The following is a 140,921-nucleotide window of genomic DNA, read 5'->3' as shown; positions in this document are numbered from 1 at the left end:
ACGGAAGTGAGGACGCATAAAAAGAGAATATTTATCCTTCCTATATGTCCCTTCCTCCGTCAAATTCACTTCCTTTCGTTCGTTCCTTCCTATTATTTTTCATATAAGAAAATTATGAGAGGCAAGAGTACTAAAATTGAGTCTCCGGCACACGCACTCATCAGAATTGCTTCCACTTCACGACTGTCTTCTGTGTGGTTGTGGTATTGCACAGGGTGAGACGTCCCTTTCGTGCAACAGTTGTTGTTGTTCTGGCGTCTACCATTGTTAAACCTAACATAACATTACAACCTAGATATTCATAGATACATTAGCTATAATCTAGATATTAAATGTAATAAGGCAATTACGGCGTCACAATATAAATTAATTATGTCCACTATGTATTTGTATAACATTTATTATATACTTTGTAATTAACATAATATTTAAACGTATTGTCGTTTGCTCCGTAGAGATCCTGTTCGCTCCGCACGTCCGGCTGACGCTCGCTACATCAAGCCATCGCCCGTGTTTGTTCTTAGCGTTTGCGGCAATAAATCTAGAAACTATATGTTGGCTTGTTGGCACACTTTGTACAAATATGTGACCGCCTGGTGGACGTCAGTGGTAGGTGACAATGACGTAAAGTGGCGCACACTGCTCGGAATGTCTCGCGTCAGCGATGCCGTAGCGCAGTGGCGCCAAACTGGTCGTAGGCCAAGCGTGAAAGTGAAAATGTAATCTAAGTCTAATTAAATTAAATTTGTGGCCTACATCACCCAGACCAAAATCTATTTATTATTAGATATTTGATCTAAAAGTATTTTAAAAGAAATAAACTAACAGCGAAATAATGTATTTACTGTAACTCTACTTCTAAATAATCCACGCAATAATATAAACTCAAATCGAACGTAAACAAAAATATCAAACGTTCCGCAATGTCGGATGGAAAGAGACTGCCTCGAGCAGCAGCGCATGCTTTCATATAAAACCTTTTGTGAGACTACCCAACATTTCTTCCGTTCCTAACAGTATAAAAGTTATCGTCATCCCATTAGAAACCCATGGTTGCTCAGGTGTAGCAAATTAATTCTATAATAATAATTGATGTATGAAGCGTGGCTAGGGCCGCAGCGAGCTGACACGTCGACGGTGGACGATCAACCGCAGAGGGAGACGCGCTCTGTTTACAAACACGCAGCCGGTCGGTAACCCCTAACGGAGGCTTAGATCATCTCGCAGGTATTTCGCGTCGTTTTGCTTTTGTAGGCCGAGCGTAGCGGCATCCGTAGCACTTCCGGTGATTCATGTTCCCACGCCGCGCCGCACCGTGCAGCCTTGCGTGTCGCGCCGTGCCCTTCCGCGCGTGCATCGACATTCTGCAGCAGGTTTACTTTCGAGTGGTATTAACAAAACCCGCAGTGGACTGCGAACATTTAGTTGATGCATTTATGCGCGGCATGTCCGGACCAAACATCGGGTGAAGGCTGTATTCACATGGCGCAACCTTAATATGTAAAGATCACGAGATAGCATAACATTGCACTTTTTTATGGATTATTAGGGAGTGTTTGTCCGCTGCGACGGTATTGTAGAGGGAAATTTCCGAGCCACAATGTTTACATGTAAACTAGGTGTATAATCAGTGTGAGAGCGAGGTATGACTTGCCGCGGCGCCGTGAGTGGGTGCGCCTGCACACAGATAACCTGCGACGGCCTTCTCACAAATGTTTCGCAGAAATGCAATACTAAAGTGCACTCAACGAATACTAAAACATTGGGTAATCAAGTAATCATTTCCAAAAACATTCTACTTAGATTAAAGTTGAAACATAAGATTGTGTTTTGTTTATCCTTGTTTTTAGCATGGCTAGCAATTTTTCAAGTTAGTATACTTAAAGCATCTCAGGACCTTAGGACTTAGAAATAAAGGTAAGCACAAAAATGTCCTCTAAGGTCATTTTATCAAATAATTTATAAATAAATAAATGTAGTTATAGTACTCGTGTAAGTAAGCTACAAAGCTACAAAGCTGAAAAGCGTTTAATCAAATATTTATGTCTCTTAGTAATGATCTTCAGTAAACTATCTTGATATAAAAAGTCAGGTAGGTTCTCAGGAACGCGAGGACATGTCATGGGGCTAGAAGCGCGGCCACCGGGCGGGTGCGGCGTGCGCGTGCGCATTCGATCTGTATCGGTGATGAGTGCGCAGGCCGGCGTCTTTGTGAGCTGTCAGGCGCGGTGGGCGGCCGGTGGCTCGCGGCGACTTGGTGCCTGGTGCGTCAGGCGCTGAGGGCTGCTATAGCGGCGCGGGGAGAGGGCGGCTGCCGCGGTGTTGGGGAGGACGCTGTGCGCATCCTCAATGAGCAACCACTCCGCCTTCCCGTGAGACGGTTCCGTTTTGACTCATGAGATAGGCTTTGTGGACTGTCGATACGGTGCGGTGTGGGATGACGCGAGGAGATCGTGACTCGATCAACATTCCTCGGTATTGAAACTAGTTTCATAAATGAAAATTATATTAGATGTACATACAGTAGAGCCTTGATAATCCGAACTAGCAAAAACTAACCCTTGTTCGGACTCACGAAGCGTTCGGATTATAGTATGTAAGGAGAAAAAAAAACATTTTTATTCTTAAAATAGTGTTTAATTATATACATAGTTTAAGAGGTACAATAAGCAACGAGCTGGGCTTTACATATTGACCTTGGGAACGCTCTTATTACAAGCAGCGTAAGGACTACAGTCGTAATGCAAATAAAAAGCCCGGCTCGTTGCTTACCGTACATTTACATAATAATTATTAAACCTCAAAAAACACGCCGCGCACGAGTACAGAGCAGAAAACCGTGGAATGGACGCGCAACGTGGCAGTCGTAACTGCAGACTAATTAATAAACAACATAGCAGCGAGGCGAAGGCGAGGAAGTGGGGTGGGGTATGCAGTTCGGATTATAGCGACGTTCGGATTAGCCTGAGTACGGATTATCGAGGCTCTACTGTATTTAGTTATACAGTTCCAAAACTTTTATTCTATATTTAATAATTTATCGATCGTTCGATTTAAATTAAACTAGCTTTTACCCGCGACTCCGTCCGCGCGGAATAAAAAAAAATAGAAAACGGGGTAAAAATTATCCTATGTCCGTTTCCTGGTTCTAAGCTACCTGCCCACCTATTTTCAGTCAAATCGATTCAGCCGTTCTTGAGTTATAAATAGTGTAACTAACACGACTTTCTTTTATATATATAGATAGATATTAATAATATTTGTAGACTTTATTTGTTACTGATAAGCAAATTTATTTTGTACCTAATGTGTAATTAAATAAGCATATTAATTATAGTCTCCCAAATATTATAACATATAATCCTTACTAGTCCTTACTCATATTAAAAATGCGAAAGTAACTCTGTCTGTTTGTCTCGCTTTCACGCAAAACTACTAGACCGATTTAAATTAAATTTGGTACACAGATAGTCTAGAGCCTCAGAAAGAACATAGGCTACTTTTTAACGCTAAAAAAGGGTTTGTAAGGGGTTAAAAGTAAGGGTGGAAAGTTGTATGGACGTATCGTCATTTTTACAGTTAGAAGCTTATAACTTATTTTTTAGGCTACTTGATATTAATAGATAGGAGCATATGATGTTTATGTGAATATTTTGTAAGTTTAAAAAGTTTTGTTGTATTTTTTTTACCCAGAGGGGTAGGCAGAGATCAAGCACCTACATTTTGTGCGGTCCTGGCACACCTCTCTCTATGTCTACATCTATACATCAACGCATAGCACGTCGGTTAAGTAAAATAATAGGCCTTAACAATGCTACCCGAAAACAGTATTTCACGCGTACAAAATCGCGGGCACAGCTAGGATAACATAATATAAAGGCAACGCTTATTTCAAGTATTAATTAAAACGTTTGTGGGAGTTTTCGCATGTACGAGAACAACCACGCGGCGACTCACTGCAGCGGAATGGTTTCCTTCCTCCGGAAAGCTACCGCCCCCTCTTCACCCGCGCCCCGCGACCTGCCAAGCTAACTGTATACTCAGCCGCAGAACAGCTTTCACACGGCCCTGCCACTTCAGCGCACGCCGCTGACGTCACTCGTCAAGGAATTTTCCTGCCCTGTAATCTAACTTGAAAGTGGGCAATTTTGCGGATATTCGATGACGTCCGCAACTTGTTACATGTAACGTTAATATGTAACATTGTGCACATCACCTATCCTGTTGTAACATTTCTGCGAATTTACTTACGCAATTAGTGGTTTGTCATGGTAACAATCAGGCCGACACGGATAGGTATGTAAAACACAAACACACACCACAATACATTATATAATTTTATTAATTCAAATATATCTAATTGCGTGTTACTAAGGCTGTCCGCGCCGAGGCTGCGTTAAGCTCCATTTATTTTTGAATGTGATAAACTTAATTGCTTTTTGGATGACGTCTCCGCGGAGACCGCCTAACGAAGCCGCGGCGACCGCAGCAGTCTCACCTAATCTGTAGCGATAACCAACCGCAAAGCATCCGGCCGAAACGAAACAGTTCGCAGTTTCCAAGCTGTATATAGAAAAGAAGGAAGGAAACAAAATGTCTTCAATTCTTACGCGAAATGTCCTTTTGAAGTACTGACAAATTTAATTTCTATGAAATGGTGACGTCATTATTGCTTGTTTTCGGTCACCTCAGTACCTATGTATATTATTAAAACACGAAGACAAGACTACAGACTACAGAAACAGTAGTTTCAAGTTAGCTTACTTTCAATTTTCACTGTTGAAAAACTTGCATAAAAACATATTGTCATCATTTTCTCTTTTATGAAAAACAGCGACATCAATATGTTTTAATGTGAGTGTTTCAGCAGTTGGCTCTTTCATGTCCTTTTCGCCCTTTCGTACAGTTGGAAGGATTAATAAGAGAAATCTTTTTTATCCGTTCCACTGTCCGATGATACCTATCATCGGTCAATTAAAACCATGTACAAAATGTAACAGCGTTTTACTTAAATACTTCCGTTTATTTTATCAACTTCGCTTATGTTTACCGATATTCTAATAAAACTATTGCATAATGCAATGCTATCTAATGTCAAATGATTTTGATACATCATATTACAATAATAGTTTTTAAGACTTTCATTTTAGGGCGAGTCTAGTTATATAATGCAAGCGAGGCGACCGCGGCCGGTGCAGTGTTACATAACCCATATAGCGCCCTGTAGCGAGCGCACACACGGCTCGGCTGACTCATTGGAAAATCTGTAAAACCCAAACACCGACGTCAGCAGCAGTCGGGGATGCACCCTCCCCTCCGCCTGCCCCCCTCACCCAAATACGCGATCACCTGAAGCCCCCCGTGCGTATTATTCATGACATACTGATGTAGACCGATTTTCATGGAAATATGTTTTACATTGTTTAAAAAAAAAACATCGATACGGTGTGAATATGATTGTCGAATTTATACTAACGATATATATTTTGTAATTAAAAAAATCCACCAGAGCTGGATGTGCTCGCAGCAACTTACTGGGAGTTATGTCTCACTTCATACATATGTCAACGCTATATATAGTAGTACTTATAACTTAATTTTTATTTACATCGACTGAGCTTGATCACACTGAAGGATGCGATCTTCTCGTGGATAAAAAAACAAAAATGCGCTAAACAGATTTAAAAAAAATAGCGTATTCCGTATATTTGTTCTTGTGTCTATATTTTTTAATGTCAACTTCGAGTCATGCAAAATAAGACTAAGCGATAAAAAAGATAATCATGAAAATCGGTCCAGAATAAAAAAAAACATGTGAGTTACGATACAAAAAACCGCATTGACGATAAAAACCAAAATCTTTGAAGTGAAGAAGCGAATAATCCCCGTCTCCTACCGTCGTTACGAGATTGATACAGAAGCGTCTGCGCGGCGAGAGTGATGTCCGCTGTGTCCCTGCCCGCACCTGCATGCCACTGGTGTTATGAAAGTTTTCACAACTTGTAATTGCAACACGATTTCATTAATATTGTACCAATGTAAACTAACAAAACAAAATTAACTTTTAAAAATAGATTTAAGTGCTTTCTCATGGAAGTAAAAAAAAAGTAAATAACAATAACTTATTAATTTAAATACGGATAATTACCTTTCGTAGAAACTCCATCGAAAGCCTCTCTCTTTTTTTTTGCTTCCTCCAATTTTCATTATGATAACTGTTAATATGTTTCTTTTTTAATTTTCGTTACTATTTTATTATTATTATTGTATTTAGCAGTATTAGCAGATGTACATACTATCTTGATTATAGATTGTTGTCGGAATTTATCCTAAAAACATTAGCCTGCTTTTGAAATTGTAAAGGAATATTTATACTTCACTTATTTTATCAACTGCTGTAACTGACGTGTTGAGGACTCAAAGGCTTTTGCAGAAGATCAGTGTTTCTGCCCCCATGGCAAAGAAACATACAGCTGGGCAAAGGCCCTATCTGTTCTGCATTGCAACGCTTAATAATAATTAGTTTACTATATTTTTTTTATTGTACATTATTTTTCGTGTCCTTAGTTTTAATTATATAAGTGATCTTTAAATTGTTTTTCGTTTCATGTTTTAATTGTATTTATTATAAGTGTTGTAATGTCTTTGAACGGATTAAATGTCTTATTATTATTATTATTATTAAACGTTATTGAACACAATTAGGATATGAACAAACGCTGCGCTGGTATGTATGCGTAATATGAGGTAACTATTAGGCTATCAGTCAGCACCAACTTGAGTCACATTACGCCAAACAACTCATGACTTTCCTCCGAATCGTCGGCTGAGCGCACCGGCGATGGCTGCGAGTACTTTACCTAGGGTCACGCCACACTCGCGTGACCACTTGACATGTTCGTTTCGCTAGGTCGTGTGGGGATACCCCAACATTCATGTGGAACGGAAACAAGTTTTCGTTACACCTAACTATGATGCTACGATAAATTCGCATGCAATTACATGCACTACATGAAATTTACGAGCTCCATTATGAGTGTATCTTATTGAGCAATCGCCATTTATTAGATTAGATAGTATAGTTATTATTTAATCCCAGAAAGTTTCAGTGTACAGGTGTGCGGGCGCGTACAGGACCTATTTATTGCGGTGGCGCACACTTGACTTGTTTATGGTGCGGGCGGCGGGCGGCGGGCGAGGGCGAGGCGCGCAGACAGCGCGGCGCCGGCGCCGGCGCGCACTACACGTCACTCCGTGTCGCCTTGCGTGCTCGCTTGCGTCTCGCGACACTCATACGATTACGAACACATATCATTTCCTCTTGTATCTTGTAACCACAAATGTATCATTTTAATGTGAATTGACATAAAAAACAACTATAAGGTCAACTTTCAAATAATTTAAATATCTCTAAGGATTTTTTTATTAAATAATCTATCTCTAAAAGTGTAATAATAATACTTTTAACACTTCTAGAGTCTAAGTAGAACTTCATAAGAAATGTATTCGTACTGTTTTAGAGTTGTATGATGATGTAAGTCGTGTCTGAGTCGTGTCGTGGTCGCGCCGCGTGTTCCCTGGCTAGACACGACGCGTGGCGTCGGAAAACGCTCTTGACACCGAGCGAGGTCGTATCCTTATATAGAACTAAGTAATTAGCAAATCAACTGAACAGGAAATAAATCGCTCGTGCTTATAATATGTAGTTAATAAAGATTAATACCGGCGTGCTGTGCGCCGCGGTTTGAGACTGGAAACCGGAATCCTCAACTTCATTAATACGTTTGCAAGAGTCGCAATCGTAGTGCCCTGTCCTTGTAGTTAGTGATACACACAGAGGAGTATTTGAATTGCATTTATACCTTTTACTTATACTAATATTTTACAATCATTGTAAAGTTGCCGTAGGTACTTAACATCAATATAGTTACGAACAAAATCATTATTTTTATTTAAGAATAACTAGTAACTTATTATAAAGTTACTAGTTTTTAACTAATTATACTTGGTCATTTGCTGCACTCCCTATGTTCACGTATAGCGACGGATCTCAACGATTCAATTATCACAACATAGACATGACTTGTGACATAAGACAGCGGTGGTCAGGCAACGGTCAGCGCTGCCAAGTTAAACAAGTATGCGCGGAGGATAATAATGTTGTATAACGTGGTGGACACGTCGCACGTCAGAGCGCCGTCATTGTCCTTTTTCCCCACAACGCGTTGGAAACGAAATAAAACAATATTTCTTTACCTGCTTCCTCGTCTAGCTGTTATCTTACGTTTCCTTTAATGTTTGGTGTCGTCGTCACGGTCGCAGCACGCGCGCGGATTTACCGACACCACTATGAATGCATACGACCTTCGGCCTTCACATTAGCAGTCAGATGGCGCCGCCCGAGCCGCAACAGTGACATTATATTCATGAACTAACACGGTTGCCCGATAAATCAGTCAGTATCAGACACGACTACAAATTGCTAAGAGCTTTCGGGTGTGACTAAATGAAGCATATTCCAAAAAATTACCTAAGCTGTGTGTAAGGCTTGGAATTTGGTAGCCATGCGCGAGAGAGACGCAATTTTAAAGCCATAATGACACTCTTAAAATGTAAAAACCATTTGATTTAATTGACAGACTGGCTGGCAATCATGTTACCTCGCGTCCATTCAAATTATGACATATTCAGCAGCGTGGAGCTACGTGCTTGGCGCAGGCGATATCAGCTTCCTCATGTCGGTCTAATTTTATAAATGACAAACATTATAATTAAACAAGTGGTTAAATTAATAATGTTAATTATTTCATTTAACAATTATTTAAGGTAATATTCATTTAATTAACCATTTATAGAAACGATGAGTCCATACCCAATAGATAGCTGTAAGCAAGTGGGGTCTCTGGACCTGAATGACGCTTTCTTTTCATCAATATTAAAAGTCATGTTCTTTGTACAAAATTTCATCAAGATATATAATTAGCCGTTCTAGAGTTGAAACACATGCGGATTCACATATACTTAATATATAGGTTAGTTAGATGTGATTTAAATGTTAGTGAAGTATAGGTATAGAGCTGTGTAGAAGTCAGAGTGTACGAGTGTATGAGTCACCGTGTGCACCACGCGTATACCGCGCGTGCCTAGCTCGTGCTCAACTCGAGGCCAATCACGTGATCGATGATTACGTTAGTAGTGTCGCTCAAAGTCTCAACGAATAAAATCAGTGAATGAAGAAAGATTTGTCTCATGTTCTGTTTTATTTAATTATTTTTCTTCAAATATGCTTTCTATTAAACTTTACTTTAAAATCAAACACAATAAACAGTAATCTCTTATCTAAATCGATTAACTATTTATTACTTTAAAAGTAAAAAACAAAACAAAGTACTTATAATCTTATACTCCATGTATATCGTACCTAGACATACCGTACGACCTACGACGTACGTACCTAGGAATTACAGAGATAACACCATCAAAGATTAATTTCAAACAATTCTAACCGAACGCACGACTAATAAATACGCTGGAATCGCACCCATGGCCTTTTGAGGATTCCCACAAACACCTACGTCAATGCGTTATATACCTCTACCCTATTAGGCCATACTGTATGTACATATGGGAAACATGACATAAAATGACGACATTATTGTAGATAATTTTGTAATTCTTACATACATATTACATATGAAATTATTTCTATAGAATTGACAAATCACTGTTGTTCGAGAGAAACGCGGCGGATGTTTACACTGGATCAGATGAACACGTCAATGTGGCTCTCTTGTACTTACATAAGTAATCCTTTTTTAATGTATGGAATATGCTTACGCATATCCAACCTAGCTTCGTCCAGATGTCCCTCGCAGCTCACAGTCCAACCGAGTAACATCTGCGGTGAACCCCGCATAATCGCGGAGAATGAGGCGGGTGGCGCCTTGCAATATCAACTCGCCCCTTCCTCCGTTGTCGTTGTTCAAGTTCCCGTAGACCACAGCACGGCACCAAGGCTTTTAAATTCGATAACCTCAGACTACACTCAACATTTTTACCTCTATTATTATATGGAGACCAGTTACATTTAATACTTACCATTTATTTTATTATGACTATGAAACAATTAACTATAGAAAACACTGGGCCTGAAAAAAATATGTTTCCATAAAAATTACGTACACAACCCGCATAAGTGTGACTATAGTCATCAGGAATGGGTAATTTATTATTCAAATGAAAGTGGAATAAGGTCACAAGGAGAGACATGATCATTAAGTATTAATAATTCTGTATTTGAGCGACATTGCACAGGACACCTCGCTCTGTGAGTAGCGACGCAAGCGAATGTAATATATTCCAAAAACCTATGTGTTTGAAAGTTCGAAGGAATGTCTCCTATATCTCAGAGCGTATGGGAAAGCGGTGACAAGGCCACAAGATGATCTAGTATCTGATAAGGTTGAGGGGCCGAGGCGACCGAGACGGCCGACAGGTGACTCCCCGGGCCCGGCGCACGCGCGTGACGTCACGTAGACCTCCGCTACTCCAGCCCTCATGCATAATGACCACATAATGAACAGAGGCCAATATATCATATGTAAGGGATAAATCCCCGCGGCCAAATTAACTTGCGATTACCTATCCTCCTAAGTAGTTAAAATAATATCTCCATTTGTACGCCTACTACCTAAGTAATTCAACTCAAAATATATTGATCGGCGCTTAAGGTCAGAGTTAAAAAACTGATCTGATTATTAAAAAAAAATATTTCAAATCTATACTAATATTATAAACAGATAATATTTAATTGCATGTAATAGGCTTCCAGAAACTAATGAACCGATTTGAAAAATTATTTTACTATCCCCTGGTGAAATAGGCTATATTTAATACTCGATTTTTTTAATTCCGCGCAGAAGAAGTTGCGGCAACTGCTAATTATTCATAAGTTCCCTGTGTTTCCAATGGATGGGTGTTACATGCTACCAGTATAAAGTCGGGGCACGTCGCTAGTATTATGTCTATAATTATCTCATGTCAAAGAAATTAGAACTGATATGATATAACCGGTTGCATGTCCCATGTGACACCTCTGCGCCGTCACTCGACCTCAATGCAAAACCACAAATTATGACCAACGACTTCATTTCTATAATAGAAACATAAAAAAAACACAATCTATTTATGGTCATAATAAATGAATATCCATAAGGATATATTATAACTCTATTATAATTCCAACGAAAGTCATGAATAATTCATTAGTGGTCAGTTATTTGTATAGAAAACATTTCGTAAACAAAGTGTTATAAAGCAAACATAAACGTGTTCGAACACGCGACGGTTTGTTTATTTCTGAACTTTTTAACTTAAGTTGGGTGTCTACAAACAATAGTTACAACAAGTACTTATTCTTGATAACTTTACCTTTTTTTTTAAACTGAGCAAAGGCGTCGCATTCCTACGCAGTTAGTCAATGTACCGCCGGGATACGTGGTCATTGTTCGACCGCTGCGTCGTCGATACCTCACTTTGATCTTACCCAACAACATTCATTCATCATTGATCACTACCTCATGCTGCACTAACTACGATGTAGTTCTTTTCATTGATTGATTCCGTAACAATACTTATTGCTATTTGGCTTTTTTATAGCTTGTCTAGCTAGCAAAAAATGTGGTAGCTATTCTTTTATAACGATGACAACAGTTACTATTAAAAATATAAAACAGACTGAATTCGTATTTTAGCAAGTCGTTGTGGGTTTTAGTATTTAGCTTTGCTAAGCATTAATAATTTTGTTATCTATTATTAGATGGGTGGTCGTTGCGAAAACCTTCGCACCTTTGAGCCTAGAAAGAACACTTATGACAGTCACCATCATATGACGATACGAAGGCAATTTTCACAAATATTCCTGCTAGGCACACTGACGTCAGTGTCAAAGACATCTGTGTTCCGTTTCCTGAGCAAAATCTGTCTTCTGTAAACCAACTTCATTTAATGACTTGCTACATTGTGTTGTACAAATGATTATTAAGACATACTAGTGTGTTGTGACGTCACATAAGGCTCGAGACACTAATATTTGAAGACTGGATTGCGTAGGCACGCGCGGGAAAACCACTTGTTGCGTTAGAATAATGAATGAGAACTGGCCTTGACACGTGGCCGAGAGGCGACGAGCGGACAAAAAAAGTTTACAGCTTTATTAAACTTATTTTATATTTAGTTATATCAACATTATCATTGATTGTTATTGTAACTCCTTGTTAGTTTGTAGCGCTAAGATACACGTCATAAAATAGCACCACGGACAATAAGAATTCCGAAAATTTCATCTCGCATATAAAAGAAAACGCCACGAAGCTCGCCGGACAGCTGCCATTTGACGAATAATTTTAAGTCCAGTAATAATCACTTAGATAAGTTTACTTTCAAACAACGTCTTCAAGTAACCGTTGACTTCTTCGTTGCTATTTCTGTTTTGTTAAAGATAATGAGTGATACAGAGATATTTGTCTCAGAAATTCACGAGTGAAAGACGTATAATAGTTACTATAAATACACGCATGGGAACAAATTCTTAGAATAAATATAATTTTTTACTCGTGTACGTAAGTGACACTTTAGAGTTTAACATAAATCTCTGTGTAACAGATAAATACGTATGAATTTTAATAACGAAATGTACATCACAAGCTGCCGATGACGCACGCAAACTTGTACCTAACCAAAAGACATCGCGCTCGCCTCTCGTTATAATTCAATATTTATCTTGACGCTAAAGATTAAAAATCTAAAGAAAAAACATAATAACTATGTGTACAATATGTGTATGTTTTATTATTTAATTACTTTAAACAACTTAAGTACTCGCGATCTCATAATTATATTTTAACAATGAAGTCCGCATTGCGCATGTCGTTTTGTCCACATGTTAGATCGCCCGCCGCCGAGAGTCAGGTTTCATTCATATGCCACATAATTATGATCAAGTTAAAACAATTAAATTGTATTTTAATAAGCTCAGCACCTGTCCCAAATTTCTTGAGAGTATAAACGAATAGCACATCTTTTTTAATTTTTTTATTTATTATTAGATTTAAAACAACAGTTTTGATGTGATCGGACGTTCACGAAATGATTTTTGAACATTTAACATAGGTTAAATTAAAAACAGATCAATGCAGCCGATGCCGCACCGCTCGAGGCGATCCCTTGACGTCAGCCGACTTAGACGAACCGAATGTGGCCGCGACACGTCACAGGCGACGTAACGGTGCAGCATCCGACGCCGGCGCCACGTTTTTGCCGCCGCCTCCATTGAAGGTGTCAAGGGACGCCCGCAAGCTGCGATCGCATTCATTCAGTTTTTGTATTTCTCCATTATCCTTTGCTGATTCATTGACCGCCTCGGAGCGTACTTACCTTTTCCGCAACAAAGCTCTCTCAGTACAAATGAAACTAATATTTTTTCTGTTGCTTACTTAACTAACAAACTTATTACTATAAACATTTTTTTAAACAGTTTTACATCACTTTAGCCTATTTAAATATCTTTTTGTATAAGAAGGAAGAAAGAAGGAAGAAAAATATTTATTGTCTCACAAAGAATATAAAACATAAAACACACACAAGCATAAGTCACAAACTTGACACTTGTCAATATAGTGACAATTTAAATAATATGTCAATTGTGATAATGTGATCGTTATCTAATATATAAAATTTCCATGTCACCGTACCAATAGTTACCGTACTCCTGAAACAGCTTTACCGATTTTTACCAAATTTTATATACATATTCAGTAGGTCTGAGGTCTGATTCAGTAGGCTACTATCTATTTTTCATACCCCTTTTGAAAGTTCTTTAATTGCGCGCGGACGGAGTCGCGGGCGACAGCTAGTTTGTTTTATATTATTTGTATACAGCTAGTATGATGAGAAAACGACAATTGTTCAAAATGACAACTTTTCGTATTCTAACATAAATAACTATCTGTTGCAAACACACATGCAAAAGATAACATCGGGCAAAGCTCAGGGTCGCAGCGGCCAGTATTTATTAAGAAATTCAGTTTATTTACACTATTACTCTGCACAGTTAAATTACTTAAAAAGCAATTAACTAAGTAGATATCGACTTATCAGATAAAAGTTTCAATGAAACGGCTCAGTAAGCAACAAAGCAAACAAGCATGCGAACGCAACTCATCAGTAATGTCATTGTATAGGTAAAACGATTGGTTTGAAATCGCGTGAACAACGCTAATAGGTGCGTGACTCACAGAGAGCTTTTTGTTTTTTTTAAGGTTTGATACCTGTCGCGCGGTGAACTGCGGCATAGGCAGGGACCTAAGCTGCCAAACATCATTCACACAATTGTTCCTAATCTGTTAAAATGACCTCAACCATAAATAGCAGCATTGTTTGTATTTAACAATTTTTTTTACTGTACAACGAGTTCGGCGTAATGCCTTAGCCGCCCTTACCTTAATAGATTCCGAGTACTTTTGAAGGCAATGAGCTTAGTGTCGGCGGGCTGTGATTCATTGGCAGCTCGGCTTGCCGCCGTCCTGTCCGGCTCTTGTCCGCTCCTGTCATTCACCTGCACCCGCCAGCCCTCTCACCCCCGCCCTCACCCCGCCCTCACCCCTGCACAACACTCATTCACTACGCAACTATTTTCACACACAGGCTCCGCTCGGCGTTCGCCACCGTAATGCAAGTGTGCGATCCAATCGCAAACTATTTACACACCTATCGAGCAAATTTATTATATTCACTATAGAGAGTAAAATTAAATTAAAGAATAATAAAAGTTGTATCTGTAAAGCTTGAATACGTACGAGTATTCTCTTCCAACAACTTACCGTACTCAGTTTTTCATATAAAATAGTTACGAGTATCGATTACTCTATACTTATTGGCTATCGTCAAAGTAATACATAGACAAACACAACACAAGTTTTGTCCTAATCATTTTATAGAGCTATAGAAACAGCGGTTGAGAGGTTCGCGGGCTTCGAAGTCGTTACCGAAGCCGAAGTTTCCAGTTTCAGTAGTTTTACCGTGACTAACCTAAACAGTACACCACATTGTCTAAATCAATAGCTAACTGGATTGTAAAAGACGTGGTAATAAATTCCCAGTGCGTCAGGATCCAAACAAATGTTAGGCGTTCCTGATATAGGTCCCCCCGAGTGACGCGCGTCCTCTGCCGGAATTCCGAGAGACACAAGGACCAGCGCCGGCCACGGCGAGCGGGACCGCACTGTTACACATCTGGTAATTACAAATTCCCTGCGCAAAATCCGGGACGTTAAATACAATTAATGATAACATATGGACAATCTGTGTTGCCTCGTCGTAGTGTTTGACGTAGATGTCTCACATACATAATTCGTCACACTACCTATCACTACGCTATCATTTTTGACCCTTTTTTAAAATTCTGCTACATTTGAAACTTTATTTAGAATTCTCAAAATTCCACAGGTCCACAAGACCAGCGACAGACTATCTTCATTATTAGTCTCTTAGTATTTCCTAAAATTAATGTAATATTTTTTTTCCAATATGTGTTACCCAATGTTACACGAAATAAATAAATAAAATAAAAAAAATAAAAATTAATATAAAATCTATTTATATTAAATTGAAACAACAATTAAATTCAATTCAACAACAATTTCGAATGATGTATGATGTATGTATAAAAAGCATAAGTCCTAACTATTTTAAGTATTTCAGAAATAAAATTTTATTCCATTAATATTCATGTTTTTTTTTTTCACATGAAGTCAAATTAGCAACACGGCTTAGAATTTATCTGAGGCAGCGGTTTGCATATAAATATGCGCTGGAATTAATAACATGGTAGCAAATGGGACGAGTATGCGGCGGCGAGAGGCGTGTGACGTGACGCGGCGTGACGCGACGTGACGTCACGCTGCAGCGCACGCGCTGGGCCGCACGTCGCGAGGCCTTTGCCCTTGTCTGTCCTACTCGGCACGTGGCCGGCGCGGTGCCGGCGCGGGACGGCTGCATAACCGGTTAATTTGTATATAAGTATGTTACATCTGCGGCAATCGCGCTACTTACCTACCGTTGGCGCTAAAGCTGTTCTGGAATGTTCAATAAAAGTGAACCATGTTGTTTCATTGGATACGGATATATGATGATAATTTTTACGGTTATAATTATATACAAAAGAAGTGCTTCTTGCGCCAGCTTCAAGCAGATTCGTGTCCTCTGAACAATGTTAGTTGTAAGGTGACCTAGTACGTAAACTCTTTGTCAATTTGCTTCCACTCTTATACAGTGAATCACCGCTCAACGCGAATTGCCGTTTCACCATTAGATGAACTTCTAATATTTGTCATTAAATAAATAACAGGCCTGGCGCAGAGGTAAAGAAAAGAATAAGCCATATAGGACCTTTGTGACGACACCTCTCTAAGGCCGTGACCCTTCGCGATGTCAGTTCGGTCGTCGGCACTCACCAGCTGACGACAATATTATTCAAGTCATTCTAACATTTCTATCCGCGATGACTAAAAAAGAAGGTCATTATCGAAATATTGACTCTACTTATTCAAAGTATAATCCTTGACTCGCCGCTGTGACTCATTGCGGTGTCAAATCAAAAGGTGTTTCTGATCAGTTTCAGAGATCCCGTTATTTCGACATCTGAGGCCAGAAATGACGATCGTTTCGTCAACTCTTACGTAGACGGTGCTGCGTCCCATGACCAGGGACACGCATGAAAATTCCGTGGAAAGGGAAAACGTACTGACCTAGATTGATAGAATGTAACAACATTCTTCGCGAATGTAATTTTAATTAATTTTACATCATCCGTTCATCTCGTCTCTATCGTTAAAATCTCTACTTAATCATCTACAGTAGGAAGAATATTTCAGATTCACCTTCAGAAGTAATATCAAATTTTTGTTAATTTTGTTAAGTTTGTTAAGTGCGCTGTAAGTGCAGCGTTAATTTTATCGTTGTTTTGAAAATTACGAAGGCGAAAGGATACCTACTTACAGTTCAACAAAGATCTTGTGACAGTCGGAAGATATGTGAACAATGTCGTTTTGGCATCATATTTGGAGCAATGAGGGAGCGGCGCCTGCAATAGTTAATGTTACAATTGATATTTTTGTAATATCACGATGATGATAAAGCATCCACATGTTCAATAAATCCACATTTATTTGTTTTATATTAGGATCATGAGTTTGATATTAGCATTCGACTACTCATTGTTGTTTATTCTGACAACATATATTCTCTCAGGACATTTGTCTGATTAATTCATTCAATTTCAAGTGTTTGTAGTGAATGAGGTTTTGAATCAGTTTTCACGTGGCGACAGCTGCGGGCCGTTTCGCGCTGCACGCCGCACGCCCTATTACATCTTAAAGAAACGCAAGCATGTGGCCGGATTTTATTAGTCATGCTGTTTTTGATGACTATGACTATCATATTCATTTCACTTTTAAGTGTTTATTTAACGTTCAATAGCAAATTGTAATGTCGTAATATATTTTGTCCATATTCCATTAGTACGTATCGACATATCCGGTATCTGTTGTACGTATGTAGTGTACCAGCGCCAGTCAGATGAAATATGGGCATGAACTTAGGTACTGCATTTCATTATACATTTATACAAAAACATTAACGTCTTTTTAATGGGCAGAATTTAATTAAGCTCATATAGCTTTTATCAGAAAATACAGGTTAGAATCATATGAAAATAAATTTAAAGAATTTGTTAAAAACACCATTTTATTGATAAATATTAATTAGTATCATAATTGAGTTGGCAACAGTAGATTTCATAACATTGGGCATCGACAGGTTTTCATAATATTACTGCAACCTGTCGATGTAAAAGTCCGGGCTGCCCGCTGAGTCACGCTCTGACGCAGCCTCGTGTGACCCGCCGCCTCGCCCCCCGGATCCCCAGCGCATTCAGCTCCTCCCGCGCTTTCGTGAGACCTCTCGGGTTATAATTATTTGTTATAAATATTTAATTAAAAAAAACAACAACGCATAAATGAAATTCTAGGATTCTCGTCTAGTTACTATCCACAGACTTACATAACAATTTATCATCGTAATATATTGTGATAGAAGTAACCAATCCAATACTATCATAAATTGTCTTATCTAATTGATTCCAGCCACAGTTGCGTATTATTACATATATCTTATTTTCTTATCAATAATAAATTAATTATTTACTAAGCACTATTTATTGGTTTAATTATTGTAAAAACATAAATAGATTGTTTCTTTTGGTTGCAAAGTAGAACGATAATGATCAGCGAAATGTCACCTGCAAGTTGTGGCGTTGATGTCTAATGTACGTGCGTTCAGTTAACACATTGCTTTGCAACATTAGCTGTGATATCTGACAAGTATCGTAAAAAACAAAGCGGAAACAAAAATATATATGAATAGTAAGGGGGTATGCAAGTAAGGGGTTTTCCCAGCCGCCTGGCGCGCGACAAACCTAACTGTTCATGTTAATATGATCTTTAAGGAATTCTTATTGCTCATATCAGCATTTAGTAGTAGTAAATTATTTTGTGTTATTTTGGTAAAATTCTCTCGTAAATAACGGCAATGCATCTGCGGTTACTCTAGTGTTGCGGATGTTCATGGGGGTAGGTGAACTCTATTTATTAAGGGTCCCAATGTTCGTTTGCACCCTTTTCTATTTGACCTTGTAAGTTCCTGTTTTAGTGTCAGATGGTTAGTCTGAGGCAGACGTTATGATACAATGTTCTTTATATTTGTAGAGTAAGTTAGCCCACTAGTGCAACTCTTTTGCCGGCTTTGAATATTTTGAGACGTTTTTAAATGAAGTCATGTTGCATAAGGCATTGTCTCTTCATACCTTAAAAATAGTACGCGCTTTCAGATCACGCAAAGGGTTTCAAATAAAAGAATCTAATATTTGAACAATCATTATATTCAGTTAAAATTAATTTTGTAACAATCACAAATTATTTCATTTATATACAAATTACTTAATTAATATAAAATACAATTAAAACTTTATACAATTCAATTTCTTATTTACACCGGCAGTTGAGATAAAAAATTATTAAAGAATGATATTTTACCTCAACATAATAATTAAAGAATTATTTTTAAATAATAACAAGACGTAATAAAGAAAAACCCTTTTCGGTACATTGTATGATTGATTTTTATATGGTATATTGGTTAGTTATTTGGAAAATCACGCAGCTGCTAAAGAATGCGCTCATAAATTTTTTAACAGCGGTAGATCCCGCAACAACAATATTTGTTGGGTGCACGAATTGGCCTCATCCGGTGAAATACCACGACCACACAGAAGACAGGCGTAAAGTGGAAGCAATTCCGCGTTTCGTCTGATGAGTGTGGTACCGGAGGCCTAATTTAAGTCCTCTTTCCTTTCCCACCCTTTTCTTATTAGAAAAAGATGGGAAGGGGAAGTGAATTTGGCGGAAGAGGGGACGCGTAGGAAGGGATAATATCCTCTTTCTGTGCGTCCCTTTTCCGTTGATTAAAGTTAGGCAACGCATCTGCATTTGCGGATGTCTATGGGCAACGGTCGCCTCGCTATTGCGGCGAATCCAGGCCGTTTGCTCGTTTGCCACCTTAAGATATAAAAAAAAATTAATAGGAATTTAGAATACAAAATGCGATCATACCTACCAGCTCTAATTTTTCATATTCTGTAATCAATCTTAAGTTAGTTACATAATACACTAACTTTATTTAAAAAATAATAGTACTTAATTTGTAAATTAACACTGTAATTAACCCCCGAAACACTATATTTATTATGATTATTTTGTTCACATTTTAGCAACTATTTACATGTTTTCGCTACAAAAATTACTCTGCTTACAATTATATAAACTTATTGGAACGAAGTTCCTTATCGCGCGTTGTGAAAAGGGGCTAGACGGAAAAAATTCTTACGAAAAGTTGTCACGACACTTTTCGCTACTTCACCATGGCAACGACGTGACAATATATAACGAAAATTCATAAAAATAAAATGTACTTCTTGTGAAGACTTAAGTTTTTTATTCATAGATAGACATTGGTTCCTTCACTAATTAATCGAAAGGAACTTCGTTCCATCCGGGTGTCCCAACACACCTCTCAAGTTTTTTTTTAAATATAATTAGTTTTAAATTACACTTTCATAGTTTAATGTGATTGTAAATAAATAGTTGAATTATTAACATTTGTTACATCCGTCTAGATGTAGAAGTCTGCGACGAGTGCCGAGGTGCCGAGTGTGTCCGGCGGCGTGACTGCATCACACTTCGTGTTAATTATATCCTTAGATTGTAAATAAATGTACTTAATTTCCTTAAAACATATCGTAGTTTATGAACATTTAAGTTTTACTTTTATTATATCTCTACATTATAGCAGGTTGCAGGCAAATAACCTAGCATTATATTAAGCCTATCTATGCTCTATCTCTGAAGGACGCGATGTGTGTGTCAGTCCATATTGACGTCTCGTGTAGCCAGATGTGAGCGGTGCCGTGCCGCAAAAATTTTAACGATGAATATTGTTTTGATTGTCGTGCTATTTAGTATTCTGTAAACAAAGGTTTGTTCTACAAAAAGGCATTGTTGATTGTAGCTAATCTACGTTTTAGATGCGTTTTGATTTGAAGGAATGTCAAAAATCTTTCACCTCTTTTTAGAGGTAAGCTCAAACTAAGCTTGGATAGATTGAAGATTTACATATATTTAAAGTAACGGGTGAAGTTGAACACGATAGTTACACATAAAACATGTAACTAACTTAACTCGCGCCAGACACTTGATAAGTTTTAATTAGTATCCGTTGTAGTGTTGCCAATGCAATACTTCCGCTTATCTATTATACTAATAATGTAAACAGAAAGGATTTCATTGTTTGTTTGTTTGCATTGAATAGGCTCACTTGGGAAGCTACACTGTCCTGAGGTGACATAGGCTATATTTAATACTAAATTATTTTTAAATTCTATTCTATGAAAAAAAAGAAACGGACCAACCGCCCCGCGCCGTTACATTCGTACACCTAGACTGGATGTTATTATGATTATGTCCGGGTAACTTGATAATTTCAGTAGTTTTATAAAATTATTTTCTCATTTATTGACCTATGTCAGAAAGCCCAGACGTTGCGATAAATGGCCAGAAAACAAACATACAGACTTGAAGTACTGTTTACGAATTACTTATGGCCTAAACGTAGTTTCGTAGCCGCCATTATCTCGGTCGGAATCGGCCGCATGATATACTATAGCGACCACACGACCTTTATATATGGACATATATAATTACATATATCCCTTTCGGGTCACCATACATCATCCAGGAATTCAACAAACTACTAAACACATACGATGCTGGGTACGCTTACACTGAAACTGAATCATTTTCTAATAAGTTCTCTTGATTAACGTGCATTTAATTGTCGTTACTATTTTTTTTTATACAATAAAAATAAAAAAATGAACTTTTTTGGTTAGTTGTTTAAAGTAATCATATCCACACAACAACGCGTGCTGACATTGCCAACACTTTAACAACGCGTAGTTAAACGTTCACGACAAACTCGCGAAAAGTTTAAAAACATTTTGCAAACACTGGCCACTCGAAGTTTTCTTGTCGGCCAGTTTATTTGGCGTGCCGGTCGGCGCCATTCGCGGACCGGCGCGACGCCCCGAGCGCGCTCCGCCGCCCGCCGGCCAATGGGCACGCAGAGCGCCAGCCCGGACCCACCGACGTACGCTTCAACCCTCCATTGAACGAACACGGCCGCGAAGTTGACACGCTCGCGACACGTGAGAGCGCGGCGCGCGACGGTGGCGTTCTGCGAGCGGGCGGCGGGCGCGTGCCGGCGGGGCGCGCGGGCGCAGAGGGGCGCGGGCGGCGGCCCCAAGCGCCTCCACTTAAATATCCCAGCGCGTGCCGGCACCTTACTATTCGGCAGCTAATCTTATCGAGACCGCACGCGCCACTATGAGTCCAGCGCAGACAGCAATTCTCCTGATGGCCGCGGCGACGATGGCGGCGGTTCGCGCCAAGCCGCGACCAGTCCCGCTGGAGGAAGCACTCAACAAAACCCTATGCCCCATCGAGGTCGAGATAGACGACAACCCTGAGCGGGTGCCGCGCCGCATCAAGCTGATAAAGTGCAAGGCCGAACCCAAAGAATGGTGCCAGCGGCAGAAGATCCCGCAGACCGAGTGCTGCGAGCACACCCACCCTGACCACGTCATGGAGTGCGTGCAGATTGAAGACCTCGTGTTGGTGCATTTCCCGGTCACCGGCAACACAAGCACCATGCACGTTCCAGTGGGCTGCGTGTGCATGGTGAGTCCGTTGAAGAAGGCCGGCAAATTAACCTCGAGCCTGTGACAGCGCCCGCGCCCAGCGCACCCGCCACAGTTCCTATAGTTGCCAGTGAGATCGTTGTATAACTTGCTGCGTGTTTGTGAAGCCGAGTACGTGTTGGACGTTATTTATTTATTTATTGAACTAGGCTAAGTGTTGTCCGGACGCGGGCACATGTCGCGAACCGCGGAGGTCGCGGACGTTTGCTAAGAACGACGAGGCGTACCTCGGTACAGAGGACCGGAAGCCATAAATTGTGATCTACTTGTTCTCCGACAGCTTGTTTTCAGGCATCGGTTAGATTAAGTTTTTTTAATTTGACAATAAAAATTAGATAATTCAAAATTGTTTTTTCCTGCATTCCTTGTTCATAACAAAGATAATTTAGTAATTTCTTCTGTGAGACACAGAAGAAACAATATGTCTAGTAAGGTAGTGTAGTAAAGCCTCTTACTAGAAATGTGTTGACGTAGAGTGATGTCAGCGCATGTCCGGTGAACATAATATACTATCTTCGTCAAAGTCTGTCTAATGCTTTAGGAACGCTCAGAGAACAAATATTATATTTATAAAAAGTTCCCCTCTGCCGAGCAGGTCAATGTTGCGCCTGTGGATAACATATAAGTAATACTTCAAGTTGACTTCAGAGTTATGAATATCTTAATTGAAGCTAATGTTAATTATAAAAATGTATAAACGCACATTTACCTATATTAGTTTCCGTATGTGCGCTCCGCCAAGCAAATATGACATTAAATATATGTATATAATGTATTTTAACAACTTTTTCAAGCACTGAGCTTATTGAAATAAGTATTTACAATGTTTAATATCGCAGTTTGACATTAGTTGTGAGGGCGGAGTGTGAGAGCGGTAGGGCGGGGGCGGGGGCGGGGGCGGCACTCACGTCGCCCCGCCCCCCCCCCTGCCCGCAGCAGCAACCGGCAGCCTCTACTGTTGCTAGTACATACTGTCCACGACCGATTGTGAACTTCGTAACTAAAATCTCCTGGACATAATATTATAACTTAACATCAGTTTGTAATTATGGAAATCTTTCACAATTTGGTGTGTAGATATAGTTTTTAAATTCGCATGATAGTGTTTTTCCTTCATTGGTGATTGTTGGTATTAGGAAATTAATAATTGAAAAGCAATTCAACAGCAAAGATACATTTATTCTTAATAAAGTTATATAAACATTAGATTTGCAGGTCGGGCGGTCTGTCAACTGGCCGTGTCGTTCAGCTGCGCCACGCTCCGCGCCGCCCCGCACTCCGCACTCCGCACTCTAGGGCGAGGTGTCGCGCGGCGGGGACGCGTCGCTCCTACAAAATGTTAAATTATTATTGCCAGGTACGATTTATTTCAAAGCGAAGTGATTTTCTTAAGAAATTTCAGAATATCGCGAAACAGAAATCTGTAATTATTTTCATAGTCAAAAATAGGCGTGAATCTCCATTCCGGTGAAACTACATCTTAGGAAACTAGAGGACCGACTCCATGAGATACCGCGATGAATACTCGAAATGTACTGACTCTGCGACGCGCAGCTCCCCCTCGTCTGCGCTGCTGCGGCCGCTGTCCGCGGACCTGCGGAGAGCACACGACCGTCAATACCTCGAGCCTCCGGTAACCGTGCGATGATGTGATGAGATGCGGCGAGCAAGTCGGTGACCTGAGTGTGTCTCGGCGGGCGGCGGAGCGCAGCGCGCGGGGCGAGTGCGGGACGTCCCGGCGGCGAGGAGAGGCGCGCGCGGCTGCGGCTGCGGCTGCGGCTGCGGCGAGACGTCGGGCGCGTTTTGCCGCGCGCTGTCGGTTGCGTCGCCTGCGCCGCTTCCGCACCGCGGCTCTACACCGACACGGATTACTGAGGTCGCTGCGAGCCGCCGACGCAAAACTCCAACTCCAACTCCGAAGCGAACACAAGTGACTACTCGTATAATACCGAACTCCTCTCATAACAGGTGGCGACTAGTACTAACATCACTATAGAAATAAAGAAATAGATTAGGTACAAAAAATCTAAACTTCACAAAGTTTCTTGGAATAAACAGGATTTAGCTTTACGATTGTTATTAGGAATTCATTAAGCGTTTGTTTGACTTTACTTACAGATGTAAATTATCTTTACAATATTGTAGTTCTCAGTACATACAGTGAACACATTTAAAAACCATTATCGATGTTATGTCGGTTTCCCGACATCAGCTGCGGCTGCGGCGAGCTGAAACTCTCGCCATCGTTGATCTTATTATCCCCTTAAATTATCTTAAAGTATAAAAAGAGATGTTATACTATTGCTATTTATTTTGTTTAGGCGTTGCTACACTCAAACATTCTAAATCTTTTTCTTGCAAGCCGCCTTCTAAAATGTACTCCTTTCGATTCAAACCATCTCCCCCCCCCCCCTTGTTGCCATATTTCTTCTTCACCTTCCACAAATAGTGCACTTTTATCACCGGTTAGAATCTGTTCTATAGCTTTATATAATTGTTCACTAGAAGTCCGGATTGTCTCAGTAAACTAGTACCTTCGCAGTAAACTAATGCTGATTTTAACTGTATATAAATTTTGTTTAGTATTTGGGTTTTTGCTCTGATAAAACTGACTCGAAGAGACAGAGCGAGTCCCCAACAAAATGTACGTATCTGTACATGAAGGCATTTGCTTCAATAGTGAAGTATCTCGCGGCCGAGCGACGATAACTGCTTGTTAGTTTGTTGTCGGCGGAAAATAAAGTAGTCTCCTTTATAAATGCACAATTTATTATAAAAATATATAATTGCTACAAAAGTTTTGCGGTCGAGCTTTTACACTTCACGACTTGTCACCGGCGAGCGGCGCATCCACATTCTACATCTAGCTAAATAAACTTTCAGTGTTTAATTAACAAATTAATCGATAATTAAGAACATTGGACAAAGAAATAAGTTTATAAATGTAGAAATAATATTACACAAAATAAACAACATTGAAATGAGAATTGTAAAAATAAAATAATACAAAGAATGTTTATTAATATTAAAACAGCAGCCGCTGGCCGCAGCAGCAGCACAGCAGCAGCAACAAACACCGCCTTCATCTCATCTCTATACTATTTAACAAGCACTAAATATACCTTTACCTTTATATAAGTTACCACATTGATGACATATTGATGAGTTGAGCGAGAATATTTGTAACATCCTCAATTATATCAAAATTAATATAACATTTTATGTGTACTTTACGATCTATTTTTGATGATTCCAAACGACGAAGCTCAAGTGTTACTTACATATAGCCCCACCATGAATATAAATAACCTCGTCGTCATATTTCAGAAAACGTATCAAACTAATTTGTAATGTAAAGGCACTGACATCGGTGTAATGAGGTGAGGTGTGTGTCGTGTGTCGTGTCGTGTGTCGTGTCGTGTCGTGTCGTGTCGGAGCAGCGCCTCACCCGGGATGCTCCTGGTCAGAGTCCGCGTGCTCCTCGCCCTCCTCCTCCTCGTTGTGTCCTGCGCCTGCGCCTGCGCACACACACGCTTGTAATTATATAACCCGGCTCGAACATGCGGGGGGTGCGGGGGGTGCGGGGGGGGTGTACGTACGCGCGCGGCGGGTGTAGTGTCGGCGGGCGGGGGGCGGCGGGCGGTCGTCGGGCGCGTCGGAGAGCAGCGAGCCGCGGTAGGTCTGCAGCGCGGACCACTCCTCGCGCCACGCAGACGTCGGCTGCAGTCGCGAGTCCAGGAACTGCGCACACGCAACGCGGCGACACGGTTAGTACGCCGGGGGCGGGGGCGGGGGCTGGGGGCAGGGGGCGGGGGCGGGGGCGGGGGCCGCACCTTGAGCACCTGCCGCTTGTCCTGGCGCAGCAGCTTGTTGGAGAACTCGGAGAGCGGCTCGAGGAAGAGCAGGTTGGGCGGGGGCCCGGCGCCGGCGCCCTCCAGCGCGGCGAACGCGATGCCCGCGCGGTGCAGCGCCGTCAGCGCCTCGCGGTTCTTCACCGCGTCCAGCCCGAACATCACCGCGAACCTCTTCGCCAGCTCCTTCATAACGACACATTTATATATTACGAACGTAATCAGACCGACATAAACAACCTTAGCATCATTTGAAAAGGGATGAAGGGTTTTGAGATGACAGAATGTTGCGGAACCTTGATCTCGACGAGGTCGGGCAGGGCGCGGTGCGGCGCGGGCTGGTGACGCAGCATGTCGGAGAAGAGAGCCTGCATGGCCAGCTGCATGGTCAGCGCGCAGTTCAGCTTGCTCATCTCGCGCGTCTTGCTCACCGTGCACTTTATTATGTCCCCGTAGTCGTTGTAGCACTGCGCACGCACAACATTATCTCATTAATGTATGAAATACTGCAACAGAGCGGAGAACGGTGCGCCGGGACCTGGGCCGGGGCCTGGGCCGGGACCTGGGCCGGGGCCGCGGTTACCTTGATGTAGTGCTTGAAGACGTCGGCGGCGCGACGGATGGGAATAACGTTGTACACGATCAGCTTGCAGTAGGCGGCCAGGAAGTTGCGGCGCTTGTGCAGCTCCTCGATGCGTCTCTCGTCTTGGTTTTCTGCAAGATACGCGTTCGAATGAAGTCGGTGTCGGCACCACGCCGGCCGCCCCGACACCCGCCATCCGAAGCCTCGCCGACCGACATCAAACGGACGGTAATATGTTGCGTTACGAGAGGTTTCATGATGGCGATGGCGCCGGCGCTTCTCACAAAACCACAAGAGGTACATGCGATTCGATAAACTGTATGCGTCAGGTGAGCGGCAAGCGTTGCTATTGCGAGATGAGGTTGAGGTCTGGGCGGGCGGTGGCGGTGGCGTCGGGCGTCCGCGGCGCACTTAGTGAAAGCTGACTGAGTGTTATTCTGCGATGTTATAAAGAGAAGCGAAGCTCCGCACGAAACCTACGACACGAGACGACCGCAACCGATGGAAATTCTAAAATACCAAATATTACAAACCAATAGAAAACGCAACTCAAAATAATCCTATGTACTGCGCATGCACAAAAATGATGAAACTTTAAAGATGTTAAAAAATAAAACTGCGATCCGAGACTGCGAGCGAGACGAGTACTGACACCAGCTAGCGCCGGGGGGCGGGCGCCGGGTGGCGGGCGCAGGGCGCCGGGGGGCGGGCGCAGGGCGCCGGGGGGCGGGCGCAGGGCGCCGGGCGCCGGGCGCCGGGGGGCGGGGGGCGGGGGGCGGTTGCACGACCGCGGTCTCGCATCGCATCGCAGAAGCGGGCGCGACAATTTTCCCTTAGTAATGTCAAGTAATAAAACAGAGATCGAGTGCGCCGGAGGAGAGCGGGTCGCGGGGACGACGAGACAAAAAATATGCATTATTGTGGCCGAGGCCGGGTCGCGGTCGCGTCGCGGGGGCGCGCCATTACTAAGGTAAAATAGCGGGCGCGGAGTCGGGGGGGTAGTGGGGGGTGTGGGGGTGTGTGTGGGGGGGCGGCGGGTGCGAGCGGAGGAAAGTGGCTTACCGGCGTCGGCCGCAGGCGCGCCGCGGCGTCACATGCAACCAAACACACCACACCGTTATAGCGGCGCGACGGGGAACACGAGCGCTCCCCGAGGTCGCGTCGCCTCACGTCACGTCACGTCACGTCACGTCACGTCACGTTGCGCGGTACAACGGAAATAATGCATATTTTTTTCTCACGATAATTCGATAGGATCGGGGGATCGCTCGGAAGAAATGGACGTAAAAACATTATACTATAACAAACATCAAGGAAAAGCAACTGGCGATGGAGTCTCACCGGATAGCTTTCACGTATTTTTTACACTCTAGATGAAAATAACATTTTGATCGTGAACGTCACCGAAACCCAAACACCTCTACATACAAAAACAAACACCCAATTAACAGCACAGTGACAAGCGGCCGCCGCAGTGGGCGCACTCCCGGCACACAACTAATGTCTGCGACCATGTCTATCTGCAGTGAATGTATACACAGAATATAGTAAATGGGGGGATATCGTATGTATGTATCGGTGACGGTATATGTTTATGCGTGTCATTCTTCAGGACACACATGGTACATGAAGTAAGCTAGCGTCATCACGTATATTGGAGCAAACAAAATATCAAGTAAAATTGTATGTGTAAGTCCATGGAACGTGTTGTACCGTAGTTGGGCAGCACGAAGACGAACTCCTGTATGAAGTCGTTGAGCAGGTCGCAGAGCGTGGCGTCGGGCTCGTACACCAGCCGGCGGTAGCGCTCGTCTCCGGGGTGGTGTCGCGAGTGCAGCTGCTCCGCGAACAGGATCAGCAGGTCGCAGATGCTCGTGTAGGCCTGCGCAGAGCGGGCGGGGCGTGTCAGTGGGGCGGGGCGTGTCGGTGGGGCGGGGCGTGTCAGTGGGGCGGCGCTCACCTCGCTGCGCAGCTGCGCGGTGGTGCCGCGGGCGACGATGTCGCGGCAGTGGGCGCAGTAGCCGTGCAGACGGTCGCGCAGCAGGTCGGCGCCGGTGCCGCGCTCCTCGAGCTCGTGCAGCGACCACAGCAGGGAGTAGAAGCAGGCGCGGACGACGTACACGAGCGCCAGCTTGGGCATCGGGTCGTCCTTGTCGAGACACTTGGGCAGGTCCTCGAACAGCGAGTCCCAGATGTTGTTATCGTTCAGGTTGTGGCACATGTACATGATGGACACCTTGCGCAGCGAGTTGGTGACGCTGAACTGCTCGTCCGCGTCCGGCGTCTCCCCCTGCGCACACGCACACGCACGTCACACGTCACACGTCACGCTGCGACACAGAACGCTGCACAATGCTACACGTGGTGGGTACGCACCCCCTCTATGAGCGTGCGGAACTCGTCGATGGCCTCCCGGTACTTGTCGACGCACATGTCGGTGATGGTGGCGCGCGCCACCTTGCAGCGCGAGTAGACGGCGCACTGCTCGCTGCACAGGTACTCCAGCGTGCGCCCGCACGTCTCCAGCACCTCGCACTCGGTCTGCTGGCGCACTATCTCGCGGATCTTGTTCAGCAGCAGCGTCAGGTTCTGCACCGAGCACGCATTACATTACATTACATATACACCAAGTGACGACTTGTTCGTGTGTTGCCGGCGAGGGCGAGGTACGGACCGCCTCCTGGCGCTGCGTGGTGTACAGCTCGAGGTCGAAGTACTGCGGGATGGCGACCAGGTTGGCCAGCTTGTCGGGGTCGGCGCGGAACTTCTCCAGCAGCGTCGGCAGCACCACCATGAAGTGCGTCGTCATGCGCGCGCGCTCGTCGTTCACCATCTGCACACACGCTCAGTGCTACACATACAGACGAAAGAACTTTCCTGCCGCCTGGCCATTCCGGATGGGCGGCGACAGGCCTGCAGCAGTACGGAGACGTGCCGACCTTGGCCTGCTCCTTGGAGAGGAGCTGGTTCTTGCGCGCGGGGCCGCGGCCGACGGGCGGCTCCCCCGTGCTGGCCTGCCGCACGCAGCACACCATCAGCTCGATCAGCGACGACTCCTGAGCACACGACCACATCTCTCGCTCAATGCACGCTGTACACGATACTCGTCTACTGCACGTTACTGAACGGTTAAAGCACTTTCAACTTGTTTTTGACAATTAACTATGTGTTCTTTCAGGCTGTGTTTTACATCTATGCCAAATTTCAGCTATATCCATGTAACCTTTCTGAAGATACATTCTTACAAACATCAATCCATCCAAACATTAGCATTTATATTCTAAATCATTATTATCACTTTTTTTGGTTAAATATTTGACATGTCAAGTCAATATCTCGTGGGCAATATTTCGTTACCTGTCTGTTGTCAAGGGGATCCTCGTCAGGGCCGGGCTCCTCCAGCAGCAGGTCCGTCATGCACTCCCAGTCTTTCATCATTGGGTTGGAGTCTATCAGCGAGTCCACCAGGTAGGCGCCGTGCTCGTGCAGCTGCGGTCACACACAAGGTGAGCGGGTGGCCGGGGAGCGGACACGGACACAGACACACAGACAGACACACACCTCGGACTCGATGAAGAACTGGACGAGGTCTCGCAGCAGCGGGGTGTTGGGCAGGCGCACCTTGCCGCGGCGCGAGCGCTGCGGGGCGGCGGCGGGCTCCTCGCTGCGGAACAGCCGCACGTTGAGGAACTCGCCCGCCGCCGCCGCCACCGACCGCCACGACGAGTACACCAGCTCGTACACGTTCTCGCAGTCCTTGTCCACCAACATGTCCGGGTGCATCCTGCGCCACGACACACACGACGCACACGCGCCATTCATTACTCGCGTAAAACAATATTATGTAGCCGACGTGGCCGGCTATGGTTATGACTTACTTGAGTATGGCGATGACAAGTTTGACTGCGTGAACTGCGACCTCCGTCTCCTTGTCCAGCGACATGGAGACGATGCGGTCCTTAAACTTGGAGGTGAACAGCTCCAGCTTGCCCTTCAGCTCCTCGCACTCGTACAGCGGCTGCAGCGCCTGTAGGCAGCGCAGCCGCACCTCACCCACCTGCATATGTTCCATGTTACGCTTGCATTATCCAATGTGGAGCTTTTCTAACACCTCCCTATATCCATACCTTGTCATGCAGTGTCCAGCCGATGTATTTGAGATACAGATCGTCCAGGAAGTGCGCTGGGAACTTTTCCATCCAAATGCCTATTTCAGCCATTGTGATTGCTCTGATGTCAGGCAGGGTGTCCCTAGTAAAAATTATACATAATTAGGAAGAAAATAACCCTATAATACAATTTGATACAGACTTAATAGTATATATTTTATAAACGGCACGCTACATAAATGTTTGTTAATGTACTGCATACCTGTATCTGTGCACAAAGACGGACTTGAACATATAAGAGAGCATGTTCTTGATCTCCTCCATATTCTCCTCGAGCTCCTGGCGCTTGGCGACGAGCACCTCGAGGCGCTCCGAGGCGCGCTTGTCCCGCGCCTTCAGCCGCTCCGCCTCGTACTGGCGCAGGCAGTTGTCGCAGTTCACGCTCGTCAGCAGCGCCACGTCCACCAGCGCCGTCATCAGCTTCATCACTTTATACCACAACACATTTACCACATTACCTTGGCTATGTACAAGTGTAGTACTTCCCAGAGAAACTGTTCCATTCACAATGGTTCTGTCCTGTACTCAATGTATGTGGCACATTAAGCTTATTAAGGGGTAGGCATTATTTAAAAGCAAATTGCTTTGTATTTAAAAGAGAATGCATTTTACTATGATTGTAGTCACCTGCGAGAGTGGCGGTGTGTCTGAACGCCCTCACTTGAGAGTCAGACAGACCCGTCAGCAAGGAGATGATGTTATCCATCAGGTACTGGTCGTAGATGATAGAATACTGACACATCTTCACTAGCGTCTGGATAAACTCACAGAAGCTGGAGCGAAATTTCTTCCATGTTTGTCCACTCATTATCAAAGGATATTCACCACTTTCCTGAAAGTAAGAGTCAACCCATCCCATGTTACATTGTTATAAGTTTCATGAGACATTATCATGAACTTACTGTGAAAGTACAGATAATCATATAAGAATGTTAGCCATTGTTAGCTGATGCTAATGCTAAAGATAAATATGGTAAGAATTTGTACCTCGTCAAACTCTTGAGTCATTTTCTTAATAATGAGTGTGTGATCCATTGAGGCCATGTCCGGGGTGACCTTTCCTCGGCAGCCAGAGGAATTGATGAAGAACTGCATCAGCTGCACCAGAGCACTTTCTCTGTTGGTCTTGTATTCCTCTATCCACATATCTACCACTTGCTACAAACAACCAAAACATTTTTATTTATTATTAAGTATTTAACAGACAAGTTGGAATTTTGTAAAAACTCGTCACAGTGGCATGGAATGTAGACTGCAGCTCTTAACAAGTAAATGATGACTTATTTCTCAGTATACTTAAAGTGTTAGGGGATTCCTAACAAAGTCAAATCAATGGTATACAATTTTTATTTCTCCATATGGTATCAGCACCAAAAAAGGCTTTTTGTTAAAGATACAAATACATCATCCCCACATCCTAAATGCCGGTAAGGGAAATAAATACACTAACTTACATTAATAGCAGCCTTATTAAATCTCAAAATATTATAGAGGCTATTCTCATCATCGCCAGGCATAAGGATAGGCGGTGGAGACGAAGCGGGTGGCGGCGCCGCGCCCCGGCCGCGCCCGCGCCCTCGCCCTCCGCGCCCGCGTCTGCGTAGTGGTGGCGGCGGCGGTGACTCCGCCAGGCGGCCCACGTACCCGCCGTCGCCGCCTCGACCACGACTTCTGGTAATGCGTTTAGTGGGCGCCGGCGATGGAGACCGACCGTCTTCTTCCTGATGCTCCTCCACTTCCTCTCTAGCTGCCTCCACTGCTGTAGAATTGGCTGCTGTTCCAATTTTAAACCCTGAATAATTCGGATGAGGCGTCTCCGGTTCATGAACTGATTGGCCACCATAGTCAGTCATAGGAGTTGCCGGTGTCATTGGGTTGACATACTCCGGAGGAGGATCATCCATACGGATACGTTTCCCGCCTCTACGATGCATTTTTTCAATGTTTTAAAAATATATATTCCTACTGTTTTATTTCACATCTTCAATTTAACTCCTATTATTTTGGAAAGTAGCCAGTAATCGGTTTGAACTTATCACTGAATCACTATGGATTAACCACTATAGCAATACAAATATTTGCATTTCGTATCGATTCAGGGAAACAAGTCAAGACCACCGCGCAAACGCAAAACAATATGGCGTAAATCGTATCACAGATACGTCAGATTAAGAATTCAGACAGATTCAGTGGTGCACAGATACAGTTTTTACTATCTCATGTCTCTCACTGACCTATATATAAATGGATAGGTCTTAACTTGGAAATGGCAGCATTTGCTACATTCCGCATAAAACGCGCCTGCTGAAGTACTTGACGATTAAAACAATCTCCATTATTAATTCAAATCACCACCACCACCACTTCTTACCTTTACCGTCAGCGCCAGAATGGCGAAAATCAAATACGCACAAGAAACATTCATTTGGGCATCCATTCATAGGGGTTAGGGGGTAATAATGACAATCCACATGGAGTGCATTGGACTCAATGATATGTTGATAAGCTATCTTTTATATACTGTGTAAGGTATGCTCATGTCTGCTCTGTGAACGGCAGCCAACTGTCAAATAGAACAAAATCACAGATTTAGGATAGGAATAGGAAGATTTTTGAATAATAGATTTTTAAGTTTTATCGCATTTTAATCAGTAAAATGGCCAAGAAAACATACGATTTGCTCTTTAAACTTCTACTAATCGGTGACTCTGGTGTCGGAAAAACTTGTATATTGTTTAGATTTTCAGACAATCATTTTACGACTACATTCATATCCACAATCGGTAAGAAATTACGATCCATCTTTGAACTTTGAAATTCGGTATGCTCCCATAATCGTTGTTTGTATATTCAAACAAAGATTCATTATGCTTAATTTAATTGTTAACTTTTTACGTAGTACGAATAAAACTATAAAACATAGTCTCAAGACTTTCTGACTATTGTTATCTATATGAAGAATAGCTAATACCAATTTAAAATGTTTTTGCTGTTTCTACACTCGAAGCCCATTTCTATTTCACAATTAATTTATCAGTATTCTTTATAAGATGATTGTTTTTTCCAGGGATAGACTTTAAAATTAAGACAGTGGAACTACGTGGTAAAAAAATAAAGCTCCAAATTTGGGACACTGCAGGACAGGAGCGTTTCCATACCATCACAACTTCCTACTACAGAGGGGCCATGGGGATAATGCTTGTCTATGATATAACTAATGAGAAAACATTTGATGATATAGTCAAGTGGTTAAGAAATATAGATGAGGTAAGCCATAGTAAACATTATATGGGGCGGGGCATGTTCCTACTGCCGCCTAACTAACTGTTTCTCTAAGTGTGCATGCACTTTACACCCTTGTTGTGCATTAATATATTTGTCTTCTTAATATTAGTTTAGCTAATTGTATATAAATTATTTTATATACAATTTTCTTACAAAACTGGATTTGTAATTCATAGTTTCTGTTTTTTTTTAATATGAGATTGATTAAAAATGTAACCAACACATAGTCAGCCTGACCTGGCATCGGCCTGGTTGACAAGGGCCTAGTCACCCTTAACTTAAAGTAAGCTTTAAGCCACAGGGTACAATATAGTGTTGAACATTGTGTAAAGATGTTACAGCTTGATAGAACCGGACACTACTCAGTGTGAAGATAATTATGTCTGAAGATAGAATGAAGATAATCATTTAACATGCCAGCAAACTTGTGAGACTTGTTATAAAAATATAAAAAATTTACATGAAACAATAAATTTTTTAGCATGCTAATGAAGATGTGGAAAAGATGATACTGGGTAACAAGTGTGACATGGAGGAGAAGCGCGTTGTCAGCAAGGAGCGGGGAGAGGCTGTGAGTTAACTTTACTTCATTCCCTTTTCATAAACACAATGCTATGTTCTACATACACCTGACTGCATATAAATTGTTGTACCACATTTTTTATATATGTCATCATTGTACGTTTTTGACTGGACAATTTTCTTCTGTGTGGTAGTGGTATAACACAAGGCAAGCTGGCCATTTTGTGCAACAGATGTTGTTGCTGCCAATGTTAAATTGAGGGCTGAGACAGATATTGTTTAATTGTGAACAGAAATACAGAGTGATAAATGTGCTCTACTATTTCTATGTTGTAATTAGCTCAGGATGTGACACTAATTAATGGATGATGCTCCAATTATGTGCAATTAGGTGTCGGTGCGGCGACGTTTAGTGTTTTTTTTTTATCAAATGGTGGCAAATGAGTAAACAGCTTCCAGAGATAGCAAGGCGACCAATGCCCCTAGACATCTGTAATTACAGATGCATGTGATGTTTGATGTATTCTTACATTGATATGAACTCATGTAGATTTTGTTCATAACCAAACACTAAATATTGAACAATAGATGATACCACATGTTGTATGCTAAAACTCATAAATTCCAAACCATCTTTCACAGTATTGCCAACATTTTGATAAAAATATGACATTAATATACTACAGTCAAAACCGTTTATAGCGACATCGTTTAGAACAACATACCGGTTAAATTGACCAAAATCAAAGGTCCTGGCTGAATGTTATTACATATCTTTCCTATTAATACCTGTCACCGGTTGTTACAACTATCGGTTTTTACAACTCAATATGAGTAGTCCCTTCGATGTCGTTATAACAGATTTTGACTGTATTTATTATTTTTATTTAGATGTTAATATGGAATGAAGATATTTTAACAAATTATATCTTAAGATTGAAACCTTGTGCGCCACTCACATGGAGTGGTCTATACCACTCCACGTGAGTGGCGCACATCATCTCCTATCATCTCCCTGGCTATAGAGCCATTGATATTCAGATTGAACTGTGTAATTACGAATAATTCAAAATGGTGGAATTTTTATTAGCCGGGTATATAAAAAGCATGTAATGTTGTCGCGGTGCAGATAGCGCGCGAGCACGGCATCCGGTTCATGGAGACTTCGGCCAAGTCCAACATCAACATCGAGCGCGCCTTCTCCGAGCTGGCCGAGGCCATCCTGGACAAGACGGCGGGCCGCGAGGCTGACGCGGACGCGGCGCGCATCGCCGTGGAGCGCCGCCCCTCGCGCGCCCCGCCCGCACGCGCCTGCTGCTCCTAACTCCGCCCCGCACGCCCCACACGCCCCGCACGCCCCACACGCCCCGCACGCCCCGACACGCCCCGCACGCCGCAGGTTTCTTATATATGTTACATTATTTCTGAATTATTAAGCTGATAAGACGCGAGAGGTTCACATCGTAAGATCAGATCAGCCTCAACAATTCTAGAATCTCCCTTTCCAAAAATAAACCGTTACTTTTTATGCTATTTATTAAACACCTTAAGAGGCTTTTGATATAAAATTTGACAATACAGAATCCTAGCGTTCATGTAATAAACAATATTTCGCCTGCAAAATACCTGTACTTAATGCCGGTCAATACATTTTATGTTTATGGAGCATATTGATACAGTTTTATAACAATATTATGTATTTTAGTGGTAAGATATAAATGGTATAATTGTAATGGAGTTTTTATAATTTTGAGCTTTTAAATAATAATTATAAATGTTGAAGTCGGTCTAGTCCCGTACTGAAAGTTGTACTTTTAGGGTAAAATGCATTCAGCATGCGACAAAAATCGCGCGACTCCTTCGCGTATTTTACATTAATTTGCACAGTTCCAGAGCATGGAAACTGTTAGCTTTGGATGTATATGTGATTTAAGTTATTAGCACAGTCTAATTACAGGCAATGTAATGTCGGTCTGTGAACTGTGTGTAGCGCATCGCCGCCGCCGTCTCTCGATAACGGATTTACAATATACAAAATAGTAAATTAAAACTACAAGAAGGGCAATGTTAGCATCACGCAGTGTCCCTTGCTGCGGCTACAGATTCCACTTACAGACTAAACATATTACGATGCAGGAGGCTGCGGCCGCTCTACACTACATGGACCGTTGCGACGTCTCCGTTACTCAGACCTAGATTATTACACAAATAGAACTCGTTCGTTGTCACCAAACAGTCTACGTTTTTACATTTCAATATGATAAGATTTAAATAAACGAATGAGCGGAGCGACGTCGCGACCTCCCCCCGCCCACTCGCCCACTCGCCCACTCTAGTGAATGTGGACGTAAGCTAATCAATACTTTATTGTACGGTGTATGTGTCTCGTCGGTTTTTACCTGCTTTTATAAATATAAATAAATATCGGCGATGTATATTATGTTCATAATAAACTACTTATCGTGAGCCGTGGCGTTTTATTTTGTCTCTGCCTATCCCCCTCCCCCACATTTCCCAGCTCCTTCATATGGAAAAAGCTACAATTCCCGCGGCCTGGATGCCCGCCTCGTAGCTGAAGCCGCTCTTCATATGATTGAGGCACCGAAAGCCTTAATGCTGTCAAATTATAACAAGGAATCTGTAATGAACTAAAAGCAACTCTACTGATACGAGCATATTTTCCCTCCAGTCAGTGCAGGGATTCCTTGATCACAATGAATTATCTTTTACTGAATCAATGTATATAAATATGGAATTGTTAATATTTGCCGAACTTATCTTTAGTCAGCTTCTGTAAACGGTCTGGTAAATTCATTCAACACTTTTAGTTGATATCTAGGTTAGCTTCTAGTATAACATGTTAACCTTTCACCCGGTTTCCTTTGTTTGTGTGTGATAAAGAGACTGCTATTATTATTGTTTGTGTGTCGTGTTCGCGAGACGCGCTATCTCGGGTCGGAGGGCCGCAGTCAGCCGCGCACCGCCCGCCATGTCGCCGCCCCTGCTGCTGCTGCTGCTGCTGGCCTGCGCGAGCCCCGCACTCCTCACTGATTGTAAGATTTATTTTGTTGCGATAATCTATTTATTTTAATTTGTATATAATGTCCATGTGTAATATTTCTATAACTCTTTACAGTATTAATATAAACAATACCAAGTTAATAAACCATTTGATATTGCTCGATGTCGACCCCCGTTTGTTTATTGTCGAGGTGAGAATAAGTTGTAATTTTGTAACGAACGTGCAGCGGAGTGCGTCATCGAGCTGACGTGCTCGGAGTGCGTGCCCGAGCACATGCCGCTGGTGACGTCACACCGCGCGGTCGCCGGCGTCCTGCGCATGCCCGCCGGCGACGAGCTGCGCCTCGCTTGTCCCCGCGGCCGCTTCCTGACCTACCCGCACCACGCCGCCCTCGCCGTCCTCTGCGAGGCGGGCCGGCTGCGCGTGCGGCACGACGGCGTGTTGCGCCACCTTCTGCATCTCGGCTGCCAGGACGACGTGTTCGAGGACGTGCCGCACCAGGTGCCCCGCCCCGCAACGCGTACGACTAACGATACGACCACCTTTTAATCCACGTAAACACTTATACGTGTGCTGTACGTTCGAAGGTGGAGTTCTGCGCGCCGCCGCTGCAGGGACGGGCGTACCGGGTGCAGGAGGCTCACGGCGCGCGGCACCTCGCCACGCTCTGCTTCGACCAGGACCGCGGCGTGGCGAGCTACGCGCGCGCCGGCAACGCGCCCGACGGAGCGCTGCCGCTGCCCCCGCACGAGGAGAGCTCCGCGCCGCGCTCGCTGCTCGCCAACTTCAACCAGATGTTCGACTCGGCCACGAGGCGCGCCGCCGACCGCCTCTACTCCGACGACGACCGCCTCCACCGCCGCCTGCGCGAGATTCTCAAGCACGACCGCTTCTCGTTCGCGGAGCAGACGCTCACCTCGGTCTCGCTGCTCGCCCCGGCCTACTTCGACGACCAGAACGTGCGCGTCGCCGACTTCGCGTCCAACAGGGTGGCGGCGTGGCGCAGCGTCGCCGCCGGCAACCTGCGGCACCTGCAGCGCGACGTGGCCCGGCTGCTGGTCGCGGCGCGCCCGCACCGGCACCTCGAGGTGTACGCGGGCACTCACGGCGTGCTGGCGCTGCGCACGGGCGGCGACAGGACGGAGGTGTTCCTGGAGGCCGAGCGGTTCCCGGTGCCGCGGTACGTGTGGACGGTGGTGCAGGAGGCGGGGTCGCGGCGCGCGGTGGCGGTGGTGGTGCTGAACGACCCGTTCGTGTCGGTGAGCGAGGTGCGCGAGGCGGTGTTCTGCGAGAGCTTGTGCGGGCGCGTGTCGTGGCTGCAGGAGCTGCGCCGACACCGACACTACGAGAGCGCGGTGTACGGGCTGACGTTCTGCTGCGCGGTGCACGAGGCCGCACGCCGCATGCCGGAGGTGCCGGCGGGGGCGCTGGCGGCGGTGCCCGCCGGGGACGCCGGCCTGCTCACAGACCTCCTCTAGCCGATCCGACCTTACCTTCCAACGACGTTCTCGACTCGGAGAATTAATATTTATCTATGTACTACTGCATGTTTGCACTTTGTGTTTTTCTACAGTTTGTGACACTCACTACATGTATTGTAAGAATGATCAATTTGGCGTCGACATTGGTTGAATTTTCTTGTGTACTGTATTTAAAAGTTAAATATAAACTTTTAAATTCCCTCAACGACGTAATACAATTATGAAGCAACAGATACTATTTTTTGTTATAATCTAATAAAACCATTAAAAAGTCTTGTTTGTATTATTTATTACAAATTATTAATATATATTATAAACAATAAACGATCCCAGCCGTCTTCAGTCCTTCTCTGCGATGGCGGTCAGATGTTTGTCGATCTCCGCCTCCGTCAGCACACTGCCGACAAATTTAATGCATCAACACATCTTGATATACATACATACTGCATTGTTTTATCTGCACAAATATTGTCGTCGAAAGTTCGCTCCACAGAACACTGCCGACTTGTATATGTAGTTATATATAGGACAGTAGCGGAGACAACATCTCACTTAAACATGGGAAACAATTAGCGTGTGTTGTGTATGTGGTGTGTGGTGGCAGTGCTCACCGGAATCGCGGATCTTCCTTGGTGACGAGGCCGATCTCGATGTCCGCGGCCTTGAAGTCGACGGCGAGCACCTGCGCCAGGCAGGCCACGGCCAGCTGCACCGCCTCCTCCGTGCCCAGCGCCGCCCGCTTCTTCAACTGCGCACACGCACCCCCCACCCCGACACAGTCACCTCATGTCCTGTCCGTACTCTCAGCACACAATATCACAACCTCGTGGGCGAGGGTACGGACAGTCGGTCACTTGCTCATAGTTTCGAGTTCCACCATTCCAATATTTATGTGGAATAGTTAAAAATAGTAAATTAAAAAAAATCTGCTATTTTTAGCCGACTTTAAAAAGAAGGAGGTTATCAATTCAACTGTTTTTTTTATATAAAAAATACAGTAACTGTTGCGTATGCTCTTGCACTGTGCGTGTTTAGAAAGTGGCCGTCAATTTGACTGCATCATGAAGTAACAGTCTACAGAAATCAAGGAATTCTTTCCAAAACTTGAAATAGGTAGCAGTGGCGAAGTGGATGGGATTCAAACCCACACACTATTTTTGAATAGAAGCAAAATTATAAATACATAATCAAGAAGCAAAATATATATATAATTATAAATTGGTATGAGGTGTGGAGGTACGTGTGCAGTATGTCATACCTTCTTCTCGAGATATGCGTTGGCGTCGGTGGCCTTGGCGCCGGCCGCCACCGCCTTGTAGGAGCAGTAGTATCCGGAGGGGTCCGTCTTGTACACCGCCGGCCCCGTCTCCGGGTCGTACGCGATCAGCATCATGCCTGGCGCACAAACACATCCCACACCGTTCTCATTACCGTTAAATTTCTCACTAAAATCAATTCAAAACTCTTTTACTATAAAAGGAATAAAATCATTTTAGCAAATGATGTTCCACTTCTTTGTTTTGTCCATAATATTATGTAGTGTGATAAGAGTCGGGGTAAGATAGCTAAATGTACTGACTGCACCCGAGGGGTCGCATCTCCGCGTTCTGTGTGTACACCTGCGAGATGTCGGCGATGCGGCGACACAGCACGTGTGCGGGCACCTCGCACCCGTACTTGTACTGCCAGTTGGCCGCCTCGTAGCGCGCGCGAGCCACCTGCGACTTGCTGTCCGCTGTCCCATGCGGATACAACACATGTTATATACTGATATTTAACCACAACATTACAACAAACCAGTAAACCATAGTCCGGTTCTCTCCTGTTTAATAGTTTTAACCTTTATCCATTATTTCATTTGTAGTTAGAATTCTGAATATACATCCTCATCCTGATAGTTTGAACTAATTTCAAAGAAATAATCAAAAATTCATTTTTATAAACTTTTCTAGCTTTGATTTTTCTTGTTGAGATTTCTTCATTAACAAATATTTTTCTTAAAAAATAAATTAATTCAAAATAAAATGAATACTATTCATTAGATAATATATTTTAAAATTCTAAGTCTATTGTGACATGTCAATAAAACATTTGCAATATAAATTTAATTAATCCAACGAAAGCATTAGTGTACCTATCATGCCGGTCATGACGCAGCCAATGTGTTCGGTGATAGGGAACAGGTGTGTTACGGAGGCAGGGTCGAGCAGGCGGTCGGGTACCTTCCGCTGTGCTGCCACCACGGCTGCCGTAGCGCCGCGCAGCGCAACAGACGTCAGTCCGCCCTGATTGATCGCCTTTAGTGCATATTCTGCAAACCAATTCCCTTTCATTACAATCTTACAGTAAATAGAGCAAAATTGACAGCCTGACACTTGAATAACATTCAGTTTCCATGCAAACATTGTATGTTCCATGCAATTTTTTTTAAATATTAAATTTTTGATTCGATTTCGTAACAAACAGATTATACAAGGGTTTTCAAAAGTGCCCTGAAGTGCTTTGGGAAAAGAGTCTCCCGTCATTCTTGCCTCGTCGTGTGCACTGCAGCGCACCCAGATGCTAAATAATTGTGTCTGCAGTTGAGTCTTAAGGGTGTAAAAAGCTCCGTCCTAACCAAGAATCTGATACATATCATGATAAATACAGATTGATACATCAGCAATTTTTATATTTATATATTTAGTTTTAAAACACGCATCACTAGTAACAGAATAAAGTTTGATTCGTTGTATGGTTTGCATTAACTTTTGATCACTTAACAATACAAACAGTTTTTTATTTTTTAACTTACCGACTTGATAAAGTCTGCCTTCAGGGGAAAAAATTGTTATATGCCTATCAAAGCCAGCACTACTTTCACGAGCCATTCTTATATCACTTTTAAGCTATAAGCTATTGAAATAGAGAAACAAAATCTTGAATTCAATAAAATGCAACTCAACCATACAACAATTTTTGACAGAAGGTAGAGAATAGAGATTTAATTCGGCGCTCGGCTTGCCGGTTTTGCTTGTCATTCGTTGCGTTTCAATTTTTGATTCTCATCATATCCTTGTGAATTGTGAATCAAAGATTAAAAAATGTAAAGCTTTGCGTGGCAGCACTGCACCCTCTCTTCAGTTTAAAGTTTATCGCGAAAAATATTGAATTCGAAAATTTCGAAGAACTCAGAAAATTTTGATTTATTAGATATGATATAAAAATTATAACAGAATTGGATTCAGGGCAATAAAATCTCCATAATTATCAAAGTATTTCTTAAAGGATGTTTTGTAGCAAACCAGTGTCATTTATTAATACACATTCTTAAACTTGGGATCAGAATCTTTGTTCTACTGGAACTTTTTCCACAAAACTATATAAAATAAACGGCAGGATTGAAAAATAATTCGAAATTTACATGTTACATTGTTCAACTCTATTCGAGTTTCCAAAGTGGTAAAATCATTTACGTACAAAATACCACAATTTAACCTGTCCATTTAGTAGAGGTCTAGTCATAGTGTTTTGCACAGATTTAGTTTACTCTATATTCATTCGTTATAATCTGTTTTTTTACTCCGGTCTCTGGTTTTTAAATTACTGTCAAATTGTCAGTTGCCATTTGTCAGATCAGTGTCAGTCAGTCGGACGTGTGATGTAGGGGGAGGTTGTGTGTTTTACTATTTTCGTTCATTTCGATTTATTTCCATATTCCTACATTTACATCAATTACTTATGAAAGCAGAATCACTCGTTTAGGGTTTGGTTAATATTTGTAAATTATTGTTTTCTAGTTAGGCAGTTTTAGCTCAATTTATGACAACAATGACAGAGACCGTTACAAATACAAACGAGAGGAAGTCTCTTTTTTCTTCTTTCCTAGAAGTTTTGGAGGCAAAAGATACTCAAATACAGTTAGAAAGACAGCTAGAGGAGGAAAAATATCAGAGACGAACTCAGAGAATATATGATTTTCATGGTATGTTTTTATACAGTATATTATTTGAAAATTCGATTAGACCTTTAATTCTTTTTTGTCTCGTCTTTAACAAAAAGTTTAAACTGACCACTAAGTCTTATAAATTTAAAACTTAATCAGCGCAGAATTTAAAAAAAGACAATTAGTAGCTTATGAATTCTTCCAGACTATGTTCTACTTCTGTCCTGTCTAGAGATACCTTCTAACAAACCTCCAAATTCTTAAATTTATAATAGGTGAAATAACATTAATTTTAAATTTGAGTAAAATACTAATTTGTGTAGATTTTGTGTATTTCAATAGTTGACCAACCCCAGAGGTGGTTCTGTTCCTCGGTAGTAGCAGGGACAGTGTCAACCGTGGCTTTTTAGTTTTGCTTTTTAAGATCATAGAATTAAATATATGATATTAAATGTGTGTAGGTGCAGGCTTGGCTTAAGTTATTTAGCTTTCATACAAATTATTTAAATTTTGTCACTCATTTTTGGAGAGGAGAGTATTGGTGGCACAGTTCTTAAACACTTGATAGAACATGACCAAAATCTACATATCCAGGTTGGTCAGCCTCAGCCGTAGGTATTTTATGCAAACATTCATATGTTCCCATTTGTACTTTATTAGACTGTTACCTGGATCATTTTACAAATGACTTATTATGATTGTCAAACTTATTTCTTTCACCGCCCCCTTTGAAAATCAATTATATTTCAGAGCCCCCTAGTTTTTATTCAGCCCTAAAACTTAAAAACAACAATTTCATTACTTTAATTAATTTCAATGCCCCCCATTTTTTGGCCCTCTCCTAGGTTTCAAACGTCCGCAAGGGGGCGTTATCGCCCACTTTGGGAAACACTGAGCTAAAGAATAGTTGTTATAAATAAGCACATGTTACCATCCATATAGAAATGTTTTTTATTGTGTTTTCAATCACTAATAATTTTTGGCCCATTTATAGTAACAAAGTTAACCTAATTGAGCACAATGTCGATCAGATGTAAAGTGACCACTGGCCACCATCAACACCTGCAACACTTTGTTTTTATATGAGTTAAGTATTAAAATGTAGTCTTTGTGCAACTAATAGCAGGTTAAAGATGTGAAGTGTTGGGAGAGACTTGTACAATGTATGGTGGGACCATTGTCAAGTGAACCTTTATTTATAACAAAATACAATTAATACATTATGATTAATGAATTAAATGACTCTGGTGAGCGATGAGGCGGAGGATGTATCACATACGTGCGTGTGCGCAGAGCGGCAGCGGCGCGAGGCGGTGGAGCTGCAGCGCTGCCTGCAGTACGTTTCGCAGCACGCGCACGTGCTGGAGTCCGTACTGCGGGGCGCGGGCGCGGGCGAGGGCGTGCCGCTGGCCGCCGCGTTGCTGCGTCAGGCGGCCGCGCTGCAGCGCAGCATGGCGCAGTGCGTCGCCAACGCGGCGCGCATCCGCCAGCTCCTCACTGCCGCACACCGCCCCCAGATGGACACCATGCTCGCCAAAATGGTGAGTCTCTCTGCACTGTTCTGTACGATCCGACAATGTAGAGTCCGACAGGTACGGATCCAAGAGGCTACGGCGATTCCGGCTCGTCGTTGTAATTACGAAAAGCCGCCGTTGACGTTCGAAAAGATTTTGATCTTTAAGTAATTAGAAATGGCTATTGTCTATACTGAACGCTCATCTGACAGAAGACTCGAAGACTTGTTAGATGTTTGTTTCTGTGAAATTTACTAAGTCCACATTATTTAGGGCCACCTCGCTCGACACGCGTGCGTGTACGCAACGCTGCCCGCGTATCTATTTCGCTTAAATTTGAAAATTAGATAATTTGCTGAAACATGTGAAATGTGTTAGATCGGAGCCTTTCTCTTTACAGTTGTCATGACTTTAGATACTATAGAATGATAACAATTTATTCATGGATTATAAAGAGGTAGATAGTCTAGGTGTCTTACATCTCAATTGCGCTAAATGTCGCCAGCCGACAGACAGCGACACAGCAGTTGGTGATTATCATTGGAGTGATAAACTACTTATTACACACTTAGATAACCCAGTTATTGCCAAAACTAACTCGCACAAAGAAAACATTGTATCGAACATGACTGACACTATTTATTAAGTTTATTATTTAAGACATTATTTATGATGACTTGTACACACATTTACTTATTAAATAAATAAATTACCCATTAAACAACCTCTCTCTATATAATGGTAAGCTGTAAGAGAACTCTTTTAGAGTTAAGCTTTCCAGTACAATACTTCATGTGTATGTACAAAGTTTAAATAAAAAAATAAAAAAATAAATAAACACAGACACTATATCTGAACGTGCGCACTGCGCTCAACAGGGATGCCGATGCCAAAACTGCTGCAAGGTGCTGTCGCTGCAAACCTTCAAGTTTCCAACGTTTTACGTCAACTCTCCAATTTACAGAGCGTTCAAAGTGTTTATTTTGGATCATTAGCGTCTGTTTTGTGACGAGAAACCGCACCAATCGCAGGTGCGCGTACGACGACGAGGCGGTCTCAGCATACACCTCGGATTGAAAACTATGCGTGGTGGCGCTAACGATGCTGAGCTCTTATGTAACCTTTGCTAATGTTTCACACGGAAGCAGAACTGTTCGTTAAAACCAAGTAGATGTTTTACTTATTATTACTTTTTGTACCTACTCATAAATGCGAGTTTCACTGGTTGTAAAACATGTGTGAAATTAATAAAAGTAAGTTAGTGATAATGACGCCGTGCGCGCGGCAGTTGAAGCAGCGGCTGTGGCGCACGGCGGCGGCGTGTCGCGCACCTCACACCTTCACGTATCATTACACAACATATCGCTGATAATCGCACTCTCAATTTGTTCAACAACCCGTGAAGAATGTATCCATAGAAATAGTTTCATTTATTTTAAAGTTTTTCAATATCGCTTTCGTTACTTTCTTAATGTGGGTGTCAAAGTAAACCACATCAATAGTTGGTATTGTTAATGTTATTCTCACGTATAACCGACCGATGAAAACAACAAACAACTCGTCACTTGCCAGCACCTCACATGACACTCACCTATGTACTACATAGATCAGCGCCATTTACTCATCAATGTTAATAAACGCTATGTAAATGAAAATAAATTTTCGTGTTTGTCAGATTTATGATGGGTTGGAACATAAAACGCATTGATATTAATTTAATTAATATCTGTGTAAATCCCAGGAAGACGACAAAAAAAATCCTTTCCCCATCGCGTCGTGGGTGTCGTTTAAACTAGTTAAACGGAGCCTCGGGATGGGACGACAACTATTCTACTAATTTACACCTACGCGAATTGAGGACGAAAAAACAATGTGACCCACGGCGTGTCGCCTGCCTACAGAACTAAAACCATAGAGCGTAGCCTCGGTCGGGTACGCTTTCTAACCGGGTTAGGACAACGTTTTCCCTGTGCGGCGCCACACCACGCCCGATGGTACTCACGTAGACAAGCACACTTTCATCTCAATCAAAAGTTGTATGCAATGTATTATAGTTATCGGTATTAGATGTGGTTTATCCTCTAAGATGTCGATTGTGGCACCACTCGATTGCGTTTAGTGATCATGCAGAAGTAAATACCTTTTTCCAACTTGTGTAGCAATGGGAACGGAGCGTTAGTTCCCATTTAAAATACATCTGAGAGCAGACTGAATTTCGTCCCGTCTCTCTGTTAAAACAATGCATTCAGGTTGAGACATCGTCACCTCGATATACCCGAACCGAAGCGATTTTTAATGGTTTTGACCCCGACACCCGTTGCCTGGTATCCTGGTCCTTAGAGCCGCCGCTCGCCGCATCATTATAATTAGCAATTGACATCATTCGCCTCCGACTCACCATTAGCGGCGATTGTTATTATTGCTCGAGTGATTAAGATGTTTTCTTGCGAACGCATCAAAGTAGCTTCAAGTTAAAAATGAGTCCAATTTTATCGGATACCTTAGTCGTTTGCCGTTTTCTTGTTGTCCGTTATTTAGAGCACAGCGGCGGGTACCATTCCCGGCGTGTTCACATTTTCGAAAGTCTACCGACCTATCAGGTTACTGTAGCCTATCATTTTTTGTGGCAGCGCCTGTCATTTACATTCTATAGTTTCGCTATCCGATGATACGCGTGTTGTTTTATACTTGAAGTCATCTTTTAACTTAATTTTTTAACAATTTACAAGCACAGCTTTATAAAGTTTTTAAAACTACTCGTTACTACACAATTACGGCTAACAACCCGCCCTCAGTAAACGGTGTTGGATTGTCTGGCCTTTTCTTTTCCATTGTGTCCGTGTTAACGTATCGCAAAAACGGTATGTCAATAGTATTTGAAACCGTATGTTGATCGAATTGTTTCAATTTTCGCTTGTGAGAAATAGTCGACTATTTTCCTTATATTTCGTCTATTGGTGTTTTTTATTTCCCCCATTGTGAATGAAAACAACTTTTTGCTACTTGGGCTGAGCGGCTCGGTGCGGCGTGAGGCGGCGGCGTGATAAAAAAAATAATTTGATATGCGGCACATCTTCGTCCTATACTACGTCCAAACGAGGACGAATCCTAACAGCGGTGGAAACGTGAGGTCCACATGTTGCACGCCCCGCAGTGAAAACACTTGTGAGCGCCGCCACGCCGCCGCGCCGCGTGGCAACACGGGACTCCACGCGGTCACCCGCGCTGCGCTGCTAACGAGATACGCTTTATTCGTGGGATGTATACAACACACTAGCGTTATTAATAAAGTTGCGGCGAAGCATTTTCATTTTCCATATTTTTATACTTGTTGCAAGTTGGCGAGGGTTTTCCGGGTCAAGTCGGGGTTGTCACTCAGTTGTTCATTCATTAATTTTCGACAGCTTTTTACTTCTGTGCTAGTTACATTTAATAAGCATCGGGTACGTCCTAAAAACATAAGTAATTAACACTTATTGTACATTGGTTGTTTTTTAATTAATGAGTAGCCTCGTAGACACGACACGACAGTGCAGTCCAAATTTTGATCGCGTGCGAGAATACACTGATGTGATCTGTTTCAGCTTCAAGAACTTACCATATGCTATAGTATTTTATTCTCAAATACGACGACTTGATATCGTTTATGATTTCAAGTTTAAACATTGATTGGTATTTATTTTGGTATAGGTACAAATAGTATATTTTATTAATTAGTACGTGATGACTCACCCGCCCGAGGAGGCACAAATGACTTGGCTAATTATCAGTACTGACAAGGATTCAGTGCGATTCCTTCCGGGCGGCTGGCGCGAAGCCCCGCGAGCGCGCCAGTCCAACAACCCCGTCCCGTCCCCGCCCTGCGCCTCGCATCCCCGCGGACCCATCTAATGCAAAGCCGACTGACCACTTCCTTGCATGTACTACCTTTTACATAGCTAGACCTAGTTGTGACTTACGACTTGGGTTCAAATCTATGTAAGGAATAAAGTGATTGACACAGTAGCATAGCTACACAATTAATGTGTGTTTGACCAAGATCTACTCTAACTGTAATACATTAAATTCTCACAGCTTTTATAAGAAAATCTTTTGAACCCTATAGATTACAATAATGAACTGGAAATCAAGAGGATAGGTATCGCTACATGTTTATATTTTTTTCGTAAAGATGATTCATAGTGCTCGAGCTCAGAATTAACACCCACCAACATTAACAAGTGCGTCACGCCGCTCCTGCGCCAAACTCGCCGCGCTGGACTGTTTGATCAGCGCTGACCAACTTTATACTTCCTCAAGTTTTAAGTAGCACTATATTTTCATGTTAAGTATGTAAGCAACAACAACGGCAAAGCAAACTATAGCAAAAAAGTTATAGGTGCTGTAGCTGTCCCTGCTGACTGCTGCTCTGACTGCGGGGGATCATAAGGTGTGAAATTCCTAAGCTTACGTTACTTGCAACTGCAATTAATTACGTGGCCTTTATTAGGCGTTCTGGTGCCGTAGTCGGGCGGTTGAGTGTTTCTCTCCGAACATGTCGCTCGTTTTATTCACTGCCCGCCTAACCAAAAGCATCACACCGGCCGTCACCTTGTTGCCCTCGCTCGGAGGGCGCGGGGAGGTCCCGATCCGGTTACAACGCAGTTACTCCCGAGCTTTCTCTCCGACTTTTACATACTACTGAAATGATCACACTGCAGTCTATTGTTTGCGAGAAATGCAATCCATTTTACGCTAAACGTATAATGAAGTTTAAGTTGTGCACGCTAAGTGCGGCTATTATTCAAATTTAAATAGAAATTTACGGACGGAACAATGGTACTCTGTGTGATTACCTTTACAAAGAAGCTTGTAGTTATCAAAATTGAAACCCACTAGACAAATAACAGATCTAGATTAAAATGTTAGTCAATTGAAAGCAAATGATCAAATAAACAAAATGGAGAAAAGAAATGATTCTCAACGATTTGTCACATAAAATTTAAATAATCTCATCGATCTTATGAGGTTGCAAAGGACATCATTTTAATCGTCTGCTAATTGTTATGAAGGGAGGTATCGGTGGCGAGCGGTGGCGAGTGATGCGCGAGGTGCGCGGCCGTCGACCCCGCTGTGACGACTCATTACCGGCGCTACGGATTGCTGACACCATTTTTTGTGATCGCCCACACTGACCTCGTACAGAGCCATTACACTAATAGCGCAATCCTTTGAACTAGCATCATTACACTTTCATGACCGAATCACTAAGTGCTGCGAATTTGAGCGATTGTAAAGCCACCTTAATTAGCTCTTGCTTGTACTTGCGATCTTTGTAAATACTTTTAGGACACGTAAGATGGAAATGAGCTTTAGAGGTTTTTAACTCGCCAATTTAGAGAACTCGCTCCTCGAAGGCTAGTTTGATCCTGTAGAGCTGAAGTATATGAGGTCTTTTCATCTGTCGCGCACGAGCTCTGAAAACATTGTAACATTTTAAATTTGATCATGCGTCCTTCGTATCAATATTTATCCTAAAACATGAGTCAGGCCTCTTTGTTCGTGTCCTTATTCCGACACACATCTGCTTTAATTAAATATTTTGAAATGAACATGTTAATTGTAAGGAGTAATACAATGCGTAAAAAAGTTGGTTAACTCCCACGGCCTGGCGGCGGCGCTGCACTACCGCGACTCTGATGCGCGCTTGCTTGTTAATTATAATACAACTAGTGGTCGCCCGCGACTTCGTCAGTGTAGAATAAAAGAAAAGAAAAAGTGTCCTGTAATAGTCCCGCATTAGATATCTTTCCGCTAGAGTCCCGTTTAGAGTCCCGAAAATTAGCCCAACCATTTCGGAGATTACCCGGAACAAACACGGCTTGCGGACAGACAGACAATTATTTCATTTTTTTTTATGTATTTGAACTCCTATAGAAATCTGGATTAGGAGGGGCATTGTTTTGTTTTGATTAGACCTAGATCTGTCCTGCTGGTCCAGTTACATGTTGCACACACTTTTGTTTGAGTCAAGCCGCCGCCTGCCGCCTGCCGCCGCTGTGGCGGAATATAAATGCTGCCACAGTCAGGAGGCGAACTGCTGAGCATCAAAAGCCCGGGCCTGAGGTTAACGGATCCGCGTTCGCACACATAGAGATGACAATAATATTATAGTCACGAGCCGTTTTTGTTTGTGTCGCGTCGTTTATTCGCAGACAATGGACCGATTGTATCAGTTCCTTGTCTCTGCTGAGACGACCGCGAATAACAAATGCATCCCTCGAGCGGTGCTAATTATGTCAACTTGGATTCAAATTTTAAGTTTGCTTTTATAGCTGACATTTAACTCGAAAATTATTTTATTTAATACTTAATTTTTCTTTTTGTAAATTGAGTTTACATTAAATATATTTACTACGTTTGTGCGACCTCGATGTTCTGGGTTCCGCAGACTGTGCAGCATCAAATGGTAGTGGGGGTAGGCAATCGCAACCAGGCCCGATCGCTAGCCGCAGGCTGACGCAGCCGCGCTTACTTCCACATTGTTCATATCGTTTTTTACTCTCCCCACGAACATTACAAGGAGTAAAAGATATTGTATGTTTATGCAGGTTCGGCTTACAATATTCGTGTTATTTATACGTGTTATTGGCCAGTGGCGGCGACGGTGATTGCGAGGTCGATCAGACCGGTCGTGCAATTGAGCGCCCAATTACACATGACCGTGTTAATTTGCTCGGCCGCCACGACCGACACGACCCGACCCGTGCCACTGAAACATACGGATACTCCAGCAGCGCATCAAAATATAATAAAAATACTTTCTTGTATTTAGGCCTCTATTTGACAAATACTCTTCTTTATCCACTGTAAGGTGTTATCACTACCGGCGCATCACCGTTGATGTACGAGTATGTCATGTTGATATTTGAACCTATAGTAAGAGCCAGTTTGGTGAGTTCGGTAGCAGGTCATAGACTGAAGGTCGCGGAATTTTCCTTAGTCCCTAATCTATACATTGACATTTTTGTACATACCTACCATCCATGCAAAGTCTTTTCTTGTTTATCATTATTATTTTTAGATCAAAAAATTATAACTACGGGTTCGTCCAATAATCACGTGATATTTTTAACAACCGTTAAACCCTGACAGGCAGACAGACAAAAAACATGGTTTAAAAGTTAAAAAAAAATCCACTTTTCCTTCCCACCCTTTTTATGATGAAAGGATGGGAAGGGAAAATGGATTTAATTAAGGAAGTAAAAACATACTTTTTCAGTGCGTTTCCCCTTCTGGCTATTAAAAGTAGGCAACGCATTTGCATTTGCGGATGTCTATGGGCAGCGGTCGCTTATTTGTTAGTCACCTTATAAAAAAAGAGTGTACTTTTAATGTTTCTTTCAGGACTGTAATGCGTTCTACTGCAAAATTATGATAGCACATATAGATTGGAGGATACGTTACCCATAGAAGTATTTTTGACATAAGCTACTATCGAGAAGAAAACAATCCCCAGTTTGATTTTCAATGATCATATTATATGTGACGTTTACATTTTGAATACGATAAGGGCTACGGAAGATAATGTACATAACATATTATGTTATTCATGTAATTATTTTAAATATATGGATGTGAGTGATGTTTGTTGGTGTGTATTCAACATGTGGCTACAGGTCGGTGTTGTTCGTGTGACGTAAATAAAGCTCGTATGCTACGACTGCGCCGCCGAAGGGTGCTTGAACTAAGCCAAATAAAATGATTTGTGCTACCGCCCGCCGCCGCCCGCGCTCTCCGCCGCCGGCACGCACCTCTCCCGCGGCTTGATTCTGTATATAGTTTAAATAAAACGTTCCAAGTTTTTTTACTTAATATTTCTTCGACAATGAAATTTCGAATCTCAAACCATCCATGTAAATTGTTTAAACTGACAAATACCGTTAGGAAAAGCCGGAACTTTTAAGAACAAGTAAAATTTGAAGCGCTTCCTATTTTTTAACAGTCTACAAAGTTGACGCGACCAAAATGGAATCTCATAACACTTTTACATGTAAGGAGCATTCGAATGTTCAATTTATAGCAGAAATGACTGTGACTTTATGTCCGCGGTACAAGTTCTAGCCATTTACAAAATAACACCTCAAAATTGAGGATAAATTTAATTATGGTCTAGTAATATAGTGAAGTCTATCGAAGATGCGATTTTTCTTAAGCCAGCACTTGGACAGATTAATCTTTGAGTAGTGAGGCGCGCTCCGACCAGACTCTCAAGCTCGAGCCTCAACACTCGAGTGTGGGTTGCTGAAGACGAGCGTAGTAATCTCACACTTGAAGCAGACGGAAAGTGAGCACCGGCGCGCCGGCGCCGCCACGCCTTAACTAATTCATTTCAACATGAATTTGTAATCATTTAATTATCCAGTAAAAATTTTTTAATACTTTGTCTTCGAGCGTTTTAAAGTGTGTAAAATCTACCCACAGCTAGCCAACGTGGTTGACTTGGCCTAGTCACCCCCAACTTAGGGTAGGCTCCGAGGCCTTTAGTGGACGTATAGTGATCTAATGATGAAACGGCTTCAACACTTGCAGCAATAGCATTTCTTGTTACATGATATCTATACTTATTTGAGTTATTATAAAACCTATACGACCGCCTCACATTTGCAGGAACGAGCGCATCAACGATAAAATTCGAACAGGGCGTTGAGGACATGCGATGCGTTGTTACTAATAGTCGGACGCCTTCTGCCAGTGCCAGTAAAAGCGTAACGAAGCGTGGAAGTGGCGTGCGCGCGTCTATGCTATCTCGTGCGCATTTACATATAAGCGAAATTTAGCTTTCTAACGTGCATTGTTCGCGTTAATCGTAGAGAAAGCGCAGGACGGCGCGCCGGTCACAGGGCTGCTCGCGCCCACACCGCACCCGCACACACAAACCACAAACGGCTACAAAAACTATTATGTTGCCTAGATATAGTCTGACCAGGAAAATATAAATAAAACCCAATATACATTTATTTTTCAAATATTTGAAAAAATTGTAAGTCAAATTCATTTATTACATTTACAAAACTTATACAATTTTCACAAATTGACTTGGATTTGGAAATTGAATTGGCTTCTCAATACATGATTTAAAAATTAAAACCAGTATTTCAAAAATATTCAGTGATAAATGATAAAATTGTTGCTCGGGTTAACACCTCGCTAATATTGTGGCAGGCGGTTTTTTCCTTTTTAATTAAATTGAGACAGTTATTACATTAAAAAGAAAAAAAACTTTTAGATATAATCCGTAATCTGGCAGCCACCTGTTACATGTAGCGCCTGTACTCGCGATTGGTGTAATTAACTGATAACCGTAAAAGACAATTGGAACTAGTTAATTGTCTGATAACGGTTATCAGTTAAAGGTTTGCGAGCCAACGCCCTCATGTGCTGCCGGGTACGGGTTGCGGGGAGATGGTGGCCAACGGGCGACGGCGCTACGCACGGTCAGCGGCCGGCCGTGGCCATCAAAACTATATTTGTATAAGAGCGGAACAGCGTGGCTCGCGCCCGTGACGTGACGCCCGGCCGCCCGGCCCACGTCTGCTGACAGTGAAGTTCGAGGGCACGGGAGGAAACGAGAGCGTGCGCAACACCCCCCGCACGCATCTCTGTCCTACTGACCTCGCGCCCGTCGGAAGATGCGATATACCCTCTTGAATAAGGCATAGTGCTTATCGGATACATGCCATATGTACATATTTATGTACGCTCAATTGATATATTGACCCTGCAGCTTTGAATTAATATATCGACGCTGGAAAGCGTAAACGCTGTAACCCCGAAAGTATGAACTTTACAGGAGAGCCAAAAAATCATAACTCGTGAGCTGTACGCCTACAAGCATGCGGTATTTAGCAATTTTGTGTAGTTTGTGCTAACCTATAATAAAATCATTATCGTTTGATAATGGTTGAAATTATTAACGTGTGAAAAACATATTCGCGATTTCAAGGGTTACAGCGTTTATGCTTTCCAGCGTCGATATGTACTATTGTATTTTTACATAAAATGATTCAACATACATACATTGGTGTTAAATAAACGATGTGGAGCGAGTGTGGTTTTCGACTTGACATCGGTGCCGCAGCGGCCGCCCCTCGCGCCCCTCACCCTCCTGATCGGACACCTTGTATTTTCCCAAAGTAACTTGTATTATTGTTCCAAAGGGTGAAGTTAGACAATAAAGGTAAAATATTAAGGATCGGTCAACATTAGCAGGAGTTGGGCCTGATATTATTGGTCGTTGGATAATTTTAACAATGTTTTGTCATATAGTTTCGAATCAAGCATTGCTGCTGAATTAAGTTGCGAATGCGAGTTGTTCGCGGCGAGCGAGAGCTCATGCCCTGCCCGCTCTCCCCGCTCCCCGCACAACCCCGCGCCCGCTGCTATCGAGCTATTTATTTCGTTACTCTAATATTAAGTCATATTTATATTTGTTGCGTGTTCCTGCAATACATTTCGCGGGATATTTTTACAGCCGCCCCGAGGCGGGCCGAGGTCGCGGTCATCGTCGATAAATAGACACGTTTGATGCAGAAGTGAAGTCTACGTAATTGAGCTTCAGATGGCGTTGCCGGACGAGCCATGAACTGACATGACACCACGTCGCGACAGCGGAACCTAAAAGTTCGCTATCAATAACAAAAGGACTTAGTTTCTCCCAAAACGATCGGTTTAGTAAGTCTCTTCGACTCCATTGTAATGACACAATATCAATTATTTGTGCAATAATACAGAACATGTATTATATTATTTTATTTTTTATGTACTATACGTAAATACTGTGTATGACCGTGTGTATGGCCGTGTGTATGGCCGTGTGTATGGCCGTGTGTATGGTCGTTGGCGCATATAACAATTTTCCCAAAAATATAACGTGAACTAAAACATAAAAAGTAATATTTAGACAAATGTCTTTTTGTCCGCTGTCTGCTTTCAATTGCGGGAACGTTTCCTACTGTCTACTGTATTTTACATGTGCAAGTACAGTCGTCTTTGTTTGCAGTATTCCTATCACATGTAAAACAAACACTCATTCAAATATACTATGTATACTTTAATATCGTGTGCAATATTTACATTTAGATCATACAGAAAAAATAGAACGTTCTTCAAAAATTATGTCGCTTTGTTACTGTTTTTATGGCTTTATACTTAGATATTATAAACCATTGTGAAATGTTGAGTGTATGGTAAAGGTAAAGATGCAGAGTGTTACAGGAGGCGGAGCTGAGCGCTTGGACGGCGTTCCTGCAGCGCGCCATGGACGCCGCCTACAACTCCGAGGTGGTCGTCGACAATCTGCACAACCTGATCGGTAATGCGCCGCTCGAACTGCACACTTTCACATACATACATACTTTAGAACGATCGTCACTCATTTTCGTTCAAAATAATTTTTCTTCGCTTTCTTCTTACAATTCCCATTGAAAGCGTATTACATAACACAATGTTATGTATGTGTTTATTGTTTCCAGCGGAGCAGCGGCGCTGCGTGCGCGAGGTGGCTGCCAGCCACGTGTTGGCGGCGCTGTGCGAGCAGCCCGCCGCGCCCTCGCCCGCGCCCGCGCCCGCGCCCGCCGACGACTCGAGCACTTCGCACGCGGCGCGCACCCCGCGCACCCCGCGCACCCCGCGCACCCCGCGCACTCCGCGCACGCCCACCTCGCTGGAGCGGCGCGCGCCCTCCGCCGTCAGCACGCCCATCCAGCGCGACTAGCGGCGTCGCTGCCCGCTCTTCTGCCGGGCACTGTTCTCCTGACCGCGCAAACCATTGCCTCGGTCCCTACCTATGCTGTTATATCTCACATTGACGCGCTTCACAAACTGTTCATTACAATATTAATATAAGCTGCGGTGATGGAGTTTATCTCGAATATTTACTGCTTCAGTGAGCACATTTCGATATTGTATTTTTGTAAATGTTGTTGAAAAATTGTCCAGTCCCCGGGCGCCCTCCCCCTGCCTCCCCTGGCCGCCCTGGCCGCCCTCCCCCTGCCTCCCCTGTCCGCCCGGACTACAACGTCACTGCCTTATTGTATGTGTTCAACTTTTATATGTGTTTTGTATAAGTAGTGAGTGCGGTACATCGCCGCGACTCAACTCTGAGCGCACTCTCCTCATCATGTACGTATTGTTGGAGGTGAGCTGCGTTTGTTCGTTATTTACTTCTCGTGTCAGTATTACGATTCGCAATATGTATTTTACTCTATGATTTTTTTTATATTATAACTTAGCCATAGTTTGTAAATCTTAATATATAATTACAGACAAAAACCGTTTACAACGACGACGTCCAGGAGACTGACGATATTCATTCGAAATAACCGATATTTTATCGTTTTTAAGGCGCGCATACATTGCATTCAATAGTTTATAGTGTTGGTCGCCATCACGGATTTAAACCATGTCTTTATTTTTTTTTAACATTTATTACCGTCAGTTAGGAAGTATCTCCCATAAAGATGGCGGCGCGTCGCCCTCGCCCCGGTCAATCTGACTGCCTTCGATGTTAATTCTTACATCTCGCTGGGCAACTTCCTCACTAGCTCTACGTAATTGGTCGGCCGCTCCAGTACCTGGTCCCCCGACACTTGCTAGGAGATACCTTTATTACTTCATAAAGACAGGCCGTCTTTTGGGCTCGAAAGTAAATGGTAACCGGTCAGGTTAAAGAGTGCCCAAATTTGTCTTAAGGACCGCTTTTGGTGCTACGAATGTATCTGGTCTGTGACTTCCTCGAGCCGAGCAATGGTTGACCATTTATCTCGTCATGTATACTCTATTGATGAGTACGTTTAAACTTATATTTGGCGGACAACAGGATAAATATAAAATTTAATTATTATCAGCAACATGAAAAAGATTTATATTAAGGAATGACTTTCTTTCATCCGTCAGAAGTTTGATATCTTGCTCAACAAACATTCTTGGATCATCTGTGCCCCCAATATTTAAAATATCGAATTTATTTGTACCGAAATATGAAGCGTTAATCTTGATAATGTTAATGTCGGCTTCATCTGCTTCGAATAACGAGATCGACTTCATCTATCAGAATTAATAAAATTTTGAAAGATCAAATGAAGACTAAATCGAGTTTCATTTAATGATCACTACGAAGCCATTGTCCTGTTTTCTCATGTTTAATTCACTTTGCACAATCCCGCAGTAGTTTGTACTATTTCAGTGCCGTGTACGTTACCGGGAAATGATAAAGTCCAGAAATGTTACAAGCGATGTCGTATTAAGCGGTATTTACTGTATGTTGAAGTGACGAGTGTCTGGAATTAAATAAAGTTGCCAAATTGTATGTAGTGTGCGAGCTGCGGCCGTCTTCTATGTAATTATTTAAATTAATAGTTGGATAGAGATCATAATATATCCGTCGTGGCCATGTCTTGACATTTGATCAATTAACTTTTTATATTTTTGCATCAATTGTCGCACTGAGCTTGTGTTCAGTTTTGCTCGGGAGAGCTGAGACCACTGAGTACTGAACACTGAGCATGACGCGGCGATCTAGCGATGAACTGCTGAAACCTGGATCTAGCCACGACATATTCAAGTTAATCGTTTTAATGTTTCAAAAATACAAGAAACTTATGTATTTATTCGATGCTTACAAATAAGAAAAGTTATATTGTAGAAATTGTTCTCTATATATTTGTTAAATTTGAATGTGCGTGATATATTTTATTAAGATTTGACAAACGGGCAATGGCAACTCTGTGCGACCGCCGCGCCGTCACCGCGCTGTCGCCGCGCTGTCGCCGCGCCGTCACCGCGCCGGTCGCCATCTCGCCGATGAGTTTTAACTTAATGCTTTTGTACTGAATTAATATCACAAATGTATTGTTATACCATCTTCTCTTGTAAAATGTTTAATATGCTTTTTTATAAATAATAAATTAAGAGGTCAATAGAATAAAGTAAAACTTAACTATACTGAGCGAGCGAGTTGTAGCGCCGCCGCGCACCGAGCGGCGCCGAGCTGCGTGCGGCTGCGGACTCTGCCCTTGCATTTCTTTTACATTCCAGAGGTGTTTAATGTATTTACTATTACAAATAAAATAATGAGTATTTTAAAATATAATCTTTATTTTGTACGTTACCCTAACTACATTATCGAGTCGTCGAGTGAGTAGGGCTTCAGACTCTGGTCGGCTGCGGCGCGAACTTACATCGCTCGACACACGCTCATACACACACACATACACACATGCACAAAATTATAGTTTACATAGAGTTCGTCCATAACAAGTATTGTATGAGGAAAACATAAATAATTGTGTAATAGAATTATTAACATAATCGTGACATACGTTTGTCTTTTCATGAATTAAGACGTTTAGTGTACAGCGAGCCGGAGCCGCTCATTCTATCTGTGGACTATTGAGGCGACACCCGCCGGTGCGGGATTAGCGGGACAAGCGGAGCGGCGGGCCGCGACTATAATGTATACATAATCAATATTGCATCAAACATCTATATCACTTTACAATAAACTTCCATTTCGTATCGTATTTTGAATAATTACATATCGAGAGGGGCGTTGTTGGAGAGAATAGTTTTGTCAGAAAACATGGAATTTATGGTTAACATACATACTTAGGAATAAAAATAACGCACAAGTCACCATAAAACAAGGCAGGTAAAGTCCATCGAAGCACTCGTGGCATTTTCAGATTGCCCACCGGGTTATAAATGTTTGTCTCACGATGCGGCTCGCCGAAGTGTCCTCCGACAGCGGCCGCGCTGTCCGTGTCCGTGGACCGTCGCCACGGTGACAATCCTATCCTGTCACTGTGACATCGATCACTGTGACGTCACATCTTTGATGTGAATATTTTGTAACGCAAAGTCGCAATAGCCTTCATTGTAAGAAAAGTTTGTCGTGTCAGAGAGGTCATGTGAGGGCGTGGGGTGCGGGGGGCGCCACGGGGGGTGCGGGGGGCGCGGCGGGCGGCGCGCGGGGTCGCAGCGCGCGCGGCGGCGCCAGCACGCTGTGCGGCACCGGCACCGTGCGCCCCAGTACCTGCGACACGACAACCGCACATTTCTCTTTGCTGCTTTACAGAACTTGGGCTATTTCAAATTATTTTATATAACAATGGTAGAGTCCCGGGAACATCGGGCGTGAATAAAAGTACAGAGCAGGGCGATATCCTCTTTTTGTACGTCCTGTGCTCTGGTCTCTCTATAAGTTACCTACTCATTAACAACATTCGAGATTTATTGAGGATGTGTATGGATCACTTCGGTATTTTACCGAAATCAGGCGGCCAAATTTTATCGCGGTCAGTTTAAACATTTGGTGGCATTTGCTCGCATGCAATACATATTAAACTGACACAAAATATATTTTCGTATGAACGAGTGTTGATGTTTTTATTCATTGTAATTTGAATGAGGGTAAAGTCACGGATTTTTCCAAACTTCCATTTCCTAAAATATCCATTTGATTTTATAAAAATGATATGCTTTGGAATTATTTTCATCTGAATAAGTAATTCATTGTCTGTCATGGCTCATGGCAAATAGTAAACGTCCCGGAAATCCGTCCTCCAGCTGAGCTGAGCTGAGCTTTTGATATTTCTAGAAAGAAATTACTATAGAATTCAAAAAGATCGAAATAAATAAATGTATAATTGTTCTTTCTACTTATTTTACAAAAACATTATAAATGGATAATTTTTAACGATTATCGAAGTTAAAGTAAAATGAACATACAAAATAAAGTAATGTACATATATTACAGATTCTTTTCGACACTTCGCGATTTGTAAATAAATCCGTGGCCTTAACCCTCGAGGCGATCTGCCCGCGAGTTGTAGGTGTGAGGTGTCGGGGTGTCACCTGCACGGCGACGTGTCCGCGGCGCGCGGCGCCCAGCGCCAGCACGGTGTCGCCGGCGCGCAGCCGCAACGCGCCGCTCTCGTCCGCCCAGTCCGCGGCCAGCACGCGCTGCTGCGGGTAGCCCAGCTTCACGCCGTTCGACACCGTGTACGCTCGCGACGGCGGCAGGGGAGGAGGCCGCTCCTACAACAACGTGTTTACTGCTTCCTTTCCTACGACCACAGCTCACTCTGCCGCGCACCATTCCGAACTGCGCAGTAGTTAACGTCGCGATTGGATTTTACCGTGTGAAACGTGGCTAGAAAATTAACATATTACGAACTCACTAGGTCGAGTCCAAAGAGCGAACAGGTGCGCTTGACGAGGGTGGCGTCGCACTTGTCAGGCGGGTCGGGCGGGTCGGGCAGGCCGGGCGGGTCGGGCGGCGGCGTGCCCGTGATCGGTGCGGGTCGCGGGCGCTGCGGCGGCGCGGGCGCGGCGGTGCGAGGCGCGCGGGCGCGGTGCCGCCGCCACGCCGCCTGGATGCACTCGGCCGCAGCTTGCCGCCGCGCGCGCCGCATTCGCTCCAGCACCTGAAGACATGACACACATATTCATATCTATTCTAGTCTAAAACTAAAAATCTTCTCGAAGTATGCAGACGAGCTATAGATAGATCTGGAGATCTGGACCGGGAGTGTGGGCGGCTTTTAATTGAGCGTCGCGCGTGCAAGTCGCAGTCACGATGCGGTCTCCTGCTGGGGCGTGTCGATCTTGTGCCACCAAAATGCAAACTTTATTCACCGCAAAAATGAGCCAGTCCACCTTTGCTCCGATTTTCCACTATCCAATCTACCGATTGTGTAGTTACCAGAAGAAAAATCATCGGCAAATCTTACCTGCGGGACATAAACTGTATATGCATTCTGAACGTGTGTTATAAACGTGTAAAATTTTGATGAGGTGAAAACAATATATTATGCGTTGTTTACACCGTACATGGCCTGTTCATTTAATAGAGGTCAGTGTCTGTAAGCAAGGTCACTCTCGTACGAGTATCAAATGCTATTTGGAAACTTCACCTTTTATAAAAAGTTGAAATGTCTGAACCGCTTCAAGGAGGCAGTGTTTCATCCGAGCTCGTCGTGTATGTTTGAAGATCAGAATTCGCAATTCTGCATGAAATCAATTTAAAGTGGCGGTGGAAACAAATATTCCGATACAATTGAAGCAATCGTTGTATGGCGTGTAGAATGTGTGTGTTCGTTACTTGTCGCATGCCCTCGCTGAGGAAGACGTGGCGCTTTCCGAGCGCCCAGCGCACGGCCGCCGGGGAGGAGGGCGCCGGCGGGGCGGCCGCCGCGGCCACTGCGCGGAGTACACGCGCGCACGCCGCGCCCGCCTCGCGCTCCACCGCCCCGCCCGCCGCGCCGCCCGCCGCGCCGCCCGCCGCGCACCGCTCGCCGCGCCGCCACAGCGCCCGGTAGCGCGCGCCGAATGCGCGGAACCGCATGCGGTGCGGGTACCCGTTGGCCATCAGCTGTACGGTCTCCAATATTTGCAGCGCCCGCACCTGTCGACGAGTTTAGGTGATCGTTTTACGGCCGCAAGTGGATAGCTTTGTATTTCTTCTTGTGATTTTTTTTATTGATGTGAAACATCTATAGGCTCACTTGTAAACTGAATTGTTGGCGTGGCGACGCTTGCCGTGGCGACGGGTCGCCACGCTTACTTTGGCGCTATTACTTGTACACACACGATGTTTCACATCTGCCAGGCGTCCCATGAGGGCTCACATTTTTTTTAAATTACAAACAAATAAAATCGTAACCTGGTTGGCGACGACGGCGCGCTCGAACAGCATGGGGGTCTCGGCGGCGTTGGCGCGCAGGCAGCGCACGAAGTGCGGCCGCGCGTGCACCAGCGTGCGCAACAAGTTGTCCAACCGCGTGTGGAAGTCCTGCGTGAGGGTGGAGGCGGGCGCTGCGGGCGCGGCGGGCCCCGCGGGCGCCAGCGCGGTGGGCGAGGCGCGGAACAGCGCGCCAGTCGCGCCGCCGCTCGCAGCCAGCGCCTGTGCGCACGATACTGCTCGATGAACAACTTTGTCCACATGTGTAATTATAGCCTAAAACGTCCCGAGGACATCACCGCGTGCATACGAAATTGTAGATCACAAACGCCGGATCGATCCTATTCATCGTGACGTCGGGCGGCGGACGCACCTTGAGCTCGGCGCCGAAGAGATGCGTGGCGAAGCCGAACTCGCAGCAGCGCGAGTCGAAGGCGGCGAGCAGGGCGTCGGGCACGCAGTCGCGGTTGGCGTCCAGGAACTCGGCCGCGTCGTACACCACCTCGCCGGCGTAGTGGCGCACGGCGAAGCGGCGCGCGTGCGGAGGCCGCGCCTCGCCCAGCCGCGGGTGTCCCCTGCGCATACACCACCCTCAGCTCTCGTCGGTCTGCATCTTACTTTTACCGAGGTCGTTATAGCGCCACCCGCACTCGACAAAATTTTTCATTATTAAAATTTTATTTATTTAAGAATGACAAAGTCGACGCCGTGTCCCGGGCGCGGTGACCGACCTGTGCGCGGTCCTGATCCTGGCGACGTAGTGCTCGGGCGAGCCGCGCGCGGCGCACTCGGCGTCGAGCGCGGCGAGCAGACCGGCGCGCAGCGAGGACACGAGGTCGATGCAGGGCACGTTATCGACGTACTCCACCTCGAGCGCGCCCGCCACGCCCTCCTCGCGGCACGACTCCGCCGACGACTTGAACACGTGCGTGTTGTAGAAGTGCTGCATGGTCTCCGCGCAAAGATTGGCGCACAGGTGCTCCAGCCGGCTGGGCGCGGCATCCTCGAACCCGAACATGTCCAGGATGCCGACGAAGCCGTCGGTCGCGTGTCGCACCGCGTCGTTGAGCGCCGCCATGCCTTGCGCGCCCGCACGCGACCGCCCGCCCGCAGTGGAGGCGCGCCGCGACGCCGCGTCCTGGTCTCGCACCGAGTCGTTCGAGTCCGAGGAGAGCGTGCCGAGCGTCGAGCCCAGTCGCTTGAGCGAGTTGGCGCGGCGCACGATGGTGGCCACGGTGCGGCAGTACAACGCCTTGGCGAGTGCGTCGCGCGCGCAGGCGGCGTGCGCAGGTCCGGCCGCGCCGCGCACCTGAGGGCGCGCGTGTCGCGGCGCCGTGCGCGACGCCAGCCCGCGTAGCAGCGCCGGTGCGGCGACGCCCAGCAGGGAGGCGGCGGCCGCCAGCTCGGCCTCGCCGGCGGGCTCGGCCGCGCCCTCTGCGCCCTCGCCGAACTGCACGTTGCCGAGCAGCAGCACCGCCGCAAGCACGCGCACCACGTCCAGGAACGGAATGCCGAGGATGCCGAGGCACGTTTTCCACGCGTGGAAGCGAGCAGCGTCCTCCGGCTCGGGCCTTCGATGTTGAGAGGATGCCAGATACCTGTAACGATATGACAACGATATGCTGTAGGCGGCGGTGAGGTGGCGGCGAGTCGGCGGGGAGGCGGGCGGGCGGACGGCGTACCGCAGGTCCTGCGCGGTGTAGCCGTCGAGGTGCAGCTGCAGGCGCTCGTCGGGCGCCAGACCAGCCAGCATTTGGTAGAAGATATGGTAGTTGCGCTCGCCGGGCGGCGGCCGCACGACGCGCGTCTGGTCCAGGAAGTAGCAGTGGATCTTGGTGCGATACAGTGCGCCGTCCGTCACCTGCACCTCGATGAAGTGCCCCTGCGGCAAGACACAATTTATGAACTTATGCCCCTGCGGAAACATGGAAGTGGAGGTAATTCCGCTTTTCGTATAATGACTGCATATCGGTGTCCAAATTTTAGTCTTATTCCCCTTTCTACTTTTTTTATAAGGAAAGAATATGTGTTTGTACAATAGTGCAATGTAAAGTGTAGAATTTGACATTTCTCTATTGACGACGGGCCACGGCCCGCGCGGCAGGGGTAGGGTTCGCGCACTTACGATGCGGCTGGAGTGGGAGTTGGCGAGCGTTCCGGCGGCGCCCAGCGAGCGCAGCACGGTGAAGGCGGCCGCGAGGTGCTTAAAGGCGTCGGTCTCGGGCCCGCCGCCCGCCACGTCGAATAACCGCCGCAGCAACACCATGGACGCGTACGTCTTGCCCGACCCCGACACGCCTGCGCATTTCACAGTGTTCATTGGGCATCCTAACACTGAGCATCTTAAGCGGCAACATTTTAGTGAGGTGTTACCGGAAAGTATGATGGCCTGCGGGCAGCCGGTGTCGGCCTGGTGGCGCACCGCGTCGTGCACCAGCCGGGCCAGCTCCGGGCGCTGCGCGCGCGCCGCTGCCGGCGTCAGCGCGTTAGAGGCGTCCGTGTACGCGTTCATGGCGACCAGGATCGGGCCCACGGACGTCTGGAAAAATACCATATAAAAATACTTTCATTTTCTGATCTTTTACTCTGACTGTACGATCGATGACTCGTCGGCATCCAGCTGCCTCATGCCGTTTGAATCGATGTTACAATCACTTCATATTTTAAAAGACTATCAAGGGTGGCCGGTGACGACCGATAGCAGCGCGGCGTATGTACATAACAATCCACTCACGTAAAACTTGTTCTGATAGAAGCGAGCCTGCAGCGCGCGCACCACTGCGTCCTCGGTGAGCGGCCCGCGCAGGTGGATGAGGTCGTCTGCCGCTGCCCCCGTCCCCGCCCCCGCCCCCGCCCCGCCGCGCCATCTGGTCTCCGCTGTTGGACATCATAGTTTTGTGACCAAGTCGGGAGTCTACTCGCGTCGCCATCTATAGTTTATTGCCTATTTTCACTCGGACCTTGTTTGATTTCCACTGGACCGACCTCGACTGACGGGAAGATTACAATTATGGAGGATGATTCTTAATAGACGGATCAAAAGCTTTGCATTGGAGGCGGGGGTTGGACCGCATTATCTATAATTTAAGCTCAAAGTATTTTCCGGAATTTTCATATTTAAAAAGATTTTTGTTTGAATTTCCCATAATATTATGTTTACAGCGGTAATTTAATTCTTAAATAAGCTTATTAATTGACATTGCGTACCTTTGTGCCTTTTTATATTAACACATATGAATAAACATCTATTGTAATTTTCACACAAAATATTTTATGGAATTCTAAAAAGCAAGACCGGATGATAATATTTATTGTAATTTATAAGATAATGAAAGAAGGTCTCACGAGGCGGCACCGGCGGCGGCTGCACGGAGGGATGCGCTGCGACCGGCGCCTGCGCAGCGTGCGGCGCTGGTGCTGGGGGTGCGGGGGGCGGCGGCGCAGGCGCGGGCGCGGGGGGCGGTGGCAGGAGCGGCGCGCGTGGCGGCACCGCGGGCTGCGCCCCGCCGCTCGCCCCGCCGCCCGGACTCGCCGCCCCGCCGCCCGCGCCGCCCGCGCCCACGCCGCCCACGTGCAGGTGGTTTCGGAGCGTCACCAGCTCCGAGCTGAGGCTCAGCAGCCGGCGCTGCAGGTGCACGGCCTCATTCGACGATGATGCGTCTGAGCACAAAATAATCACAGTTAAACCTTAGGCTGGCACGCGATGCACACGCGATCGAAGGCTCGGAGGCCGCCGCGACTCGCTCACCGGTCGACGAAGTCATAGACCTGCAACGCGCGTTATAAGATTTTTCGAAAGTCGACAGTGTACAGCGGCGCCCGCGCACCGCCCCTCACTGGCGCGCGGTGCACTCGCGGCCGCCGCGCCCGCGCGAGCGCGGCTGAGATGAGCGATGGGAGCGTGAAATTTCATTATTGCATATCGAAATGAGTAACGATGTTGCGCACGCGACGCGACGCGGAGCCATTGCGAGCTCTCGACGACACGGCGCGGGCATCACTGACGATAAGTAAATTGCGTTGCGATGACATTAAGCATACATTTTTGAACTTATTTCTACTTTTCACGACTACGACTGTTGCAGAAGCAATCGATAGATTTCGTATCTAATATTCGTCGTGAAATACGAGAAATGTAATTACGTTTATCAGCTCGCGTCGCTGTTATTTTGTGAATCTATCGATGAAGAAGACTCGAGGTATGCAGAATGAACACCTGATTACATTAAGGAAGAGTGTGGTGTGGGGGGAGGGAGGGAGGGGCAGACCGGTCTCAGCGCGGCGAGGGGGCGGCGGGCGGTGGCGTGCGGAGTGCGGCGCGGACCTGCACCTTACGCCCCGCGCCTTACAGAACAACTAACTTCGACTGTAATTTGGGACGAGGGATCGCGTCAAAAACCTTTTTATTGGTGTGCGACCGAAGGACACAGGACTTCCCCCCTCCTCACCGTGCTACGCGTCCGATAGTATCTTCAAATATTTTTGAGCGTGCTTTATCCGCGAGCAATACGACTTCAGAGGCATTCTATAATCGATTTGCTTTGAAGTGCAAGATATCATCAGTTAAGTACTCAAACATCAAAACACTGACTCGACCACAGCACTGTCTCGACCCAGTAACATTTTGCTGTCTCGCTACTCTACTCGGTAGGTGTAATTAGGCTATAATCGACGGTTCGACCAACCAGAGTGTACATATACATATATATGTGTGTATATACACGCACACATAGGCGCAGTGCCAATGAAATGGACTAAACAAGCTAAAGCACATACTGCTAGAAGCTAATGAAAAGCTCCGTAACTGCGACAACCCATCACAAAATAATACTTGACTATGTTAATGTTAGATAGGTGAAGCAATGAGCCTGAGGGACACACCGGACATGTAGCTCCCATTTCAGATAATATGAAGGGTTTTTCCCGAATAAAAAAACAAATACGCGAGCAAGTCATGCGGAGACCAGAGATAATGGTGGCCATCATCTCTGAAAAAAAATTAGTGAGTTTGTCAAGACAAAAAGTTATCAAGTGCTCACTACGTTGATGTCGTCGTCCTCAATATTAGTATGTTTTAACACATTAAATAGCTGTACACATAATATAATACATGTATAGATAGCTATGGTGTGCATTTCATTTTCAAAAGGCGCGGGGCGGGCGTGGTGGAATGTCGCCGAGTCAGCGCGCCGAGCGCCTCTCGCGGCCCAAACAGGAACCGATCGACTTGTTATTTCATAACAATGATGTGTCCTTACCTTTTATTTCCTATTATAAACGGACTTTCACTAAAATAAATTTCTCATCAATTGCAGAATGCACTTTTGTAGGTAAATATAGTATTTTCATGATAAGTAGCTGTATATATCTAGAATAAGAAGTACCAACCAACACAAATGTACATACGCCCTTCGTCCTCGGTGGCCTTAAGTACAACACTACTCATACATCTAATTTTGTTAAACGTGTAGAAAATAAATTAAATCAAAAGTAATTATAACAGTTGATTTTAAAGTATAATAAATGCGTTTCTATTGAAAGTCTGAGTAATCAGCGGCAAGACTAACTCCATGTATAGCGGCCATATTGATTTTGGTTGAATCGTGAATGGTCTATGGTTTAGAATTTTTATTAGAGTCTGGTATATTACGGTGTTAATAAAATAATATTAAAATTGTATTTATCGAGATTTACGATCGAGTTGTAAATAATTACCGAATTGTGAATGTTGGACAATGATCGAAATAAACTAAGATCACATAACTTTCGGATTTTTATCATAATCATAACTAGTTGGTAAATTTTAGAATAACTGAGAAATAATACATGCGCAGGCGCGTTACGCTTTAATGTAAAACTTGTCACGAGCAAGTTGAAGCATGCGCGACACGTGCTGTGTGATGGGCGGCAGCAAAAACGCGTCATTGCACCGGCCGCAAGAAACTCATCAAATGGCAGTTAGTGCCTTATAAAAGACGCGTCTCCATCAGATGGCAAGCTGCGCGCCTCTAGCTAAGTGCCTTTGGCACTATAAAGCGTGCGACGCGTGGGCCGTCGCGGCGGGCTAACCCGCCAACCCACCATCGCGCGCAACAACCTCGAGGTAATTTCACATAACTTCATAAAGTTGTCCTCATTGTACAACTACGCGCGATCTAATTCCGAAGTGTTATTACTAAGCTTCCGAGAAAAGCACAGGTAGAGTTGTGATTGTAATTTTTGAAGTAAGAGCGTAAGGATTTATGTTATTTCTGTAACACATTGCTATACCTCGCAGGCTACGACCCACTTTAATACATATCCAATATTAGCCAAAATATTTTCTAACACGACTACTAGAAATAACATAGGTATGTGGCCCTGCAGCCGCGTCGATGCCGGAAGGCGGTACCAGGATACTCATGCGCGGTGCGGCGGGAGCGTGACGACAAGAAGAAAAATGTTGTGAAACTGTCGAACGAAAAAACTCACATCAAAATTCATTTGCTTTTTTGGCACAGCTCGAACTTTTGTGATGTAAAGTAGACCGCTATAGTAAAAATCAGCAAAAAAAGTCTGAAAATGCCTTAAACAAGCGGAAGGCAAATAAAATTGATAGATTTAGTTAGTACAAGTGGGCCCTCACCCACTTGTACTAACATAAATGTAAGAGTGACTCGGCGGCGGATGTAGCGAATAATGGTGGCAAAATTGCATCGCATAAAATGTATACAATTATTCAGCGATTGCCTGCAGCTTCACTTGTATCTTTTAATAATATATGTTTTTAAAAATAGTTGTTGACATGTTTCAAGAGTTGTTAAGGTTATTGCTCACATATGAACTCCGCGTCCACTCGGCACCGACTTGCCTCGCGATCGGCTCCAGGCCCTGTGTATACTCGCAGTCGCTCCGCCGTCAATAAATGAATGCACCGCCAGCGTTAATGCCGCGGCAGACAATGTTCCGATCTGTCGGTTGCGTGTCACTAACGAAACTAAAAGTTCTTTTTGTCGTATTAACTCAAAATAATTATAATTTTCAAAATATTCACTATAATTCCAACACCAAAATTAATTACATAAATTTACTTCTGCCAGAAATTTTTTAAAAATTCCAATCAATGTCATAAGCATGTTATTAAGTCTTAAGCGGGCGGGAAGGCGACGAAAACACTTTTTCTCGTAGAAACGAAACATCAATAACTCTGAATTATCACGGACAGACGACTGGAAAAAGAGGCCGCCGCGGTACTCGCAATTAAATAAATTAAACATACGAGTAGTGCAAGTGGCCGTAAGAAGCAGACAAGCGCTGCGACAACGTTTCTTACGAAGACGGTATGTAATTGCAATTAAAAAGCGCGCGAGCTCTGACTTGCTCATGTCTCTATCCTGCCTTGCAATCGGCGCGGCGCAAGCTCGCCGTCGAATGACGAGGTTCATAGTTCAACATCATAAAGCTGTCGAAAACTTCGCATAATATTATATTAACAGTGTCTATGTTCTTTCCTATTCTCTTAATTAACAATACCTATATAAACCTTAATTTACAATGGAAGGCGAGGTGTGTAACTATTGACGGCGAGGCGACCGCGAGTGTCCGCCACGCCGCGCTAGGCCGAGCGCGAGGCAAGGAGGAAATAAGTGCGCAAAAACCTTTATTTTGTCACAAAAAACAATAAAATGTGAACTATTTGAATATAAACTGATCCTTCTTTCAACTAACAAATTTATTTATTTTGAATCAAAAAGATTCAAACAATAAGTTGTCCAATAATAATAAATTCGTGTCGCTTTTTATGTAGCTTGCTGCTTTGGGGCAGCGCGAGAAGAGACCTGATTATATTATAATTTTTGAAACACTTCACAGGCGTACATATTCTTAAAGAGAATAACTTTAGTTATATTTTGAAGAAGGTTTGGTTACAATTCGTCATCTATATATATAAAAGAAAGTTGTGTTAGTTACACCATTTATAACTCAAGAACGGCTGAATCGATTTGACTGAAAATTGGTGGGCAGGTAGCTTAGAACCAGGAATAGGACATAGGATAATTTTTACCCCGTTTTCTATTTTTTTTTATTCCGCGCGGACGGAGTCGCGGGTAAAAGCTAGTTTTATATAAATTTTATACGCTTTAGAACATGGCACCACATAAAATGCATTATAGGCGTTATTGCTTTTATTTTTCTGAAAAAGCTAAAATTTCACACTATCAGCAAATAAGATACGGACTGTTTAAAACACTGTGTTGTAGTTTTACAAACGGTTCAGGAGTTAATTTGCTCAGTTTTAAAACTAAAAATTTCAAACTTGATGATGAGGAACCCCCGGGTAGGCCGTACACCGCAAAAGTAGATCATAATGAAATAAAAATAGAGAATAACCTACACGTTCACGAACATACTGTTAAGCTTTGCAAAGTAAACCGTCTTGATATATGGTTCCGCACAACAGACGGTGCAAAATCTGTTGGATCGCATCCCCATTCGCGACTTTCTTTATATACGCGATATCCGAAAAATGCACAATTTTTAATAATGTCTAATGTAAAAGGTCTTTGGAAAAGTCTGATGAACTACCTTTATTAAAAAAATGTCCAAAAAAACGGTCTTCATTTGAAGAAGGAAATTCTGTGTCTGGTGGCATTGCAAAAAAATATCTTCTGACAAGTATTACTCCTAACTAGATAAATTGAACACTGCAACCGTACAAAAGTCCAGAAACAATGAATCCGAAAGACATCATATTTCAATAGGATGTTGTCCGATCTCATGTGTCTTTGATAGCTGGATAATTTTTTTTTGAGTTTGGGATGTTTTACCCCATCCACTGTTTTCGACTTCTATAAAATACCAGTAATAAATTCAAAAATAAGTTTTTTTAAGATACTCGTAGTTCATAAATTATTTATAATAAAAGGAAAAAAAATATTTTACATCGCTAGAATGAGGTATGAAAAATTTGACAGATGACAGCCCACTCTTGACGCTAGCGCCATTTACTTAGTTCTTTCGTTTTTTCCCTCCATTTTCAAAGTAATAATTATAAAAAAGTGTGAGCAAATGTTCTACGATATGTCAATACAGTGACATGTCTCGGCGCGTGTCAAACTTCACAAGTGAGATAGAACCGATGCGTTTGAGCAGAAAAGTTTCATTCATGATGTCCGGTATTTATATTCTTAAATGTTAAAAGGTTAAATTCTAATTTTCTACTAGCGCCTTAAAAACGATTTTAAATCGTTTTAAAAATATAACACATTATTCTTTTTACGAAGAAAGTATTACGGGTTCTATTCGCCACTGCCGGAATATACCTGCGTCCCCCCCCACCCCGCATCGCGCCCCCCCCCCCCCCCGCCTCCCGATATGAAGAATTCCATTCTATGTATTGTTTATATGCCACGGAAAATATTCATCAGTATATCGCCTTATCCCTAATTAGAAAGGGAATAGTACTACGATATGTGTTAACTAAACTAGGCAATGTACAAAGTTAGGAGTAACTATACTTTCAGTCAGTCATTACACGGAACCTAATGAGAAGAATCAAATAAAAAAATCATCAAGATTGGTTCAACGAGACATTAAGTTGTGACGTGGACACGTCGTTTTACCGATTACATTGTACCTAGTTACAGTTGATATAACATTTTAAGTAAAAACTATTTCTCGCTATTTTCTAAGACCACCGAAATGAAGGAGGCGCACCTTAAAATACATACGATACATTTAGGTACAGACTGTGTTATTTAGTTTTACTACGAAACAGGTGGAGATGTAATGATGGTACACAATCCGCGAAGATTTCGAAACGTGTTGGTACCTACATGTTTGTGTGAATGAGAATGTACGAGCTGCTAAAACAAAATTGGCATAAAGCTGCTCGACCAGAGTACACAACACGGCGCTATACAAGCCCACTGAGAGAACCCTAGTGTATGTTATATTGTATGTTACTCTACTATTCCTACCTACTCTACTCGTTTTTGGTTTCTTACTCAAAATGTAATGTAACCGAATTACTTTGCATAGCGGTACCTAACTCAATCTTTATCCACAACAAACATCAATGGACAATCAAAACATCAATGTCGAAGGACAATTTAAATCCACAGATTATAAGAACATAAACCTCAACTGACTAGCCGCAAGGTGCAGCTGTGTGCAGCTTGCGCAGCGGGGACAGCGCGGCACTCTCTATGCTTACAAAGCCTGACTGCGGCTTGCCCTGCTAAATTCTAGAGCTTTTCTACTAGCCCGTCGCTTTCGTGTCGTCAAGTAGAATGAACGATTTAAACATTTTTGGGCGTGCCTATGTTTATGCGAAAAAAATGTCTATTTCTGCTTATACAAAAATATATGCATGTCTAAAAAGGAAGAAGTTTAACTAAAATTTGACCAAAAATAGTTTGTAAGTAACTTAAAGTTTTTTATTTTGAGAAGCAGTCAAACAAGTTGCGGTCGGTGCGTCACGATCTAATAGATAGTGCAGCGCGAGCGCTGGGGCAGGCGGCGGGAGGCGGGCGGCGGGCAGCGCGCGGCGGGGGAGGCGCCCCGGGCCTGAGCCTCTCTACCGACCTCGGAATGCTCAATCTGTATAATATGCTGCTCCATACTTATATAGTTATATAACGAGCTATAAACAAATACTCGGAGTCCGGACAAATACGGAGTCTGTAACTTTCATATTTTCGGAGAACACAATACAGCTGTCCGCTGCGCACTCCGTACCTACCTGCTTCCACCGCGAGCGCCGGCGCTCATTGTGGCCCGCTTGAGTTCACACGTCAAAAATGTAAAGGTTTCGGTGCGCCGATAAAAACATAAGTAAGTACGTGACAACAACGACAAAGGCCGCAGCGCGAGCCGACGGCGCGCCGCTCACCTTGCAGCTTCTTTTCCGTCTCCCAGAACTTTTGCAGCTCAGTGAAGTACTTGTCGAGAATGAACACCTTGGACAGGCCGAGCGTGGCCATGGCGGCCGGCCCGCTCGCATCACACACCGCGGCCGCGCCGCACCAAACCGATAGCACCGACCACTCTCGCGCGCGGTCTCTCGCGTACTGTACTGTACCCGTGCCCTGTCCGCCCCCTCTCCGCTCCCCGCGTACCGATACCGAACTCCTCGCGCCCGTAGTCCCATTCGTGACGTCAGGGGCCCGGGATACTTCCACTACCGAGTCACCTGGACCGGAGCTCGGGACAGGTTGACAAAACCTTAAACGTCTAGTACGAGACGAAAATACAATAGTAGTCCTATAATTGTCCGTAGTTGGTACACGGAAAATGCTGTCACTCATGCATTCTAGTGTCTTAACTTGCACCGTGCTACGAATGAATATATTATACTTTAGAGGAAAAACGCGTGTGGAATGTTACTTGCGGTTCCCTTACGTTTAGACAGGTAACTTTTGAGAGGCGACGCTAAAGGTTCATTTCATGCGTTTAAGCGGATAATGTTGGAGGGCGCGGTGGGCGCGGCGCGGCAGGTTGGAGCGCGAGGCGCGGGGGGAAACAGGTTTGTTTGTTTGTAAGCTCGCCGAAAGCTATGCCCGTCCCGCCCCGCACCGCCCGCGGCCCCCGCTTAATGCCTCGCACCGTTACCGGCTGGTACAAACTCGAATAGTTAATTGGATCGGCTTCTATTAAAATTATGAATCATTTGATGAAGAAACGAAGAACTTTTTTGTTCAGACGTAGCATGTCAGTGGCGTCGACGTCAAACTGCGCGCGCTATTTGCGCGATTGCGCGCCCGCCACGCGGTAGCTGGTCGAAACAGCACGGGGACTGGTCAACGGCAGAACGTCAGCTAGCAATAGTCGTCTTCATATTGTACATTTCCTGACGGCCAGATCCACTAAGCCCGATAACATAGTAGTGTGTAGTGAGATCGCGGTACGGGCGCAGCGCTAGTCAGCCGTCAACACCAAGAGTGCCTTTCGTTACATCGTTGCTAAATCCGTATCTTTTAATTATTGTCAATCGCAAAGGGAGAAACTAACACGTATGAAATCAATAAACTTGTCTATCAGTGGTTGCCGCGCCAAGTGCAGCCGCGGCTGCTGCCGCCTGGCAAATATCTTATATTATTTGTTTTCGTAGTAACATGTATTTTCGTAAGAACTATGCTCGGGTGAACAAGAGATACATGTATTATATTAAGTTAACTATATGATAACATATTCCGTTATATCACAAAACAGTTGACAAACATGTCGCTCTTGCTTGTTTTTTGTCAGTTGACATAAAGATAATGTGATGATAGTGCGACGATGCTATCTGAGCCGCTGGCGAGGCGCTGCTAGTGCTATCATATAATATATAAAACCTAGTTAAGACATAAAAAAGAACATGAATTTAAAAAAAAATCAAGACACACACACTGACGGGTAATCAAAGCATTTGTTTGGGAATACTTACTTGTGAACATATGACTGGGGCAGAAAAGTTCTAGAGTGGCGGCCAGGTATAAGTCGACGTAGCGTAGATGCCTCCTGCAAGATTGACCGATGACCTGGTCAAGGTTGCGGGAGTGTAGTTAAATTATAAAGGAACTTCTGTTTAAGTTCTTTTTTATTCTATTTTATTAAATTCAATATAAAAGGTGTTGTAATAAATAATATAGGCTCTTGAAGAATATTATAAACAAATGAGGATGTATGGTAAGTTTGTAAGAATGAACTAAAAATATTACAGTGAATAAAGCATGATCAATTTTATTGTGATTACTTTTAAAATATGATTTATTTGTATACCTACTGAGTGAAAATAACTTAAGTATTACCTCAATCTATAAACCTCAAATCTAATCTATCTAAATATCAGAGCGCAGCGTGCAAGTACCTGTCCTGTCGGTGACATTGTAAATGAACGCGTTGATGTCTAATCTATCGTAAGTCTGTTTTGAGCTTTGACCCGGGAATACTTGATAAACCGTGGGTTTCTGAGACCCGTTTAAAACATATTGTTATCTCTGTTTGGTGAAAAACAATGACAAAGATGACGACATGTTTTATGCAGAGATTTTGATCTCAGAAACCAACGACAACCGAAATAATTTTCATAGTTCCAGCGGATTCCAATTGAAATGCTTAACTACAGAAAAACTACAATTTCTAGCAAAAAAAAATTTCTCGCAATGCTACGTATATAAAGGTGCGGTCCAAAGAAAGATGCGACGCGCTACCGCACGCTATGTCACGGTTATTTTAATTTAATCTATTTTCCTGAACCTTATAGATAATAAAACTTTTTTTAAGAAAACACAAAATAAACTCTATATTTTTTGTGTCAGCACCGCTTTTAGCTTCGTTGGACCAATGGTTTTTATCATCAAATCAGTTCTATGTCTTGCGTCCTGCCGACCCGGCAAATATAATGCAGGAATGATCCGAGCCGAGGTACCCGAGGGAACAGTTGCGCTGAGTCAGGCTTCGACGAGGTACTTACAGGACGAGCGCCGCGGCGTCCGCGCTCAGCCAATTACAGCGACTTTTAAATTGTAAATGCATCTTCCAGGCCAACAGTGACAAATCGGAGATTTAAATGATATTCAATTCTACTTATTCACTGTCCACATTTGTGGTCATACTTCTAATTTAAAAACAAGTGCAGCAAAGTCATGTTCGTTTCATAGAAAGGTGTGGTGACTTACCGGAAAGAAACACTTGTCGCTCCCTATGATCGCCAGCCCCCCCAGAACCCGCAAACCCCGCCGCACTCCTGAGAAAACAATCGCCATCCTTTCAGATTTACAAATCATGCTTAAAATTTTCGAAAAAATCTGCTTTCCTTTTTCAATTCGCTACCTTTCAAGAAATAAACTTCACCAAAATACCTAATTTACATCCTTTCGTTTAGAGATTAAAAATGTATGTGAACTTTACATTTGAATATTGTTAATAATGTAATCATTGCTCTACAGCTGAGGTGGTCCGCAGAAAAATTAAATGACCTGACGTTATGTGCGTGCCAGCGCGAGCGGTACACGCAGAAGAATTCCGGGCGGACGCGGTGAGCGCGTAGCAATGACGCCAGCGCTGCCGCCGGCTCCGCCCGCACGACCCCGTGCCGCCAGCACCGGCGCTCGTATCTCTGGTCCGGCAGCAGCATGCCGCGCGCATGTCGCCGCCTCACGCCTTCGCACTTTCTTTATTTTAAATCGATTTCACACAAATTTGTCGAACTCCTGTCCTAAGTTACCATCTTCGATAAATTTGATCGGAGTACAGCTCGAAATGAATGATCATCAACGCCGACAAAGACGGAGAAGCTTTACTGAGTTTGCCTGAAAATAATTAGTTAAACTTTGTAGTTATATACTCAATATAATAACCGGCGACTTCGTCTATTTTCAAAAAAACGAATAACCGCTGCCCATAGGTATGTGAAATAAATTGCAAATGCTTTGATTACATTAAAAAGATAGAGGAGGGGATTTATAGAATAATTACATTTCCTCTTCTCTTTCCATCTCTTTCATAAAAGGGTGGGAAGAGGTATTAACTAGAGGTATCCTGTAATGAATGGATATTCTTGAAACCATTATTAGTACATTCATCAAACACTCTGAAAAAAATGTATGTAATCCAAAGAAATGTCACTTTTACAAATTTAATTTAATTTGTAAATGAATTCATTCCATATGCAATTTGGCAAAAGAGTAGGACGCAGCGGCGCACACAATTTGCCGCAGAGACACATAAGCGGAGGCTGCATTCCGCGACATTTGCCCTCGTTTAGGATTCGCGCTTGGCTCCCAAATATGACGAATTTCCAAGAAAGAACAAGCGCGAGTGCCGACTGCGGCCGCTTTTTGTTCCAGTGCCTGCCTCTGCGACTCGCCGGTCGCCGCCGCCGGGTTGCCACCGGGTCGCCGTACCGCCGTACCGCCTGTGCCGGGTCACACTGCTTTTCTTTTTGGAAGAATTGTAAAGATTTTCGACTGAAATTAGCTCGTGCGCATAAATTATTGGTCTTCCAGAGGTAATTTTCCCAAACTTTTTACAAAAGGTTAGTTTTACAAAAAGGTGTATTTTAACAAACAAAAACCCCTTAATAATTATAGTAGTGACGCTATATTCATTCGCATAGAGATGTTTCTATTATTAATAAAAAAAAAGTCAAAATTTGGTTGTGATCTACCTATATAAAAATTAAGGTAAGATATTATCACTAACCTCACCAAGATTTCTCCGAACCTATCGATATCGAGATTTCATTAAAACTTGCGATGACTGTATCTTTTACACTTTGTTTAATAAGCGAGGAGCGGTGGCCATTTCCTAACCACCTAACTTTGAACTAAACTTTGATAAAACTTTTATTAATGTTACATTATAGTGCCAAAGTTAAGCTCCTAGGAATTTAGAAAATATACTTTGTAAGTAAACCGTTCGCCAAATTAAAACTTTACAGAAGACCAAGATCTTGTCAATGAAACTCTCTAAGTAGTTGAGATTAAATTGACAGGCATTGTGCAGGCGGTTACAAACATTTTACTAATTATTGCTTTGATGTTCGCGTTTTTAACCCCTTGTTTATTTTATAACAAAGGTTTGTTCTACAAAAAGTTGTATTTCACCAATAAAAACCATGGTTTGACCAAATGAATAAAATATATCAAAAACTTTTCAAGATACTTGAAAAAAATGTAAAAAAAATTGTGAATTTTAAAACTCTGTCGCTGCCAAACGAAGCAACTTTGGGTAGAAGTTGAATCGTCATATTTTGAAGCGAGCGACCCTGTACAATACTACATATTTATTTAATCTTAGGTAGGTATACTAAAAGTATAGGTTATAGTGTTAACTTCATAAGTGTAACTTGGCAGCGTTGTTTATAAGTATTTCCTTAGTGTGACAGAAGTTGACAATAATTCACTTTACACTAAATTTGTACTTTCTATTGCAATAATAGATTAATATGTTGGCATAGAACTAAAAACTCACAAATTTAGCTACCTAAATACGAATCAAAATCAATAACGTTCGAATAGTTGGCAAATATAGCGCGAGCAGCGAATACCATGCCCGTCGCGTAACGTGCGACACTTACGGCACGCAAAGCGGCCGGCCGCGCACTGGTATGGGCTGCGGACTTCGAGCCCCCGGATCCGCTTGGCCCTCGGGTTAACTTACAGCAGTCTACATACATTACGAGGAGCAAGTGACCGCCACGTTACCCTGGTCGCTTTGGAGCGGAAGTGCTGTGGCCTTGCCCCGTTCGGAGGTCTACCTCAACTTACAACTTCCTCAACTTAGTGGTAGAGACCTTACACCAGCGGTACAATACCACAACCACACAGAAGGTAGCGCAGACAGGATGCAGGGGTGAAGTGAAAGTAGCTATTCCGCGTACAGTCTGATGACTTAGTGACGGAGACTAATTCTTCCCCCCCCCCCTTTACTAAGAAACTGTTGCCCTTTCAGATTTGGGCTTTGGCAAAATAATTTTGGTTTATTTCTAGATGTGTTAACGTATCGTAAAATTCTATTTTTTACCTCTAACTCTTAAAGTAAACAACATGAGGTTTAATTTCGTTAGAATTTTATTTAATTTCTCACGGCATCTTTTAGAAAATTATAAAAGCAATATGAAATATAAACATACCATATTAATATTGATCATAACGATAGCAAATGAGCTCATTTACGTTATTTTGTAGTTTTGTATTTGGGGGTGGCAATTTATTTCAAAGAAATGGCCCAATTTACATTTTTGGCAACACGGAACACACATCTTTGTTTTTTATTTTTGCTTTTTCAACATGTTCTAAGATTCAAACCTAACCTAACCTACGCAGTTTGCTTACGGTTTTTATTTTTTCTTCGAAATAAATGACGACCCCCAAAAAATCGAAAGCCTTAAAAAAAACATTCTGAAGAAAAATGCACTAAAAATAGCTAAATAATGAAGTAAGAAAGTTCTTCTTCTTTCTTATAACATGTCTATATTGTAAATTTTTTTTATATGAAAAGGTGACAAACGAGCAAACGGCCGCAATAGCGAGGCGAATGTTGCCCACAGACATCCGCAAATGCAGATGCGTTGCCTACCTTAATCAACGGAGAAGGGGACGCACAGAAAGAGGATATTTCTCCTTCCTATACGTCCCCTCTTCCTCCAAATTCACTTCAAATGGGAAATATTTATTTCAGAAAAAGTATTAACTCTCAAGCGATTTCTCTTTTCTCTCAATCACTCTCCAACCATTCTCCACCTATAAAATTTACTTGAATCGTCGAAGTGCATAATTGTCATACTTAATTCGGAAAAAAAAGAAAAATCGATTTATAACTTTCGATTCCGAAAATGAAATATTTATTACAGAAACTGTAAAAACTCTCAAACGATTTGGGTAAAAAACAAAAAATGTGAGCCGTCATGGGACTTCTGGCAAATGTGAAACATCGTGTGTGTACAAGTAATATGCATAAAATATTAAATATTATAATTAAATAAACAAATAATAATAATAATAAATAATATTAAATATTATTAAAATAAAAAATATATAATGTATACCTTCGTATAGCGTGGCGACCCATCGCCACGGCAAGCGTCGCCACGCCAACAATTCGGTTTACAAGTGAGCCTATAGATGTTTCACATCAAAAGTAAAAAAAATGAAGTGAGGGGGCCAACTTCACGGACGTTAAATTTATAGGGGTGTACTTGAACACCCATAGGTGTTATAGATTTGGGAAAATAGATGGACTAAAAGCTCTATATTAAATTTACTCTTTGATTTACCTATAAGCTCCATTAATTATGACAGCTGACACCTGACAACAATTTGACAGTTTCTTGATGTTTTACAAGTGTCACATATACGTCACGCGCAACATCACACATGATATTGTCTAAACGAGAATATCAAAGTCTCCAGTTGTAACGAAAAGACGCGGCGAAGTCTTGTAGCTTCTGAAAATGTCAACATGATGATGAGTAGGATAGGTTCAATCGGTTGGTAATCGACATGTCAATAGAGTACGCTTTGGTTAGCGAGGGCGAAGAAGACGAGCCCATAGAGTTGCCAACAGAAGAAGATGGCTCCTTACTTTTGAGCACAGTCACAGCTCAATTCGCGGGAGCGAGTGGTCTTAAATACCGGGTTGGTGGTCGGCTCCGGGGCTTGCGTCTCGTAGAGGAGAGGGTGTCGCCCCCGCCTGGGGGCTGGGCGGCACATCGCTATTTCTGCGCATTCCCTCGGGCCAGCGCCCCACCATCGCGTCCTCGTTGCTCGGATCTAATAGTGCTGGGCTTGCCGTGGAAGACCGGTGAGGATGCAGTTCGTGAATATTTTTCTTCATTTGGTGAGTTACTAATGGTACAAGTGAAGCGAGACGCTAAAACGGGTTTATCTAAAGGTTTTGGATTCATAAAGTTTGCTGAATATGAAGCACAAGTGCGTGCCCTGGGTCGGCGGCACATGATCGATGGTCGCTGGTGTGACGTGCGTATTCCCAACAGCAAAGATGGTGGCGCTGCCGCACACCGCAAGGTATTCGTCGGCAGATGTACCGAGAGCCTCACTGCGGAAGATTTACGCGAGTATTTTGGTGCCTTCGGTCAAGTGACAGATGTGTTTGTGCCCCGTCCTTTTCGCGCTTTTAGCTTTGTTACATTTCTGGACCCAGAAGTAGCCCAGTCTCTGTGCGGGCAGGACCATATTATCAAAGGTGTGTCGGTGAATATTTCAACTGCTTCTCCTAAGAGAGACAGAGGCTCTCGTTCACAGCTGCTCGGGTGGGGTCTCATGGAAGGCAGTGCGGCACGCGTATATAGCTGGCCGCCAGAAGCGTGGCCGGCGCACCCACAGCACGCGCCACCAGCACCTTCCGCGCCCGCCGCACCTGTTTCACCTGCTCGGGATGCCAAGCCCTACCTCAAGTACCACTGAGACACCACATCTACCATTGTTAAATACTTACAGATTTTATATCAAAGCAAATATGTAAATAATATAATAATATACAATAGTAGGAAACAAAGTTACCTGTTTGTATTTTAGTTCATATTTTTAAGGTCAAAAACTAATTTCATTTTAAAAATTATATAAGTACTAAAACAATATATTTTAATTTAAGTAATTATGTGTTTAAAATCTTGGTAAAACCGAGGCAATGTAGCACGTAGAGAGAACTGTGTAAGTTATAACTAACACTATTTGGTTTTTAAATTTGGAGTAATGTGACCACAGGAAGTGTTTCTAGTGATTTGGATGTGTATAGATAGATATATATATAGATATATAGAGTGAGCCAACCTACTGTTATTATCTGTGTCTGTAGAAAAATAAATTCTGGCAAGAATATTAAATAAGAATTTTTGTGTGCCTTGATTATGATAGTTAATGAACATTGTATATAAATAACTGCAACACAAATTAAATATCTAGTGCACTGGCAGTACACTGCTGCACATATTTTATAACATTTAGGTTACTCCGTTTGCTTTCACTTTAAAATACAGCAAATCTCCTCAGTAGCAAAATAACTATAATTCTTAAAAGAATTGTGTTTATTTCAATAACTAATGTTTGTGTAATTCTATTGCCGTCATTGATATTCATATTTAAATATGATCTGAAGGAACAAAAAAGGAAACATGTCATTAAAAACAGGTGTTTTATTTATATTTACAAGTCCGGAGAAGCAGCAGAGTGCAGTCTCGCCCGCTTGCTGCTACTCCCACCTCTTTCTTCACACTATTAAAATATAGTTTACAACAAACTATTATCATTTAAGCTAACAAAAGAATTTTTCAAATGAAGCTTTTACACCAAAACAAGTAAAATTAAATGTTCCTTGAACAAAACGCACATTAAATATGAATGAAATATAAAAAAGCCAGACTTTTGCCAATTTTTAACAGAAGATGGTAAAGTGGAGGCAGTTGGACTGCTATTCATTATCTCCTCAATCTAAACCTATTCCCCTCTGTTTATTCTATGAGAAATGATATGTATCTGCGACACAGAGTGTGCGAGCTCGCGGCGTCTCAGCCGGGCCGTCGGCCGCTAGATGCAGGCACCGCCGACCGATCGCCATAATAATCGGACTTTTGCCGCCTGCAGTAAGTGCCCTTCCGAAAACTTTACCATCTCTTGTCAGGCTTGTCGTAAGCTGCGACAACTGTTCTAGAAAATTAATTAACGATCGTGTAGGCATCAATGAGCTCGGCGCAGGTACTTGGCGGCTCAGCGCAGGTACAGCACGGCTCAGCGCAGGTACTTGGTGGCGCAGCTCAGGTACATGACGGCTGAGCGCAGAGACTTGGTAGCTCAGCTCCCGTAGATGACGACTCAGCGCAGGTATTTGGCGGCCCAATCAACGCGGCCGCCACGCTCGCCGCTGCCTACTACCGTCGCCTCTGTAATCAAGTTCTCCTAATATAATCAAATCGGGTTCCCGGAGCCGCCGCTGTTACGCAACAGGAACGATAAAAGTAAAAACAAGCCAAAAAATGTTATTTATCTCGTTTCCTCTACTTTCAGCAATTCATTTTTAATTTTTTAGTTACAAATAGTCAAAAATATATCATACGAATCAGTAGATAGCCCCTAGCACGAATGTTTGTGAATATCGCCTTCTTATCGTCATCTTCAATTATGTCAAAAATAGTATGAGATTTTTGGTGTACTTAACGGCCGATAGATAAAAAAACAAATGTTCGTGCTAGGCCCACTGAAGGACATTCAAAATGTCAGAGCGTAGGAATATCTCCTATTTTGTCTTATTGGAACTTGCGGAACCGAATTTTGTGCGCTATCGGACAGAAACGTCATTTTTAAGCTATCAGTACCTCTATCAGTTTATTTATTAATTAAAATGTCTTGGTCGTAGCCGGGTGTAGGTAAATGTCATTGCGGCTTTTTATAAATAGAATTTGCGAAAAGTAATATTACAAGCTTTATCTTTATGTGTGCGCACGTACACTGCATACCAGTGTTCATTAGGTTACAGGTATAGTCCATCACATTTATTGATTTTGATTTGCATATTTTTTTATTTCTTATAATATATGATCAGTATTAACAATAGGTTATGCTACATATTTTTTCTGGTAAGTACAAAATAACTAGCTGAGCAACTAAATAGCATAAATTGAACAAGAGGGAGTACTTACCACGATGCGACCGGAAGTATATGGGACGGAACAGGGATGTGTCGATGCGTGTCCCCGCCACGTAGCGCGCGGCGCCGAGGTAGGCCGCGGCGGCAGCGGCGGGCGCGTGGGGCGCGTGGGGCGCAGGGTCCGGCGCCGCCACGCCGCGCCCCCGCACATCGCGCACGCCTGCCTCAGCCACCACCGTGCGGCGCACGTCGTGCACCACCTCGCCTCTACAAGCATGTCGGTGTTGAACACTTTCCGTTCGTGAATCGTAAAGCCGTCGGTTAACGTGCACGTACCCGAGAATGTCTGCAAAGCGGTCGGCGCGCGCGGATGGCGCCGCCGTAGGCGCGGCGCCGGCGCCGACAGCGGCCTGCCCCGCGTCCGTGCGCACTGCACTTCTACAAAGAGGAGGGCGGACCTTCATTACTCTCGATGTGGCCTGCGCAAGTGCTTGTCTTACTCGAGCTACAATAATAACTGATAACATCGACTCTCAATCAATCGTAATCCTCCGTGAAGGGGTAGTGGTAGGGTAAGTATTCCTACTTTTTGTCTCACGACCATGGCTGCCAGTGGCTTCTTCCCTTTCCTACCTTTTCCTTATAAGGAAGGGAATTGGCAGTGGCTTTCATCCGATGGGAATGATATGATAGAGAGATATAAGACTAAAGTAGAAGATTTACCTTCTAGCGCGCGAGGAAGGCGCCGGAACACCTAAAGCGACTCCAACGGCGAAGTAAGGGAAACTGGAAGTAACGGGCACAAATTATTTTTAAAATTTGTTGAGTTCCAATTTTGATATATTTATGGAATAGTATGATGAAGTAATGAAATAATATTTCACGCTATACCTAAGTTAATTTTTGGAGACTTAGCTTGTCGAGCGTATGATGTATTTCGGCGTGGCCGACTATCCATAAAAGTGAAGGAAGAGCCCGAATGCAAGGCGACGCGTTAGAGCCGTTATGGCATATAGTGGTATCATCGGCGGATAAACATTTTTATATTTATGTCTATCTATCGGGAAGGCCGACCTTGTTTACATAATAACACCGCAACAAAATAAACTAATAGTTTTTAATTTCAACAGACGAAGACGACTTGAAGCTAAAATTAAAGAAAAATGCCATTTTTTATTGTACTCTCGCGTGGGGTTGGATATCTGTCGGTTGATCTGTTGGTTTTGATCCATCTTTCTTCATTTAAGCGAATAATTAACTACTTGTTATGAGAATATAATTCAAAATTTAATTTTATATTAAGTTAAATATATAAAATTTTTCTATCAAGTTAATCCTACAACACTACGATACGACTAAAAGTTCATTTAAATTGATACAGTTAGTCAACTTTATATGATCCATTTCTTGCAATAACTTGAATTTGCTAATTGTATGAATTTGTCTGGTCACAACACATACATACATATCCACAGCCTTTTTTGACAGCCAGTCTCTCCAACTGTCCTGGCATGTTGTACTTAGGTGTAATGTAACGTATGTTGTTATGAAAAAACTTTTAAAAAATCTGCATAACGCACTACAACAAATTGCCTTCATCGGTACAACTAGGAGTCTGCAACACTCCGAGTCACTACGTCATTGCCGTCAGTTGGATGTAACTCTAACGTTACCGTAGAGCTTGTGGCGCGGTAGGGCGGTCTCTGGGCGGGTAGCGGAGCAAAGCGGCGAGCAGTGCCAGCGCGGCGGCCGAGGCGCCGGGTACCGCCCGCGCCAACGGCACCCCGGCGCTCGCGGGGAAACGGAACCGCAGCGCCTCCGCCAGTGCGAAGCCCTCCGGCCACTCCCCACGCTCGGGGCTCCCCAGCACACCACAGATCTTGTACAGCTGGTCGATCTCCGAATTTCCGGGAAACAATGGCCGACACGTGTAGAGCTCGGCGGCGATGCAGCCCAACGCCCACAGGTCGATGGGCGGACCGTAGTGCGTGTCGCGCAGCAGCACCTCGGGCGCGCGGTACCACCGCGTCGACACGTAGTCCGTATAGGGCGGCCGCGAGCGCACCTCGCGCGCCAGTCCCAGATCGGCGATCTTGATGAGGTCGGGCCCCGCGCACAGCAGATTCTCGGGCTTGAGGTCGCGGTGGAAGAAGCCGTGCCGGTGCATGTGGGCCAGCCCCTGTAACACCTGGTAGAGGATATTGCGCAGCACCGGCTCCGGAAGCGGCCGCTCGGAGTCTCGCATCAGCTGGTACAAGTTACCTCGCATGTATTCGAATACAAAATACAGCGTGTCGTTCTCACGTATCACTTCGCGTAATTTTACAATATTGGCGTGGTTCAGTTTTTTTAACGACTTTACTTCGCGTAGGTTCATTGCTTCATCCCACGAGTAGTATTTCCGTTTCATACGTTTTATGGCGACCTTCTCCCCGGTGTCGCGGCGCTGCGCCAGCACCACGGAGCCGTAGGTGCCGTCGCCGAGCTGCTGCAGCACCACGTACCGGTTCATGTCCGTCCGCCGCCCGCTCGACCCCTAACAAACTCGCCCCGCACACCTCTGAACACTTTCTCTCTTCTACGACAAGAGCATGCCGTCGTTTTACATAGAGCTAAATGACAATGGGAATTTTCTTAACATTTCTGAAAGAAAAAAATAACATTTCAACAAGTCAAAAATATTAAAGATGCAATAATTCGTATAAAGCAGTAAATTGGTAGAAATTTCGAAACATCATTATATGAGAATGATCAACAGTTCACATTGATGCCGACTTAGAGAATAAAATTCAAGGTCAAAGGACTCCATAATGGGTTTTCAAACATTTGTAAAAGTCGTATTTTTCATCAGCCAGGGATCGCAACTGCGACCATATGAAAGATAACTTTCAGAAAACCCGAAACAGGATACACATTTCTATGCCTTGCAACGTATTTTTGTACATTAACAACTATTTCTGGTAAATGCAAAGAGTTTTACTAAGAAAATTTATGGCGCGAAATTGAAAGTGGCGGCGTCGGTAGGGGCTATACCAAACGGACTCAAATTCAAAGAGTGCGATATTAAGTGGTATTAAGGACATCCGGAACCGACGAGCATGTACGTGTACATGTTTGAATGTAGAAGAAGCAAGAGACGAGTCTCAGGAGCGCGACCAATGCAGGTCCGTGGTATCTGCCTACCACTCTATTTAAACATGCAAAGGTAAAATAACTTCGATCTCAAGTCCTTGTCTGGAATGAAAGTTTGATGGGTACTTTAGGTTTCACATATAATGGTGTTCTGAACATTCCTATTCTAATTCAGGTAACGGGCGCGTGTTAGATTGTTGTAATTGCAACAAACGTGAGGGATGATGATGATAAGCAATGGTAAAACTGAAAACAAAGATAAAATATTTTTATTTGCTACTTTATGTCGAAGTATTAATAGAACGGAAGGGCAAATAATACGTTACGTACCCCTTTCTTACAAGTAGGTATAGTATCACCATAGGATTTTCACATTAAACTTATGCTGCGGTTGCAATTTTAATCATTTCTTCAACTTCATTTATAACTAAAATGAGATGTTGCGTAGGAACGGATAAACGGGAATAGAATAACTGACACATCTTTCTGTGCCAGTTCGAGATCATCATTTATTTACTTTTAATAGTCAAATTATTGTAAATTAAAAACATACAATAACTGATTACTACTTAGTATTAAAAATCAGCAACAGACATGCAACACAACACAGGCTGATAATGCGAAGCAGAATAACTGATTTGTTTTATCCACGTCACCATAACAACCAACAACCAATACTTAAAGAGTATGTTAAATTCTTTTCAAATAACATTCAGTAGTAGTAATAACAGTCATTGCCGCGCTGCGTATTGCCTTCCCCCCGCATTCCGCTACGCCCAAAATTGTATTCTGCGCAGTGACTCGCGCGAAGTTAAGAGCTGCCAAGTTATCCAAAAACATTTATAACTATAGTCAAAGAAAGATATCTGAACCGGTGAGAGAGGCGCTGCTGTTGCGGTTGATCCTGTCAGAATAAGTAAAGCTCGGCGACGGACCACCAACCACAGCCGCCGGTGGCCAGCGACTAGCAGTTCACACGATTTTTCATACATTTTGTTAGAAGGCGGCGCACACGTTTGGCCGTTGGCGACCACTCGCTACTTTAGGTCGCTACGGACCGCACAAGACGGCGACACACTTCATTGTCGCGCTACTCCACCTCCACACCCCGTATTGTCCATGGACTGCGCAAAAGAGAACGAGTAATAAAGAGTAGTGACTTCCGAACATCGGTGGCTATCGCTCGCTTCCGACACTGATACAAATTCATATAGATGTAGCGGTAGCGGGCCACCGCCACCGGTGGCTGTGGTCATTGGCCCATTTGTGGAGAAACTAAGTACCTATTTAGCATAGAAAATGTGCATAGCAGTACCACAGATGTTCGTGAAGTTGGCTCCCACGATTCATTTTTTTACTTTTTTATTTGTGCGTTCGTTTGAAATTCTCTAACGATTTGCCAACTGTGCAACAAAGTGCGGGGTCCAACTTCACGGAGTTATTTCCTGTCTAGTATATTATCTATGGACCTCTGCTATCTGACTAGTTTAGGTGCTATCTGTGAGTACTCTTTGATCTTTGTTGTCAAAGCAAAGTTTCTAACTTCTTTCTAACATGTAAACAAAAGTATATGGATTTAAATACGCAATGAAACTTCTATACATCAATGGACCGTAGGTGTGTGTTCTCAAGTAAATGACGGCGTTGGTGAGTAGTAGCTGTGCCGGTGCAGATAAGCCATAAAGTGAGGACTGAATACATACAAGCATTTGCTTTCGACTGCGACCTGACGCTATGAACAGCAGATATGAGCGGTGTATTGACCAGGTGTAGAGTGAGCTCGGAGCAACTGGATTTGCTTTTATCGTTTATGGAAGAGCACCGCGATTTTGCAGCCGGCAAGCAGTCTATTTATTCTCGCTTCAGTTCGAGCAAGCTATGGCGTCTGTTGGCCGAACGGCTTAATGCAGCAGCGGCGGACACGGGAGGTGCTCGAAAATCCCCAGATAAATGGTGCAGGGTAAGTAATATTATGGACTCTTTTTATTAATGGTAAATTTCACATATCCTTCCGATGCTTCATAATCAAATCTTTATAACTGGCAGGCACAGGCGAGGGCAAGCATCTGCTCAGCTCCTCGTTACTTCACTGGCTAGTTGATGGTATTGAACTTGTTTAACTCATTTTCTTTACTACAAAGAAAGGTATGGTAATGGGAAGTGGGCTTGAGAAAAGAAGATATAAAGAAATAAATTTCTATGTGCTGCTAATGTGAAAGTGATTCTCTGGGAATACTTTGAAGTTCATCAGTTTTGGTAGAATGTTTGTGAGGTATTAAATTTGGTCTCATTGGAGCCATATTAATCACAATAAAACATACATTGTCAGTGGTTCTTGGTTAGGTCAGTACAGGATACAAACAAGAGATTGCATGGTGGCTGGCAGTTTGGGGTAAGAAACAAACAAGGGAGAGTATTTACTGGATTCATCTATTGCATATGATTTGGCAGTTATGAATACATTCTTTCTTAGGCCCATAGCCCTAAAACTTGTGTATTGCCTACAGTTTTTAACCATGCAGCTGCAATTTAAAGAAATGTATTAAATTATTAAAAAATTATGTATCTTTCTTTTTGCTATGTGAATTACTAGCGACCCTTTTGTGATGAAGAAGTTGAAGTTGTGTTGTGTCTAAAGAAACACTTTTTTATTATATTACAGTACTGGGCGGATATTAAGTACAAGGCCCGAAAGAAGTGTGCAGCAGGCGGAGCTCTGGGAGACCTCTCAAATGCAGAAGAACGCCTGCAGAGCATACTGGGCACGCGACCACCGGACTGTAAGTCAATCTACATATATTTAATAGCCTGCTTGCCAGATGCATTACCACGAGCACACAGAAGACAGGCGTTAAGTGGAAGTCATTCCGCATTTAGTTATCTGCAATGGGGATGTGTACTCATTTTACAACTACATAATATAAATTGATGTTTTTCACAATTTGTATTTAATAACCTATAATAACATTATAAGAACAAAATTTAAATTAAAACTACATTATTTCTTAGACACTATCACGTGACTGCGAACTTCAAATCAATGCGCGATCGCGTCGCCTCGACCTGTCTAATGTGTGGCTGTGGTATTGCACTGAGCGAGTCGGCCAATTCGTGAAAACAGATGTTGTTGTTGCTGGCGTTTGTCACTGATATACCCTTTCTTCTTATCTATGGTATTTTCAATTAAAATTGTTGATCTATTTGGTTAAAATTGAAACAAACTAAAGATCGCAATAGCAATCGAAAAATATCATATATTGTTTGGCGATCAAAATATAATAGATGTATGGATAAGAGCAATTGTAGTAAATAAGCTCAGTAGTTTGGACTTTGCATTGATATATCAGTCAGTCTGACAGTTAATTTAACAAGTCAACATTCCTGTTTCATAAATTAGAAACAGTTACTATTTATTTGTGGACTTCCCATTTTAATATCAGCCAACATACACCCCACCGGGTATTTTACGAATCTCGCTGAAATTTGGCATAGATGTAAAACAGTCTGTGTTCTTCACACAGGATACTATTTTTTTTTTAATTTCGCGCCGACGAATGTGCACATTCATGGCACTAAAATCTTTTCTAATAATACTGTTAATGGATGTCATTTTTATCTTTGTATAATATTATTTATTTCTTTGTATTATATGAAAAAGCAAGCGGACGCGGCGGCAGTAATTCTGACGAGGAGCGTAAGCCGGTGCTCGAGGACGACATGTACTCGGAGGGGTCGGGGGGTGCGGCGGGCGGAGACCCGCGTCTCGGCACCGAGGAGCTGCTGGCCGAGGCCGCCATGAGGAGCGCCCTCGCCGCGGAGAAGCAGGCGGAGGCCGTCACGCAGGCGGTCGACCTGCTGCGCGACATTGTGGCGCTCATGCGAGAGCGGACATATGCTCCTGCGCACGCGCACGCGCACGCCGCGCACGCCGCGCACGCCTCGCACGCCGCCCCCGCGCACGTGGCGCACGCCGCGCATCCCGCGCACGCCGCGCACGAGCACGGCATGGTGAGCCTGCAGCAGCAGCACCACCCGCGCATCTGACCTGACCCACTGTTTAACACTTTAAACCAGTGAGCTAGTGTAAAATTACCATTTTGTAAGTGCATCAAGTGTACAGTTTGTTCATTTAGCAATAAAAAATAACTGAGCCGCTTATTTTGAAAGTGGCCTAACTCCATTTATCTTCAAATCGAGATATTGAAAGTTTTGCGTTTCAATGAATTTAAAAATATACGTATAAGATACTAAGGAGTCATGCTGCTTAAGCGTATCTAAGGATGTTAAATTTAAAGTTCCTGTTAAAATAGTGGCAATTATTAAGTAAATAACGTGCGTTTTCTTATCAAGAATGGAGTTGGGCCACTTTCAAAATTAACAGCCAGATTCATTATAAAATTTGAAGGTGCCCAAATCCATTCAACATAATTTAAGATATTTCGAATTGAAAAAAAAAGAATACTGAATTTGTTTTGCATATGTTGAAAACACTTCGGAAACATAATTTATGTGATTCAAAACATTTTTTAATTACAGAACATAGAAAATTACAAACATAAATTTATTACAAAACAATTTACTATTCATCTACATTTTGTGCGTGTGAAAGGGATTTGAAAAAATCATGATGTTCTGGTGGTATGTATCGTAATAGGTCAATCATGTCCTTAAATTTTGCTGTTGTAACTTGCCTAATATTTTTATACAATGGTGCCAATACAATATTTTCGAACCTTTTTGGTCTACCCCGACGTGGTAATAAATTCAGAATTTTAAAATTTTCATTTTCATTCATGGATGTCTTATAAAAAATTTTATATGGTTCATTTCTGACAAAACGCATCGAACATATTCTTAACCAGTTTACTGATTCTCCATCATCAGAATTTTTTACTCTTTTAAAAATTGCGTCTTCTAATAATTTTGTCGATACAAAATCTTCCTGTCTCATTTCATTTAGAATAAAATTATTACCCTTCTGACACTTTTTAATAATCTTGTAATAATCTTGGGGAACGTACAGTAATTTTTTTTAATGCCATTTCTACCACGGCAAAATCTCTATCATTTGGTAAAAACTAATATCAATAGTAAATATCTTGATGTAACTGTAAACGGAGTTAGGTCACTTTCAAAATGAACGGCTCAACTACATAATAATAATTTCACCTTAGCTTATTATTTTTACATAGTTTAAGGTGTTTTATATGTAGATATATATATGGATAAGGCTTCAAATGAGGAAGTTAAATATAAATTTATAATCGTTGTCCCAATTCTTTCTTTACTATTGGACTACTGCGCCGCTCCTGCACTGCACCGGCCTCGCCTGTCAATCTACCACTATTAAACTTCTTAAACTTACACTTATTAAACTTCTCCCGGGTCTTTCTTACTCATTATCTCGAAGAAGAATCTCAAAAAGTAACCTAAAGTAAATAAGGATCTAAAAGAAAGGGAACAGTTGCCGACTACGATGGAAATGAAAGAAAAGATACAAATCGATCGTCAGACACAAACAAATAGAACCGAATGTCGGAGAGCGCCGCGTCTCTACTAAAAACAAGGATTCGTGCTTTTATTTGTTTATTATCTATTTACACACGAAACAACCTAATACAATAAACATCACAGGAAATAATTAAAAAGACCTAATACTTAGTATCCTTAACTAGTTAATGACATGCTATATCTGTGTCTACGTGTGAGACAGTCTGGCGTGCAGGTGGGGGGCGAGGCGGGGGGCCAGGCCGGTGAGCTCGGCCACGCGCTCGTACACCTCGTCAGCGCGGCGGCGGGCGCGCGCGGCCCCGTGGCGCAGCACCTCGTGCAGCAGGTGCGGGCGCGCGGTCAGCTCGCACAGCCGCGCGCGCACCGGCGCCACGCACTCGCACAGCGCGCGCGCCACCACCTCCTTGTACTGCGCGCTCGTCAGCCCCTCCGCCTCGCACAGCGCCTCCTCCGGCACCAGCCCGCGCGCCAGGCAGTGCAGCCGCACCAGGTTGGACACGCCCGCGCGCCCCTCGGGGTCGAAGGTCACCTGATCAATATTCCACGAGCTACGTGAAATTTTATCTAAAACTAACGGTCGTCTGCGACTTCATCGGCGCGGATTAAAAAGTAAATCCTAAGTTAGGTTAGATTATACCCGTACATATACATTACTTAAGGAAAAGTGCCGACGAAATCGGATCCGCCCAGCCGTTTCGAGGCAGGCAGAATGTTATCCGGAACAAATGCAAACAGGCAACATTTAAAAAAAATGAATCACTGTAGTTTCTGTAATGTTTTATTTGAAAACCTTGGGTTGGAATAGAAATGAGTGCCTACCTGTGGGTTGCAGTCGGTGACGGCCTTCCTTATCTTGAGCCGGATGACGTCGTCGGAGTCGGTCAGCAAGATCCGACTCTTGGGGTCGGGATCAGACTTGGACATCTTCTTCGATGGATCGCGCAGGCTTCTGATTCTGTCGCTGCCATCATCTACGGCATACTAGTTTAGTTTTAATTATGGAAATATTTCTGCAGGCCGAGTGCCGCCGAAAATACGTAGTTACTACAACTCGTCAAGACTCACGCGTCAACTCGAACACCACGACGATCGGACGGAAAGCGGAATAGTATGAAAGTGAGGTCACAGTTTGTGAAACAATGTCTCCATCAGACGTTTATAGATTTGATCGATCGCCGCCTTGTTTTAACAAATGTATGAGAATAGTTTTACCGGGCAGCAACGCGCGCGGCGTGGGGAAGGCTCGGCCGTAGCGGTGGTGGAAGGTGCGCACGAGCTGCGCCGCCACTTGCAGGTGCTGCGCCTGGTCCGCGCCCACCGGCACGTGTGTGCCGCGGTACACCAAGATGTCTGCCGCCTGCCCAACACCTCGACTATTACCGCTTCTACTTTGTTCATCCAATAAGTTTTTATAAGAGAGCACAACTAAACCCGAGTTTGACGCTTCACATCAACCTCTGTGATGATTTCTGCTTACTTATAAAATATGTCGCTCTCTTCTGTATTTTGTCCGATTGAGGCTCAACTCCCAATAAAGTGATATTTAAAAAACTATGCAGTTTTCCTTCGGTAGTTTTTCCACAGTATATATAGTATAGTACCTAATAACTTTTACTACTAGGACTAAAATTACTATTTAAAATTCAACAAATTTCACGTCCATGCCTAAAATATACAATGATCTAATTGAATAAAAAGTAAAGTGATGCCGGGGCAGACCTGCAGCACGGGGTACAGCAGGAGACCAACGGGAACCTCCTTCATGGTGGCGGCCTTCTCCTTGTACTGGGGCAGGTGCGCGAGGCGCGCGTGCGTCGCCAGGCAGGCGAGCAGCCAGCACAGCTCGGCGTGCCGCGCCACCGCCGACTGCACGAACAGCACAGCGCGCTCCGGCTGCAGGCCCGCCGCCAGCACCGCCGCGGCCGCCTGCAGCGTGCGCGACTGCCGCTCGCCCGCCTCCTGCGCACCACACATTTCTCTTACCATCACACATATACGTACTTCTGTACCAGACAAGACACACCATTCACACCTTTTTATTACAATTTTCAAAATGGATAAAAGCAGCTTATGCAATATAAAATATTTGAAATATTGCATTTTCACAATATGCCATTGATTTTCAAACTAATGTGTTGAATTTTAAAAGTGTTTGTTATAACAGTTGTTTAAGCAAATAGGAAATCAAGACCAAATTAAATATTTAAGTACAGTAAAATATTCAGCGGTGCAATGAACTTGACACTGTATTAGAAATCTTAGAGTTCCAGGTCTGATCTCCCATGTACTAATATGTTTTTACAAGCTTTTATTTACTTTCACCAATCCAGATTTTTATCATCAATTCTTGCAAATTAAATTTGGAAGGTAGCTATAGGAACTTTGCAATGAAATGACACAGCCTCATAGAATTTGAGCTCATTTGAATCATCTTGACAGATAGATGTCTCTTTTTATAGTTTTTTTTATTAACGAGAAGATAATGATTTATTTTATTTTAACTTTCAAATATCACATGTATGTTTATCCAATGCTTTTACAATGCAGATGTATGTGGGAACAAAACAGTAAAACTCTAGATTGCTACCTTTTAGATATGCAAAGTGAATGATCCACTGTATTACATCACTTTATGTTGTAAATTATGAAATAAAATCACATGCACTTTCATCCTCAGCTAGTGCTACAATATATATTTACCAATATTTTTGCAAGTATAGATGATCAAATATAAAACCTGGCGTCCTGTAAACGAGTGCAAGTCGGCGATGAACACCATGACGTCTTCGCCTTGCTCCTGTAGTTGCACGCAGCGCCGCAATGCACCGAAATAGTTACCCAAATGCAACTCGCCCGTGGGCTGCAGCCCGGTCACCACGCGCCGCGGCCACGCTGCATCGGCCTCCGTCTCTGACTTACACTGCCGTCACATACAAACATTCTATTATTTACATGTCGATATATTTTTAAGACTAAATTAAATATCTCCGTGTATCGTTATGTACCTTATTAGAAAAAGATCTATTTGTACTCCTATAAATACATTTTATATTTGACGTAGACAAGGCATAGCTTCTTATTGAAAACATTTTTGTGGGGGAGAGTTTTGAACATAATATCGTTAAAAGTACCATTTTGTGTAATATACAGTAAAAAGGTTAAATTCATTTAATATGTCATAAGTGTTTGTATTTGAATGTTAACATTTTTCTTTTCCATTGAAACTTGTGGTCCACTGAATTATTACTTAAACTAAATCAATAGTTTTTGAAAACTAAAATCTGCTAAAAGCTAAAAACCAGATGACCGGAAAAGAAACAGAATGACATTGACAGGTGACAACATGAAGTAGATAAACATGTGGTGTAGTTGTGTTCTAAGATAAAGAATAGACTATAATACACTCTCGAGCAACCAACTCGACTCACTCCTTGACGGCGCCCTTATGCATTGATTTTATTAAAACGACAAATGTCAATTGTAAATATGATATGTCATTCGAAAGCTAAAGATGTCAGCTTTAATTTGATGTCATTTTTATTGAAATACATTAATTATTTCTTAAGTTAATGACGTCTGAACGTAACAGTAGGAAAAATCGGAATTTATGAATTTATGAAAAGGTCTCGTATTTTGGAAATTACACAAAAATTGGTAGAAATTAAAAAAAATATATATAAAATCAATATTTTGTATTGCCCCCTCTAGCCTTTATTACAGCCTGCAGTCTGTTTTTCATTGAAATGATCAATTTTTTTACAGTCTCTTGAGGAATGCCGTTCCACTCCTCTAACAATGCTGACTTTAGATCATCTACGCTCGAAGGGACTGGATTCCTGGCTCGAACCCTTCGTTTAAGCTCGTCCCATAAGTGCTCGATGGGATTCATATCCGGGATGAGCGCAGGCCAGTCCATCGTGCGCAATTCGACCTCTTCAAGAAATTGCCGAGTGACTCGTGCCGTGTGACAGCGGGCATTGTCGTGCATTAACACGAAGTCTTCGCCGACAAACCCTGCGTAGGGCACAACATGACTCAGTACGATGTCGGTGATGTACCGATCAGCTGTTAGCCCGCGTCCTCGGCCGCCCCCAGGCACGAAAACAAGATCAGTTTTTCCCTCTAAGGAAATTCCAGCCCACATCATGCAGGAACCGCCGCCATACGCCACTGTTTCAGCAAAACAGCATTAGGAAAAACGTTCCCCCGGACGCCTGTAGACTCGGCTTCTCCTGTCACTGCCATGCAAACACATTCTGCACTCATCAGTAAACAGTACCGACCGCTAATGCGTAATGCTTCAATTGAGATGTTCTCGAGCAAAATGAAGGCGCGCTTGACGGTGGCCTGCAGTGAATTTTGGGCCCGTCGCAGGCCTTTTTGGCCTCAAATTGGCTTCCTTCAAGCGTCTTCTCACCGTCCATTCGCTTACAGCCACCCCTCGTGTATGTCTCAATTCCTGTTGCACATCAACACCCGTGAGGTGTCGATTGCGCAGCGAGGTTGAGACAATGAAACGGTCGTCTCTCTCTGAAGTGCACCGGTGGCGGCTCGTTCTTGGTCTCCGATTAAAGGCACCAGTCTCTTGGAACCGTTTGTATACTCGGGACACTGCAGACTGGCTCAATTGGAGCTGGGCAGCGACTGCTCGCTGACTTAACCCTTGTTGCAACAAGGCAACAACTTGAGCTGCTTTTTCTGGCGTGGTATCCATGGTTTCACTAAAACTTTTAATGCAATTTACTGAGATGTGTACCGGCCAACTTGTGATAAGCGACTGATAGGGTAAACCGGATGTGTGCGGGTTTTATAGCGGGGAAAGGTAGCGCAACTCGTGGATACCTTATGGAGCAAATTTTCCCTGACGCCTAATTAAAACGCGTCATTAAATCAGCGCTTCAATTTTTTTAAGGGTATTGATGTTAAATGAGAGTATCAATCTTCAGCTTACGAATGACATATCATTTTTATAATTGACATTTGTCGTTTTAGCAAAATCAATGCATATGTGCGCCGTCAAGGGGTGAGTCGATTTGGTTGCTCAGAGTGTAGTTATATACTTGGTCCTAGGTTGTGGTCGATATTTGAAATAACAATTGTGTTGTCCCTTGTCCTTTTTCAGTGTCTCAACTGACATCATCAGCTACCGGCTACCGGTCGTTTGTCGGAGCATACCGAACCTCGTTACCTTGATTGTCTCTTGCTATTTAATATTTTGATTACACGCACTTTACACTTTCATTTATCTTCAACCTTGACATTGACGAAATCATCGAAAAAAAAAACGATGGGGTCCACTATTAATTAAAAGAAGAAGAAGATATTTGAAATGACGGCTTTACTTCGTACCTACTTAAACGAACCGGATCTTGTACATGACCTGATAACGTCTTTTTGACATAGTATGCTAATGTCCGGTACAATCGTATTTTTATAAGTTTTTTTAAGTCATTTCACACTCGTTCGAAATTACCGTGAAATTTCTTACTTTTATCTACTCTGCTCTGTGGTCTGCGCTCAGCTGATCTGACATTGACACCTTTCATTTTCATTGTTATTTTTGGTTATTGTTATTTTCAGTTCATAGATGATTAATTTATGTGTTCAATAAAAATAAAACGAAAATAATTGTATACTAAACGCAATTGATAACATTTCATCAATTTTGTTATATTATTACTATCTATTTAATTTAATTCTTAACTTAAATTTGTGATTGTTCTTGTTATTTGGTAGTCTACTGTGGAAATGTAAATTTTAGAAATCAAATCATTTTTGATATCGCTTGGTGAAAATCAGTAAGTTACTTTTTTGTCATGGACTGAAGATAGAAGTAGATAAATATAGAAAGGAAAATGGAACCACTAGACTAGATGTTATGATATATGTTTCTATGTATATGAAAGAAAGGTGAGATTCTTTCATATACCAAACTGGATGAGTTTACGGTGTGGTTTTATTATCACAAACCGTATCGGTATCCGACTACCCAGCTATATAAAGACATTTCAGTACTCACTGTTTGACAGCTATGTGCGTTACATATCACCGTATGTGTACACTCAACACTTTCTTATGAACCAGCGTCATTTAAGAACAAACGACGTAAGCATCTGGTTTGCCCTCCTGTCACTATCAAAACTGCTTTAGCAAGCCTAGTTACCCCAGTATCAGTTGTCACCTTTATAACACCATCAATAAAGCTTGTAATATATATCCCCTTCCCTATCTTAAATGTAAAAGAACAGTAAAATGTTACCTGCAACAATTAACCTATGATGAGACTAAAGAACTCTTTACATTTGGACCTTAGTGTATTTTTTTCCCCTCACTTTTATATCTTGTATTTATTGTAACATATCTTTTAATTTATAATAACATTTTAAATTTGTAAGCAGGAGCGCACTCGCATAATATAAAACCAAGTGACAATAGCCCAATGCAAGAATGGGGATCGCCGATCTTTTGGTGGTTAGTTTGAATCCGGTCATTGGACTATTGTAGTAAACCATGTCCTAGCACAAGCTTCGAGCTTATTTGGAATGGTTACAACAAATATGTGCAAAAATATTGTAACTTTTTATTTTATTTTTTATTTATTTATTTATTTTTCATACAAAAGATTTAACAAAGAATTTTATCTCGCCAAGATGTAATATTTAACGGCGAGACGTGCTCGTTATTAACTTGTAAAGTGTAGCTTTGTTGAAAATTGTGTGTTAATCCAATAAATTATTATTAATATTATTATTATATCAATTTTAAGACAGTAAAAGTAAAAAACTGGTACTGAATAACTTTTAACAGATGAACTCAAAGTACATATTCATTATGTTGCTGTCCTTTTCCGTACAGAGGGTCGGCATTGTGTGTCTACTCTTCCACACATCTCTGTCAGCCGTAAAAAATATCTGAATTGACTCTCTTATTATGTATTCTTTTTTCACTCTCATGCAGTCCATCATAATAAATTATCTGCTTGAAGCAGTCTGTATATTTTATGTAATTACTAGCTTTTGCCCGCGACTCCGTCCGCGTGGAATAAAAAATAGAAAACGGGGTAAAAATTATCCTATGTCCGTTTCCTGGTTCTAAGCTACCTGCTTACCAATTTTCAGGTAAATCAGTTCGACCGATCTTGAGTTATAAATAGTGTAACTAACACGACTTTCTTTTATATATATAGATTTATCAAGTAGACATGTTGATATCAATCAATTAGGCTTTTTTTTTATATTACAAGGTGGTAAACAAGCAAGGGGCCACCTGAACACATCCGAGTAGGTGATGAGTCACAAGCGAGAGTCAGATGGAGGCACTGCGTCGTTACGTTCCGCCGTATGCAGTATCTGGTGGCAAATTGAGAGTGCAGCCATTAAGTTAAGATGGCAGGGATCGTAATACTATTTTCTTGTTCTGATATGAAAAGTGATCTCGAAAATTATAAATTTTAGTGAGTAGCGCGACGCGACGCTGGGCAAGTGCGGGGGCAGGCGTGGGCGCGGCACGCATGCGGGCGTGGCGCTCACACTGCTACGGTGGGCTCGCCGAGCTGCGGTTGGAAGAGGCGCGGGTGCCGCCGCTGTGCGCGCCCGACCATCTGCTCGTGCGCGTACATACTTCTTCTATTAATCCTCTTGACGTCGCCATGGTCGGTACGTTCGTTTTGATCTACCACCGGTAAAATTTTTCAACGGTTTCCATACAGTCGAATCTGGATAAGTGTCGGGATCGGACAATAACTCGCTTATAGATATTTCTCGCTTATTCGGATTTGACCGTATATCCATGTCCATTCCATCGGGACTTTGTACCGCACGGTAGATATTTGTAAGCTTAGGTGAGATGTGCCGCAGGGGGCTACGGAGCGCGCGCGCTGAACGCGCTGCGGGCGCTGCGCGGGGCGGATGTGGAGTTCCCGCTGGTGGTGGGGCGCGACTTCTGCGGCGAGGTGGTGGCGGCGGGCGCGGGCAGTCGGCTGCGCGCGGGCCGCCGCGTCTGGGGCGTGGTGCCTCCGCACTGGCCCGGCGCACACGCCGACTACCTCGTCGTCAAAGACAACTGGGTAATCGCCGGCCACCGGTTCGCGCACGCCTCGATTAACACTACACACGAAACATCACGATACGTGGTCACTTGGTGAAATTACATTGTATTATTATCTAGCTTTTGCTCGCGACGTCGTCTGCGCCTCGATATCATCAAAAAAGAATTGTTTTCCAAATTTGTGAATCTATTTTGAAGCATGTGCTTCGTCGGTAACGCAGGTGAGCGAGGCGCCCGACGCGCTGGACGACTGCGCGGCTGGCGGAGCGCCCTACGCGGCGTTGTCGGCGTGTGCGGCGCTGCGGGCGGCCGGCCTGCCGCCGCGGCCCCCTCCGCCCGCCACCGCGCCCGCGCCGCGCGTTCTGCTGCTCGGGCTGGGCGGGGTCGGGCACGCCGCCTTGCAGCTGCTGGTGTACTCGGGCGCGCGGGTAAGTGCCGCCGCTCGGGCTGGGCGGGGTCGGGCACGCCGCCTTGCAGCTGCTGGTGTACTCGGGCGCGCGGGTAAGTGCCGCCGCTCGGGCTGGGCGGGGTCGGGCACGCCGCCTTGCAGCTGCTGGTGTACTCGGGCGCGCGGGTAAGTGCCGCCGCTCGGGCTGGGCGGGGTCGGGCACGCCGCCTTGCAGCTGCTGGTGTACTCGGGCGCGCGGGTAAGTGCCGCCGCTCGGGCTGGGCGGGGTCGGGCACGCCGCCTTGCAGCTGCTGGTGTACTCGGGCGCGCGGGTAAGTGCCGCCGCTCGGGCTGGGCGGGGTCGGGCACGCCGCCTTGCAGCTGCTGGTGTACTCGGGCGCGCGGGTAAGTGCCGCCGCTCGGGCTGGGCGGGGTCGGGCACGCCGCCTTGCAGCTGCTGGTGTACTCGGGCGCGCGGGTAAGTGCCGCCGCTCGGGCTGGGCGGGGTCGGGCACGCCGCCTTGCAGCTGCTGGTGTACTCGGGCGCGCGGGTAAGTGCCGCCGCTCGGGCTGGGCGGGGTCGGGCACGCCGCCTTGCAGCTGCTGGTGTACTCGGGCGCGCGGGTAAGTGCCGCCGCTCGGGCTGGGCGGGGTCGGGCACGCCGCCTTGCAGCTGCTGGTGTACTCGGGCGCGCGGGTAAGTGCCGCCGCTCGGGCTGGGCGGGGTCGGGTGTTGCGCTGAGCAGTGCCGTGTTGCAGGTGACGGTGGGGTGCGCGGGAGAGATGCGGGAGCGCGCGCTGGCGCTGGGGGCTGCGGAGGCGCTGGACCGACACGCCGCCGACTACGACCGCCGGCTGGAGGAGCTCGGCCCGTAAATACTCTTCCTCTGTCCGATTCAATGAAACACGGCCTCGGTGTTAGAACATTCTCACCTTGCTACGGTAGTTTAGTGCCGTATTGGTACGATAGTGTTCAATAGAGATGAGAACTTAGAACCACAGACATATCAAAACAATTACCTTCATAACTCTGAAATCACACACCAGTTAATAGCATACATGTTTGTAGCGTCAATTTGAAACTTTATATATTTACCCTTACAGTTAACCAAAACGTCCATTGATTTTTCATATTTCAGTTAAAATAATCAAGGACAAACATACATTTTGTTATGACAAATATTTGACACGATTTTGTACTTTTCGTAAGCTATATTTTTATCGAACTGTAGTGTAAGGGAGAGGTCTTTCTAAACCTTTTTGCAAAAAAACAGGCGAATAATTGAGAAACATAATTATGGATGAAGCGATAATTAAGCTGTGTTATGTACGAGGAAATATTACTGACATAATTATAAACATCTATAGTTCCAGAAGGATCTTATGGCAGTTTTTTTGATATTAAAATTAACGCTTACAAGTTTTAAGGGTTACCAGTGAGGAGTTTCCTAACTTCTCTGGAAAGTCGTCCATGTTGCAACTTCAAACAATTTATTTGCAATTTATGATCTGATTTCTCATAGTAATTTCTTATTATTTAAATCCATACACATTGGCAAATTAACCTACATGTTATCATAACATGCGTGATATTTTGGAAATGTATATTTTTATAATTTGTTAATTACGAAAATGGCAATATTAAACCGTGCAGCTGCTGCTGCCTCATTGGTCAAAATATGGCGCTGTCAAGTTGACATTGTAAATTCACATATTTTCCGACTGTCATAAGTCATAAGATTCTTAAGGAACTATACATGTGTAGATACCTTCCTTCCTTCGTTACCTTCTCTTATCTTACTAATATTTTAAATGCTTAGATGAATGGATGTTTGTTCCAAAGTATCTCCAGAACAGCTCAACGGTTCTTGCTGAAATTTGGCATAGATGTAGAACATAGTCTGGAAGAACACATAAGCTACTTTAATTAAGTTTTCTTTTAAGTCCACGCGGACGGAGTCGCGAGCGACAGCTAGTAATATATATATTGAGACCGCGGCTTTCGCAGCTATCTATTTATTAAGCACTTTTAACTACTACTCGAGTGTAGAGTGCATTGCAGTAGTGTTGTTGGAAAATTATTTATTCGAAAATAAGTATTTTTAGAGTTCCAAAAACAGTTTCAGCTTTATATAGCTTAGGAAACTTAAAAGTAGCCTCGGTGCTCAGATTACTAGCCACTACAAGCGTTTTACGAATGCTGCTCGAAGGGAATGAAATAATGAAACCGCAATATGCACGCGTGCACTACCAATACCAACACGAGACAAACTGCGTGCGTCTGCGTCTTCACACGCCATCTTTGCGAAAGTCCGCGGACATGTAGAGGACAGACACAATGTAAGAGGGCGCGGTGCGGGCGCAGGTACGACGCCATCCTGGACTGCGCGGGGCTCGGCGGGGCGGAGGCCGGCGCCCGCGCCTGGCGCTTCGCCCGCTATGTCACGCTCAGTGCGCCGCTGCTGCGCGAGACTGACCGCCGCGGCCTGCTCGCCGGCACCGCCGCCGCCGCACTGCGCCTCGCCGCGCACTCGGCCGCCGCCGCGCGCGCCTCGCCCCCCGCACCCGCCGCACCCCCCGCCCTCTGCCCGCCGCACGTGCGCTGGGCGTTCTTCTCGCCCTCGGCGCACGACCTGCAGCTGCTGCGCCGGCTGGCCGACGCCGGCAAGGTAATGATTATTGTTTCTTCATTCTTTTATACAAGAAATTGAAAATACGTCTTTTGTTGTTATTTTCGTGAAATATCACGGAAAAATTAATCATAATTAATAATATCTTTCTGAAAAACCTATGGTTTTTCTTGAAAAATGATGATGCCGATATGTTTTGTGGAGTTGTTTCGCAAGCAGCGGGCGCGGTGTGGTGTTGTGTTGCAGTTCAAGGTGGCGGTGGAGCGCGTCTTCCCGTGGTGGGCGGGGCGCGAGGCGTACGAGCGGGCGGCGGCGGGCGGCGCGCGCGGCAAGCTGCTGCTGCACATGGCCGCGCCCGAGCCCCCCGCACCCCCCGCACCCACCGCACCCACCGCACACACACCCTCCTAGATTGTACTTGTAGTAATTTATAAATAAAATTATAAAACATATTTTTATATTTTTGACCTCTACACTATCACTACATACAACTGCACAGTTTGTCAAAATTACAATAAACTAATGCTAACAATTCAACTGCTCAATTATCATCTTTATACATATATAAAAGAATTACCTGACTGACTCAACTATCAGCGCACGACCAAAACGTCTGGGTCTTAAGAATTGAAATTTTGATATGAGTTTTATGTTACTAAGTAGGCATCCACATAGAAAAGATTTTTGCAAAATTCATCTTCTAAAGGTCTAAAGTGGAGGTCCAAATGTTGTATTGAGAGATGTTATCACTTCAGCAGAATTACTTGATAAACACTTTTGAGTTAACCATGTCAGTCAAGCTTTTAATTAAATTGTCCTGTAAATATGTAAAAAGAGACATTAAAGTTCGTATCTAACTGTTTAATTATGTTCGTTAGATCGCAGAAATAGTTTTCTGTACACACTTATTCTACAGGAATGCGAATTTTCCTGTTTTAAAAACATGTGATAATGTGAGAATCAAAATGCCGTAAACAGAGGTGGGCACAATTAATCGAAAAGTTAACTTCGTTAATCGTTAATTAAAAAGTTAGCTTCGTTAATCGTTAAAACGTTATTACGTTACGTAAAAGTATGAATGCAGAAAACTGTTTTCGAATCTTCTTTTGATCTAGCCCTGTTGTTCACGTCTTACCCGGACGCTCTAATGCATCACACTTGCACGCGAACCTCACATGTATCCACATCAACTCGTTCGTTCACCATTCAACTTGCTGACAGTCGCCGAACATAACTGAACTTACGAGCGTCGCGTGGCGCATTATTTAAACAAAATGACAGCACGTTTCCAAGTTTCTAATGTAACGATTAACGGAAGTTAACAAAGCGTTAACAATTTTTGAAGTTAACTTAAAAGTTAATCTGTTAAGCAAAATGTTAACTTCGTTAATTAAAGGATTAACGAGTCAATGCCCACCCTTGGCCGTAAATATATTTCATAGAACGAATTGAGAGGAAGAAAGGATATGTGTAGAGAGAGAAAATTTGATTGTTTGCATTGTGTAAGCCCCGAAACTGCTCAATCGATTTGAAAAATTATTTTATTGTTGGGAAGCTACACTATCCCAGAGTGATAAAGGCTATCATTATTACTAGATTATTTTAGTCGAGTGAGTTAACAAATGACGCAATAACGTGTATAAATATAGTTAGTTAAAAGGTTTTTTCATATACAATATGAATCGATATAACTTTAAAACTACAACTACAAATCAAATATTTTACTTGTATAAAATAATTGTAATGATGTAAATATTTGGTACCTATATGTTTTTTCTTAATTCCTTACCCGTACTGTACTGTATCCGATCTCGCAACGGCGGCTCGCCTGGTACATTACCACGACCACACAGAAGACAGGCGTCAAGTGGAAGCAATTCCAAGTTTCGCCTGATGAATGTGCGTGCCGGAGGCCTAATTTTAGTCCACGTTCCCTTCCCACCCTGATTTTTATAAGGAAAGGATGAGAAGGTGAAATGAATTTAATGGAGGGCACGCATAGAAAGATGATACATCCTCTTGCTATTGGTCCCCTCCTCCTATCGATTAAAGGTAGGCAACGTAACTGCAATTACGGATGCCTATAAGCAGCGGTAGCTTCGTTTGCCACTTTTTGATATATAACTAGTTAAGTATTTAAAAAAAAAACCATCTGCAAGCACTTCCTTTCGATTAAAATGTTTTTTATCAAAATCGGACCACCAGGGGCACATAAAAAAAAATGATAACCTCCTTCTTTTTGAAGTCGGCTAAAAAAAGTACGAATAAGCACTAAGACATTGGGGGTTCACAAGTGTTGTGGTTGGGCAGCACGCGCCGCGCTGCTCTTTGCATACTATATATGTATATTTGCGGCCCCATCATTGTTTCAGTGCAAATTATCTTTTGGCCTTGAATAATTAATAAGGCATTGTGTGTCTGTACATAATTTTAAAATAAAAACATTGTTGTTTTAACGTAAATGCCAATTAGTGCTTGCGTAATTGGTACGAAGTGGCACCACCGGCGCCGGCGCGACGATAACATTAACACGCAAAAAGCTGTGAGCGGTTACGCGCGGCGTGACAACGCGACATGACACTGTGCTGTACTGTACTACAGCTGGCTGCACTAGGCGAATGCCGGGGTTGCGGTCGTACAACATATGTTGCACGAATGGGCCAGCTCGTCCGGCGAAATTCCAGTACCACACAGAAAAAAGACATCAAGTGTTAGCACTTCCGCGTTTTGTCTGATGAATGTGCATGCCGCAGGCATAATTTTAGACCTCTTTCCCTTCCCACAATTTTCTTACAAGGGAATGAAGGGAAGGAGAAGTGGCTTTGGCTGAGGAGGGACACATAGGAAGGGGAAATATATTCTTTCTGTGCATCCCCAATTGCGGGAGTATATGGGCAGTGTCCACTTCGTTATTACACCGAATTCATGGAGCCACTTGTTTGTTTGCCACCTAACGAAAAAATAGTTTCGAAGGTAGTAATAACATGAAAACAAATATATGACAACCATCAACAGACAAAATAGGGTAAGAAAACATCAAAATAGTCACGGCACTCCAAACGGCAAGGCGTTATATGGGTAAATTAGTTAAAAATGCGCGACGGATGAAATTCAAATATCAATAATTTTTTTGGCTTAAAAAAAAAAAAAAAATACAGTCGAATTGATAACCTCCTTCTTTTTGAAGTCGGCTAAAAAGGGTAAATAACATTCCCTTTTTCATTAATAGCTTTTTACTGATAGTATATATTTGGCTGTGGTCGGGTTATAATGATTCAGTATTTAGTGGACAATTTATTACATAGACTTAGCTCCAAATAACTTTGGTCATTCTCTTTTGTTGAACAATATGCGGGCGGAAGGGGGTTGGGGGCTGACGAGGAGATTCGACCAACAGAGCTACTGTATTTTATAACATAACGACGACAGCAATAAGTTTACATTTATCATCATCATGGCCAGCCTAAGTCGTTCACTGCTGGACATAGGCCCCTGCAACGATCCAACTCCAGCAACCTTGATATTTTGCCTTACGTATAACTAATTATAGAAACGTTGATTGGCATCTAATGAATTAATAATTAATTTCGTTGTTGTCGAGTATATTTATATTAAGTACTGGAAAACGGTTTACTCTACTATTCTCTAATTCTCTAAAAATAAAGTCTAGTCGCTGATAGAAATGAGTTGTTTCGATCGTCGTCGCAAACTACAGACTGCGGCTCAGCGCTCTGTCCCCCTGCTTTCCCATCTACTCCTCGCATTCTCTCCTGTGTCATTGTCCATCTCCGTCATTGCCAGCGAGCGGTATCGTCTGGTCTCGGTACACTCCCGCGCTGTCGGAACAACAGCTTTTGCTGCTCATAATGTTCACCGACTGCTTACTCCCGTCGGGGTGGAAATTTACAGATATTTATGAACGTACTATGACGTAAATGAATGCTAATCATTGACATTTGCATAAATAACCGAACAGCGTTACATCACAAGGTCGCCGCGTCCACCGATAACTACGTTTTATCTTTTCTTTAGATTTACTGCGCCGCATAATAAACAGCGAGCTTCGTATTTCCTGCCAATTTAGTCAATTTGGAGAGGCGGAGGTGAATTTCCAATTTTTTTTTGTGTTTCATTCAATTCCTTCTGTTAGTTCACACTCACATCGGTCACAGCTGGACGTAACCCCAACCCATTGAGTGCCACTGTGCCCACGCCCGATCTTCTGCGGCCCTTTCGCTCCTCCGCGTGCTCAAAGTGCACCGAACTGGATATTTATTATACAAATCTCGTAGACGGAGTGTTCAGAGTACAAAAGTGATACGTTTTAGAAGCCCTCCGGATACCTTGTTTGTGGTGAACTTTTACATTACAATATTTACAAAAAAAGTAAATCGAATACCTACAACCTCTTTTCTTTTTAGTTTAGTTTAAACACTCGTTAATTTCTTAGTTTTTAGGAAAGTTTAATAATATAATCTAAGTCGTAAGTATAAGTCGTGACAGTTTTAAATCACTAATTAAACTTTTTTAAAACAATAAAACAATATTAAATATATAAATAATAGCTGTATCAGTTGATCGTGTACGTGTACGGCACCTCGCGGTCGTGTGAACTTAGTCTAATGATACATTATGAATTATAATAACAACAGAACACAATACGTTACCTATTGTACTTTACGAGATCACTCAATTTAGGCCATTTACCAACGTAACTTCGTTCATTCAGGTTTTTACATTGTCCGACTGGTCAGTACAATAAATATTCATTTATTAATGTAGCCCTCCTATAAAAATGAAGCAATTTTATGAAATGAAATGTCTACATCCTTTTACCCATAGATATAAAACCTATAGGTTAACTGGGTATATGACTTACAGTGGATTTCTGAGACCAAAATCCCTCGTTTAAAAAATATTGCTATCTCTGTTTTGTCAAAGATAATGACAAGGATGACGATATGTTTTAATCAGATAATTTGGGCTCAGAAACCCACGATTAGAGATTTACAATCTAAGAAGCAGACAATATACAACCTAAGATCGGAGACATACAACCTATAGGTTATTTGTGTATTCTTCAATAGGCAATACCAATCGGCACTAGGGATCACCGATGCTCATGCAATTGTTATTGCTAAATCGAAGTGTATGTCTGTCTATGCGTTCATTATTCCGTGCAAGCGGGTGTAACCAACGTGGTATGGCTAGTTGGCCAGCGACTACTGCCGGCGAAGTGACGATTGACGGTGCGAGTGACGACACGGCGCCGACACGACTGCGCGGCGTGCACGCGCGCCCGCCATTGGCCCGTCCGGCACGTGGCCTGATCTCGTACCATAGCAACGCGCCCCCCGCACCACCCCCGCGCCCCCGCTGCGCCCTGCCGCTCGATTCGCACGGCGGCCGCTCTCGCTCTCGCCTCCGCCGTCGCGTGTCGCGTCGCGCCGCGCAGCAGTCAGTCTCGCGCCGGCAGCCCGAAGCCCGAGCCGTCTGCTATATTCTAGTATTTAAAGCTGACGCCGGTCGATAGTTCGGCGCTCCGCCCCGTGCAACATATCGGGCTTCCCGGTACCGCGAGCCGCGAGTGCGAGGTGCATCTGATGAGCAGGGCGCGGGTCGCTTTGTACAGAGACGATTCACAAACAACAAACCGGATTATCAATCCCTCGCGGTAGACTCTGTTAATATTTATGTAAGTACGCGAATATTCATGTTAAGGCGGTGCAATAATCTTATTTACCCATCAATAGTGAGATGAGTCAGACTGGTGTGTCGGCTGAATATACGGAACATTTACCTACTGTAATGTCAAACATAGAATTTTTCAAGAAAGTAATAGAAAAAAATGTCCGTTAAATAGGAAGAGTCGATAAAATTAATATTTTCAGTGCTTTGACCTACGAAAAGCACCCTTTTAGCAGAGAAAAAACTAAATCCAAGATTTTACATTGCTTCAACAAGCAATCACAAGAAAAAATGTAAAGCTGATGTTAATTGCCGTAGTAATAATAATAAAGTTTCTTTTTTAATTTGTCACTGAAGAATATTGGAGGTGGGCTTGATCACCACTTGAACCGTCACCGTGAAGGGTCAACTTGGCTACTAGTGGAACTTGATCAACATATTTACAAGAGTTCGGACAGATGTGTACAATGGAATAACACATATTGATTTAAAATATGACAAATTAACCCAGCTTACCTCGATACAAAGTTGCGGAGTTTAGGTTAGGTTAGTATTCAGTTGTTTCGCGGCCACCTTCAGTTCACAATGTGACTGCAGTGAAACGCTTAGGAATTTAGAAAACACAAGCGGTTAACCGGGACTTCGTCAGCGTGGAATTAACGATAATAGGCTAAGTTATAATTAACATATTATAATTAGGAATTAGCCTAAGTTAAAATTATTATATTAAAAATAATAGCCTAAGTTAAAATGATTAGTTAGTCAATTAAGCCTATGTTATACTCCTGAAAACATTAACTACCTACCGGCTACCGGACAGACAGACAGACAGACAGTCAAATATATTAAAATAGATTTTTCGTGTTAAGTATATCAAATACATCATGCACACGAAACATGATTTTTTTCGATGTATTATTCAGACACTGCAATTTCATTATTTGCATATAATATTGTTTCTGCCAAAACCTCGAATATTATAAAAAATGATTGATGACGCTAAATGAAAATTATAAAAAAAGAATCCTGTAAATAAAAATTTCTATCCGAGAGAAAAAAACGACAATGATTGTACAGACATGCAAAAATACGATTGAATATTTTGTTTACCAGACCCTTGTTAATTGTTAACAAAACTTTGTTCTGCAAAAATGTGTACTTTGTTAAAAATCATGTTTACGATATGGATGTTACAGGAAATGTATGAAACCTAGAAATAACATTCAATTCCTAGGAAATGTATATTATTCTGATATCGTATTAGGAAATGTATGAAACTGATATTTTTCGTGAATAAAACACATTTTTTATTTTGAAAACTATAGTATCTGCGATTAAAATAAATGATACAAATTGTACACACGTAGCACATAAATTTTAAAGTGGGTTTAATATGTTTAAAGTTATGAATAATACGGTCACAAAATTCTATACCGTCGTAAGACTGTAGAATTCGCACCTTGAAGAGTAAAGTAAATTCATCATATTATTATCTTTTCAGCTGTAATCAATTCTTCAAAGTCGCCGTCACATTCTTAGTAAAGAATATTGCTTGTAGTTTTTTAAGGAAAAATAAGTTTACTTTTCTGGTTAATGATAAGGACATTAATCGCGAGAATTCTTATTTTCTATCTCCGCATACCCATTGATATCTTGAATGTATTAATGTCCGATTAATGTTTAGGAAAGAAGTTCCTAGGAAATGTGTCGAATATAATATATTTAATACATTTCCGGGCGTATTAGTTTTAGGAATTCTTTACATTTCCTAGGAATTGTATACGATGACGGATAACACACGTTTCCGTTAACATGAATAAAATCGAGTAAACACATTGAGATATTTGAAGAAATGTAAAAAAAGCCCTCTATCGACTAAAATATATCGGATTTCTATTGAAACCCGTATAAGCAAATTACAATTTATGACAAAAATCGTAAACTCCAAAATATTTCTGGCAAAATATCTTTCTCATATAAGTATGTAACATAAGCTATCTTTATATTACGATTTTCACAAAATATATAAATAAAAGCTAAGATTAGTCATTATTCTTGGGTATTCTTTTTAAAAAATATTGTTTACTTTAGTTCAAGAATCGCCACGTTTAGAATTTGACATGTCTCTGTTTACTACATTTAGGCATTCAATCGAAACAACGATGTGCAACTTTGGATAGAGGTATGTTGGGTTAAATAGTCATATTTTCTACCAAGCAATTCCGAGTACACGCTGTATAAAAGATCTTTTACCATCTAACACGTACACAATTTATACTGTCGTCAGTGAATTAAGTATTGTGTTCATGGAGTATTGTGCTCTCATTGAAAGAAATCACTTTCCTTTTGATCATTGTCACGATGGGCTGAAGCAAGTAATGCGAGGCGATGGCCTCGCGCCCCGCTCTCCTAGCGGATGAACCGCGGTCTCGGGTGGTTACCAGCCAATACAAAGTTATGCCCTTATTTAAAATTAAGTCCTATAACAAAGAACAAAACAAGGAATGTACAATTTTCTTCATGTTACATGTTATACTATTTTAACGATGGTAGATGCCGGCAACAACAACATTAGTTGTAATTGGCCGACTCATTCGGTGCAAGACACGACCACACAGAAGACAGGCGTGAAGTGGAAGTAATTCCGCGCAAAGTCTGATGAGTGTGCATTCCAGAGGCCTAATTATAGTCCTCTTTTCCTTCCTACACTTTGAATTTGATTCAAGAAGGAACGCATAAAAATGGGGAGTAATTATCTTTCTGTGCGTCCCCTTTCTGTTCGTTTGCCATCTTATATTAAAAAAAAAAGTTTATTTTGCATTTTAGACTTTCTCTGTTATATTTTGTAAGATATTACAAGAGAGATAGTCCTTAACTATTTCAATTCGTTTTTTTTACATGAAAAATAATGCAAGGCAAATAAATGACTTTTCAAGGTTTCAGTAGGTCCACTCGGAGCGTAGCGTTTTGTTAGGCAGCGATGCGTCACTGAGTTGCTCGCCTGCTGGGTCACCTCGGTGGGAAAGTATTCGCGATCAAGGGCAGTGGCGTGCTTCCGCTGCGCGACGTCGGAACAAGTTCAGCGCGATGTTGTTGCGTTCGCTGACGACGCCGCATTTACAATATATTTATAATCACCGGCCGCATCGCTTATGTAAACGACAACTGGTATTTCTGCCTTATTGGGGCTTGCCGCGCGCCCACACTGGCCAGATTGAGTTGACTCTTCATCGTTACTGTCCGCCCGACTACAGATTGCTCTATTTTTCTCATATCATCATGAGCTGTGCCCGCGACATATAAATGTTTTTTATAAGTAGAAGAAAGCAACATAGGTATATTTATAATGCAACTAAGTTAACAATATTCATCGCCTGTCTTAGAAAAACATAACTACTCTTATATGTAATGAACAGATAATGCTTTGAAACAATTCATTTAATGCTAGAAAAAAAAAGCTTTTTTTCCTAATCACACGGCGAGCCGAGAGATATCTTACTAATACCTATTATAAATACGAATATTTGGATGGATGGATGGGATGTTAGTTAGTTAGAAGGTATCTCCAGAACGGCTGCATGGATCTCGCTGGCACTTGGCACAGATGTAGAACATAGCCTGGAAGAATACATAGACATTCATCTTTTTTATTAATTCCGTGCGGACGGAATCGTGGGCGATAGCTGGTTTATTAATTAATATGTAAAAATATGTGGGACACTCGGAAAGTTTTGCGCTACTAAAAAAAATGTTCTATACAAAGTTTCATGCGTCTAAACCAGTTTTCGAAACACTTTTTCCAGTTCGCCGCAGACACCTCGTTTACAGCCTGCTCGAAAGCTGAGAGCGCATCATCCGACGACGAAAATTGTATCTTTGAGCTGATTTTTTATTTTTGGGAATAAGAAGAAGTCAGATGGTGCTAGATCAGGGCTGTAAGGAGGGTGACCCCGAAGTTTGACCGGTGTGCTGTCTAGGAAGTCCCTCGTTTTAATTGCGGTGTGGGCGGGCGCATTATCGTGGTGGAGCAGTAGCCCGCGAAGCCTTATGTGTATGGTCGCTTGTTGCTCACAACAGAGAAAACTTCTGCCAAGCATTTGGTAGTATCATTCGGAGTTAATGCTTCTTTGGTTTCGTAAAGGAATTGACACATAAGTAGCCAGTCATATTGTAAAAGCTCGCGATCAATATCTTCCCCCCGCTTCTAGGTCGATTTACTTTGGTAGGCGTTGATTCGTTTTGAATCACCCAAACCGTCGACTGGAACTTCGTTTCTGCATTGTATTAATAAATCCAGGACTCATCACCTGTAACGATGTCGTAAACACACCGAGACAAGCCGGCTCCAAATTGTCTATCATATCATGGCACTATTCCACCCTTGCCTGCTTCTAAACACCGGTGAGATTGTGCGGCAACAAGTGTGAAACTATCCTCCGGACCCGTAGATGCATGTGTAGAATCTCGTGAAGGTTTACTGATCAAATTTTTCACTGCTAGCACGTTTTCGTCCGTAACAGCCGTCATAGGGCGACCAATTCTTTCTTCATCCACCAAACCGTCGTTAGTCGACCGTCGCCGTTAGTTAAATTCATTATACCAACGACACACGGTTGCCTTAGAAGGGCCTTCCTCCATGAATCCCATTTGAAGTCTATCGTACGATTCGTTCGGTTATAGGCGATACTTAAATCGTAAAAAATCATAGCGCGAAAATATTCTCGACGCAAATCTATTTTTCAATGAGACACGGTAAATTTAATTAGCTCGCAAAAAATGTGGAGGGAAGATGTGAATCTAGAACTTACCTACTTTTAATTATAAGTAATCATAAAAATTATAACTGGCCAGACTCACATACATAAAAACTTTTTCTCGCAATATTTTCTGACTGACCTGGTATATTATAAATGTTGGTACATAGCAGATTAACATTATGTTTTAAGAATATCTAGTATATTTTTAATAGAATCTAATTTACGTTATTTACAAAAATCAAATTATATTCTTTAAAAAGGTAGGTAAATATGCTGTTGATCGGCTATATACAGCTTTAAAGTATTTATGACGTATTACGTCTGTATCGTATATAGTCGTAACACCTGTGTTACGACTATATTGCGGTCCCTCTCGCTCTGTTTGAAAATTAACAGAGACAGCAAAAGTGACTTAATACAAGTTTGTCACACACAGTTACACAAAGTGCCGAAACACAATCCTCCGTGTTGGACTATAATATATTTTAATAGATTTTTTTAAGTTTACCTCATGCCTTCTTATGTTGAGTGCCTTTTATTTTTTATTTTTTTTTATTTTATTTTTTTTATTTTTTTATTTTTTAAAGAGGGGAATGCTTTATGCATACGACATGCCCCGGGGGGGACACGAAGTTATGCGAGATTCTCTCCCCTAGTGGGAGCATACCCGCTAAACCACCTCTGTTCCTCCTGCTCATTGGTGACGGGGCTACGGGCACGCTTTCGCACTCCTCCGCGGCCCCGTCTGCGCTAGCCGCCGGAGCGGCTCCACCACTGGGGTGGGTAAACCCACCATCCATCCTTTAGGGGAGGCGCGCCGGAACGATACGCGCCATCCTCCTTGCCCTTCGAAGCGGGTGACAGGTCCCCCCGAACCTGCCACCACGGGGCTATGGAAGCCGGAGAGACGAGGTTTTACCCCCGCCTCCCCAGCCACCATCGGCGGGTCCGATGTCGGGCCCCGCCGTTGACCCTACGGGCCGCGGAGGGGCTGGGTATGCCAGTACCCCTCCGCGGCCCCACCACACGTCCGGCCACGAGGGCTGTAAGATGGGCAGGATAAACCAGTATAACGTAACATTTCGGAAAGACATAGATGTAGAACATAGTCTAGGAGAACACAGGCTACTAATTAGGTTTTATTTTTAAATCCGCACGTACAGAGTGGCGGGCGATAGCTATATTCACACAAAAAGTAAACCGAATACAACTTCTGTTTGCCTTTTAAATATTAATAGCAATGTACATTGAATCAATTAACCATTTGCATCATCATCATTGCATTTTTATGATTTTTATATGTAATGAAGTTCACATCTGTAACTTGCTCGATTAGACGCGTTCACACCGCATCTGAAGTTTTACATTTTTCTCAATACCCAACTTCTCCGTTCGCATACAATTTTACAACTTCTTTTGCGGATTGTTTTTATATTATTTCTTAGTTTTTTAGTAAAGTTAAATAAAATAATTAGTCGCGACATTTTTAAAACAATAATTAATAATCTTAGAGCAAAAATAAAACACAATATTGTGGTTTTTTTGGGGTTTTTGAGATAAAATGAATATGCACCGGGGTAACTCATTCGTGCTTATATCCGGTATCCGTGCGGCCAACTTGAAGCCCATAGAGGATTCTTCTTTAGAGTGGAACTGTTATTATATCCGGTATCCGTGCGGCCAACTTGAAGCCCATAGAGGATTCTTCTTTAGAGTGGAACTGTTATTATATCCGGTATCCGTGCGGCCAACTTGAAGCCCATAGAGGATTCTTCTTTAGAGTGGAACTGTTATTATATCCGGTATCCGTGCGGCCAACTTGAAGCCCATAGAGGATTCTTCTTTAGAGTGGAACTGTTGTTATTGGCGACACCGGATATACGTGTGAGTGTTAGCCGTTCCATATTTCATTTATCATAATGTCTCACAAAAGTTTGAACAATTTAGTAATTAATATTTTAACAAAAGTTTTATTTCATTTTGCTTTTAAATTTTGTACATTACATTTTCCCGAATTTGGCAATAATTTTGTCTTTATATGTACATACTGGTAAACATTTGAGTTACGCACACTAAAAACATTTCGAAGCTGGTCTTACGATTTTACATAAAACTTGTAAGAAACACTTCATCTAGAAGAAATATATCTATGCGTCTACGTATAAAAACGAATGTCCGTTAAAGAATTTTTGTATGTTTCAAGTAGCGATGGGGCAGTAGGTTTTTTTTTCGGTCAACGAGTCGTCTATTGTACACGTCGTTTCCGGATGATACACTGTGTTGTCTCTCCTCTTAATACAACTAATGTGAGCGAAATGTTCGAGGTATGCCATTGATGTATGATGGCAAAGGGACCGTAAGGTGCTGTATTGGTGCACGTCGGCAGGTGACGCCTCGTGCCCTGCCGGTAGCGACGGCGGCGGCGACGGCGGCGGCGACGGCGGCGGCGCGTGATTTGCACTCGCGCGCGTGTGATGTGAGTAGCGCTGCGGCGGGTCAGGGGGCACGCGGCGATAGTGCGCGCGGACGAAGCGGTCGCAGCGAGCAGCTTCCCCGCCCGCCGCTTGCCGTCCCGAGGTAGCCCACCGACCTTGGGCGTCCTTGTGTAACGATAAGGCGGACTCGGGGTCTCGTGGAAACTCGGCGCGAGGTCGGGACCCCGCTATCGCGCCCTTTTAACCGGCCGCCGGCGAGGCGCAGCTTCACTCTCAGCCTGTGTCCGCTCGCGATCACCTCGCACGCGCTCTTGTTCACTTCGCTTTCTGTTAACTCCCGACGCGACGCGTAGGTGTGTAGTGCAAACGGCGTACGCCGGCGACTGCGGTTGCTCGATGCTGACCGACGTGTTTCGTGTTGCAGATAGTGCGTGTGGCTGCAGCATGCCCAGCGCGATGGTGAACGGCGCGCAGGCGTCGCCCGACGATGTGGTTCTGACTGGCCTGTCGGGCCGCCTGCCCGAGTCCGACAACGTGGAGGAGTTCGCGCGCCACTTGTTTGCCGGCGTCGACCTGGTGACCGCCGACGACCGCCGCTGGACACCAGGTGGGTCTTCAACGCTTCCTACAATTTTTTTTAATAATTGTTAGCTGTCGATGTGTGTGGAGAAACCTCAATCAATTCAACATATCACAGGAAGATAATAAAATCGAAAATTTTCTATTCGTGAAAAAATGTATAGAAATTTTATAGAAAGATACATTAACTATTGGTATTCTTAATAAATTAAAAAAGAACCTTGTATGAGAACATAAAATATATGTTCATATTAACTGTCGTTTTTTTACGTTTCCATATGTATTATATGTACATATGGTGGACGCGTATCGAAATATTTACTTCGCAGTTTGGTTTAAAATAGAACAAAGATTCAATAAAGCTATCAATGAAGTCAAACAAATTATCGTATATTATTGCTGGCGGCGCGGCGCAGTCACGGCCGCGCGGCTACTTTGCGCGGTGCGTCCACATCGCTCGAATACGCAGACTGATCGCCGCTCGCCGCTCGCGAACATCGCGGATGTATTTTTTAAACTTGGAATAGTTACTGCCGAATTCGCGAGCACCACGCGCTTAGGTCGCGAACAGCTCGTAAGCTGCGCATTCGCCAGATGTGCCCTAACGATCCTGAGTCCCGGCGCAATGCAGGCGTAGCTTTCCCCGGTCAAGTACACGCGAAACCTAAACCAGTTCGTGTATGGTGGGGCCATCATCTTGATGATTTACCCGCGCGTACATTATGTTGTTTACAAGATGTACGCGACTGTCGTCGTGGAATTTGTATGTTATTTTCCTGTTTGTCTCGGCCGCCGCCGTGCCGTGCCGAGTCTTCCTGTTCCGCAATTCTTAAACGCTTTGAGAGTTTGAGGCTCTGCTCTCTTTTTTATCTATGTCAAGGAATTGTTAAACCTCACCAAACGACTGTATGTAATGATCCCAGACAATGTTACTATCTTTTTCTCAGGTAAAAATTTAAATAAAGTAGATTTTGAAAATGAAATTAATAAATCCTTAAAATTAATGATAACGTCGCTCGAGTCAATTAATCTTTCGGTAAACTTATCTAAAACTAAAATACAACATTTAAGAAATTATATAATATGTGTTAATATAAAGGAGAAAGAGATAACTTCAATTTTCTCGGAATAAAAATTGATCCACATTTAAGTTGGAAATTACATGTAGACAAAATTAATAAGAAAATATCTAGCTACTGTTACATAATCTCGTTACTATCAAGATCAACATCAGTATGTGTAATAAAGAATGCATATTTTGTCGTATCCATTTATTGTAATATTCAAGAAAAATTTGTATTTCAAAAGCGATGTATTCGCATAATATATATATATATATATATATATATAAGATAAAGCCTAAAAAGTATATTTAAAGAAAAGAGAATTTTAACGCTTACTTATATTTACATCTTAAATGTTTTCTAACAAAAAAATAATCTATCTTATATCTATCTATATATATAAAAGAAAGTTGTGTTAGTTACACCATTTATAACTCAAGAACGGCTGAATCGATTTGACTGAAAATTGGTGGGCAGGTAGCTTAGAACCAGGAAACGGACATAGGATCATTTTTACCCCGTTTTCTATTTTTTATTCCGCGCGGACGAAGTCGCGGGCAAAAGCTAGTAATCATTATTTTTAACTTATATCAGCAGAGAACTGTAACTTGCGTCCTTTTCACCAACAAGACCTTAAATTGCCTAACGTAATAAAACACATATGTTACAAAAGTACATATGTCACTGCTATGAGAGTATTTAACCATTTGGCAATTAACATAAAATCTATGAACGGTAAAGTCTTTAAAATAAATCTAAAGAACTGGTTGTTAGATCCAGCCTTCTTCTACTCGATGCATGATTTCTTTAACTATAAACATAGTCAGCAGTGGCATACAACTGTATTACAGTCTCGACCGGCCCGCGAGCTAAATCCTGTTAAGATTACTTTAGTGATTGTAATGTCTTCTGAAATATTTATCAGAATGCTCTAACACAAAGGACGAGTTTGTTTTACATCATTTATGTATTTATTATTGTTGATAGAAGTTCCCAAGTTATTGCTTTTGTTGTATTTTTTCTTTTTATATCATCATATTGCACGACCGAAGGCTGGTGGGGGAGGGTGTGGGAGGGTGTGGGGGGGGGGGTATGTATCTAAATGTAGGCGTTTATAAATATTTGCAACTATATAACAATGTACACAGTTTGCAATAAATAAATTATTATTGTAATCGGGATTCAGATGAGGCAGTAAATACTAGGGCGCGGTGAAAAGTTCTCGGCCTAGGAAAGACTGCGATTTTCTCTAAAAATTGTTTCATTTTTTCAAAATGTAATTTTATTGCATGTCTTCCTTTTTTGTTCAGTCTAAATGCAATCATAAACATTGCGACTTTGTCATCGCAGAACTAAAAAAAAAAACAGCAAAGGCCAGGAACATAAAAATGCTGGCCTGGGGGCGCCTTAATCGGCTTGTCGACAGACAGACTGACAAGAATTTCAAAAATTGGTTTATTATATGTTAACTGTATATATTATAATACTATAAAGAAGCTGAGCTCCGGCCGCTGTAATTTATTATCGCAATATTTCTTCAGTTTGCTAATAACAATTTACTAGATGCAATCGTGTGTGGTGACGTCATCGGTGTTCGCCACGACCGCAAAAAGAGCCATAAGATCAAAACATGTGCCCGACAAACAGGTAAACCGCAGAACGCGATCAGCGCGATTGCTGCCGATGTTGGGTGACGACTGAATGTTTGTGACTGTCGCTTGCCCGCTGTCACGCAACGGGGAACCTGATATTTAATAGTCTTTGACAATACATTTCATTGCACAATACAGTGGAGCGGACGCGAAGGAAGGGTTCTCTTTCTGTGCGTCTTCTTCTCCGTTGGTTAGAGATGGGCAAGACATATGCAATTGCTGGATGCTTCTGGCAGCGGTCGCTTGACTATTTTGGCGTATTCAGGTGGCAGCTTGCTCCTCTGCCACTTTATAAATACATAGCCTGTATCAAATAAATAGTACACTATCCCAATACGGCTACTAGGGCTCCCGCCGGTTACATAAACGGGCCTCGCTCGTTGCCTGCTTTTACTGCCGCCGCACGAGTGTCGTAAAGAGCGCGCCCGCCTCACGACAACACGTCTTATATATAAATGTTACATAATACACTTGTATATTATAGAAAATACTCGATTAGATTGAACAAATTTTTGTAACAATCCGTATCATATCATCATCGTCAATGTATGTAAAAATTAGTATGAGATTTATGGTGTACTTTAATATAAATTTTGTCCATGACGATACGACGGCCATTGTCACAAAAATTTTTGCTAAGTCCACTGTTCACATATCTTGTTTCTTTTATAATTTTAGATCTGATGGAGTTTAAAATACAATAAAATTCTAATGAAACAAAATCTTATATTTATATAATTAGTATAAAATGATTTTTAATGATATAATACACATCTACAAATAAATAAAAACCACTATGAAATACTAATGCTGTTTCGCAATAGAGAAGTGAGTCCGTGTCGAATGGCTTGGCCGAACTAGCACTGTAAAGCCAATTAGCTAATATGATGAGTCTTACGTATTTTGGTTTGAACGAGGTGTCACATAGCAAACAAACAAAAGTTAGAGAATAAGGTAAAAATGTAAAACAATAAGTAACAGAGGGAGCCACATACCGAATACCAAAGCATGAATTGGGTGTTTCAGGGTTGCACGGGCTGCCGGAGCGCAACGGCAAACTGAAAGACCTGGTGCACTTCGACGCAACATTCTTCGGCGTGCACGCGAAGCAGGCGCACCTGATGGACCCACAACTGCGGCTGCTGCTCGAGCTGACACATGAGGCCATCGTGGACGCCGGCCTTAGTCCCGCCGAGCTGCGTGGCTCGCGAACCGGCGTCTACGTCGGCGTCTCCAACTCCGAGACAGAGGAGATGTGGACCGCCGACCCGGACAAGATCAACGGGTACGCGCTGACGGGCTGCTGCCGCGCCATGTTCCCCAACCGCATCTCGTATACGTTCGACCTGAAGGGCCCTTCCTACGCCATAGATACGGCTTGCTCGAGCTCCATGTTTGCGCTCGCGCAGGCAGCGACTGCGATACGCGCCGGCCAATGCGACGCCGCGATCGTCGCCGGCACCAACCTGTGCCTCAAGCCCGCCAACTCCCTCAACTTCCACCGGTTGAGCATGTTATCGCCGGAGGGGCGGTGCGCGGCGTTCGATGCCGGCGGGCGCGGCTATGTGCGTTCCGAAGCCGCCGTCGTGGTGCTGCTGCAGCGCCGCGCCTCCGCGCGGCGCCTCTACGCCACCGTGCGCGGCGCGCGCATGAACACCGACGGCAGCAAGGTGCAAGGCATCACCTTTCCCTCGGGGGACGTGCAACGCCGCCTGGCCGAGGAGACCTTCTCTGAGGCGGGCCTCCGGCCGCAGGACGTGGTCTACGTGGAGGCACACGGTACCGGCACTAAGGTACGCGCCGTCGGCCGACTGCACGCTCTGTGCGAGCGACACGATCAGTAAGGTGACGTTGTTGTGCTTGCAGGTGGGCGACCCGCAGGAGGTGAACGCCATCGCCGACTTCTTCTGCAAGGAGCGCTCGTCGCCGCTGCTGCTGGGCTCGGTCAAGTCCAACATGGGCCACTCGGAGCCGGCCTCCGGGTTGTGCTCCATCGCCAAGGTCATCATCGCTATGGAGGAAGGCGTCATCCCGGCTAACTTGCACTATAAAACACCGAACCCAGACATTCCGGCCCTAAGTGATGGACGTATACAGGTATTTAGTTTTCCAATTCCAACTGTTAGCTTATACACTTCGTATTTGTAAAAATTGTAAAAACAAGAACAATAATCGCAAATAAGTTTTCGTCAGTGTGGAATAAAAACAATGTCTATATACATATTTACAATAATTATATCAATCAAACTTTATTCACTTCTACATCTCGTTGTTAACTCCCGCATTCCGCATTATTCTTCTTTGCAATTTTTTTACCCATTATTTTCTAATACATAAGGCTAAGTGTAAAGTCTCGGTGGCCAGTATGGCACCTCTTTGGCAAAATGCAAACTCCTTGTCTGCAAAAGAGATGGGATACATAATTCTCCACTCAATAACAATGGCGAAAACCAAATGACAAAAAATACGACAGACTTCTAACTCACTGTTCCGTGGGCATAGGTGTCTGCTGCTGCGTAGTGCGCCTCCCTCGCATCTTTTTATGCTCCGCCACTCCTGAAATTTTATTATGCGTAGCAACTTGTGCGATGGTCTGAGCACCCAAATTGTTTGATTTCCCCTATACCGTATTTCCCTTATCCGCGGTGAGTTTTTTAGTATCGGTTTTTCCCCAAATGTTTAAAAAAGTAGTGATATTTGTTTGCAGGTGGTCGACAAGAACACGCCGTGGGATGGCGGGCTTGTGGCGGTCAATTCCTTTGGATTCGGCGGAGCCAACGCACACGTGATTCTTGAGTCGCAGCGGGGCACGCGTTCCCCGGCGCAGCCTGCCAGCCAGCCCGCCGGCCAGCCCGCCGGCCAGCCCGCCGACCTGCCACGGCTGGTGGTGGCGTCGGGCCGCACGGAAGCCGCTGTGCGACGCCTGCTGCAGCTCGCGGCCGATCACGCTCAAAACGCACACCTGCTCGCCATGCTCGACGCCGTGCACGCCCACAACATCCCGGGCCACGCCTTCCGCGGCTACCGGCTACTCGGCGAGCCGTCGTCGCAGGCCCCGCCCGTTGAGGACGTTCAGGAAGCCGAGAGCTCGGAGCCGCGGCCGCTGTGGTTCGTGTTCTCCGGTATGGGATCGCAGTGGGCGGGCATGGCGCGCACCCTGCTGCGCCTGCCGGCGTTCGCCCGCAGCGTGGCGCGATGCGCGGCAGCTCTGCGACCACACGGCGTCGACCTGGCGCACGTGCTGACAGACGCGCCCGACTCAGCCTTCGAGGACGTGGTGACGTCGTTCGTGTCGATCGCCGCCGTGCAGGTGGCGCTGGTGGACGTGCTGCGAGAGCTCGGCCTCAGGCCGGACGGCATCGTCGGTCACTCCGTCGGTGAAATCGGTCAGTGCGGAGCTCGCGAATCGGTATTAGAACTAGTCGAATATACTGAGCATTTGTTGTGCTGCCGACTATTTATATTGTGTTTATTTAAAAAATGAGTGCTAGAAAATATAGTCGCGGTATTCGAATAACGGAAAACGTCGTAACGAACTTATATTTCGCCCCTTTTTGCTAATAACCAACAAGCTGTTTGAACTTAAAGTATGGATTATCGCCGGCTTGGTCTATTTTTCAAAGCTAAATAGTTTTTGAGCACAGATGAAACAAGCAATGCCTTCAAATTGTTTTCGGAGGTTTTCTGTGCGCGGAAAACACGTTTACGTAGCATATGTGCAGGTTGCGCGTACGCGGACGACACGCTGACGGCGGAGCAGGCGGTGCTCGCGGCGTACTGGCGCGGGCGCAGTATCGTGGACGCGCGCCTGCCGCCCGGCGCCATGGCGGCCGTGGGCCTCGGCTGGGAGGAGGCGAGCGCGCGCTGCCCGCCCGACATCGCGCCCGCCTGCCACAACGCCGCCGACAGCGTCACGGTGCGTGCCCTACCCACTTCTTATAGCACGAATGTTATTTCACTGGCGGACGACGGACGCTTACGGTTACTGGCGGACGACGGACGCTTACGGTTAATTTCGCTATATGTGACTCCCAAGGGAGTGGATGGAAGAATATATTGGACTTTCGGCGCATGGTATCACGTCTTCACAGTGCTATGCTGACCTGCTCTGAATGTTCAGAATTCGCTAGTATTGAGTTCATAGATTGTTCCCTATAGTGCCCTATAGTGAATGCGGACTTTTGTGCGCAGGTGTCGGGCCCGGCGGAGTCCATCGAGCGGTTCGTGGCGCAGCTCGCGGCGGAGGGCGTGTTCGCGCGCCGCGTCAACAGCTCGGGCGTGGCGTTCCACAGCCGCTACATCGCCGCCGCCGCCCCGCTGCTGCGCCGCAGCCTGGAGCGCGTCATCCCCGACCCCAAGCCGCGTTCCCGCCGCTGGCTCTCCTCTTCGTTGCCTAAGGACCAGTGGGACTCGGACATTGGTATTTTCTTTTTCTACAATCTAAAATATATCAAAAACACCTTTACTATAATACGTTTTTTTTAAGTATAGAGTCGAAATCTACCTCCTAACATCCTTATATCTCAAGCGGGAGTGCGACATGAAGTTCGCGTACCCGTTGCATGAGGTCGAGCCGTGTTTGGCCTTCATCATCATCATCATCATCATCAACAGCCTTTATCTGCCCACTGCTGGGCATAGGCCTTTCCCAATGCCTTCCACAGTACGCGGTCCTCCGCCTTTCGCATCCAACAACTTCCCGCCGTGCGGATTATGTCGTCGGTCCACCTGGAAGGAGGACGCCCCACACTCCTAGTCCCCTGCCGTGGCCTCCATTCTAGGACCTTTCTTCCCCATCTGGCGTCGTTGGCCCGACAGATGTGACCGGCCCATTGCCATTTCAGCCTACTGACTTGGAGAATTATGTCGTTTACATTGGTTCTCCGTCGAATTTGTTCGTTCCGGATTTTATCCCGTAGAGAAACACCGAGCATAATTCTCTCCATCGCCCGCTGAGCGACATTTAACTTATGGGCTAGCCCCGCCGTCAAAGTCCAGGTCTCCGCACCGTAGGTCATTGTGGGGAGGACGCACTGGTTAAAGACTTTCCTCTTCAGGCATTGAGGTATTTGCGAGGTGAGGACGGAACGAAATTTCGGAACAAAAAACGGAAGTTTGGCCTTCGGTACATATTATATCAAAAATTATTGAAATTTACATATACATTGTGGCTCAAATCGATAGTCGGTGGTATATGTCGTGTATGTGTGTCGGTGCGGGCAGCGCGGATGAGCGACGCGGCGTACCACGTCAACAACCTCCTGTCGCCGGTGCGGTTCGCGGAGGCGCTGGGCGAGGTGCCGGAGCGCGCGTTGCTGCTCGAGGTGGCGCCGCACGCGCTGCTGCAGGCGGTACTGCGCCGCGCGCGCCCCCTCGCTGCGCACGTGCCGCTGCTGCGCCGCGACGCGCCCGACCTGGCCGCGCACCTGCTGGCCGCCGCCGGGCGCGCTTACTGCGCCGGCGCTCAACCCCGTGTGAGCGCGTTCTACCCGCCCGTGGCGTGGCCCGCGCCCCGCGGCACTCCCCGCCTCGCCTCGCACGTGCTCTGGGACCACTCCTCCGAGTGGAGCGTCGCCAACTTCGGCGCCGCCTCGCGCTCCGGCGAGAACGTCATCGAGTACGACCTCTCGCGTCCCGACGACGACTTCATCTCCGGACACAACATCGACGGACGCATCCTGTTCCCCGCCACTGGCTATTTGGTGCGTTCACATTTTTCAATATTCGTGTATCAGTTAAATACTTGTAAAAGATTCGTTACTCTTTTGCCTTATCGTACGACATTTAAAAAAATAATTGTTTGTTCTTTGCAGACGCTCGTATGGAGGACGATGGCGAAAATTCACAACCGTAAATTAGAGGACACGCCGATAATTCTCGAAAACGTCCAATTCAAGCGCGCGACCATCATGTCGCGCGATGCACCCGTTCGCTTCCTGGTAAACGTGCTGGACGGCAGCGGCGAGTTCGAGGTCTGCGAGGGCGGCGCCGTCGCGGCCTCGGGCCTGGTGCGGCTGGCCGAGCAGCCCGCCGCCGAGCGCCTGCCCGCCCCGCCCGCGCCGCCCCGAGTCTCGCCCGACCTGCTCCCGCTCGCCACCGACGACATCTACAAAGAGCTGCGACTGCGCGGCTACAGCTATGCCGGCGCCTTCCGCGGCATCCGCGCCTCCGATCCGCTCGGCGTCGCCGGATCGCTCGCCTGGGACGGCAACTGGATCACCTTCATGGACACGATGCTGCAGTTTGCGATCATCGGAGTGGACACGCGCGAGTTGTATCTGCCCACGCGGCTGCAGCGCGCGCTCATCGACCCGGCGGCGCAGTGCGCGGCGGCCGCGGCGGCCGAGGCGGCGGGTGCGCCGGGCGTGCTGTCCGTGCGCATGATGCGCGACTTAGACGTCGTGCTCGCAGGCGGGGTCGAGCTGCGCGGCGTGAAGACGAGCCTGGCGCCGCGGCGCGCCAACCCGCAGCCGCCGCCCAAGCTAGAGAAGTACGTGTTCGTGCCGTACGACAAAACTGATGTGGTGGGCTGCGACGGCGGCGAGGGGGGCACGCGCTCCAAACGCGAAGCGCTCACGGCGTGTCTGCAGCTGGTGTGGGAGAACGCGGGCGCGCTGCGACTGCGCGCGTGCGAAGCGGCGCTGGGGCGCGCGCCCGAGTCGCTGCTGCTGCCCACCGTGCTGGCGCTGCTGGACGCGGAGCCCCAGGTGCGCGTGGAGCCGGTTCTGGCCGCGGGGGCCGACGCGCCGCTCCACGAGGCCGCCATGCAGAAGCTAGCCGTTAAAGTGAGTCATTCGCGCAAAACTTGTAATTATACAAAACAGATTATCGTGATTTCTATTATTTCAAAAAAAAAGCTGTGAAAAGTCACGACGAGAGTAACAGAGAACGTTGTCCGACAGGTGAGCACCAAGGATGCCCGGAGCGCCGCCCCCGAGGCCGAGTGCCACCTGGTGGTGGCGGCGGACGTGCTGGGCCGGCATGGCGCGCCGCTGCTGCGCCACCTCGCGGCCGCGCTCGCGCCCGCCGGCATGCTGCTGCTCGAGGAGTCGCACGACGCGCTGCGCTCGCAAGCCGCGCAAGACGCTCTGCGCTCCGCCGGCCTCGTGTCCGTCGCCCGCCAGCGCGCCGCCGCCTGCGAGTATCTGTTGCTGCGCAGGGAGCCGACCCCGCCGCCAGCACACCTCGTCCTCGAGATCGCCGAGGACTCCTCCTACGCCTGGGTGGAGACGCTGCGCGACGCCCTAAAGCGCGCTGAGACCGAGGACGTGCGCGTCTACGTGTGGTCGCGCGCGCCGACGAGCGGCCTGCTCGGGCTAGGCACGTGCCTGCGCGCGGAGCCCGGCGGGCGCGCGCTGCGCGTATTCTTCCTGCCCGAGGCGGCGGAGACATTCGCGCCCGACGCGCCGACGTATGCCGAGCAAACGCGTAAAGACTTGGCCGTGAACGTGCTTCGCGCCGGCGTATGGGGCTCCTACCGTCATCTCGCGCTGCCTGACGCCGCCGATCTCCAGCTACAGGTGCTTACAATCATCTCCGATGCTTAAATATTTTATAAACAATATTATGGCCTCACTTCTTTCATTTTACGTAAATGCAATACTAATTAAATTAATCTTTTTTATTTGATGAAAATAATTAAATAACTTTGATCATGTAATTCAAGAAATTCTTAAACGGGTTTACCAATTCAGATCCTCGAGACCCACAAAGCTTTAAGCGCGTTGTCCAAGTTCATACCTTGTGCGTGTATATCCTAGTCTGCAGATATTAGGTTCATGTAACATGTGAGAATGCGGTGCAGGTGGAGCACGCGTACGTGAACACGTTGACGCGCGGCGACCTGGCCTCGCTGCGCTGGGTGGAGAGCGGGCTGGCGTACGCCGCGCCCCGCGCCGGCACCACGCGCTGCGCCGTGCACTACGCGCCGCTCAACTTCCGCGACGTCATGCTGGCCACTGGCAAACTGCCGCCCGACGCGCTGCCCGGCGACCTCGCGGGACAAGTTCGTGCCTCCTTTCTCAATTATCTTCTGCTAGATGAAGATTATTATAATTATTTTAAAGATCTTAAATTTTATCGTAAGAAGCGATCGTTTCGTTAACAATAAGACTAATTTAAATGGTAAACGTACAGGAATGCATATTGGGTCTGGAGTTCAGCGGACGCGCGCCGGACGGGCGGCGCGTCATGGGCATGGTGGCGGCGCGCGGGCTGGCCACCTCCGTGCTGGCCGACGACGGCTTCCTGTGGGACGTGCCCGACTCCTGGACGCTGGAGGACGCCGCCACCGTGCCCGTCGCTTACGCCACCGCCTACTACGCGCTGTGTGTGCGCGGCCGCATGCGGCGCGGCGAGAGCGTCCTCGTGCACGCCGGCACCGGCGGCGTCGGCCAGGCCGCCATCGCCATCGCGCTGCACGCCGGCTGCACCGTGTACACCACCGTGGGCACTCCCGACAAGCGCGCCTTCCTGCGCGACCGTTTCCCCGCCCTGCCCGACGACAACATCGGCAACTCGCGCGACACCAGCTTCGAGCAGCTGGTGCTGCGGCGCACGCGCGGCCGCGGGGTGGACCTAGTGCTCAACTCGCTGGCGGCCGACAAGCTGCTTGCCTCCGTGCGCTGTCTGGCCAACGGCGGCCGCTTCCTCGAGATCGGCAAACTCGACCTTTCCAACAACACACCGCTCGTCAGTGTCTATATTATTTTTAATATTCCTTATAAAAGAATGTAAAATTTGAATTACTTAAAAGATCATCCTTGATAGAACGATTCGGACGCGACATCATTCATTGCGAGCGGTGGGCGTTCTTGTGTACAATGCGGTCCGTCGACAGGGCATGGCGATATTCCTGAAGAATACCACATTCCACGGCATCCTGCTGGACGCGCTGTTCGGGGCGGAGGGCGCGGAGGTCGCGGAGGTCGCTGAAGGCGTGGGGCATGAGCGCGCCGCAGTGGTGCGCTGCGTGGCGGAGGGCATCGCGTCCGGCGCGGTGCGTCCACTGCCGCGCACCGTCTTCGCAGACCACCAGCTGGAGCAGGCCTTCAGGTGAGCACACGTGTACACTGCTCACTGTTTACACCCGTCTCGGCGTCTACCTTAATACCAGGCACATATGTAAACCCCACGTAAAGGGCAGTCGGATTCTGTTTCCGCATTTATTAACTCCCCCGTTACGCAGCCAATATACGAAGGACTTCTTCGTGTGTGAAACGCAGTTTGTAAATAACAAGCTAAGTAAGGCATAAAAAATTAAATACAAAGACAGAGGAAAGAACAAATGCGAGAAGAGTGAAAACAAAAGAAAACAAATTTAAATAATGTCTACACGGGCAAGGAAGCGACGGCGCGCGGCCGCCCCGGAACTAACGCGCGTCGATCGCCGCCAAGTGTCAAGATGATTACCGTGGGCCTCGTACCGGCGAGATCGTTATGAATTTAAACTGAAATAACTATTTATGTATAAAGTACTATTTGTGTATGAAGGTACATGGCGACGGGGAAGCACATCGGCAAAGTGGTGATCCGCGTGCGCGACGAGGAGACGCCGGGGAGCAAGCTGGTGCCGGCCGTACCCCGCACCTACTTCCGCCCCGACAGGACCTATGTGCTCGTCGGTACGTCCTGACCCTCCACCACACCGTCTTGTCCCTTCACTATGATAAATCATTGCTTCAGAATATTAATATTTCTCTCAGATTCATTTCGAGTCATTGTAATAATGGGAAGACATTTTTAACTTTCGAATTATCTAGCTAGCAAACAAGAAAATTGTATTATATTTAGTTATGGACCCTCTAAGTAGTAAATAGGTAATAAGAGCACACCGTATCCCTTGAGAAGAGAAAAGAAGGAGACAATAAATACGACTTAGGCCCCAAAAACCAAATACAAGTATAACCGCTCGGAGCGGTCGGTGAGTGAGGTGACTGAGGACGGCCGTGTGTGTGCAGGCGGGCTGGGCGGCTTCGGGCTGGAGCTGGCGGAGTGGCTGGTGGTGCGCGGCGCCACGCGGCTGCTGTTCAACTCGCGCTCCGGAGTGCGCACCGGCTACCAGTCGTGGTGCATACGACGGTACGTGTCTGCACGTCGTCGCTGCGTGTCACACTTGTGTGATGAGGTGATGCGGTGCAGTGCTAACGCGTGGCTCGTGCAGGTGGCGCGCGCGCGGCGTGCACGTGGCGCTGAGTACGGCGGACGCGACTGGCGTTGCGGGCGCGCGCGCGCTCTTGCGCGAGGCGGCGGCGCTGGCGCCGGTGGGTGGCGTCTTCAACCTGGCGGCGGTGCTGCGCGACGCCTTCCTCGAGAACCAAACGCCCGACGATTTCCGCGCCGTCGCCCGCCCCAAAGTCGACGGTCTGTATCTGCGACCGGTTTCATAATTATGTTGTTTCAGACGTATACTTTGAAATGTATAAGGAACGGTAAAATTGTATTTGCGCAGGCACGAAGTCGCTGGACTCGGCGACGCGCGAGTTGTGCCCCGAGCTGGAGTACTTCGTGGTGTTCTCGTCGGTGTCTTGCGGACGCGGCAACCCCGGACAGAGCAACTACGGACTCGCCAACTCCGCCATGGAGCGCATCGTGGAGCGCCGCCAGGCCGACGGGCTGCCGGGCCTGGCCGTGCAGTGGGGCGCCATAGGTGTGTATGTCCCGCACGTCGGAGCACACACATCACCACACCGAGCACACCGAGCACCATCTGACCGCCGCTCTGTCCACAGGCGAGGTGGGGCTCATCGTGGAGACGATGGGCGGTGACGAGAGCGAGGTGGGCGGCACGGTGCCGCAGCGCATTGCGTCCTGCATGGTGGCGCTGGGCGCGCTGTTGGCGCGGCCGCACGCCGTCGCCGCCTCCATGGTGCTGGCGGACAAGAGGCGCGCGCCCTCCGCGCCCTCGCACGACCTGCTGCACGCCGTCGCCAACATACTCGGTGAGCGCGCCTCTCCCTCCTCTCCCTCCTCTCCCTCCTCTCCCTCCTCTCCCGTCTCACCTTAAATATCAGATTGGAACGTAACGCGGCCCATTATCTCACAGGTATAAAGGACCCGAGTAAAGTATCAGAATCTGCCAATCTGGCGGAGTTGGGAATGGATTCGTTGATGGGTGCCGAGATAAAGCAAACTCTAGAACGAGGCTACGACGTGGTACTGGGTGTGCAAGAGATTCGCGCGCTCACGTTTGCCAAGCTTCGTGTCCTCGCGGGGGGCGAGGCAGAGGGAGGGTCGGAGACCGAGGTGCCGGAGCAGGGAGAGGCTCCGGAACAGGCCACTGCGGCGGAGCACGCGCCGCTCGCCGGCGATCTGGTGCAGTTTCCGGCACTCGAGGAGCTAGTGCCCGAGCAAGTACTCGTCAAATTACCCAGTGCCGCTCCTGATAACACTGAAATTAAACCTGTATTTATGGTTAGTTTTTTTTGTCAAATTTGTAATATGTTGTTTAGTCAGTAGTGGATAGAAGGAGGGCTCGTGAGTGAGGACGTTGCGCGTGTCGCAGGTGCACCCTATCGAGGGCGTGGTGCGCGCGCTGGCGGGCGTGGCGCGGGCGGTGCGCGCGCCGGCGCTGGGCCTGCAGTGCGTGGCCGCGGCGCCGCTCACAGACATGACCGCGCTCGCCGCCTTCTACGTGCGCCAGGTGCGCGCGGCGCAGCCCCGCCCGCCCTACACCCTGCTCGGCTACTCCTTCGGAGCCAGCGTCGCCTTCGAAATGGCGCTACAGTTGGAGCAGGTCCGTCTTCATATATTCCGTTCGCGATATTCGGTATATTATAAAATGGAAACCTTAAATAATTGGATTACGGCGTCCCGTTTTAATTATTTAACGTCATTCGTCTCCAAAATTACAAGGCAGTTTAAGATGTTTCAATATTGTTCGACCGCTCCGATTAATCGTTCGATGGCAGTATCTTGTCTACACCGTGTGTCGCAGCGCATTCGGTATTCGAGATATAATAGTGGTGTATTTGACTGAAATTGCAGGCCGGCTGCGAGACGCGCCTCGTGCTGGTGGACGGCTCGCCGGCGTACGTGGCGACGCACACGACGCGCGGCAAGGCCAAGCGCGCCGCTCGCTCCGCCGCCACCGACGAGGCGGACGCGCTCACATACTTCACCCAGCTGTTCGTGGAGATAGACGCCAACAAGGTCATTTATAGTTCTCTCTCTCGTGCGACATTCTTAGTCATCGTCGTGGGACGTCGGCGGTGACGACATCTCATAGTTTTGATTGAGTATTGGTAATAGAAATATTAAAACGGCTCGGTGGTGTTCGCGCAGGTGTTCTCGCAACTGGAGGCGCTCGGCGGGTGGGAGGCGCGCGTGCAGCACGTGACGGCGCTGCTGCGGGGCGTGACGCCGCACGCGCCCGCCGCCCTCGCCGCCGCCGCGCACTCCTTCTACCGCAAGCTGGTAGCCGGCGACACGTACCGCCCCGCGCGACGTCTGCGAGCGCCCGTCACGCTCTTCACGGCCCGCGACAACTACGTCACGCTCGGAGAGGACTACGGCCTGGCCGAGGTGTGCGCCGGCCCCCTGAACACGCTCCAGCTGGCGGGCACGCACCGCTCCATCCTGACGGGCGAGGCGGCGCGCGCCATCGCCGACCATCTGTCCGCGTTGCAGTCGGCGCAGTCGGCGCAGGCGGCGCAGTCCTCGCAGCCGCCGAGACAGTAGCACGCGGCACGCCGACGCCGGCGACCGCGCCGACGCCGGCCGCGGTAGTGCGCGCCCAGCTCGCCCGCTCACTATGCTTTTGTGTACGACTTTCATTTAATGGATTCCTCGTATGTACACTGACGCGGCCTCTCTATACCACATCTGATAGTGCGAGCTTGTAGCTGCAATTGTATTTATGAAATAGAATGTGTGCGGAGCTCGGCTCCCGACTTGTGATACGGTACATTCCGAGCACGCGCCCCGCCGCCGCCGCCGCGCCTCGGGGACTCCTGTATTTGTAAATAAAATATTAATTTATTTTTAATGTAAATTAAGAATTTAAATAGACTACTATCGTAGGAATGGAATTATTCTTATGACTCGAATATAAAGTTAAGCGGCATGGGGTGGGGTCCGGGACGGGGAGGCGCTACAGCACAGTGCATGAGTGCAGTCGGTGGTCAGCCAGGGCTGTTGACTTCCTTCGTCTCAAAATGTCTGAAGCTACTTCGATGTTTGAAGTCGAGTTCTCATATACAATGTGTAATTTGGTGATGCTCTTGCTTGAAGTGGATCGCGTGTGAAGGCTCACGCGTGCGTTGCGACGTTGCCGCTTGGCTCTGCCGGCGATCTAGACAGCATCTAGACCAGATCTTGCGAGAGCAGTCAACATATTAAGTTGTATGATCATATTATATTTGTATTTGAAAGAAGTCATTTTGCGACATTATTGTAACATTAAGGTGAGGTTAGTTTTGCGCCGGCCGGGGACGGTACTGTCCAGACATTAGTCCCCGCACTCATTGTGATCTGATGACTAGCATTTGGATATAAATAGTTTTATATTTAATGTATTGACACAATTAGGTGGTTATGATGATTATTTATTCCAATTATTGTACGGTCAATTCGTATGTTAAACTTTGGAGACGGTTAATGTATGAATTAAGAATATTTTTTCATTAAACAAATTGATAGACATGTGCGTTTTATTTCTACTATTCGTGCCAATCAGATTTGTGGTCATTCTCTGAAGAATTTATTTGTGTGAATCGATAATTTGAGATTTGTTTTAAGATTCAGATTTCTGATAATAGGATATTTTTTGGTCGTTTAGCACATATCATTTTATTTTTTATTTAATAATCAATTTAAAATAATAACGAGTATGGCAGAGCCATTCTTATAGGTCACAATTGACACTTTGTCAAAATTAGACAACGTAGCCTTGTAACCGCGGCCATAACTTTTTTTTTTGAAGTTAGACCTATTTGAGTGGAGGAGGTAAAACGGGGATTTAGGGACTTAAATAAAATTGGGGAACCTTACACACAAGTACTACCACAAAAGAAATCTGTTCTTATAAATATTGAAGCGCGTCAGATTACGGCAGGGTGAGTTTATTACATTCAGTAAAAGCTGCATTTCAGTGCTCGTCCCGCTACTGCCTAATTTGAATTTTGTAAACGAAAATTCTTAAATTATTAACTAACTGCTTTGCGTACATATGTAGTGTACAGAATTACAATGATTGTTTCAATTTTCACAGGAATATTTTGCCATATATTACTCCTGGGTGTTATTCTATTTCTTCAACTTCAAAAATCTTACGTTAAGGGAATATTTTTTTCTTTGGCAATAAGACGAAGACCCTTCTTTGAAAAAGATATTAAAGTTTTGCAAACATTCATTATGGTCAGCTTCACAATTTGCATAGGAGGATTGGGGACAATGGAAATTTTCTTATTATTCTGTACTTAGGTGTCTTTGGAGGACACATTAATGCACAACGCCTCGGCATCGTGCAAATGACAGCTTTTGCTTCGTTCCGACTAGGGTTGCCAGCTCGCCAAACCTACTAGCTACTACTACTTATTCGGACGCCTGGCAATGCTAGTTCCGACTAAAACTCAGATGCGTAAGAGACGACGAGACAAAATATTGGAACAGCATAACACCTCCTCTGAGTTGCCTTAAATCTAAATTTACCTTTTAAAAAGATACAAAAATCTTCTTATTCATAACCAAAAATATTAGATATATCAATAAATATTTATGTATTTCATTATACTTATTTTCTAATTAATGTCAGTCAATAATTCTGTATCAAATTGCATTCGGATTCGTTAAGACGACTTCTAGTTGTCTAAATATTTATAAGATTTAGTACCATTGTTGGTTTTGTACTGTTTTTTTTTTTTTTTTTTTTTTTGATGGATTCAAAAATTTTTTTTTTTTATTTTTTTATTTTGATATTACTTTTTAATTATTGCGAAAAAATAAAAAAAATAAAAGGTGTTTTGCCATAAAACTTATATTTATGTGCTTACCATTTTTCAAAGTAAAAAAAAAAAAAAAAATTTCAAAAACCCAATTGTAAGATTAAATAATATGAATTATTGATTGCATTGGCAGCGCTTCTGCTGCGCACTAACAGATGGGAGATATCGTTATATTAAATCACGATGTTTAAATATATGTCTCACCACACATATTAGTGATGCAACGGAAGTGTCTTAGCGGAACCAGAAACGGAAACAAATGTCAGAAGTAAACTTCAGCAAAAACGGAAACGGATGCAGAAACAGTAGTGTAAATAATATGAAAAAAAAAACATTTACAAATATATTTTTTATTAAGTATCAATTACACCAAATCTAGATTAGAAATAGATATAATTATTAGGCGTCGGTGGCTCGTGGCTTGCAATCTGCAGGTCCTGGGTTCGAATCCCGCCATGTACCAATGTGTTTTTCGATTTTCGATTTATATATTTACATTCATCTCACGTTCTTACGGTGAAGGAAAACATCGTGATGCTGCCTGCACATATCTGAGAAGAAATTCAATGATATGTGTGAAGTCCACCCGGTCTGTGTCAGCAGAGCTGGGCATTAACTCGTTAATCCGTTAATCGTTAATTAACGAAGTTAACATTTTGCTTAACGGATTAACTTTTAAGTTAACTTCAAAAAGTGTTAACGCTTTTGTTAACTTCCGTTAAACTCAACTTCCGTTAATAAAAGTCCGTTAATCGTTAAATTATAAACTTGGAGACGTGCTGTCATTTTGTTTAAATTACGCGCCACGCCACGCTCGTAAGTTCAACTATGTTGGGCGACTGTCGGCGACTCGAATGGTGAATGAACGAATTGATAATTGATATATGTGAAGTTCGCGTGCAAGTGTGATGCATCAGAGCGTCCGGGAAAGACGTGACCAACAGGACAAAATCAAAAGAAGTTTCGAAATAGTATATTTCATAACGAGTATATAAAAGCACGAGTATGTAATAGCCCACATTCCGAACGCTCTTCGTCCCTGCAATACGCCACTCTTTGAGCAACTGTATTAAAACACTTTTTACTCGTGCTTTTTCTTTAGCTTTTCACAAACTCGTGCGTTCTCTTTCCCAACTGTCAAAATAATGTCTTTTAAAAAGAAAAAAACAACCGCGAAGTTTTTACAAAAAAAAAAATCATTGAAGTTTTTATGATTCATGCAAATATTTCTAAAAAAGAAGCTCCTAATTTGTTACAATATCAGATTTAATGACTTGATTCAATGAATTAGGTTTGGTTTCATTTTATTTAATCTCATAGGTAGGTAGGTAGGTAGGTAGGTAGGTAGGTAGGTAGGTTAGGTTAGGTTAGGTTAGGTTAGGTTAGGTTAGGTTAGGTTAGGTTAGGTTAGTCGCGCGCCGGTTGCCGTACCGTGTGCATCGCTTCCGTGTCGCTCCGCATTTAAAAATCTTTAAATGTGGTAAAAAGTGAAGTGATTTACGTGTGTTATACATCGGGAGATGCGCCTCGGCGAGACGCATCTGGTGATATATAATACATAGTGGGCAGAGACCAAAATAGTTAAGTTTTTAGTGTTTTAGTGTTTTAACGGTTATTTCGGGCGTGGCACTTTTTCGTCAAAGTCTAAAAAGTGCTTCGATTTCGACGTGTGATATATCGGGAGATGCGTCTCAGTGAGACAAATCGACCGAAATAGTTTTAGTGTGGATAGAGACCAAATTAGTTAAGTTTTTAGTGTTTAAGTGTTGTAACGGTCGTTTTGGGCGTGGCACTTTTACGACAAATTCCAAAAAGTGCCCCGATTTCGACGTGTTATATATCGGGAGATGCGTCTCAGTGAGACAAGCCGACCGATATAGTTTTTAGGGTGGACAGAGACCATAATAGTTTAGTTTTTAGTGTTTAAGTGCGTATCTTAGTGTTTGTAGAACTTTACTTATGAAAAGTCTACAATCGCTATGAGCGACCGAAACAAAGCGGCTTACGACATGGGGGAGGACACCTCCATGTCGGACTACACGTGCTCAGAGGACGAGGGCGCCTCCGGGCGCCGGCTGGGAGCTGCGGGCGCCGCGTGCAGCGAGGACGCCGCAAGACAAAACAAGGGAGGTAAGCCGCGGTCAGCGGGCATTAAATTACAGTTCCGAACGGGAACGACCCATAAACGGCCGTTGGCCGCTACATCCGCGGATGAGGACGCCCCGGCCGTGGCGCATAAAGTGGCCTCGTCTTCGACGAGGGGCCGCGTTAGGCGCCCGGTAGGGGTTTACAGCTTCCTCAAGGAGGCTAAAGACTACCTAGCTGATGGGGGGGATAGTGAGGGGGAGGACCCCGACCCAACTTACCGTCCATCCGGGAGGAAGACGAGCCCCGTAGTGGCTTCAGCAAAAGCCTCTGACGACGGGACCCCCGACGCCCTATCCAGGGGCACGGTCGAGGCCCTTGCCGAGGAGGCTCTCAAAAGTGTAGAAAAGATTAAGGAGGAGATTAAAAAGAGTAGCCACCTAAAGGGTACCGTGTGGGGCCAAATTAACCGGGCCACTAAATGCGTTGTTGAAGCGGTTGAGGGCCTCCGCGATATAACGCCAGATGAAGAGCAGCGCAGGCTCCGCGCGGACAATGCTCGCCTTTCAAGGGAGCTGGATATTGTCCGCAACGAGCTGCGTGCCTTCAAACAGGCGTACGTGGAGTCGCAGCGGAAGTCCGCTGCAGCCCCGAAAGAGGCCACAGGGCCACAGCAGCCCAACTTTGAGGAGGTGCTAAGATACGCTATGGAGGAAATGAAGGGGCAACTCCTGCAGTCGGTAGGCGGGATGATCAATGCCCGCCTACAAGACCTGGAGATGCGCCTTCCTCCGGAGCCCGTCATGAGGCCCCCCCTGCGTGCCGACCAACGGCAGCCGCCGCCGCCCCGTCACAAGTCCCGGTCGGGGCTCGTGGAGGGCGCCATGGAGGTGGATGGGGAAGCCCAGCCATCCCCGGCGCCCACACCTAGGGCGGTAAAGAAGGCGCCGAAGAAGGGCGCTGCAAAGCGGCCGACTGCCCCCCCGCCACCTCCTCCCTCCAAGGGAAAACAGGGGGCAGGACAGGCAGACGCGACCCCTCCCCCCCCAACCGCTGGAACAAGTGGAGAGGGGGAAGCCCAGACGGGGACTGTGGGCAACTCCTGGTCCGAGGTTGTCCGGCGGAAGAAGAGGGGAAATGCCGCTGTCGCTGCTTATTCCCCCTCCTCAGCCGGAACAACCCGGCAGATCGCCCCGGCCCCACCAAAGGCCGTTAAAATCGTGGCCCCAAAAACCGCGGCCATAGTGGTGACCCTCAAGAAAGGGGCCACCATGACCAATGCGGAAGGGGCCACGACTGACGCGAAGTACACCGAGGTCCTGGCAAAGGCCAGGTCCTCGATATCCCTGAGGGAATTCGGTTTGGAGTCGGTCAAGATCCGAACGAGCATGACCGGCTCCAAACTGATGGAGGTCGGGGGGACCTCCCCCGAGGAAACTGCTGACCGCCTTGCCGCCGCCCTGGTGGAGGCAGTAGGCAGCTGGGCGGACATCACCCGCCCAACCAAAATGGCCGTCCTCAGGATCACCGGTCTGGATGACACGGTGACCACTGAGGAAGTGGCGGCCCAACTGGCATCGGTCGGCGGATGTCCCCCCGGCTCCATGAAAGTAGGCAACATCAGGCCGAGCTTCTGGGGCGGCGGCTCCGCCCTGATCAAGTGCCCAGCGACTGCTGCTAAGGCAATCGTGAAGGCGGGACGAGTGGCCATCGGATGGACGATGGCCACCGTCAAAGCAGTGGAGGCCCAGCCATTGCGATGCTATAAATGCATGATGCTGGGCCACACTCGCGCTCTATGCCCAGCGGAGGCAGAGAACGGGCGTCTCTGCTTCCGCTGCGGCAGTGAAGGGCACAAGTCGGCAGAGTGCGAGGCCCCCTGCAAATGCACCGTGTGTGCAACGACGGGGCGCCCACACTCACATGTGATGGGGGGTGCCAAGTGCACACCCCCGTCGGTGAAGGGCAAAGCCCCGTCGTCGAGCAGAGTGCCTCGCACTCAGCCCCAACAGCACGGCAGCCGTATGGCTGAGGAGGAAGAAATGCAGGTATCTTAATGCCAAGACACCTGCATTTCGACCTACTACAGACGAACACCAACCACTCTGCCAGGGCACAGGACTTGCTCATGCAGTGCCTGGCAGAGTGGAGAATTGCTGTTGCGGTCGTGGCTGAACCCTACTTTGTCCCCCCCCAACCCAGTTGGTTCGGGGACACAGAGGGATCAGTCGCCATTGTGGCGCCGCCTTCGAGCCCGCAACCCCTCTCCCTCAGGGAGCGAGGAGCGGGCTACGTGGCGGTGAACTGGGGAGAAGTAGTACTCATAGGAGTCTACTTCTCCCCAAACAGGAACCTCCGGCAATTCGAGAGGTTCCTGGATGGCCTGGAGCCGGTTGTGCAGAGAGCATCACCGGCCCAGGTCATCGTGATGGGGGACCTCAACGCTAAGTCCGCAGCGTGGGGGTCCTCCATCACTGACCTGAAAGGGGCGCTTCTCCGGGACTGGGCCGTCATGATCGGCTTAGTTCCGGAGAACCAAGGCAACGCCAACACGTGCGTGCGCCGACAAGGGGGATCAGTCGTGGACGTCACGTTCGCGACCCCCGGCATCGGTGCACGCATATCATGTTGGCGTGTCCTTGAGGAGGTGGAGACCCTGTCCGATCATTTGTACATCCGGTTCAGGGTCTCCACCGCGCCCCAGGGGTCACAGGCCCGGACGGCAGCGGCAGGACGACGAGGCGCTGAGGGCTTCCCAAAGTGGCAGCTCTCACGCCTCGACCCTGACCTGGCGGAAGAAGCCGCCATCGTCCGGGCATGGGCGGAGGAACCCCCCCAAACGGTGGGGGTCGACGAGAGGGCAGCGAGATTTCGTCGAGATCTGACCGCCGTCTGCAACGCCGGAATGCCCAGGGCGCGACGTGGATTCGCGCCCCGGGAAGGGGTGTACTGGTGGACGCAGGACCTAGCCGCCCTGCGCTCCGCCAGTAACGCCGCCCGACGGGCATTCACCCGGTGCCGCAGACGGCGGAACAGAACAGAGGAGGAGCTGGAGCGCCTTCACACCGAGCTGAGCTCGGCAAAGAAGGCGTTCTCCAGTGCGATCAAGGCCGCCAAGGACTCTGCCTATGCGGAGTTCTTGGCGACCCTAGACGCAGACCCGTGGGGGCGCCCATACCGCATGGTGCGGGCGAAGTTGAAGGTGGCGCCCCCCACGGAAACGATGGAGCCGGCGGTCCTTAGCGCGGTGGTCGAAGGGCTGTTCCCGGATAGCCCTTCTTTTGTACCACCGCGCATGACAAGAGACATGCCGGCGGACATCGAGCCGTTGAACCGATCCGCCGCTCTCGCCCCACCCCCGATAACGAAGGAGGAAATGGCCAGGGCGGCGGGCCGGCTCAGGGGGACCCGCAAAGCCCCGGGGCCAGATGGAGTGCCTGGCAAAGTTTTGCACATTGCGCTGGAACACCTCGGGGAACGCCTCCGCAGACTGTTTAACGACTGTCTGGCGGAGGGGCGTTTCCCCGGGGTGTGGAAGGAGGGGCGACTGGTGTTGCTGAGGAAGGAGGGTCACCCCGTCGACTCTCCTTCCGGCCACCGGCCGCTCGTGATGCTGGATGAGGCCGGGAAGCTGCTCGAAAGGGTATTGGCTTCCCGGATCATCCAGCATCTGGAGACGGAAGGGCCGCAGCTCTCCGAGAATCAGTTCGGGTTCCGGTCCGGGCGATCCACCCTGGACGCTCTGACCGCCCTGAAAAGGTTCTCGGAGGATGCGGCCGAGAGAGGACAGGGGGCGATGGCGGTGTCACTTGACATCGCCAACGCCTTCGGCTCCCTCCCCTTCGGAGTAATAGAGGAGGCACTTCGGTTTCACGAACTGCCCCTCTATCTCCGGAGGATTGTGGGACACTACCTGCGAGAGCGGGTAGTGTCCTACATGGGGAGGGAGGGAAGAGAGGAGCGGCGGATGGCCTCCGGTGTTCCTCAGGGGTCCGTCCTAGGACCCCTGCTGTGGAACATCGGCTTTGACTGGGCCATCCGCGGGGAGGTGCTGCCCCGGATGGCTGTCATCTGCTACGCGGATGATACGATGATAGCCGTCCGGGACACCACCTGGAGGAAAGTCAAGAGGAGGGCGGAAGCCGGGGCCACCCTGTTGGTCCGGAGGATCGAGGCGCTCGGATTCCGCGTGGCACTCCACAAAACCGAAGCCCTTTGCTTCAAAGGGCCGAGGTGGAGAGTGCCCGCAGGAGCGACCCTCCGGATCAACGGGGACGAGGTCGAGGTTAAGGCCCGGATCAAATATCTTGGCCTTATCCTCGATGGGGGTTGGCGTTTCGGAGATCACTTCCGGACGCTAACCCCCCGACTCGTCGGCGCGGCTTCCGCCCTCGCCAGGCTCCTCCCGAACCTGAGAGGTCCGGGCGTACAGGTCAGACGACT

At 44.9% G+C, this 140,921-nt stretch overlaps 13 protein-coding genes and 1 long non-coding RNA gene across 21 annotated transcripts; 8 read left to right on the top strand and 6 right to left on the bottom strand.

Annotated features, from left to right (window-relative positions):
- Positions 1–23,587: 23,587 nt before the first annotated feature.
- On the bottom strand, positions 23,588–24,147 carry LOC106718944. Of its 2 annotated transcripts, XR_006756254.1 has the most exons (3): positions 24,106–24,147; positions 23,967–24,020; positions 23,588–23,755 (listed from the first exon to the last, which is right to left on the bottom strand). It is a non-coding gene; the product is annotated as an uncharacterized LOC106718944 (long non-coding RNA). The 2 variants fall into 2 exon arrangements; XR_001357398.2 differs by having other exon boundaries at positions 23,588–24,020.
- A 1,313-nt stretch (positions 24,148–25,460) lies between these two features.
- Positions 25,461–33,490, bottom strand: LOC106718945 (cohesin subunit SA-2). Of its 2 annotated transcripts, none has more exons than XM_014513148.2 (18): positions 32,484–33,490; positions 32,017–32,187; positions 31,657–31,861; positions 31,232–31,457; positions 30,988–31,111; positions 30,739–30,917; positions 30,422–30,644; positions 30,218–30,349; positions 29,800–29,916; positions 29,535–29,693; positions 29,237–29,449; positions 28,821–29,150; positions 28,574–28,742; positions 26,861–26,991; positions 26,574–26,744; positions 26,260–26,463; positions 26,026–26,167; positions 25,461–25,950 (listed from the first exon to the last, which is right to left on the bottom strand). In XM_014513148.2, exons 1-18 carry the CDS (start codon positions 32,961–32,963, stop codon positions 25,871–25,873), a joined length of 3,456 nt encoding a protein of 1,151 aa, XP_014368634.1. In that variant the 5' UTR covers positions 32,964–33,490; the 3' UTR covers positions 25,461–25,870. The 2 variants fall into 2 exon arrangements, with proteins under 2 accessions (XP_014368634.1, XP_014368635.1); XM_014513149.2 differs by having other exon boundaries at positions 25,461–25,944.
- Positions 33,491–33,589: 99 nt separating this feature from the next.
- On the top strand, positions 33,590–37,302 carry LOC106718949 (ras-related protein Rab-10). Its single transcript, XM_045680268.1, has 5 exons — positions 33,590–33,812; positions 34,097–34,296; positions 34,796–34,885; positions 35,966–36,163; positions 36,200–37,302. Exons 1-4 carry the CDS (start codon positions 33,686–33,688, stop codon positions 36,158–36,160), a joined length of 612 nt encoding a protein of 203 aa, XP_045536224.1. The 5' UTR covers positions 33,590–33,685; the 3' UTR covers positions 36,161–36,163; positions 36,200–37,302.
- Positions 37,303–37,620: 318 nt separating this feature from the next.
- LOC106718946 lies at positions 37,621–39,606 on the top strand. Its single transcript, XM_014513150.2, has 3 exons — positions 37,621–37,889; positions 38,085–38,359; positions 38,446–39,606. Exons 1-3 carry the CDS (start codon positions 37,826–37,828, stop codon positions 39,334–39,336), a joined length of 1,230 nt encoding a protein of 409 aa, XP_014368636.2. The 5' UTR covers positions 37,621–37,825; the 3' UTR covers positions 39,337–39,606.
- Positions 39,607–39,621: 15 nt separating this feature from the next.
- On the bottom strand, positions 39,622–42,380 carry LOC106718947 (proteasome subunit alpha type-6). The gene is made up of 6 exons (XM_014513152.2): positions 42,134–42,380; positions 41,474–41,650; positions 40,919–41,074; positions 40,598–40,734; positions 39,951–40,087; positions 39,622–39,736 (listed from the first exon to the last, which is right to left on the bottom strand). Exons 1-6 carry the CDS (start codon positions 42,207–42,209, stop codon positions 39,679–39,681), a joined length of 741 nt encoding a protein of 246 aa, XP_014368638.1. The 5' UTR covers positions 42,210–42,380; the 3' UTR covers positions 39,622–39,678.
- Positions 42,381–42,958: 578 nt separating this feature from the next.
- LOC106718948 lies at positions 42,959–56,533 on the top strand. Its single transcript, XM_014513154.2, has 4 exons — positions 42,959–43,303; positions 44,558–44,805; positions 56,035–56,131; positions 56,292–56,533. The coding sequence occupies exons 1-4, from the start codon at positions 43,141–43,143 to the stop codon at positions 56,531–56,533; spliced, it is 750 nt and encodes a 249-aa protein (XP_014368640.2). The 5' UTR covers positions 42,959–43,140.
- Positions 56,534–59,208: 2,675 nt separating this feature from the next.
- On the bottom strand, positions 59,209–73,897 carry LOC106718896 (unconventional myosin-XIX). Its single transcript, XM_045680245.1, has 13 exons — positions 73,374–73,897; positions 65,856–66,160; positions 65,235–65,372; positions 64,874–65,039; positions 64,626–64,798; positions 64,183–64,382; positions 63,232–64,098; positions 62,874–63,075; positions 62,483–62,722; positions 61,922–62,224; positions 60,999–61,244; positions 60,673–60,855; positions 59,209–59,851 (listed from the first exon to the last, which is right to left on the bottom strand). Exons 1-13 carry the CDS (start codon positions 73,786–73,788, stop codon positions 59,723–59,725), a joined length of 3,567 nt encoding a protein of 1,188 aa, XP_045536201.1. The 5' UTR covers positions 73,789–73,897; the 3' UTR covers positions 59,209–59,722.
- Positions 73,898–80,286: 6,389 nt separating this feature from the next.
- LOC106718925 (TAR DNA-binding protein 43) lies at positions 80,287–82,092 on the top strand. The gene has a single exon (XM_014513130.2). It carries the CDS (start codon positions 80,470–80,472, stop codon positions 81,391–81,393), a length of 924 nt encoding a protein of 307 aa, XP_014368616.2. The 5' UTR covers positions 80,287–80,469; the 3' UTR covers positions 81,394–82,092.
- A 213-nt stretch (positions 82,093–82,305) lies between these two features.
- Positions 82,306–86,206, bottom strand: LOC106718895 (serine/threonine-protein kinase ICK). The gene is made up of 5 exons (XM_014513096.2): positions 85,243–86,206; positions 84,293–84,355; positions 83,906–84,007; positions 83,622–83,836; positions 82,306–82,865 (listed from the first exon to the last, which is right to left on the bottom strand). The coding sequence occupies exons 1-5, from the start codon at positions 86,079–86,081 to the stop codon at positions 82,798–82,800; spliced, it is 1,287 nt and encodes a 428-aa protein (XP_014368582.2). The 5' UTR covers positions 86,082–86,206; the 3' UTR covers positions 82,306–82,797.
- A 1,989-nt stretch (positions 86,207–88,195) lies between these two features.
- LOC106718959 lies at positions 88,196–90,763 on the top strand. Its single transcript, XM_014513171.2, has 3 exons — positions 88,196–88,661; positions 89,364–89,481; positions 90,360–90,763. The coding sequence occupies exons 1-3, from the start codon at positions 88,449–88,451 to the stop codon at positions 90,743–90,745; spliced, it is 717 nt and encodes a 238-aa protein (XP_014368657.2). The 5' UTR covers positions 88,196–88,448; the 3' UTR covers positions 90,746–90,763.
- A 1,372-nt stretch (positions 90,764–92,135) lies between these two features.
- On the bottom strand, positions 92,136–103,016 carry LOC106718956 (tryptophan--tRNA ligase, mitochondrial). Of its 3 annotated transcripts, none has more exons than XM_014513168.2 (6): positions 102,908–103,016; positions 94,950–95,132; positions 93,932–94,171; positions 93,425–93,569; positions 93,032–93,183; positions 92,136–92,741 (listed from the first exon to the last, which is right to left on the bottom strand). In XM_014513168.2, the coding sequence occupies exons 1-6, from the start codon at positions 102,944–102,946 to the stop codon at positions 92,400–92,402; spliced, it is 1,101 nt and encodes a 366-aa protein (XP_014368654.2). In that variant the 5' UTR covers positions 102,947–103,016; the 3' UTR covers positions 92,136–92,399. The 3 variants fall into 3 exon arrangements, with proteins under 3 accessions (XP_014368654.2, XP_014368653.2, XP_014368655.2); XM_014513167.2 differs by lacking the exon at positions 102,908–103,016 and adding an exon at positions 95,218–95,547; XM_014513169.2 differs by lacking the exon at positions 102,908–103,016 and adding an exon at positions 95,344–95,547.
- On the top strand, positions 97,268–100,531 carry LOC106718958 (reticulon-4-interacting protein 1, mitochondrial). The gene is made up of 4 exons (XM_045680147.1): positions 97,268–98,010; positions 99,456–99,591; positions 99,667–99,867; positions 100,069–100,531. The coding sequence occupies exons 2-4, from the start codon at positions 99,522–99,524 to the stop codon at positions 100,353–100,355; spliced, it is 558 nt and encodes a 185-aa protein (XP_045536103.1). The 5' UTR covers positions 97,268–98,010; positions 99,456–99,521; the 3' UTR covers positions 100,356–100,531.
- Positions 103,017–107,301: 4,285 nt separating the features above from the next.
- Positions 107,302–133,086, top strand: LOC106718893 (fatty acid synthase). 4 transcript variants are annotated; one of them, XM_045680289.1, is made up of 22 exons: positions 107,302–107,379; positions 116,581–116,763; positions 120,478–121,244; positions 121,318–121,548; positions 122,159–122,837; positions 123,174–123,367; positions 123,643–123,871; positions 124,675–125,153; positions 125,265–126,236; positions 126,354–126,971; positions 127,256–127,456; positions 127,588–128,142; positions 128,291–128,505; positions 128,944–129,074; positions 129,411–129,531; positions 129,614–129,813; positions 129,902–130,099; positions 130,182–130,391; positions 130,496–130,863; positions 130,955–131,185; positions 131,437–131,601; positions 131,734–133,086. In XM_045680289.1, the coding sequence occupies exons 2-22, from the start codon at positions 116,601–116,603 to the stop codon at positions 132,127–132,129; spliced, it is 7,323 nt and encodes a 2,440-aa protein (XP_045536245.1). In that variant the 5' UTR covers positions 107,302–107,379; positions 116,581–116,600; the 3' UTR covers positions 132,130–133,086. The 4 variants fall into 4 exon arrangements, with proteins under 4 accessions (XP_045536245.1, XP_045536244.1, XP_045536242.1 ...); XM_045680288.1 differs by having other exon boundaries at positions 107,304–107,629; XM_045680286.1 differs by lacking the exon at positions 107,302–107,379 and adding an exon at positions 108,702–108,971.
- Positions 133,087–136,402: 3,316 nt separating this feature from the next.
- On the top strand, positions 136,403–138,535 carry LOC106713127 (spermatogenesis-associated protein 21-like). Its single transcript, XM_045680327.1, has one exon. The coding sequence runs from the start codon at positions 136,403–136,405 to the stop codon at positions 138,533–138,535; it is 2,133 nt and encodes a 710-aa protein (XP_045536283.1).
- The last annotated feature ends 2,386 nt before the right edge of the window (positions 138,536–140,921 follow it).

The sequence above is a fragment of the Papilio machaon genome, chromosome 12, assembly GCF_912999745.1.
Source record: "Papilio machaon chromosome 12, ilPapMach1.1, whole genome shotgun sequence".
In the NCBI taxonomy this organism is placed as follows: domain Eukaryota; kingdom Metazoa; phylum Arthropoda; class Insecta; order Lepidoptera; family Papilionidae; genus Papilio; species Papilio machaon.
The sequence above is the reverse complement of the archived record's forward strand: the minus strand, read 5'-3'. Positions and strand labels throughout refer to the sequence as shown.

Bases quoted from the DNA above. Each gene is read 5' to 3' on its own strand.
- LOC106718896 (XM_045680245.1), bottom strand. From the start codon at position 73,788: ATGAGTGACAGCATTTTCCGTGTACCAACTACGGACAATTATAGGACT. The intron at 64,799-64,873 runs GTAACACCTCAC...TGAAATGCGCAG, and splicing joins GCAGGCCATCATACTTTCCG to GCGTGTCGGGGTCGGGCAAG. The intron at 59,852-60,672 runs GTGACACCCCGA...GTCGTGTCGCAG, and splicing joins GCGGACACGTCGCCGTGCAG to GTACTGGGGCGCACGGTGCC.
- LOC106718925 (XM_014513130.2), top strand. From the start codon at position 80,470: ATGTCAATAGAGTACGCTTTGGTTAGCGAGGGCGAAGAAGACGAGCCC.
- LOC106718949 (XM_045680268.1), top strand. From the start codon at position 33,686: ATGGCCAAGAAAACATACGATTTGCTCTTTAAACTTCTACTAATCGGT. The intron at 33,813-34,096 runs GTAAGAAATTAC...TGTTTTTTCCAG, and splicing joins TACATTCATATCCACAATCG to GGATAGACTTTAAAATTAAG. The intron at 34,886-35,965 runs GTGAGTTAACTT...GTCGCGGTGCAG, and splicing joins GCAAGGAGCGGGGAGAGGCT to ATAGCGCGCGAGCACGGCAT.
- LOC106713127 (XM_045680327.1), top strand. From the start codon at position 136,403: ATGGGGGAGGACACCTCCATGTCGGACTACACGTGCTCAGAGGACGAG.
- LOC106718958 (XM_045680147.1), top strand. From the start codon at position 99,522: ATGGAGGCACTGCGTCGTTACGTTCCGCCGTATGCAGTATCTGGTGGC. The intron at 99,592-99,666 runs GTTAAGATGGCA...TATAAATTTTAG, and splicing joins ATTGAGAGTGCAGCCATTAA to TGAGTAGCGCGACGCGACGC. The intron at 99,868-100,068 runs GTACGTTCGTTT...GATGTGCCGCAG, and splicing joins TCTTGACGTCGCCATGGTCG to GGGGCTACGGAGCGCGCGCG.
- LOC106718895 (XM_014513096.2), bottom strand. From the start codon at position 86,081: ATGAACCGGTACGTGGTGCTGCAGCAGCTCGGCGACGGCACCTACGGC. The intron at 84,008-84,292 runs GTAAATCTTCTA...TCCTCTTTGTAG, and splicing joins CCTTCCTCGCGCGCTAGAAG to AAGTGCAGTGCGCACGGACG. The intron at 83,837-83,905 runs GTACGTGCACGT...ACATGCTTGTAG, and splicing joins CGCTTTGCAGACATTCTCGG to AGGCGAGGTGGTGCACGACG.
- LOC106718959 (XM_014513171.2), top strand. From the start codon at position 88,449: ATGAGCGGTGTATTGACCAGGTGTAGAGTGAGCTCGGAGCAACTGGAT. The intron at 88,662-89,363 runs GTAAGTAATATT...ATTATATTACAG, and splicing joins CCCCAGATAAATGGTGCAGG to TACTGGGCGGATATTAAGTA. The intron at 89,482-90,359 runs GTAAGTCAATCT...TATATGAAAAAG, and splicing joins GGGCACGCGACCACCGGACT to CAAGCGGACGCGGCGGCAGT.
- LOC106718956 (XM_014513167.2), bottom strand. From the start codon at position 95,346: ATGGTACTTTTAACGATATTATGTTCAAAACTCTCCCCCACAAAAATG. The intron at 95,133-95,217 runs GTACATAACGAT...ATGTGACGGCAG, and splicing joins ATAGATCTTTTTCTAATAAG to TGTAAGTCAGAGACGGAGGC. The intron at 93,570-93,931 runs GTCTGCCCCGGC...GGTGTTGGGCAG, and splicing joins TGCTGTACCCCGTGCTGCAG to GCGGCAGACATCTTGGTGTA.
- LOC106718893 (XM_045680289.1), top strand. From the start codon at position 116,601: ATGCCCAGCGCGATGGTGAACGGCGCGCAGGCGTCGCCCGACGATGTG. The intron at 116,764-120,477 runs GTGGGTCTTCAA...TGGGTGTTTCAG, and splicing joins CGACCGCCGCTGGACACCAG to GGTTGCACGGGCTGCCGGAG. The intron at 123,368-123,642 runs GTGCGTGCCCTA...TTTTGTGCGCAG, and splicing joins ACGCCGCCGACAGCGTCACG to GTGTCGGGCCCGGCGGAGTC.
- LOC106718947 (XM_014513152.2), bottom strand. From the start codon at position 42,209: ATGGCTCGTGAAAGTAGTGCTGGCTTTGATAGGCATATAACAATTTTT. The intron at 40,088-40,597 runs GTATGACATACT...GCGTGTGCGCAG, and splicing joins ACGCATATCTCGAGAAGAAG to TTGAAGAAGCGGGCGGCGCT. The intron at 39,737-39,950 runs GTGAGCACTGCC...ATTTGTCGGCAG, and splicing joins AAGGAAGATCCGCGATTCCG to TGTGCTGACGGAGGCGGAGA.
- LOC106718946 (XM_014513150.2), top strand. From the start codon at position 37,826: ATGTCGCCGCCCCTGCTGCTGCTGCTGCTGCTGGCCTGCGCGAGCCCC. The intron at 37,890-38,084 runs GTAAGATTTATT...ACGAACGTGCAG, and splicing joins CCCCGCACTCCTCACTGATT to CGGAGTGCGTCATCGAGCTG. The intron at 38,360-38,445 runs GTGCCCCGCCCC...GTACGTTCGAAG, and splicing joins TCGAGGACGTGCCGCACCAG to GTGGAGTTCTGCGCGCCGCC.
- LOC106718948 (XM_014513154.2), top strand. From the start codon at position 43,141: ATGACAACAATGACAGAGACCGTTACAAATACAAACGAGAGGAAGTCT. The intron at 43,304-44,557 runs GTATGTTTTTAT...GCGTGTGCGCAG, and splicing joins GAGAATATATGATTTTCATG to AGCGGCAGCGGCGCGAGGCG. The intron at 44,806-56,034 runs GTGAGTCTCTCT...AGAGTGTTACAG, and splicing joins ACACCATGCTCGCCAAAATG to GAGGCGGAGCTGAGCGCTTG.
- LOC106718945 (XM_014513148.2), bottom strand. From the start codon at position 32,963: ATGCATCGTAGAGGCGGGAAACGTATCCGTATGGATGATCCTCCTCCG. The intron at 30,918-30,987 runs GTATGGATATAG...GAACATATGCAG, and splicing joins GCTGGACACTGCATGACAAG to GTGGGTGAGGTGCGGCTGCG. The intron at 28,743-28,820 runs GTGAGCGCCGCC...CGCTCTGCGCAG, and splicing joins CCGCGCAGCTGCGCAGCGAG to GCCTACACGAGCATCTGCGA.